Source organism: Xiphophorus maculatus, chromosome 23 (assembly GCF_002775205.1).
Source record: "Xiphophorus maculatus strain JP 163 A chromosome 23, X_maculatus-5.0-male, whole genome shotgun sequence".
In the NCBI taxonomy this organism is placed as follows: domain Eukaryota; kingdom Metazoa; phylum Chordata; class Actinopteri; order Cyprinodontiformes; family Poeciliidae; genus Xiphophorus; species Xiphophorus maculatus.
The window spans coordinates 1184976-1329154 of record NC_036465.1 but is presented as its reverse complement, the minus strand read 5'-3'; the positions used below and the strand labels follow the sequence as shown (position 1 = coordinate 1329154).

Below are 144179 nucleotides of genomic sequence, written 5' to 3'. Positions count from 1 at the left end.
ACACACACACATCCTACACACACACACACGCCCTCCGTTACTTCTGGTTCTCTGGTTCCTCCCTGGCCCAGATGGCTGCTGATGGCCTGCATGACATCTAGAAGTCCAGTCGACTCAGAGCTGAAACATGATGAATCATAAAACGGTTCCTCTATAAGCAGGAAGCTTTTATTGCACAAAATTTACATTTTTGCATGTTTTTTTTAAACTTCCATTTTCTACTATTTGTAAAAATATTAATAATAATAATAATAATAATAATATTAAAAAAACAGCTGGTTTTTCATGTTTTTTGTTGTCTGGAAAATGAGCCGTTTCAAAAATCTCTGGACTGCAATGTCACCAATCAGCAGGCCCAGCCCGTTACCTAGCAACCCCAGGAAAGCCCAGCCTGTTACCTAACAACACAAGCTGAGCTCCAGCATGTCCGGTGTGCTGGTTTTCCCGCTGTATGAGCTGTACAATGGCTGCTGGAAAAGACAAGTGATTTGTTGTTGACCTACCATCCAGGAACTTGCTGCATCTGGGTTGGTTGTGCAGGAGGCTCCTCTTCTGCTTTTCAAAGATGTATGGTAGTATAGCTGCACATCTGTTTGCAGACATTTTCCCGTGTGAGTGTAAACATTGAGTTGGGGGCGTGGCCAACAGCAGCTCATTTAAATAACAAGAACTGAGCAGAACAAGATTTTATTATCTAAGAATGATTTAAATGTAATAAATTTGTTTTGTATCGGTCATAAAATAATCTTCACCTGTTCAAGCAAACATAACAAATAACCTTCTAACTATATTGGGAGGATGGAGGATGTTATCCTCCCCAGTCTGTGGTTTTACCTGTTTTACTCTCTGTACGTTAGTTTGTTGATTATCTGAAGCCCTTTATAGTTTGAAGCTGTAATTTAACCACAACGTTAAACAAGCAGAGATTTATTTCATCCTGGACGCTGCATGCTGAAGTTGCTCGAAGGACTCGTCCAGGTGCTGAAGAGTTGGGCTCAAACTACGACTAAATTAGCCAAAAGAAGTACATTCGCCCTCCGGGGAAGCAATCAAAGTTGTGAATATTTCATGAAGTGCAACTGCAGGGATTCAAGTTTACAGCAGATCACAATCATGCAGGAAATGTCCAGAAAAAATCAACTTTTGACCTTTAGTGAATTTAAATTGCCAACGAGACATTTTTTGGCCAAGATTTCCGTTTGAAAAATCACATCTGCACATGAGCAGGAACCCCAGACCAGCTGCAGAGCGGATCTGGAAGCCGGGAAGCAGATGGGTGCAGCGCCGTCTCCAGCTTTTCTGGCAAGCAAAGAAACAGAGAGATGGGATGAGGAAAGAATTGCAGCAATTAAGTTTGCAACTTAAGCATCCGAAGCTGGAAAACGACCGGATCGAAACACGAGACTTTTTTACTTTACTTTTAACGTTTCCTCGACCAGGAGATCAGAAAAAGGAACAAAGGAGACGACTGGCTGTCTCCTGCTAACAGCAGCTGTTTCATCATTGCGTTGCGTTGCTTCTGTTTATCACTGAGCTGTAATCCTCTACACTCCCTGTGGGAAAAACGTCACGCAGCGCTTTCAGCAACACAACGCAGCGAAGGGCTCTGACAATTAGTGTGCTTAAAAATTAAAAAGCGTCGCTCATTTTTCTCCAAAGTGATCAAAGCCGGTTCAGGATGTCGGGATGAATCACTGAACAATGATGAAACTCTCTGCAAACAAAGACCAGGAACATTTCAGGCAACATTTTGCTGATGAAGCATAAAGTTCAGTCCTGCGGTTAAAACATGTTCTCAACGCTTCATGTCCGTTTCTGCAGCGGCCGCCATCTTCGCTTCAGCCTAACAACCTGTCAGTTCAAAGCACATGAAAAACACGGGGGCATGAAAACGCTCAAAGAACATCAATAGGCGCCGCTGTCCTCAGACACAACATGGCGGCCTCATTTGGTCAGTGATGGACCATTTTCCAGCCCAATTGGACTTCAGCAGCCGCCAGAAGAAGCTCTTACTCTGCAGCAGGTAATGGTGACGATACGCCGTCATTCTGCGGCCGCTGGTGGGACAGTCATTACCGGCGCTAATGGCCGCCGCCCGGTGGCTTCCTGCTTCCGGCTTCCGGCTTCCTGCTGGCCGCTCCGTTTCAGCGGAATCCTCATCAGGTCCTCCGGGTCGGAGCAGAACTGCCACCCGCATGTCAGAACAGACACAACATCAGGATCAACCTGGAGTCCGAAACACAACAGCTGCTCTTCAGATATCAGCTCTTAGCCTGAAACCAGGATTTTCTCTAGGTGGTTTTGTTGCTTCGTTTTCTTGCTGAACATTTCTCCAACCTGGAAACAGAAACATCTAAAACAGTTAAAGGTTTAAGTCAAACAAAATCAGCATTTTCATGTTTTATTTTTATTTCAGTTCATTTCTATCCACACATTACACCTGCTTACTTCTATTTCTCATTATATTACAATGTTTGATGTTTTAAAGTTACGCCGTCGACAATTAACAGCAATGGACTTAAAGAGTTCATTTTGCTAAAAGAACATTAGAGTCAGAGCAATAACTAGGCCAAAACTGTACAGATAAATACATTTTGCATTTAAGATGAAGAAAACTTTGAAATGTTGATCCAGAACTTTTCATCTTCACTTTGTTCAAATTAAATCTCCTGTTAAGTTTCTGCTGCTGCTGAGTCAAAGTTTTCCTCATGTTGATGTCAGAAAGTTTCTAAAGGAAAAACAAGCTGTTTAGAAAAGTAATTCAATTGTTTATTGTTTATTTTAATGTACATGTAATATTGGATAAAGAAGGCTTCAGTGGTTAAATGAAAAATCTGAGGAATGTGCCAATTATTTAGGAATAATCAATAGAGTAATCGATTACTAAGATAATTGTTGGTTAGCCTGCAGCTAATTGATGAAAACCGTTGATGTGTGTGTTGCATCGCTGTCGGAGCGTTGCTAGAGAAATCTGCTGCTGTAGCTCGCACTAATGAGACGACAGCTTATTGGCTAAATGAGCCAGCACTCGTGTAGCAGGAATTAGTCTAAAAATCAGCAGATGGATGCAGGACAAAGGATGATTGCGCGGTCCCTTCAGAGGCAGAGCTGACTCCCATAAACACGCTCACACTTGTTCACACACCCTGCGTGTGCAGGAAGGCGTGAGTGTGACTAAGGGTTTTACCCTCGCTCCTTGACTTCCCTCTCATGCTCCTCGGCTCGCTGCTTGTGCGTCTGGCTCAGTTTTTTTTTAATCTGATCTTCGCTCGCTCGGGTCTCCACCGGAGCCGAGACGGAGACCTCAATTTCACCTGCATGGAGAGGATGACTGAGAGCTGCACCTTTGCTCGACACTAACAGAGCATTCATTTGCTTTCAGTGCTTAGAAGAAGCCTGTGTGGCTCTCTTGTGCCAACATGAAAGGATGAGAGAAAATGTGCTTTATATAGGAGGAATGTCTGTCAGAAAGGAGAGGGATTACTCCACAGCAGGAGGCCGGCTCGGTCCAGATCTTCTTCAAAAGTTACAGGAAGAGGCTCACAGATGAAGAAACAATGCAGCTCAGACGCTTGACAGAAAGTGAAAAGATTCAGACTCATTTCTGTTGAACGTTTATCCATGAGTTTCCGTTTCATGCAGCAGCTGCAGCAACATGGCTGTGATGCAGCAGAGGGAGGATTTACATGAGCAGGTTACAGGAAGTGGAGGAATTGGTAGAGATGGATTATGGAGACGTACAGGAACGCTGCTGCTGCTGTTGCATCAGCAGAGCTCAGCTCTCACTGGACAAGACGAAGGCAGAACCCCGAATAATTCATACATGTGAGTCAGAAAACTAAACAAGTTTGTGTTTTTTGGGCAAATAAAGATTTCTGACAGATTTCTGCGATTACATTTGAAGAGTTGATTTATTTAATGAAATGTTGATTAACTGAAGTGCTTTATAGAAACCTTTGCAAAAATCTGTTACAGCTTTGATGGTGATAGTTTGGCTGAAGTTTACAAAACACAAAAACCTTGAAGGATGAATATGTAACATTTCCATAAAACTGAAATATCCCAGATAAATTGATGTTTATTAGACATCTGTCATGTTGCTGGAAGTTTAGATCAGTTTAATAAGATACACGTTTGTGATGAACGTGTCCTTTAGAAAGTGGTTGTGTTTTTTTATAATGCCTCAGTTCCTTTTTGGAAAGTGTTGCAGTTTTATTTTGACTCAAATTTAAAAATAGAAATCAAATTGTCTGTCTTTAAATGTAAAACCAGTGATAAGCACCGCTAACTAAAGTACGTGTGCTAACCCTAAAACGCTAATCAAAACATAAGTTCTGCTAATGCTAAAGCGCTATACCAGCAGCTAATGCTAAAGCGCTAAATCCAAATCAGATTGTATCTGGCCTTGCAAACCACAACCCTTATGCACCAATTTAATCTTTACTTTATAATTTAAATGTTTTATAATTCCCTTAGATATTAGATATTCATGCTTATATTTTGCTCTTTACTTTTTATGTTTTTTTGTTCCTATGTTACTTGTTTATTGAGAAAAAAATTTTAAAAATGTGAGAGGAAATGGAAATGCTGCATAAACTGACCTCAGTCCCTCCAAAATAAGAGCATGAGTATAAATAACAGCTGGTGGCTAAAACTTCAACACAGATGTGTAACTTTATTCAACTGAAATTTAGTTTAGCAGATAATTGTGCTAAAAGTTAGCAAAGTTAGCATGAGCGCTATTTGACTTAGCTTCACTATTAGCGTATTAGTGGAAATCTTCCTACTGTAATTACACAGCAGGTTCCCATGAAATTGGATAAGTTTTAGGTTTCTAATATTCATATTAAAGGCACAAATGGCTTATTTCCAAAATATTCCTGCAGTAGAACACCAGACAAATAAAAACTAATTATAATTTCCAGACTTGTTACTGTAAGTGTTGCAGTTTAAACTGATGTATTCATGATCAGAGTCATTACTGGCATTTTCTCTGAGCGATTCTCTGAGCTGTCGAGTAAAGAGGAGGGATTGATGCTGCGCCGCAGTTTCACTTTAAATCTCAAGGGAAATTCGCTAATCATCATGTAAACAACCAAGAAGAAGATGATAGGGTTCTGCATCTACCTGCCTATTTACCTTCCAGTGATTCACTTCCCATTTATCAGCCATCGCTCAGGTTTGAAACGCTGACTGTCTCAAAAAGCGTTTCTCCGTTTTGCTGTACAGCTGTGTAATGGCTAAACGATGGCTCAGTTCGCTTCATTTCCCACACTGCATATATCTCTGAGCTGGAAACCACAGGTGCCCTTTCAGGTAATCCATTTTCTTGTCTCATATTTGCATATATGCATAATGCATGACAAAATGGCATCCCTAAGAGAGGGCCCAATGAGAGGAGACTATTTTTAGTATGCACCTGGCATCAGAACCACCCATCCTGATACCTCGGGTTCAATTAGAAAGGTTTGGTGCCAGCAAGGAAGGCTGAGCTGAGAGCTCTCGCAGATTACACACCGCGCTTTTTGTTCCCCAGAGTTGAAAATAATCTCTCAAAACAGAAGCAAATGAAAATATGAACATGCTTTTAAACACAGCATCACTCAGTCAAGGTGGTGGCGTAAAAATAAAGGATGCTTTCATCTGTTCTGTATATCAAAGGGAAAAAATGTGGACAAAGAAGCATTAATCTCCAACACAACAGAAGGAAGAAAATAAAAACATACAGATGAAAAGAAATGGTGCCATTTTTCATTGTGACATGTTTTCAGTGGGATTTGTGTGGATCAGAGTTTCTGGGCGTGTTCCCCGGACCCGGGCCTTCCTGCTCCTATCAGTCACATGCAGCTCACTGAGCTCTGCAGGCGCAAAATTATACTGTCAAACTCAATAATAACAGTAAGCATATTGAATTCCTGTAGCTTGTTCCACTCTCAGCAAAGTCTGCAGATTAAATTGTATCGCAAGAGTAAAGAAGGCTGACGAGTTTCTCCGTCTCTTATCTTATTGCTGTCTCCGTCGATTATTGCTTCACTTTGTGAGTTTGTTTGACGTTTATATAAAACAACAGTATTTTCTTCCAGTGGGGGAATTTCAGGTAAGACTTTTGTACAGATAATATTAATGTGAAAGTTCTTTGGTTAAACCAGCGTCGTCTTCTGGCTGGAGGGAAAAGAGAAGCAGCTCACCATGACGGGATTCTGCTGCCGGGTCTCACATTTACAGGCCTCAGGAAATATTCAGACATTTTATATCCCTTACTAATATTTTTACAAATTAAAATCTGAAAGGTGTGGCAGGCATTTGTATTCAGGCCCACTGAGTCGACACTTCTGGGTTGATGATGGACGTTCTCTAAATGTTTACTCTGAACCAGAACCAGAACAGCTGTTTACCAATCAGGACTTCTGTTTGAATAAAGGATTTTTATTCGATAAAAACATTTGACATTCTGTCTTATGAACTTCAATCTCTATTAATGAGCAAATTTTGGATTCTTATTATAAAACCATTTCACTGTGTTTCTGCTTTTTGGTTGTGATGTCACAAAATGGTGCTTTAAAGTGTATTTCTTGCAAGATCAGAACTTCAACGCATTAATAGTTAAATAAATAGATTTTAATGTGTTTTTGGCATACATTGGCTCCGGCCGGAACCTTTGTATTCACACGTTTCCAGGACATCTGTCAATGTGACACACAAGGAACGTCCGCTAGCAGCAGCAATGGACGAGGAAGCTGCTTCCTCTGGTCGTTAATTTCTCCTCATAAATCCATCTGATTGGACCTGGAAAACACCGTCTGTTGTGTTCAAGTTGTGCTAAAAGTAGCTATAGCCTATCAGCAAAGCTATGCTAGCCTAAAATAACATCTCAAAGCTAAACATGCTAGCAGCTAGTCCCTAATGCTAACACGTTCCTGAAACACTGGAAAGCTAAATTTAGGCCAATTTAAAGGTTGAAGAACAGATTAAAACTTGAAATGTCTGTTTTTGATCTCATATGTCTATTTATTCAGTAACTTGACAGGAAAAATGGTTTTTTAATTGAAAAAGTTGCTTATTTTGTGAATTAAAATGTGATTAACTAATTAAATACCCTGTAATAAACTAGATTTAAATCTGAAACACTAGTTTATGTGATCAAAACATGAAAGCTACATTGTTTTGAGACTAAAGTTGCGTTTCCAAGGATTCCTGTGTTTCTGTGTGCATAAATCTGTATGCAGGTGACTTTGTGTGAGATGTCTGCAAGTCTATTGCAGCAGGGAGGGACAGAGAGAGATCGCTATCGCCATGATGGATTGCAGAGAGGAGGCGATTTAAAATATTATTAGAACTCAGTTTGTGGCTTGCTAAAAGTGCTTGCTAACTTATTGCCCCTCCTGTGTGTCTGACTCCTTGTCTGCTCCACTTTTCAAATTATGCAACAAATAACGTGCAGCAGGGGTTTGTGTGCGTAAATTAGTTTTGCGTAAAACAGGAAACAACAACGTAGCAGTGATCTCTGTTCCTGTGCACCGACGCTGCGTCATCCTCAACTTCCTTTGTTTTTTGCAGAGCAGTTTGGTTGTGCAATTAAAGCATAAAAAGTGATAGCGCAGCAAAACAACAGTCCCAGTTTAATTCGCGTCTAATGACAGAGCTGCTAAGTGGACCCCTGCCTCTGGAGGTGTAGGACAGAAAAACCTCATTAACTTTTTTTGTGCGTCTCCGTTTCCCCCCTCAGAGAACGCCCCAGCCTTCTCTGTTGAGTGATTAGATGTGCAATGAAGAAAAATTTCTGTACATATGTAACGTAGTCAGAGCCCAGCGGGACCGTCGCCCGGGGAAATGCAAATGATCTCGTTTTTCTGTGGGTAAGTGGAGGAAGAGTGAACGGCGGAAACACATTTCTCCCTATATATCATGTTTTCCATGAGTTTGTGTGTTTTTGTTTTTCTCCTGTAAGGTCAATAACTCAGCCATGACATGAATGATTTATGCTTGGCCTGATCTGAAAACGTTGGTCCAGGTATTGATCGCTTGCTATTGACTGAAGAGCAGAGTGTCAGATGCCGTTGGGGGAACACGGGGTTTCTGTATTAATGTGGTTTTGTTTTCTGCTCATTAGGCTCGTCCTCCATCTTCTCTGCTGCTGATTTTGTTTTTCCCAACAACGTGCAAGTGGTCTGACTGAGAAAAGTATTTACCCCTAAAAGGTTTTCTTCTTCTAGCTAAATGTTTCAAAGTGTGACAAAAATCAAAAACAGACCAAAACATTTTTTGTTTTTATCTCTTATTGCCTCAGTTTGTCTTAAAGTTTTTCCTTATTGTTTTTAAGCTTTTCTCTGAAAATGTATCTTGTCTCAATTAAAAGATATGTTGTAGCTTCTGTGGCTGTAAGATTTGAAACTGAATTCATGAACCAATCAGTGGAGCTTTTGCTCAGCACATCTAGAAAAAACGGGGATCTAAAACTGAACCTTATTTATGTTACAAAATCCAACAATTGAACCTGAGATGTTCTGCTTCTAACGTTTTATCACATCCAACCCATAAAATTCAGTCTGTTGCACTGAGATTAGACCAACACAAGATGGTGCATAGTTATGTAATAAAAGGAAAATCATACTGTACATGAATTTCAAATATTTTAATAAATACAGTCTGTACTTGTCTTCTGTTTCAATTGGACCAGAACCACCTGGCTGAAGGTTCAGGTTTTGGGGATTTTGAAAAATTTCACCTTTTGTTTTTTGTATGTATAAAACATTTGAGCAACAAGGCAGTTCAAAGTGCTTTTTATCCTGTAAACAAAAAATAAAAAGTCATAAAAATGTCATACAATCGCTAATTGAGAACCAATAACCAATCAAATTTGTCGAGTGCCATTGCTGTGCACCTGAAAATGTCATTGAATTATTTGGGTCGTTTTATCATTTTGAAATATTGTTCAAACTTTTAGCTTATGTGAAATGGGAGAGTTATTGGCGAAGCGGAACCTTTGTTTGGGGGCGTTGCTTCCGGGTTGGTTTTGCGGCGGACTTCCTGTTTGCCTCAGACGCAGTTTTGGTTGTCATTGGCTCTTTGCTCCTCAGCTTCCACGTTCGGGGAAAAGCGGCTCAATCGTTTCCGATCTATTGAAAAAGGCTCTTTCCACTGGGTGTTAGCAGGGTTTGTCCAAGGTAACAATTAATGATGAACATCGATCTGAAGCCCCGACAATAAGCTGGAGAAAGGTTTTAAGATGTTCGCCTCGTTATACACAGATACGAAGGTGAGTTTTACTTTCTTTAAACTTTGTGGCTAACATTAGCTTTAGCTATGCTAGTAGGCAATATTCTCGGACATTTGTCTTGTAAAAATGTGCTATTAAAGTATCTAAACATTTTTCATCCATTCTAACGGACAATGTTTACCTTGTGTTCAAGTATATTACATACATTTATTGTCATTAGTGTCAGAGACCAAGTAACGGGGATTTTACGGTTCAGGCTTTTTGCTTCTGCAGCCTGAGGAACAACAAGCCCATAGCTTAACAGTAGAGCAGCTCTGGTGTCGGAGTTCTAGTTCAGCTGACGGTTCAGGTTCAGTTGTTGCTTTTAGAAAAATATGGCCGTGTTCCTTAAGGTCTCCGTGTTATTTCGCATTATTAGTTTTGCATGTTTCTTGTGAAGCAGGACGGTGTTTCCAGCAGTGTGTACAGGCGGATCAGTAGCTCGGCTGTCTGGCTCTGGTCTGCTCTCTGGTTCCCATAAACTCTTTCAGGCTGAATACAGAAGTGATTCCATGGAAATAACACAGGAGGCTCCTTTACCTTCTGCTTTAGGCTGAACAAGTTGATCCGGAGTGAAGTGAAGGCTGTAAACTTTGCTGTGCAGCGTTAGCTTTAACTGGTAGCGACGGATATTTACAAGCCACCGTCTTCTTAATTCAGGACCGCTTGGAAATCCATGAAAACTTAAAAGCCCATTATATTAGGAAGACAATAATGTTCATAGTATTGTTTTATTTGTGTCTGAAATAAGACTTTGTCTTTTCTAGCTGTCATGGTAACTCAAAGCGGAAAAAAAAGAGCCGCATTTGCTGCGGTTGTGACGTCAGCGCGGCAGGTGCAAAGAGCCCATTGCTGAATCTTGTTTCTCTCTCCAGGTCAGTTCATGGTAGAAACTCACTAGAACTACTCTGTAAGATGTCCATCTCCTATTTGACCAGCAGATGGCGCTGTGTTATGGTTCCTGTGCACTTTTCTGTTAACAGTTGGAAGTTTTATCAGGTTTAGTTTGGCAGGATGCCAACCCGCGCTGGGGAGTCTCACCGAGATAGCTTACCAACTCCAGGTTTTAGGATTTTTATTTTGCTTTTGTTTGAATAATATGCAGTTTATGTTGCTTGGTGACTCATAAAGTGGTTTAGAGCCTGAAAGTAAAGTGAGTCTAGTTGATGTTAAAGGTAGAGAAACTATTCTTTGTTCATGAAGTGTGGGAGGGAATTTAGGGGTTAATGTAGCATCAGAGGAGTGGGGCTACATTCATCAGGTTTTTATTTGGCAAAAAATGTGAAAGTTTTTATTTCTCTTCACGAATTCTCACTTTGTGTTGTTTTTAGGACAGTTTTTGGAGGAACCTGCAGAGAAAAGGATTGCAGTCAGCACCCAGCCCAACAGCGCTAACAACAGCAGCAACGCTAACGTCCATCTCACCTACACTTGTTCTGGTTCTGATCCAAACAGCTCCCTCATGCTGCCTGAGGCTTTGCTGTTAAACTGCTGACAGATACGACTGCAGTGGAGTAAAATGTTGCAGTTACGTTTTATTTAACGTCCAGTCCAGCCAAAATAAAGTAAGTTGCATTTTTCTCTACATTTGTAAAGTTTCTTCTAAACTTCAAGTGCAGATAAATCGGTGGTCATGATTTTCAAATCTCCAGAAGTACTTTGGGGTGTGTGTGTGTGTGTGTGTGTGTGTTCGTGTGTGCGTGTGTGTGTGTGTGTGTTGGGGGGTGTAAGTGAAACTTTTAAGGATCCTGATTCTGTTTTTTATTGACTAGGCTGTTCTAAGAAGCCGTGCTTATCGCAGCCCCTCAGGGCGCCTGTGTTAATCCCCGGGAAAAGATGACATCAAATGGAAGCAGAGCAAAGGATTATGGGGGATGTTGAGGTGCTTGATCAGCTGCTGCTGAGAACTGGATGGAGGGGAAGGAATCTTCTCCAGGTACGAACAAACAAACCTGAAAATAGTAGGAAAAGGGAGAAAAACAGAGTCTGGTTCAGAAGAAGGAAGATGCTTCGCCTCCAAATCGCCACTTTAACTTTAGTCAGAACAGGTTAAAGTTTCCTACCAAACGACACCAGTTTTCCTTTACTTACTTAAATAATGGATACTTTATTTATCCCCAAAAGAAATGAAATGTAGGAATATCTTCAAAGAATCACTTTGCATGGTGATGGAAGGGAGCAGATTGTGTTGCAGCTCATTTGAAGAGGCTTCTGACTGAAGACAGTTGCTGTGTGACAGTCTCATGACTGTTGATGCTCCACAGTAACATCCACCACAGCTGGAAAGTTTCCCTCTTTTTCGTTCCAATTTTAGAAATGTGCCTTTAAACTTTACTGGATTTTAGTTCTGGTTCTGACTGGGTCAGTCCAGAAGTCAACCTGTTGTTATCTTGGTTTCATGCTTCACAACATCTTTGGGGAAGTGTTTTGTTCCCAGCTGATAGTCCAGTAGACATCTGCTCCACCTCCAGCTGCTGTGGTTCTCTGAGTCAAACCAACCTGTTCCCCTCCTGGCCTGTGGGGGCGCTGCACCAAGAACCACTGAAGGAAACGACACAAAAACCTCTGAAGACGCTGAGAGCAACTTCCTTCTTCACCAGACGGAAACAAGATGGAGGCGTCAGATTTTAGCGGTGGGAAAATTTCTCTTTAGTCTTTGGCTAAAGACCAGGAGCCATTTCTGCTGCTAGCGCTAGGCTATCACATTAGCTTTGGTTGTATTTACCCAGAATGCCCTGCGCTGTAGTCCACTTCCTGCTAATTTATTTATTTTTTATCCAGACAGCTTCTCCTGGCAAAAAATAACCTAAAGTTGAACCTTGAGAAGCTTCTCCACTTTCTCAAAGACACAATTTGTTTCCACTTTTCCAGCTGAATGGATAAAGAACAACAAACCGAAAACAATTTAACAGACAAAATTATATTTTATTAGCAACAACATAAAACCCAAGAGCTGACAAAAATGTAAAACAGATGATTGGAGGTTCCTCTTTCCTAAATGAATGACTTCCAGATATCCTTTATCTGCTGCAGATTTTTTTTAGGCCTGACTCCTCAACTTGCCTGCTAAGATTAGATTTTAGGTCCACGTTGGACAATATGTTGCCATGGATACCATGAATTGAACGAAAACGAGTGAAAAGGCAGAAAAACACAGTTGAGCGTTTTCACTTTGATCAAGCCAGCGGTCATCATAATGAGGATAATCAGGGCCGCTGATCCTGCTGCTGCTGCACGGCTGCCAGCAGCAGCAGGGAATTTAAAGACGCAGGAAGTACGGCCACCTTTCAGCCTCCATGTTTGGTTCTGGTGTTGAGTCAGCCACTCAACACCAGTGGAAAACTAACTGTGGTGTTCCTTATCTGGATCACAGCTAGGACCTTCTCTCTCTCTCTCTGTTATAAATTATATCTTCTAGTGGTGAGACTCAATTAAAATCTATAAAATAAGAAACATTTTCAACTCTAAAACCATTTTCTGCTGCTAAATTATTGAATATATAGACATAAGCAGCTCAACAACAAATAAATTGTTTTTAATCTGTTATTCATTAGCGTTAGCTATTGCTACATGTTAGCACTGAGATGCTATTTTAGGCTTGAGTAGCTTCTCTGACAGGCTAACCGCTTTTAGCACAACTTGTACACAACAACAGTCGTTTCCAGCGTCCAATCAGATCGTTTTATGAAGCAGAAATTAACCCCTAGTTGGCCAAGAGAAGCTGCTTCGTCGCCATAACTGTTGTTAGCGGATGAAGCTTGTGCGTCGGATTCACGGCTGTACTGGAAACCTACAAATATAAAGGTTCCATCTAGAACGTTTGTAAATCAAATTTTAAAAATAAGGTGGAGATGCAATTTTTAACATATTAAAATCTTTGTAATTAATCAATCAAAAGTTAAATGCCTTCAATTGAAAGTGTTGAGCACAACAGAAAGTATTTTCCTTTATTATTCATGTTTTGTTTCTTTTATTTTTATATCGGCATTTTACTCAAAAAGAGACTTTTGAACACTTGTTCTTTAAACTTTGCTAATTAAAAACAGAAACTCCAGTAACTGTTTGTTAAATTAGGAATTTTTTGACTTCCTCAAAATTTGCATGTAACTTAAAACATCCTGTCAGTTTATAATAATGTTCCTGCTTTTCTACAGAAACAATCCAGCATAAATTAAGTTATCATTGCTATTTCAGTAATAAGTGACTCTAAGCTGATCTCCACATCTAAAGTTGGAAATCATTGTAATCTCCTTTCTGAGGCTGATTTAATGAGCACAAAGGCTTGTGTTGTTAAATATTTGTCTCGTTCTTCCTCTAATTACGCAGTAATGGTCCCATGCTGACTTCATTTGTCCCAGCGTGAGCCAGCGGTAAATAATGGCTCTTTAGGGGGAGTTTGAATGAGCCTCGCCTCATGGAGGAAGGGCCTCCACTATTGATCTCACCGTGAGTTATTCAGCTAGCTCAGAGAAAAACTGTCAGCTTACCGTTGAACTTTCCGCTGAAGGTCTTTATTTATCAGCGTCTGTAGCAATCAGGCTAATTGGAGAACGCAGCCTGTCCTGGACTCCTAGCAGAGACAGGAGGAGGAACGCAGCCGCAAATTAAACAAGGTCATGTATTTTTAAATCCAGACAATTGGTCTGCATCCGGTGGAGTTTTTCTGTTTGCTGTTTTATACCCTAAAAATATAAAAGAGCTCAGATTTATTCTGTTAATCTTTGCTTCCAGAGACTTTTTGGATTTTTTTGTGACAGACTAAAAGTCTGGAAGTACGTATTGATCCACTTTTGGCTGCAGGTCTCAGATTTAAATGTCTACAGACTGAAACATTTCCTACTCAGTCAGCTTGGAGGAAAACATCTGAGAACATCAATTGAACTTTGACTAGGCCGTGAATCTTTGATTGAAAGCATCTAGTGTGTCTGGTTGTGTTTGGTGGATTTCCTGCTGGAAGGTGAGCAGGTTTCTCTGAAACAGGATTACCAAAGTCCATCCTGCTTCGTTCACTCTGCAGGTTCATGTAGAAAAACATCAGATTTCTTTTGGGTAAAGTTACTTTTTAGAATCAGTGTGAACGCTCAGATCTGGGCCATGTGTGATTTTCATTTTATTTTTTATGTGATTCCAGTGGGAACAACCGAAGCGGTTTTGATCCGACTATGACGTCATTTTCCATCGATGTTTTTGTCATAACTCCGGTGGCGGGAAAAGTATGCTAGCAGTTAGCGAGATGAAGAGCAGCTGACAGAAACCTGTCCCTGTTTCAGGCCAACGGAGCCTCAAACAAAATGCCACATTGTTTTATTTGTGTCAGTAATAATATAAGTAATAATATTACTTTATTATTTTCCAATTAGGGAAATTTTCCTTTCAGCAAGTTGTGAGAAAAAGAAAATTAAAACACAAACACAGAAACAATTACACAACATCAATGGCAAAACAGTAAAAATCATATAAATGAATAAAATAAAGAACAAACATGGACGGTTGAATGAAATGTGTTTTTCCTCCTGGGCGCCGCTGAGCTGCGACCAGAACTCCTTCTGGGTTCTCCTTTGTTTTAGTGAGAAACTTTTATCTGAGTTACATTTCACACGGGAAACTTTACTGGTGTTTAAGTAGAATTGTAGGAAACAACTGAACTTTTACTTGAGGACATTATTTTTATACTTTGCTGCTGAGTTGTTTGGTCTCCATGCTGCTGGTTTTTACCTTCATTTCTGGATGAAATTATTTTTGCTGGATTATATTTAGAAATGTCGGAGTAGATGCGTCACACTTTTTGTATCAACCAAAAGTTCAGAACTCCTTCTTCTTCTTCACAGCATGAAATCCAATGAAACACATTGAAGATTTTGGGTTGTGATATTAATAAAAAGATTCACCCACTTATTGAATTACTTGTTCTCTTTACTACCAGCTCAGTTTTAACATTTAACTTCCAGTAATTCAGTAACTTTCAGTTTTCCACACAACTCAGGTCATTCTTCTGTTTCTGTGAACAAGAGAGAAGCGCGAGATCAGCAAAGCTCAGCAGGGAAAGACGGCGGCGGTGAAGAATCCTTCTGCAGTGATTCCTACAAGTCCTGGATAGCAGCAGATCAAAGCATGAGAGAAAAGCAGCAACATGAGACGGAGAGCCTCCGAAGAAAGCCAAATCACTTTCCATCAGCCGGAGACAGAAAAAGCTGCTGCTGCATCCTCCAGGATAACGGAGGAGAGCACTTCATATTCAGAGTAACGTGGCTGGAAGGATGAAACCTGTTCATGAACCAGATGAAACTCTGGGTCCATTTACGTCTGCATCATCTGGAGAAAGGAAGGTTATCAAACCGGAGTCAGTCCGTAATATACGTAACATTAGACTTTATTGTCTTTGCACAAAGACACAACAGTGGATTTAGCAACAAAACAGAAAAATACTGAAAAACTGTTTGACTATAAACACATAAAGATATGTTAAAGTGTTAATGGTGCAGGCAGGAAAAAATCTAGAATAAATATACAAATAACATATTACTAAATATATGTAACTTAGCCTTTTTAAACATTCTTAGTTATTAAATATCTTAGTCAAACATTAAGTAATTAAGACATTAAGGCCACATTTCTGTTTTAAAATGTTTTAAGCTGCGGCCTAAAAATCCAGGCATGTTAGTTCACACAAAAATAAAAGCATGAAAATGTACAAAAAATACAATAAATACAAGAACAAAATTACAACATAAAATCCTGTGCAGTTATCAAAAACAGCGTTCAAATAGTGGGATAATCTATTTTTATTATTTTTGAAGACAAATTACAATATATAAAAAACAAAATGCTGTGGAAATATCAGCAGGGTGTGAATACTTACTGAGGTTTTTACAAGCTGCCATTTTTACTCTCAGTCTCACTAAATAAAACTATTAGAGCCGTGAATGTTTCCTGACATTCTGAAAAAAAACGTATCATTTTTTACATTTTCCCAACAGCCACTATTTTATTTCTATGTTTAAAGTGTAATTCATTGCCAAGTCAAGTTTTTTGCTAATAAATGGTTATTTATGGTTTTGACTTTACGTTCCTGTGAGAATGTTGAGATTTGGATGTGAATTTGCTTCGTTCTGTTTAGGGCTGAAACGATTCCTCGAGTGACTCGGTTATTAAAGTTCCTCCAGGAAAATGAATCGAAGCTTCGTTAAGTTGTGTTTTATTATGCAGCGTTCCGGCCGGATCCGCCCGGGGGTTGTGACGTGGTACAGCAGGGTGTTGAATTGTTTTGTCAGGGTTTGGGGGAGACATAAGGATGGTTGAAGTTTGCAGCTTTGGTCGGAATCGCGTTGTCACGGTTTTGGAGCGAACGGTGTGTAGAGAGAGAGAGAGATCCGATTCCTCGGATAATCGTAAAAATATTCTATAGAGTACTCGATTACTAAAATATTCTTTTACAGCAGCCCAAGTTCTGGCACCGATCAGAACAACAGCTGGACTGATGTTGGCTTTCAGAACGGATGTAAGGAGGATGAACTTCCAAACTGGCAACGCAGTAATCATCCTGCATTTAACAGTAACATCCCCCTTTTAGTTCAGGTCTGTTGTGTTAAAATGTTTGTTTTCAGACTGAAACACCTGGCTGGGGATGTGGAGAGATATCAGTCATGGAAATGAATGCTAACCCAGCAGGGGGGCGGCTGAAAGCGCTGATACTACTGTTTTTCTTAGAAGGAGATTTTCCTTTCAGCCTGAGTCATTTTCTGCACATGCTTCAGTAAATGGTTACTTGCGTCTCCCAGAGCAGCTTTGACATGAGCAGATTTAAAGGTGTATAAACGGCTTCATGTGGGAGTTGTGAGCCGCAGACTGGAGCACAAAGCGTTCCTGCTTCTCCCAGGTGTTTCACACTCAGGCTCAAATTACCTCGTTTCGCTGCACGTTGTGTCTCCCTAATATTACTATTAACAGATTTTATGATTTTCCTTTATACTTTCATACATGTATTTTATAAAAAAACTTTGTTTTTAGTGAGAGTTTTTGAAAAGAGGATTAAAAGTAAATCAATAAAATCCGAAACGGTTCAGTATTTTTACGTTTATTCACTAAATAAAACAAATGGACAGTTATGATAAAACATTGATTGGACATGTTTCCTGTCATCTGGTAGGGCTGCAACTAACAATGATTTTAGTTATTAATCATTCAATAACTAAAATAATTCTGATGATTAATTCATTAATTGAATAAAAAGACATAGCACATTCTGCAGATATTTCATTTAAACCATTTTGATACAATATTATTAATACTTTGAAAGAATCAAACAAATAATTCAAGTTCTTTTTTTAAATAAAAAGAAAACAGTTTATTGGCTGAAATGATAACAATATTCCTTCAGTGAAACCATGATCATTATTGTTAATGCAATATATAAAAATATTTTACAGTTTTGGCTTAATTAAGACTTTGTGTTGTTCTTCAGCAAATGTCCTTCAGTCTGTATTAACCAGCTAACAAGTAATTAGTTACTAAATTAGTTGCTGAATATTTCAATAATTGATTCAATAATCATTTCATCTCCAGTTAAAAGCAATATCTTCAAACCTGCTCTGGTGTCTGTTGGATTTTTTTGTAAATTTTTCAAACTGTAAAAAACAGACCTGGTTGTCCTCTTTGTGGTTTGTTTGCTCAAAAAATGTTAAATTATTCTCCTGTTTTAGTTTTAGATCAGCCGACTGGGTCTAATTGTACCAGACTCATTTTGAACTATTTGCACCCATAAGGTTGTAAATCATCAGCACAGACATGAAAGGGACAGTCAAAAGAAAAAAATATATAGGGAATATATTAGAGGAGTGAATACAGAGCCCTGTGGGACTCCGTGGCTAATTGCAAGAGATTCTGAGGATCTGCTTTATGTTGAGACAAAATTAAAACGTTCTAGCAGGTAAAATCTGAAGCGCCTGACCTGTGAGAACCAGATGCAGCGTTTTGTTTTTCTCCTGATCGTCTGGTTGACTCGGTTCAATCGGAAACAAAACTTCCAATATTGGTTCCATTTCCAGCTGTCCACTTTCACACCACATTGTGTCAAACGATCCAAACCCGTTGAGCAAGTTTGTTCCCCTCCTGGCCTGTGGGGGCGCTGCACCAAGAACCACTGAAGGAAACGACACAAAACCTCTGGACACTGAGAGCAACTTCCTTCTTCAATCCAACAATGGCGCGGTGTCAGATTTTAGCAGTAGGAGGATTTCTCTTTAGTCTTTGGCTAAAAATCATGAGCCATTTCTCCTTTTAGTTTCATTTACCCAGAATGCCCTGCGCTGTAGTCCACTTCCTGCTTTTGGTCTGCTTGTGTCCACATATGCATTCAAACTGCGCCAGATACTGAGGCTTTTAGCGGAGCAGTTGGTTTCTTTGGTTCACATCAGAGTTCGATTACACATTCACACTCCTCCAAACGAACTGGACTTTCTAAACGAACTGGAGTTCAAGTAAACATGGCTGGTGTGAACGCACCTTCAGTCTGCGGCCAATCAGGCGTCGTTCGCCACCTTCACGGTTGTAAAAAAAAAGACTTGACACAGATTCATAATCCATTTGGGTGTCAGAATCCAAACCAGGTTTCTTCAGAAAAATGTTAATTAAATCATCTTGACAGCGAATATAAGAACAACAACAAACAGAAGCTTTTAAGACCCTGATCAGAGCGAAGGCCGGATTCAGCTCCGTCTCTTCATGTGACACAATCAGCTGCAATCCTCCTCGACTGCCCTGGATTCCTGTTACTGTTATGAACACTTCTGCACTAATGTTCCCCATAAATCACACCTCTTTTCGGTGTCAGGGTGACCCAGTTATTGGGGAAATTACGGCTCAGACGGGAGGATTGGGTTCAGGCCCTTTTTGACAGAAACCCTCTCAGTCGTGCTTTTTGCAAATAATGTCAGGAATTCGGCCGACATTACAGTCTGACCCCAAAACGTCAGCTTCTGGTCTGAGCATCGATTAAAACATCGCTGTCATGAATGAGGGGATCGTTCATCTTTATATCAGTTTGTCAACATAAACAAACTGTTATTATACAGGCAATTACATTATTAGTCTTAATAAGTGACATTTTAAGTGTCAGTCAACCCGTTTCTTTGTCCAGGGTTCAGAACTAAACCGTCTTATAATTTTTTATAAACACTGGTGGCCGATAACCTGAGGTCAGCTAAAGCCAGGTTTCCTCCCTTAGAGTGCATCAAGCAGTCAATTAGGCCGGTCCTAATGTTCCCACTTCCCCTCTAATGGATTTATTTTTCTGCCTGAGGATGTCTGCGTTCACCTGGACTGACTGGAGTTTCAGCTGCAGACGTTTCTGCTGCACTTCAGTTTATTCACGGAAGCAGGTTCTGCAAAAATTCATTCTTCACATCTGTTAGAACCACAATTAAAAATCCACAATTATGCATGAGAACAAACATCTTTCAAACAAGCGTTGTTGAGGATTTCCTTTTAATAAACCACTTAAATCCGTGTTTACCATTTATATTATCAGTAATAACTGAGATAGTTGGCAGCCTCACACTTGAAATAATTTGTATGGCTCCAAGTGGAAACAAAATGATTGATTAATTAATCTAATAAATAAATGAGGGTGAAACAAAAACCTGAATTATTTATCAAATCAACAAAATTCCCTTCCTGAGCTTGATGAAGGACAGCGTTCGTGTTCGTTCAGTTCAGTGCTTCATAAAATACAGAAATATTCTTGCCATGTTTCAGTTTCCTTCTTTTAAGGTTTTGCAATAAGAAAGTATAAATAATGACTAGTAGATATTAAACTGGGACAGGAGTTTATAACTTCCACCTACCCTTTATGGCACATATTGGAACAAAATGAAAATAGTAAATGTTGTGAATGTTTGGACATATTCTATATAAATGAATTAAATCAAGAGTATTTCTAAAATATATCTAGAAAACATGTTACTGTGCTGCTAAAACGATTCTACTCTTAAATAATCGCTTGTTAAACTGATTCACTGTAAAGAATTGAGGTTCGTTTATTACACATCTGCATGTCTTTCTGCTGAAACCAATCAGCCATGGTCACATTCACGTCAAGAGGTGGAGAACAGGTGTGTTTTCACCTGCCAGGTTTAGGATGAGGAACAGCTCTGGTCCGCATGTCAGATTATTCTCTGGACGGTGGATCAGAAACCTTCTGATGCGTCGAGGAGCGCCGCCGCGTCAGGTGGCAGCCAGGAGCTTCCCTCAGGCCCTCCACCTCACCGTGCGCAGACAAATCATCACTTCAGTTTCTTTCCGAAAGCAGGAGGCCGACATGTTTAACTCTTTGGGTTGGCGACGGAGCGGGAACAGAGTGGTGGGAACAGGAGCGGCCGGTTATCGCGCTGCGGCGACCCTTCTGTAATGACAGTCCCCACTGGCTGCCTGCCACCTCTCATATCCACCCCATCGCTGAGACAGGAAGGTGGTTTCAGATAAAACTCAGTTCGTTTCTGTGGCTGGATTTTCTCCAGGTACAATTATCTTTCCAAGGCAGTCATCCCACCTCCTGTCGGCCTAATGCGAATCGCCTCAATAAGCGGGCTGCTTTCTTCTTCTGCTGCTTCTTCTTGCGCCGGTTGTTAGGTGTTGATCCGCCTGTAGCCTCAGACCAGTGTGTCAGAAAATCAGCCCCAGGCTTAACTTGCATTATCAGCCTGGTTGATGCAATCGCTTTCTTCCACATTGCTCCCAAATAGCTGGATGACTTCTGGGAGCAGACTCTGATTTCTGACATTTGAACATGAAAGACTGAAAAAGGGAAACAGCCGAGGCCTTTGACAGGTGAGGCTGGAGCGTGACAAAGGAAATGTTGAGCGGATCGGCTGGAGGATATCCAAAACCTCAACCAGTGTCACTGACGTTAGCTTCTTTAGCTTAAGATGCTAACAGAGATAAAATATGACTGTTGATTACATGTGCAACAAAATGTAATCATGTTTCACATGTTCTACATTGTGAAACATTATCCCATGTGTTTCAGATGTTACTACAAACTCCAATTTATACATGTGAAACAGGTTCCAGTCACATGTGAAAACATTTCTCATTTTGTTCACATGTAACACATTACATAATTTTCACATGAGGAACCCTTTTCTACATGGAAGAATCTCCATCATTTTCACGTTATGGCAGAATTTAACTTGGACCATGTGAAATGCGAAAAGTATTCACATATGATGAAATGTCCTACTTGCTCACATTACAGACAAAAACTATATTTCACATGTGAGAAAGAATTTTGTAGAAGATTGTCATTCCTACTTTGCATGTTGTGAAATAAAATTTTCACATGTGAATCACATTTGAAGGATTTTTAAGTTTTCATGGTTTAGTAGAATTTCATTTAGACATGTGAAATGTCTTACTATGTGAAGATTATTCACACATGAAGCACTGTCCCACTTTTTTGGATTTTACAAACTAGATATATTTAGCATGTGAAGCACCTGGGAAAAACTTTGTGGAAAATTTATTTCCTGTTTCACATGTGACATAATCAAATTTTAGCATGTGGAACAAAATTTGGAAGCTTTTCCCATGTGGAAGAATTTCCCAAGTTTTCCCATGTTGTTGAAGGACATAATTAGGAAAAATGAAGCCTGTTTTACCATGTGACATGTGAAGATTATTCACATATTGTCCTACTTCTTCACAGGTTGCAAACTAAACTTAAGTTTCTGTTGTTGCTGTAGATAATGAGAACAAGTGTTTCCATGTGAAGTGAAAACGATTCATGGGACAACATGTTCTTGGTGGAAGGTTCGTGTAAAACACATGGAAAGTTTTCTTACATGTCACAAAAAATCCAGTTTCCAAAATGTGTTTCACATGTTACTGCACAGTAAATATACAAATGCGAACATGAGGAAAAACATTAGCATGTGAGTTTCCAACGTGTCTTGTGCTATACAAATTAATTTGATTGATTGATTGATTGATTGATATGTATTGACATATTCCCACCAATTCACAACACGTAATTTCAAACAAAAGATATATTCCACCTGTGAAGCAAATGTGAACTCTGTGGAAGATTTTCATTCCTATTTCACATGTTATAAAAATCAAATTTTCACATGTGAAGCAATCCAATCATCCATTTTAGTTCCAAGGTATTGTTTTACATGTGAAACTCAAGTAGTTTCACATATAACTATAATGTCCACAGATTAAATATATTTATATATAACAAACAATATTATTTAAACATGTGGATCACATTTTACATTTGCTGGTTTTTCACATGGTTCATGTGTAGCAGTGTGATGTTATTACACTAGATTGTCAAGTGAGAAGCTATTCCGGTAGGAAATCATATGAGCGCCGGCAGCTCTTATTTTGAAAAGTCGACAGATCTATTCCAAAACAGCGGGTAACTTCCTGTTTCAAAATTATTATTTTTATTCAAATTTAATGTGTTCCAAATGAAAATGTGAATCATTATCTTTACTGTTGAACATATTGAGTTCATGGATTGTTGTTTTGAGTGTCAGTTCGGGTTTAAAAAAAGACAAATTAACGGATCATACCATTATAGTCTGTGGGGGTTTTCCGTCTCCGTCGCTCTTTCTGTTCGGATTCCGTGGGAGACGGTATGAAGTTTTGTTTTTTGTGTTCAATAACTGTATTTTAAGCATAATAAATTACAGTTTGATTATTGTTCTTGTAAAATAATGTGCTTTGGAGCACTTAAACTTTGTTAAAAAGTTATGTAAGTGTGTTAGCAGTTATTTAGCTGTTCTTATGCTACATGAAACATCGCTAATGAAAATGCTACATCCATGTGCTGAAAATAGTGATGTTCCTGGTTAAACAGGCGCTGTGAGGAGAAAAACGTTGCAGTTATTCTTGGTTTGTGAGCTTTAAAAGACTTTTGTGAGAAATGCCTCAGCAAACATTTCATGACTCAAGTGAAACTTTGAATTTGTCGTTTTTATTCTTTTGAAGTCAGTAATTGTGTAAAAGCAGCATAAAGCAGCCAGAGAAAAGCCTGTTTGGACATTTGGCTGTATTAGTTGTTCGGACTTGGATGCTCGTCTCGCTGCGAGGATCCATTCACAGAATCCCAAGACAAAGCCAGCTGTCAGCGGTGGAGTTTCCACATGAAGCCGTTATGAGGTCTGACCAAACAGAAGAGCAGCTCCATGTGTCGTAATATCCTGGCTCAAACCCATTTCCATAAAACAAGCTGAGAGCTACACTTTTTAAGGGCACAACAAGGTTTCTCCTCTCAGGAAGAGACAAAGTGGGTCGGTTCAGAACCGGCTTCCCATGCTGAGTCTGGTTTCTGTTCTGCACAACAAAAGTATCACCACCTTTGGTTCTGTGTGCTTCTTTGCCATGACAGTTCATTTTCTGCATGATCTCCCAAAAGTCGATACGATCTTGTAAAGACAAATACCAGATATCACCGGCTAGCTGATGCGGCGTGGGGGACACGCCATTAATCATCCCCCGCTGAGGGCGGGACGCGGGCCCGGTTCAAGCAGCTCAGCCTCCATGCATTAATAAAATCTCCAGATGATCTATGAATGTATTCACAGCTGACAGTACCTTCATTACCCAGGGTTCTGCTGGACTGGAAAGCTCAGGTCTGTATCAAACCAGGTGGGAGGTAACAGGAAGGAGGAAGCTGCAGTCACAACAAGTCAAACCGTTTGATTAAATATAGATACAGCAGAGGGTTCAGATCTGCTTTGTTCTGTTGGACCTGCTTCCAGCTTCTGCATGAGAATATATCTGGAGACGAAAATAAAAAACAAGGTCAAACAGCCACCAGTCGGCTTCTTTAACCCGTTTTTCACCCATAAGGAATTTGTTCTAATGATGCATCTAAACCTGAAGAGCGTCAGAGAGGCTGTCCTCCTTCTGCTTAGTGCGGCGCGCCTCACGTTTTTCCTGGAGAGTAACTGGGGCTTTAAATGATTTTATCTGAACAGCTGAGCATCCTGAGCAACAGCTGACTCCCGCACAAACCGCCACAGAACAGGCGGTTCTGTCCTTACTGAGAGCCCTAAGCGAACCTCTGAGCGGTAGAGAACGGCTGGCCGAAGTTAGCGTTCATAAATCGGATCAACTTGAGCTAAACGCCGCTTGCTCTGCAGAGCGCCAACATCTGATATCCAACTTGGAACTGACGTCACTGCAGTACCAACGCCTGCGCCATCCTTGGGTTTTTCCAAATTAAGCCCCGCCTCTTCCATGAAAACTCACACATACAAAAAATGAGACTCAGAAAAATACAAGTCTCATCCCCTTTCATTCATTCATTCATTCATTCATTCATTCATTCATTCAGCCTAGTGTTAGTTCACACACACATACATTTTCGACATATCATTCAGAATAGTATGTCTGTATGCTTTGTGTGTGTGATATTTTAATTGTATATATGTGCAATTTTAATATTTTGTGTGTCTTTAGTAGAGTGTGAGAGACGAAACAGTTTTTGTCCTGAACGGTCCTCATATCCGTGTGTGTGTGTGTGTGTGTGTGTGTGTGTGTGTGTGTGTGTGTGTGTGTGTGTGTGTGTGTGTGTGTGTGTGTCGTACCTGCCTTCCTGCAGTCTCGGGTGACTCTCCGGTCAGCCTGCAGCTGGTTCTGTCCGGTCCACTCAACCCGAGGTTCTGATGCTTTGCGTTCAGCAGCTGTTTGTGCTTTGATGATCGCCGCTCTCAGCTGTCCCCTACGCGTTGCCGTGGGTTACCCCGCCATGACGCTTCCTCCACTTCCCCGTTGGGTTTCTGCTGCCTGACATGTTAAACTTTGTGGTTCTTTTCCTGATGTGTTTCCGTGTGAACGGAGTCGGATCCGACCCAGATGATGATGATGATAGAAATTTGGCCCGTTGATGCAATGGAGACTTTTAATTTGTAATTTTCTCACAATGGAAAATATAAAGTACAACACAAAGATTGTCTCTGTATAACTAACCTTTAACAAAAGGTAAAACTATATTTATTCAGAGACTTTTACGGAAATGATCCAACCAAATCAGCTTTTATGTAATTTATTCAACTTGACCAAACATGGAAAATGTTTTGAAAGAAAGTGGCCAAAATCCAGTTTTTATTACTGAAAATAAATTTGTTCAACTGAGCACAAAAGAAACTGGAAGCTTGATGCTTGAAAAGCTTGATTAAGAGAATTTATTTTCAGACTTGCCCAAACACAGACAGTGATGATGTAGCATTGTAGATACGCAGTTCCTTAAAAATCTCATTACCAAACTATAAAAGGTTGTATTGCTTTGTGTCTTGATAAAACCTGTTTTATTCTGTTTTAATGGGATTTTATGAGACAGAACACAAAATGTGTAAAATGAAAGGAACAAACAGAAACCCTAAACTTCTCCATAACCTTCTTTCTCCTTGACCCGTCACTTCACTTCCCTTCAGTTCATTTATATGACGCCAATTCACTGCAAATGTTGACTCAAAGCACCTCAAAAAAACAAAATGGCCTCAGGCATCACAGCTAAACACGGCGCCAGACCAGATGTAGCTATGAAGAGTAAACACAGAGACAATATAAAGGTAAATATATGTATAAAATAAAACTCAAGCAAAATTGGAGAGTAGTAGGAGAAAGCAGAGGTTTTCCTCCAGCAGCGAAGAAAAAGTGAGAAATAAGAATCGTTTTGCATGAATCGGTTTTTATTTGGAAGCTGATTGAAGCAGCAGGAGGGATGGGAACTTTGCTCCTGACTGGTCAGTGATCTGATCTCATGTTGACGTATCGGGTTTGTTATTTCGGTGGTTTGTTGTGATAATCCACAGAACTCCTCCTATCCTGTCAGAAGAGCCGGCACTCGGAGTCTCGACATTGTGACACGTACAGTTGGAGCTGAATAGCTTTCCTCGTATCTCCATTTATCGCAGTGGGTGAATTGAAAATGGAGAATCAGACAGCAGGAGAGCGGATCTGTTGGCACACTCTGAGATAAGCTTGAGAGCTTTACACAGGAAGAAAGCCTCCTTCTGGATCGCTGCAATTTCATGACTACGTCTCAAATTGTTGGATCGTTTCATACACAACAAGGAGCTGATCAGAGTCGGAGGTCGTATTAATACTGGCTAAGAAAGCTGAACATTTATCATAAAGTAGTAAACAACACAAACTTCAAAGCCTTCAGAAACATTTTAACAACAAACCTACAAAGATTTTATTATCGCTTTCGGTCAAAGACAACAATATTTAAGTGAAGTTAATTTTTATGGCTCATTTCAAAATGACAAAACAAGGAGAAGTTATAAAAACTGTAATGCAGACTAGAAAGTTCCAGTTTTTATTGATCTACATAAAAATCTGTTATAGTATTTATGATCTAAAACAAAGAAAAAACATAAGGTACTTCAAGAGAAAATATAAAGTACAAATATAAAGATGGAGAGGAGTCGTTTGATCTGTTGATGGAAATGTTCAGAAATAGGAAATATCAATGACTAATTTTTCCTTACTTGGCAGAAATAGTTTTATTTGGATAAAATGTAATATATGGAGGAGATTCTTAGTTTGGATTAGCTGTTCTTAATTTTAAATAAATTGTGTTTTGAGTTATTTTTTGTCTCTTCCTGTAAAGAAAATCTAAAAATAAATTGTATCCAAATATTTCCTGCTTCCACTGGACGTTATCAGAGCTCTAATAATAAAACCTTTAAGATGAGAAACATGTTAACGAACATTTGTGTTAAATGTAGATGAATTATGAATTACCAAACTTTTGTCTCCTTCAAAACTCTGACTCTGAAACAAAAACATGCATTTTCACCGCCGTCTGAATCTCCACCCACCCATTAATAAACACATTAAATTATCATGAGTTATACACATTAAGTCCTATATAAAAGTGCATGCAAATCTGATTTTCTCATGAATCTTAATTTGCATTTTTTCAAAGAGAAAAGCTTGATTTGCTTTGAACATACAGTAGTGTATGATATATGAATTTTAAATGTGCCTCGTATTTACTTTGGTTTTTGATGTATAATTTAAGACCCCCCTCCGAATGAATAAATAAAATTAGAAATAAGGGAAAAATAGCTCCTTATTTGACTTATTATCCCTTTTTTTCAAAGCCTACCATGTTACCAAGTTTCATTTATGAAATATTATATCTTTCTCGAGCAAAATAAATTGTGCCCAGCTCAGCCTCATTAGGTTTAAACCATTGAGCTGAGAGAAGCTTGTGAATTACGAGCCGTAATTCATCCAAGTACTGAACAAACATGATATCATGTCATCAGCAGAGTTGATAACGACGCCATTAGCATTGTTGGATCTCAGAATACGTCAACATCGCTGTTGACACAGAGCAGCGAGTCACTTTGCCTCCAACAAGAGCCTCACAAGTATGACAAACTTATTCGCCCAGAAGGGAAGAAGATAATTAGAGCTTGAAGAAAACAACATGGATGAAAAACAAACGTCGTGACGCCACCAGCAGCTTCTCAGCTCGTTATTCATCCAGGAGGAATTCAGAAAATACGTTTAACACCAGAGGTTTGGAAATCTGATTTCAGCTCCCAGAATATAAAGTACAACACAAAGTGTTCATCTTTTAAAGCCAAGTTCACCCAGAGACTTTTACTGAAATGATAAACACAAATCAGCTTTTATTCCATTTATTAAACTTCACTAAATATAGCAAATGTTTTGAAAGAAAGTGACTCAAATTCTGTTTTTATTACTGAAGACAAATTTGTTCAATCAAGCCCAAAAGAAACTGGGAACCAGATGCTTTTCTTTTAAAACCACAAACATGTAAAACCTGCATTAGGGTCAGTGTAGAAAAAAGTTGTACATTTCTGCCAAAAAACTCAGTAATTTTGAGAGTAATCTCAGAAATTTTCTACAAAAAATGGAAATTTCTCAGTTTCAAATGTCGACAATTTTTAACTTTGAAACTCAAAAAAATCCAAAAGTTGAAAACCTTTTACATTTCTTTCTTGATTAGTCTCAATTTATGAGTTTGTGGTGGAAATGTACAACTTTTTTGTACAAATAAATAAAATGTAGTTACTTTATTTGCTTGATTTTACATTGTTGGGTTTTTTTTCTCCACAACTTTTGACTCAACAATTTTGTCCCACGTGACAAACAGTTTGGATTCCCCAGATATAATGAAACTAAAGCGCCTTAATGTGTGCTGCGTTAAACGGGGATAAATGTGCAGCCAGCTGGTCTTTGCTTCCTGTCTGACCTTCATGTTCTCCTCCAAAGAGAACCAAACTTGTTCTTTCCTCTTTCCGATTCAACTTTTACATCAACAGTGTTATGAGCCGGTTGTTGGTCCTTTGACCATATTTCTGGATTTTTAGATTCTTCTTCCAGCATCTTGCCGTTTGCTTTCAGCGTAAACCTGCCTGGATGTTTGGACCTGGAAACGTTCTGGATAAATCTTCATGGTTTAAATCCATGAAGACGTTCTTATCATGTGCATATACTGTAATATTAACTATGTTAAGTGAGAGTAAAAATGTCTAAGATATCATCCACTATTTTATTATTATTTGTATGTTTGTATTATATTATTTTATCATCTGCATGTTTGATATTGAAATATCTTAGAAAAACACAGGATGTTGTAGATTTAATGTTTTTTATGATCAATGCAAGTTCTTTTTTGTTTGATATGTGAAGGAAGAAATGATTTGATTCCAGTGAAATAATGGATAAAACAGAAACCTGCTTCTGAATCTGAGTGGAGGTTATTAGGAGTTTGAAAGCTGTTTCTATTTCTGAGTTAATCACAGATTTTTCTTTTTCAGATATAATGAGAAGGCAATTAATGTGTCAAGTTTCTAAAAAAAATGAAAGAAATCCATAATAGGATCAGGCTTTTTCAGGTTAAAGATAATAGGGAAGGGTTCAGAGATGAAAGCGTAAAGAGTGTTTATGGATATTCTTGATTCCCTGGACTCGTCGCCTACACGTTTCCTTCCTCCATATTTTTCACATGAAAATCCCCACGTATAATGAAGACCACACAGAGGAGACTTCTGCTGCTGCCAGCACATCTCTTGAAAATGAATTATGCCTTGGAAATAATTTGAAAAAAGCATGAGGTTCACAGATGAAAAAAAACACCTGAGGGAAGACAGAGACCTCGACATCACCTACAGAAGAATAAATGTAGATTTTACAAAAAATAATCTCATAAGGGCTTTGCATAAAGCAGCAGAAAGGCGGCTGTCCGGACCTCCTGGCTGCAGTCACTGTTCTCCTGAAAGCTCCATCAGTTTAAACGCTCCACCTGCAGCGAGTCCTGGAAGCTGCACAGGTTCAACATGGAGCAGCTACTACGCCATTCAATATCTGCCTTATCTTCTCTGCAAGGCTCATATCTATTCAAGTGCAGCTCTTCATAAAGAGGAATCCCACTCTGACTGTAAAAATTTTACAACTCTCTTAACCACACAGTCTCCCTCTTTCTGCTCTCATCCTCTTTTCTCTGCAGCGTCCTGGGCTTTCGTACAGCCGTGATAAGTATAATCATAAGCGACTGCTTCGGCTTCTTGCACTCTGAGCTTCAGAGAACGATGAATTCTCATGATATCCACGTGAATAAACACGCACGCTGCAGGAATTTTGATGGTAATTCATTTAGAAACCTAAAAAAAGGTCAAAACGTTTGAATATTTTCAACAAAAGTAGCCAGTTTAGAGATGTTTTTATGGCGCTACCTTTGATATGCAGCACCTTTACCTTCACACAGTGAACATGTGTGTGTGTGTGTGTCTCTGGGTAAACGCCTGAGAACCTGGAAGCATGTAAAGAGGATCCATACATGGAGAGGATAACTGCCGTTCACCTCGGCCTCTGGGTTAGCAGCTTGAGACAAACAAGCGAATCCTGACCTGTTTGCTGAATGCAGCGGCTGCAGACAGACGATTAAAAGTGAATGCACAGCTGCTCAACCTTTACTGTTGTGGTGACCAATTTCATCGTGAACTGAGCGTCACTGAAGAGAGGAAGTAGAATTTATTAACATTTATTTACAGGACTAAGACTAAAGCCAAGAAATTCATTACAATGGATGAATGTTCTGTTTGAAAATGTTTTTTTTCTAAACCACTTTGAATATTTCAGTCTGAATATTTACCTTGAAAGCTGCTGTATAATTGTCATAATTTTTATTTCCACAAATCAAAACAACATGGAGTATAAGTCGCATTTAATTAGAAATTATTAAGTGTGAGGACCTCGTCCATGTTGATGAAATGATCTGCCGACACTTTGTGTTCAGTTGCTTTTCAGTAAAGTCCATGTTCTAAACGAGGATGTCAGGAACGGCTGCATCTGGCAGCACAGTGCGCAGCCGTGCGTAGCGCAGCGGAGACGCATGCAGTAAAGACAGGGTGACGAGGTTGCATTGCATGGAGCAGCAACACCAAAAAGGCCTGCAAAGTCATTTATATCCAAATCCTTGGCAATTACCAGAGCACGGAGACGTAACTTCACTGTTCACTGCAGATGTTCCAGCTGTTTCCAAAGGCAGCACCGACTGATAGACGCGCTGCTGTAGGAAAATCTGACAAAGACTGTCAGAACATCAGCAGATCGTTCTTTATGTTCCCAACTGTCCAGTCATTCCTCCAGCTGTGGCCATCTTGTTTTCATCTTGCTTCCTCACAGCTGCAGGCGATAAAGTCATGAAGAAGGGAAGAAAAGACATGTCGGTTCAGCCAAAGTATGAAAAGAATGTGACTTATAGTCCAGAAAGTACAGTAGTTAGAAAAGTCCAGGTGTGTGAGAAAGGCAGCCTGCCACTCTGACCCAGTTTTATTGGTTCTGTCAGCAGAAATGGACCAAAATCCCAGTAAAGACCCGGAGTTTAAAGGTAATGGGTGATATTTGTTTAAATGTCTTGTAATCATGTAATCTGCCTCTAATCCCTCACCGACAGACCGTTCGAGACGGCAGGTTTCTGTACAGCAGTGATGTCCAAATGTTGGGAGTCTTGTTAGCTTTTTCCTCTGAGGTAGCTCTTCATAAAGGCTCTTTACCTCAATATGGCGCCTGCGGTTAGCATCAGCCTCCAGCTTGGCTGCTTATCCTCAGGTGCAATTAATCAAAGGGCCACCTGTGGCGCTGCACCGCGGCCTCATTTTAAGGAAACCTGAAGCATCTGTGCGCAGGACAAGCGGAGCGCGTTGGCCTGAGCGGCTTGCTGTTGATCCAGACTCTGGGAGATGATTTCCTTTGAGGCCGATCCAATCCAGCAGCACAGCGTGGCGCGCAGGAAGTGTCAGAGTCTCCCACTGACGGAGTTTCTAATTCAATCTGCTGCAGGTCAGCGGGCGGTTGGGTTGGTGCCAAGGCCTAACCTTCCTCTCCGGTCACCAACGAGGACATGTTGGTGTAGATTTGATCAGCTCCTGGTAAATGATGGTTACATTTAACCGGAGCGTTTGGATTATTTCTCATTTTCGTTTCTAGTCCTCAGCAGGAAGCCCCTCTTTGCTTGCAGCTGCTTTGTGCTCAACAGAATTTCACTTTATTCTAAACATTTCTGTTTGTTCTGGTCGGAAATCATTCTGCTCTGGTGCGCTGGCGCCATCTAATGTTTGTAGCCGAGCACAGCAGCTCTATACAAATAAGCTCATTATGAAAATGTTTGAAGCAGAAGGTGATGGAAACAAAGCAGCTGATCCCTGCAGACACTGAAGGACAGCTGTAATTTATGTAATTAAATGTACTTTTCTGTGAGGATGCTTTTTAATTTCTGCATCAAGGCTTTACAATATGATTGGAGGCGTAGAATTTAATTTCTTTTTATCGCTGGGATTAAATTAGCTTTTGTGTTTATTGAATCAAGACATCAGACAGGTAGCAGCTCCTCTCACCTTGAGGACAGCATTAAAGTAATGAGTCTGGATGGAAAAAGGTGGCGCATCAGTTTCCTTTTGTTTCCTCTGCTGGTTTCACCTTTCAGTCGACCTCCTGAATGTAATGATGGCAAAGAAGAAAAGGCAAGAAAAACCTTTAAGATGTTGATTCATACTGCAGGCCAGGCTGAGAAAAGAAAAGTTATTATAACAAGCAGAGACTGACAGTAAAATATTCTGTATTTGGGACATTTAAGGAAAAATGACTAAAATTATGACTAGCAAATTAAAATGAGTCTTTTTTGCTTTTTCTGTAATGTCATAGTAAACATTATCACTTATCAGTTAGAAACAGACTTAAGAGACGTGATATGCTTTTAATTAATTTATTAAGCCTGAGTTAGTACAGCAAGCATTTTTAAAGAGAGACCCAAATTCAGCTGCAAACTAAATGTTTGAACTTTTAATAACACAAAAAACTATTTAAGTTGTAGATGTACAATGATTTAGACTTTCCTTTACAAACTCTGACTCCTTCATATGTTTAGTTTGAATTATTGTTGTTATTGAGGAAAGCTTCAGGAACTTCCTGTATCTGCAGGATCTCAAAGCTTCGCCCGTAGATCTCGGTAAACGATCTGCCGTCCGGTTTCTCCTCTGTCTGGACGGAAACTGAAATGCCACGTCCGTTTCTCCTGACAGCCATTCTTTACCCGTTAAAACCTAATCAGGAGGAAATGTCCTGGTTTCCTCAGAGACGCTTCTTACAAATGTCTGTCCAAGACTCAAAAGAAGAATCAGAAGCAACAGATGTGAAAAAGCTGAGCATTTTATTTTGTAAAGGGACAGTGTTGTGTGTTTTAAAGTTTTATACCATAGTTAAGTTGCTGTCTTTGCTTCAGTTCTTATAAAAATGCTACGAATTAAAAAAAATTGACTGTAGTTATTTTGAAATTGGAGCTCTGTCTCTTTAAGAAACTCCTGCTTTTTTTTAAAACTCCGCCTCCAGGAAGTCACCCCAACATGGCTCCTCTGTTAACCCTTTAACGTTTTTACCAGCGATGCTCTGAGAAGCAGCGCCACCAGGTGTTTGTTAATTGCTGCTGGCTAGTGTGAAGGAGCAGAGTGGGGAGGAGCTACACCTGGAAGGCGGGGCTAGGGCCACCCAGGCCTTTTGCTCAGCTGAATGGTTGCCATGGAGATTGAAGGACTTGTGAAGCATTCATGAAGGAATCAAAGCAACTCCATGTTTGTTTATGATGGGGAAAAACTTTATAAGGTGATGATTCGGTACCGGCCCTTTAAAACACGCAGTGGGAAGTTCTGGACCTCTGAATGTTTTAAAACATGTATAATCTTATGATCTTATCTGATCTGCAGGATAAAAACCATTTAAGGATCTCCAACATTCGCCTGATTATCATCCGTCTGTCCTTCCTCCACTCGTCTTTCAAAGCTTCTCTCCATCTTTACGAAGGGACAGATCACCTTCTTCTCCTCCGTCTCCTGGTTTCCTGTTCGCTCTGAGCTGCTCGGACTCCTCCGTTTGCTCTGCTCTGCTTTATTCTTTTCATCCGGATCGTCTTTCATCTGGTTCATCTGTTTGCTCTGTGAATTGTTGAGTTCATCAGGAAACCTTCTCTCCTCCGTCTGCTTTCCGTTCGTTCAGGTCCAGATTTCCTTTGTTTTTCCACTTCCTGTTACTCTGCTCTCATTATTCAGAGGTTCTGCTTTCACAGTGAAAAGTATTTGCTTCCTTTCAGATTTATTCTTTTTGTTTTTTCGTCCAGATTACATTTTTCAGATTACCAAACTAATTTATACAATCAAAGAAAAAATACAAGAACCTGTTTTCAAATGACGATTTTAGTCATTAAAGGAAGAAAAACTTTCCAACTCAACTTGGTGCAATTAGAAAAGTAATCGCATCCCTAAACGTAAAAGCTGTTTGTTCCTCGTTCTGCCTGGAGGATGTTGGAAAAATGTTTTAATTTCTCCAACATTAAAACTGAGAAACGTTTTAATTCAGAGACATTAAATCTGCTGAGTTTAGTCTATGGAACTACTTTAATGTCCGTCCAGCCAGAACATATTCCAGACTTCTTGATTTCTTTCATTTTTGGCTCATTAAGGCTCTACAAAACTGCAAATATTTCATTGTGTTTTGACCTTGTTTCCATGGTAACAGTGCTTTGGCCAGGAAGAAAACACAAAAGGCTCTTCAGAAATGCATGGGAGCCGTCTACGTGTAAACGCACCGGAAACGTCTCCTACGTCTGGTTCCAAAGTATTTTTGAATGTGGAAGTAAATATGTAAATATGGATCCAAATTTCCATTTTTTGTGCAGCATTTCCATTTCAGAGTTTTGCTTGGCTAACTGGTAGCGGCTTAGCTAACCTTTGAACTTTGTGGTGGGAATATTACCATGAATCTTTAAACGATCGAAGCCTGAGCTTTAGGCTCCATCTGGTTTAATGTGTCAAACCCGAGGCCCGCTGGCCAAATCCAGTCCACCAGAAGTTTTCATGTGGCCCTCTAGACTCTGGAACCTTTTTATTTTGGCAATAAAAACGTTTAACTTTTATTCCATCAATCTGCAGTTTTTATCTGTATTTTGTCAAATTATATTAAGATGTTTATCATTATTTAATTACCAGAAGTAATCATCCAATGCAGACACTTGTTCATATTTTACCAGCTTGTTAATTGGTTTTATTAATGCATTCTGCCTCTAAAGACATTTTGATCTCGGAATGAAGTGAAAATGAGTTTGACACCTTGAGTGTAAATGATGAACACCTTCAGAAAAGCTGCTGCTCAGCGTATTATCAAAATGTGCTGATTGCAGTTTATGGTTTAAAAAGAAGATAATCACATTTTAACAGATTCTTTCCCTTAATAACCGAAATCATCAGAAAAAAAACTTTCCTTCGAATCAACTGGATTATTTTCAGCTGATTTTAAAATCTGTTTGATTTGAAACATTTAAATGTAAAAACAGAATAAATGTGTGTGTGTGTGTGTGTGTGTGTGTTCACTACCTACTGCATTATGCAAGCATGGTGTTGCGAACCTTCATCGCCATGAGAACAAAAGTTGTTCGACGCTTGTTAGCTTGCAGGCAGCTAATTAGCAGTTAGCTGTCTCACCTTGCAGGTTTTTGACCTGCTGGAGGAGGGGGGGCACCGCACCCACAACTCACTGGGGAAGCATTTAGGAGACGCACACAGCTTCACTAATTAGCAGAGGTGTCCTTTATGATTTCATCAAGTCTAAAGTCATTAAATTTGTGACTCAATTCCCAAACTCCACTAATTAGATGACTTCTATTTCCCCTTCGTCACTGAATTTATTCATAAAAGTCATAAATTCATCGCTGAATTCATTGTAAAGAAGACGAAGTCCCTGCTGTTCATCTCATAACTGATAAATATTGCACATGTTGTCACTGCGGAGCTACAGACCAGAGCAGCAGGTTCTGGTCCTCTGTGACAGATTTGCTCTGCGTCCGTCCAACATCCTTACGTTCCCATGCAGGTAAATTCAAATATCTACTGATTGTCACGGTTAGCTAGAAGTGACAGCAGCAGAGAGGAAGATTAAACACGGAGTCCACTGTGACGACTTCAAAGCCTTCTGCTCGCCAACAAAAACGTACAAAAATTAATAATTATTACAGACACACGGCGGCGCGGCGCTCAAACAATTCCCCCGGTTTACCCTCCAACAAAAAGAAAGAGAATTATGCAGAGACCGAAGAGACGGAGGGAAAGTGGAAGCTGCGATTTAAAAGCACAAAATCCAAAGTGGTTTCACACTGACTGTGGCTTTTAGCATTCAAATCAGAGCATTTCAACTCCTCTCATAAGGAAGAGCTATAACAGATGGGAAGGATTATTATGAATATTTATTTACTACAAATAAAACCATAAGTTTAACATATTTACAGACTGAAGCACGGTGGTGGAAGCGTCATGGTGAGGATCAGATCTTTGACTCACTAAAACTGGCATCAATCTGATGGCTGAAGAACCTGAAGAACAGATTTAAAACTATGGAGCAATAAGGCAACGCAGCAACATGGCAACGCAGCAACATGGCAACGCAGCAGAACCAGGCAGCGTTTAGTGTCTGGTCCTGCTCTTCCAGCTGAAAACAAAGCGGAGGCCGACATCCAGCAGCAGGTTTCTGATCAGAGCGAAGCCGCTTCCTTTTCTCTGATCGTTTAGTTTCTTACAGACTAAAGGGAATAATTACCTTTTTATTCATTATAATATGGAAATGAGGTGAATATTCTGGTTCTAATCAAATATTTTTTACTGCCTCAGACCAATTTTCAGCTGCAAAAAGACAAAAACAGCTGCACATAGAAATTTCTTACTGGAACATTTTATCTTTCTTTATTTATTGCTGATTATTTAAGTTTTCAAAAAAACCTTCAAAGATTTATATTTGATAATGAATTAATTTTGAATTAATGAAATGGCTAAATTTATGTTTCTTTTCAGCTATTGTGTATTTTGTTACTTTCATTTTCCAGACATGAACATAAAGAAACATTATTTTTTGAAGTTCAACCTAAAAGTGTCATGCAGCAGCTTTCAGTTTAGGTCCAGCTGGACTTTTTAAAGTTTGTGTTTCTGCTACTTTTGACCCGATTTCAGTGTCTTTAATGAAGCTTTAAATGTTTTGATATTAACTGGATCTAAAGTAATTCCTGCAGGTAAATCTTTACTAATCACCACTAACGAACATCCAGTCTGCAGACTGAGGGAGATTTGTTCCTGTTCTCGCTGTTTTCTCCTCCATAACCTTCTGGTTTCTCCTGGGATTTGAGTGAATTATTCTGGTCATCATGCAGCAGCAGCACAACTCAACCTGCAGAAATATTAAACTGACCAATGATTTTATTCCCTCATCTTTGAAGATAAATGTTGTGCATACTTGGAAGGAATACACAAAGAAAACTTAAATGATTAGTTTTAAAATGTGTTGAATATTTATCAATACATGAATAAGAAAGTGTTTAATCTTCATATCATGTTTTCATTTTTCAAGGAGCCAGTTGATCTGAAATAATAGAGAAAAATTCAATATTTTAAAGAAGTAAAAGAACTAAAATGTTTCTGCTGCGTCTGACTGAAGACGGTTTCATGTCCCGCAGAGAATCAACCATGAACCTTTAAATCATAAAAATGTTGCCATTTGATTTTCATTTGCTTATTTTGATTCCTTTGTTCTATTTTGTGTTTTATTTATCTCTGTTTTTGATCATTAATGTTGCTTTAACCTCAGTTTCTGCTCATTTCCTCGCCTGCGTTGCATCCAGTTTAAATGCTCCTCAGGTTTTAGTCACATGTTGTCAGATCCTGTTAACTTCCTGGCAATTCAGTTCACTCAGACAGAACCGACAGTTCTAGTGAACTGTTCATGGAAACTGACAGATTTAAGGAAAGACCAGTCATTAAGTTACACATTCAGAAGAATCAAGATTTTTCTTTCAGTTTCAGTCTGAAACATCCAGTTTAAATAAGCAGCAAAACGGCTGATTGCACTTGGATTTTTAGAAAAACGTTCAGCTCAGGAGGAATGAAGTCGTCTCCACACACTTGCAGCATTTTAATTTTAACAGCTGCTGTTCTCTGTCAATAACTTGTATTATTATAGATGGAAAAATCAGAAGGTCAAGAAGCTGTACACGTTATTCATCCTGCTGTCACAGAAACCCAGAAATATGGAGATAAAACGACAGAAGGGCAGACATGTTGGATGTGGCAGAAGAAGAAGAGATTTTAAAAATGGAGAATTTTGCACAAGATTGATGAAACTGACAGGAGGCATGGCTCCCTCTGCTGGACAAAGTGGAGATGTGCAGCTTTCAGCAGAAGATTATTACTGATTAAATTCAAAATATTCAAATGTTTAGTTTGATTCATTTCTTTTTCTAGCTATGTGTATCCAGCTCCATGTCCTCCTTTATTTATAACATCAGTTCACAAACAAAATAAGGCAACATTAACATAAAGTATCAGATTTCACAAGTTGAGTTGCATGAATTAAAATAAAAACAATAAATTCAATAAAATTGCATAGGATAAAACAAGAACAGATTTAGAGACTCGCAAAAATAAATTAGATTTTTTTTCAATGACAAACTTTATATTTATTAATGACTGTTGCAGAGTAGAGATGCAGACAGAGCGGGTCAGTATGACGGTGCTTTTATTCATAAAATATTCCTTCTGCTGCAAAAATATTCCATCATATTAACATAAAAACATAAACAGGATATTCAGCTGCTCTGCTCTTCATAAACAAAGTGTTTATGAAATTGTTAAACAGCTGGAGCTTTAAAACGAGACTGTAATTAAACGGTGACCTTTGACCCACACGTCAAGTCTGCGGTAAGAACAAACTTTTTCCAGCTGAAACAAACTGCAGGAATCCAAACCATTTTGATCAGGCAGAAATGTTTGAAATCATCCATGTTCCTCTGATTTCCATCTGATTGATGTTGGCACTGAAATCACAGCTCTGCAAATAAATAGTGTCAATAAGGGTAATCTATTCTATTCTATTCTATTCTATCATATTCTACTCTATTCTATTCTATTCTATTCTATTCTATCATATTCTACTCTATTCTATTCTATTCTATTCTATTCTATTCTATTCTATTCTATTCTATTCTATTCTATTCTATCATATTCTACTCTATTCTACTTTATTCTATTCTATTCTATTCCATTCTATTTTATTCTATTCTTTATTATTGCAATTCGTTGTATGGCAGGCTTCTACGGAGCTAAATTGGAGCCATAAAGTTTGTTCAAAAAAGAAAAAAAAATTTAACTTACAACAAAAAGATTTGAAACTGAAACAATATTTTAAAACTAAAAAAAAAGTGAAGAAATAAACGTGAATCTGAAAAGTGGTTTTGATTTTTTTTTTTTTCAGATTCAACTCTTATTTTCAGTTTAAATGTTTTGTTTTTTTTTAGTTCCAAGACTTTTTTTTTTTTTTTTTCAATTTCAACGTTTTTATTTTGTTTCAAAATAAGTTTTTGGTTTCTATTTTTTTCTATAAACTTTGGGGCAAAAGCCACAAAGCTTTAGCTCCACAGCTGCCCTCTTGTTTCAGCTTCTCGCCTTCGACCAACGGCGGGAAAACCTCGCTGCAGGACTGGCTGCTGTTGCTCCCTGTTTTCTGCAGAGCTCATTTTAAAATACTTTAATTTGTTTTCAAATGTCGTAACAACTTCACTCCGCGATAAAGAGGGAAGAAAGCATCATTTGTTAGGCGCAAATAAAGAAACAAACATGGCGTGCTAGCAAAAAGCGTTGAGCCTTGAGCAGAGGTTAAAGTCTGTCAATTTGGAAACAACTAATGAGGCTGGAAGTGATTTGGTGAAGAGGGAGTGTGTGAGGCAGCAAGCAGCAGAACAGGTGTGTGTGTGTGTGTGTGTGTGTGTGTGTGTGTGTGTGTGTGTGTGTGTGTGTGTGTGTGTGTGTGTGTGTGTGTGTGTGTGTGTGTGTGTGTGTGTGTGTGTGTGTGTGTGTGCGTGTGTGAGCTGACAGGGAGTGTGTGAAGTGAGTTCCTCAGCAGGGGCAGATGGCTCTCAAACAAACAGCGCAGCTTGTGACGTGACGCCTGTTGGTGTTTTGTTTGGGTGCAGAAAATCCTTCCTGCAGGTGAAAAGGTTCAAACTGGAGTCAAACATGAGTTTAAACTCCAGAGAAAATAATCTGGATGTTTCCTTTAGCTCCTTGTTCAGGCTGCAGCACAGAGAGAAAGACCCAATAAATCATCTCTGAAAGGATGTTTGTGCTGAAAAGGTTATGGACAATAAAAACAAAAGAGGAAACCTTAAATTTCACCGGTTTGTTTTGCTTTTTTCAGTTTAGTGACATTATGTATTATTTAAATTGTTTAAGGTCATTTTGAGATTCATTCATTTATTCTCAACAAAATGGATCCTAGTGACAAACTTGAGTTAACTTCCATCCATCCATCCATTTTCTTACACCCTCGTCCCTTAGAGGGGTCAGGAGGTTCTGGTCCATCTCCAGATAACGTTCTGGGCGAGAGGCGGGGTCACCTGGACAGGTCACCTGGAGGACAGGTCACCTGGAGGACAGGTCACCTGGAGGACAGGTCGCCTGGAGGACAGGTCACCTGGACAGGTCGCCAGTCTGTCGCAGGGCTCGAGTTAACTTATCTAGAAAGAAATAGTTGAATTAAAAACCTTAGTTGATGGAAAGCAAATTTTAACATAATTTGTTCTTGTTGAGTGAAAAAATGCTAAATAAATTCACTGAATGAGTGTCAGTCTAACATTAAATAGTTTAATTAATGAACTTCTGTCAATCTAATTTGAAATAGTTGGATTAACTCATTAATTTTATCTTAGTTAAGATCATAAAGTCAGATTTCTATATGTTTTTTGCTTTCAATTAACAAAGCAAAAAATTGAACCTGTTAAAGAAAAATATGTTAAGTAAGGATTAATCGTTCTAGGAAACTTCTGCCAACATTTCCTTTAACTCTGTATTTTGTTGCCAGTTTAATCCAAACAAAACATTCATGTTCAGTTTGAAATTATGTCTAAATTATTAAGTTCAGTAACAAACCAGTCTGCTCAAGGTCGCTGCATAATTCTGCTTTTGATATTTCAGAAATTACAGCGACCCCAGCGGAGCCCCGAGGCTTTGGCTCCACATGAGGCCATCAGTTTGGCCCAAAATAGGAGGTCAGACTGCAGAACGGCACGCTGGGTGTGAAGGAGAAACAACAAAAAGAGGAGAGAAAAGTTACAACCACAGAGGTGGAACAGTGCAGAGACAGACTGAGGCAGAAGCAAATCAAGCTGCTAACACTTGTACATTTTTCTCAACAGGTAACTTTTTTCTCTCCACATCCAATTAAACTGTTTTTATTTATAAATACATTTTCTCAGTCCGTGTTGAAGCGCTGAAAACTGCAAGATCTATTGTGTAAGTCCAAGAATACTTCCTTCAATCTTCAGAAAAAGCAAACAAGAAGAACCAACTGCAGGCATTTAACCAACTTCGCTAAGCCCGTAACCCGTGAATTCCTCCAGCCACTGGGGGCGCTGTTACGAACGGACTGGAGTGGAGCTGAAGCTGTCTGCCTCTTAATCCCAAAACTTTATGAAAACTAGATTTGGAGATTCCAACTTCAACGGTGAGTTGCTTGACATTCAGATTGTTTGGATGCTTTTCCTGCTGGTTGTTAATTTTACCATTAAAATCTGTTTTTAGGTTTTAATTTAATTGTTTTTGCTAAGTTTGTGTATCAAACTATTTAAAATACTGAAATAGGACTATTGCTTATTTTTATTGACCTCTTAAGGGTTCGTAATAATTCGGCTTAACTGCCGTTGACATATTTATTGATCTTCCAGGTGTTTTTGACATATTTCGAAATGCTAATGCTTGTGGTGTTATTGGTGAAGTGCCTAGGATGCTTGGGTTTAATTCCGGGTTTTGCCAATAGACTATTGAATTAATCTTTAATGAATAACTGATGTTATTCATTCATATGATTAATAAATTAGACCTTTTTGTTTAAATGTCTAGGTTTTTTGTTTTTGCTTAAAAATAAGAACTTTTGAACTACTTTGATCTACTCCCACAGTTAGCTGTGAGGGTTATTTCTGTCATCAGCATAATTTTATTTGCATGTGATTATATGATGTCCATTAATTTATTTCCTTAATACAATTTTGCAAATTAAATTTTAAAAAGTTGCAGAAATAATGGTGGTAATGAAGTTGACCTGACCTGAACCATCCGTTGTATCTGGCTGGACGTTCAGGAAGGTGGACCTCCGCCCCAGTCTGCATCAGAACAGAGATTTTTCGTCTGTTTTGTTGCAGACATGATGTTCACGCTCAGCACTTCGCCATCTGTTCTCACCAGTCAAGCTGTCTTGGCAGCACCTCGGTGCCAGGATGCTGTGTGAACCCCGTCGCCACCCCAACGCTTTCTCTGCCCCCATCAGATGCTTAAAGCCAACCATGTTCAGCAAACTGACAGGATGCCATCACAGGCATCAAACTACTGAACTCACAACTCTGTTTCTGCAGAGAAATGGAGACGTTCCTGTCTAAAAGCTAAAGATGGTCGATTCAGTTACAGAAAAAGCTGCAAACGAACAAAAACAAAACTGAAGAGAAAAACTAACATTTAGTCTGTCAAACACGTGACATGCACATTTTTTCCGTTTTGATCATCAGTGGGTCTCCCATGCATGTTTTAGATGTTTTTGTGCTGCAGGACTCCTGATCCATTTCAATTAATCAATTTAAAATATACTTTATTGATCCCAGCTCCTGCAGCAGTCTGTGTTACAACAAATTTAAAGACGCCTCTGACTGAAGACACTGTTTTTATGACAGTTTCATGAAGAATATGGTCATGGCTATTTATTTTCTTGATTTTAGATAAAAAATGTAAACTATCTGCAGACGGGGAGGCATTAAACCAGCAGGTGATTAAATCCTGAGAGTGGCCTAGTTAAAACCTTAAAGCTAAAAGCAGCTGAGCATGTGAAATCAAAGAGGTTTTCCTGGAGGAGATTCTCACGCTTTGTGGGTTATTCTGCATGAACTTTTGGTTTGTTTTGCTCTCCATCTGAACCTGGGCAGAGTCCAGCACACACAGTCTGAAAGGCTTTGAAGTGATTTCTTTTGTTCCTGACAATGAGCGACAGCTGCAGAACCGAGTACTGAAAACAAAATACATTTTCCTTTACTGTACTCATATTTGTTCAAATATATTTCAGAAATTTATCACACGAGTTAAAACATAGAAAAAGACCAACAAGAGGAATCTGGTGGTTAGTTCTGAGAAAAGCCTCAGGTGCTCTTGTCCAAATGCCAGATCAAAAAAAAGTGTTGTTGATGCAGCAAACAAGCCATCACCTGTTTACAAGGTGTTGCTGCTCCGCCGGGTCTCTGTGGAAATCTGCAGAAACACTTTAGCAGCTGTTTGCTGCTGAGTGAAAGCTGCAGAAACTGACAAGAAAAGCTTCTCTTATTGATCAACTCAGGTTGAATAAAAAAAGGTCAGTGATGCTTTTCTGTCTGCAGATCACGACTCAGAGAAAGATGAATACTACAAAGCAGCAAAACGACGTGTGCAAAATACGCATCAAAGTGTCAAATTATCAAATCTATCAAAGTGATGCAATAAAATGTGAGACTTTTGCAGATTTTCTTCTGTTACTATAGAAACATTCAGATCTACAGAGATCCAACAAATTCATTGTTCTTCAACATAAAATGGCAAAAATTTCACAACAATTTGGCTGTTATGTTCTGCAAGTTTAAAATGGATATTGGTGCATCAACAGCACGTTTGCAAATAAATATTTATTAAAAGCATTTATAATTTGAGAGAATCAGAGATTTTTTAAAAATAAATCAGTCAGAAGTAAACAAATGATTAGGTTTATTTTTACTGATAAAAAAATAATGAAATTTTCTTTGTAGGTTTGATTGAGGTCAGACTTTTGAGAGATTAGTATATAATATTTTTTTCTTCAATTTACTCATTTTCCTTCAAAACTTTTATGTTAACAAGTTACATGTTCATTTTAAACTGTAAACAAATTTAAAGTTGCATTTTCTGATCGATTAAGATGAGATTCTTCTGAAACACTGAGTGTAAAAAGGGGGAAGCGTTATTCTATAAACCAGATCTTCCTCATTGATCCTCCTTCACATCGTTTAAATCCTCCGTACTTTTCCCATGTTTCTGAATCTTTTTGCTCCTTCTTCACATGCATCATCCTCTTCCTCTATTTCTGTCCCAGTGAGCGTCTCCACAGCGCTCTTTGTGTTGCTGTAATCCTCTTTCTGCAGAGCGTTAATCTCCACCTATATGCAGCCGCAGGCCGCTCCGATGGCCGCTGGATAACTCCAGCGTGCGTAGGAGAAAGCAGAGCCGGGTGTGCGTGGGTCTGTGTGTTCCGTTTTTAGGAGGTTTTCGCTGTTTTACAATTAAAAATGGGGCAAAACTGAGGAAGAATCGACCCAACAAGGCTGAATGAACGCCGCATTTTCACTGCAAAAACAATTTTTGTCCAGTTTCTACTGCAAATATTTTAGTCAACTTGAACTGAGACAGAAGTAACTTTTCAGCCAGATAAATCAGCTTGTTTTCAGTCAATACTTCTTGAATATAGATACAAAAGTTCAACTTACTTTGGCAGATTTACTTTCACTTAAAACAGGAGAAATAAAATGTTAAAAGTGAAAAAACCAGCCAGTGAAACTAGCACAATTTTTATCTATATTCAAGAGTTATTGACTTAAAATTAGCTGAAGAGTTAACTTTAAGCTAGTTTTGTTGCTTCTACTAAGATATTTGCAGTAGAAACTATATAAAACTGCTGGACCATTTGTCCCACACACACCCAGCTGACGTCCTGCCGTCTCCCAGGAAGGAGAAGAAGAAACGGTGGAAGTCGTCCTTTGACTTCTCTGCTCTTGTGTTTGTCATTTTGAGCATCTGCTCTTTGTAAGGCTGACCTCACTCCGCGCTCTTCGTTCTGGACCTCATTACTCTCTCTGTGTCTGTTTGACAGCAGAGTCCAGCCTGGACTTCTGGACCTCATTAGTTTTCCAATTAGCCGGTGTCATCTGCCACCCGTCCTCCCGGTTACTTTGGCCGCCATGACTCCTCCGCCCTGATTCGTCTCACCAGGAACAGGTGGACTCGCTTCTTTTGAACGTTTTTCAGGAAAAAGATGAAAGTTTTGTCTCTAAGAGTTTTTTAGATGTAGATGTTCCCGTTAACATCAATAATTCTCATTTAATGTTACACACAGAGGTGACTTTTCTTTTCTTGAAGATGTTTGTCGTCTCTGTGAATCATGTTGGAGGTAAATTTTTGACATTTCTCAGAAACCACAATGACTAGTGCAGGGACTTTAAGTTGTTAATTTTGATTAATTAATTAAATAGATTTTAATGCAGTTAATTGCAAAAGTTCCAACCGGAACAATTTGTTTTCACTCGTTTCTGGAGGACCTGTAAATCTGACGCACAAGCCACATCCGCTAACAACAACAATGAACAACGAAGCTGCTGCTCTGATCACTGGGATTCATTTCTGCTTCTGACTGACCTGATTGGACGCTGGAAAACACTATTGCTGTGCTAAAAGGAGTTAGCACAGCAAAGCTATTCAAGCCAAAAATAGCATCTCAATGCTAACCATGTAGCAGCTAATGCTAATGTGAGCGTCCACAGTCCAGATTTCTGAAGAAGCTCCTAGAAAGCTGAATTTACTCCAATCTGACGGCTGAAGAGCAGATTAAAAACTCTAAATATCTTTGTTGTTGAGCCAATTTGTCTAATTATTCAATAATTTAGCAGTAAAAATGGTTTTTGAATTGGAAATGTTGCTGAATTTGTTGATAGCTTTTGGTTAAAATGCTGATAGTGCATAAAAAAACTCAGATATATTTTCCTTGATTCTCAGCTTTTTATAAACCGGGTCAACACTGCAAAAACACAAAATCCTACCCAGTATTTGTGTCTAGTTTCTAGGGAAAATATCTCAGTAAACCTAAAATAAAGTAAAAGTTTTCCACAACATAAAGGAGTTTGTTTAAAACCAATAATTAGAGAAAATACTATTCCCACTGGCAGATGATTTTCCACTTGTAACAGAGGAAAATGCTTGGAAGCATTTAACTCCCAGAACTTGGACACAAGTTTGTTAAAAAGGTAAAAAATTTAACAAATTTAAAATATACAAATTCTGTGACAAATAACAACTTGTTAAGGCTTAAAGGGTCTCATTATGAATCTATTTATCCTCCTATTTCTTCTAGACAAACATCTAAAAATCCTAAAAGTTGTTGCTGTTTTACTGTTTCAACCTTTCTTATGTAAAAGAGAAACTGTTTTAACTAAAATTAAAGTTTTCTTTAAATGAGATACAGATGTTGAATTTATTTCGAAACTCTGGCAGTTAAACACTCTACTACTTTTAAATCTATAAAAATGATTGGCTTAAAGTCAGCTTTGTTACTTTTAAGTAAGTTTTGTCTTATTCCAAGTGTTTTTCAGATATGTAGAATCCAGCTCAAAGTGGAAGTTGTTTTGTGTTTTTGCAGTGCGGTCAGTGGAAGCAGAGACAAACGGCGGCGCACCCAGTCCAACCAGGACAGCGTGTTCACACTAAACAACACCACTGGTAATTGTTTCAGTAGTTTGAGGAACGTCTTCCAACCACGTCGGTACAAAGAGTCAGAAGTGAAACAGCTGTGGTTTAATAATCGCTGGTAGAAAATAACTGTCATCCAGTTTATAACAGGATTTTTGAGGTTTGAGGAGCAGTCACACCCACATCTCAGTCACACCGCAGAGACTGGCAGAAACCAAGTAGAAAGCCATTAAAGGTGGAGCCAGGTTAAAAAATACATTTTAATTACAATTCTGGAAAACTGGGGAGATTAAATATTGATTTAAACAGAAACCTGCAGCTTTGGATCCAGTGTTTTACAGTCAGGAACTATTTTATCTATTATTTCAATGTTTTCTGATGACAGGACTGAACCAAGTTATGCAGTAAAACCAAAGGACAAATAAAAATAAAGGGCCAATTTATATTATGTGAAAACTTTAAGTTGACTCAATGTTATATTTTCCATTTTGTAAATATTTGCTGCTATCTTAGCCTGTTCTCAGGCAGAAGACCGACTTTGTAACCGACTTTATGTGGCAGTGAAGGTCCAGGTCTGAGTCCATCTCCAGTTTCCAGCAGCCACGTTGACTCTGGATCGTTCCTCTTTAGGTCCACAGATAAAAACTTCAGTTTCTGTTCAAATGGAGAACGTTTTGGCGCCTCCATCATTGATTTACACACCTGTGCATCGTCTGCGTCGTTATGGTAACTAATCTGATTACTTGTTGTAACCTGAGGAGAATCCCAGGACTGAGCCTGGGGGTACCCCACATGTGCTTTTTCTCAGCTCCTTTGAAACGTTACCTATTGAAACAAAGAACTTCCTGTTCTGTGGGTCAGACTGGTTGGTTGTTTTACTTTCATCTGAATCTGGTTTGATGATCTGCTCATCAGTTTGATCTCGAACGCCGCCCGTTTGAGAATGTTCTCCAACCTTTGAAGTCGGGCGGATGGTTATGTAACCGCCGCTTGTCATGACTGTCTGCAGGGAGATTCACCGCCCAACGCCGACACACTCCTGGCTTTTATCTCCCTTGTTTTTAACACATGTTTATTAGTTCCCCGCCTGGTTGTGTTCGTTCTGCGTCGTGTCGGCGTCTGGAGCCTCGTGTCATAGAAATCCTCCCGACTTCTGAATGGAAATGAGGAAGCTGGGAACACCCATGCATGCAGACGCGTCTCTGAGCTCCTGCTTCGGATTCAGGATGCTCCGGTTCACGTTTGTCCACAAGAACCAAGTAGATTTTGTACAATCACACACATAATCTCCATTTAAATCACTAAACACGACTGTCAATAAACGCTCCGGCCAAAGTGAAGATTTTGAATTCTCCTTTTATGCTTTTGCATGTTAGGCGGCTACAAGGAGCCCCACACCAGCAGGGGGCCCCCCGAGAGCACCAAGCCAACATGATACAAATATTTATATTTAAAATAACATTACAAACTAAATTCTATTACACACAATTTCTATATTATTTTTATAGTTCTATAGTCTCTGCAAGATATCATACTTGTCAACTTGTTTACTGTAAATTTAGGGTTTATTAGCTGATGTTACTTTCAAATAGTTAAAATTCATGTAAATCAAATTTTCTGCATTTCAAAATCCAACTTTTTTTTTAGTTTGCTGCTCCTGTAACATTAAAATAAACAGCCATAAAGATGTAAGCTAATTACAAATTATGCTAATGATAGTTACACTCTTAGGAATGATAAAGTATCTGGTTTTGGTATGAGGGGCCCTACTTAAAATCTGCTCAGGGCCCCAGAAATGCTTTGGCCGGCCCTGTGTGTTTGATCATGCAGTGAATGAAAGATGGCTGCTACCAGAAAAATGCTGATTTTTAGACACTTTTTTCTTGTTTTTCATGAACCCTGCTGCGTTTCCAAGACAGAGATCAGCTGTTTTACACCAGCTGTCCCTCCCCAACATGGAGGCCCAATGCCGTTCAGTCGCCATGTTTGATTTTACAAGATTCCCAGTAACTTCATATTCTAACACTGTACTTAAAGGTAGTTCAGCCTCTCTATCTAAACATCCTGGCACAATATTTAGTTTCTAACAGGAAGTGGTGGAGGTTTTGAAGGGTTCTGATTGGCTGACAGATTTTAGCTTAGCGCTACGCTGCCCCCTATGGGTTTGGCATGTTTTAAACAACGCTCAGTGGTGTAATTCAGCAGTTCTGTGTGGATGAACACTTTTCTTAAACCGAGATTATTTAATAGTAGCAAGTATTTTGTTTTTCATCATTTTAAAAATATCTGGCCATGTTTGGACAGAAAAACTGGAGGAAAATTAAATATGACAGCAGTCCCATAATTCTCTCCCAGGTGTCCAAACAGAGAAACATTTGATATGAACGTGCCGCCTCCTACGTTAAGGAATGATGGATTTCCCTCTTTGTTCTCGTCCGTTTCCGGGTTGTTTTGTGGGAAATGTACTTCCAGGCAGTTTTATTTTAACGTGAACAAGAAGTTTGTTGTTACTGATCAGCGGCGGGATGACTGAGTGTCCTCGAGCAAACCTGAAGTACAAAGCATTTATTTTAATCTACCAGGAATGTGAGCCTGTCTCTGTAATCCCAGCTGGTTTCCCAGGGTTTATTCCCATCTAAGCTGGAAAACAGAAATATGCAGAAGTTGATGAATCTGCAGCGATCTGAGGGGATTTTTCCAGATGGACGCCATCAACTGATTGCTAGTTGCTGCTGCTTGGGTGTGTTGGATGTTTTTGAACCCATTCTCTGACTTAAATGGTCAAACTAATCTGATGTAATTACAGCAATCATCTTGTTGCACGAGATGTTTCATAATTTCTCCCTCTTTGTTTTTGTTCATTACCTGACTCATGTTTAATTTTATTCTTTATTTTTTGTCGTCAAACAAATTGTTTCCTCTGTTGCTTTGAGCGCAAATGATTTCTGCATCTGATTTCAACTGAATCTAAGTGATAACATCTCATTTATACACCACATTTGTATCATTGTAGCGTGTTTTTTAAAAGTATTATTTACAGATTTGTTTTTATTTGTTGTTCCAAGCTTAAATAATTAATAAAGCTTCAAACTGAAACTCAAGCGCTCGACCTTTTGACAAGACAGCTTATAATTTTTTATAAAACATCTCCTAAAATAAAGTTTATTATTAAAGAATCTGCATTTTTTATTATTTTTTAAGGTTTTCAAATAAAGACAAATGTTAAACTTTTGTGAAAAAAGTTAAAGTTTGACATTTTTGCTTTTTAAAAAAATAATTTTCCACAAATTAATGACTATAAAATGTTCCTGCTGGTTTTAATGTGAGTTTTGTGGAAATTAAATATAATTATTCCATCAGTTTCAGAGACGTTTTCATCCACAAACCCGAACAAATCCGCCCCTCAGCGTTGTTTTAAACAGTCAGACCTGCAGGGGGCAGTGCAGCGCAAAGCGAAAACCTTAACCAGCCAATCAGAATGCTTCAAAACAACCATGACTTGTTTCCGTTGCTTCATGTTTTAACATGGCGCCAGGAGTTGCATTTAAACAAAACTAAACTCTTTAGTTTTTCTACATCATTCTTGATGTTAAAGAGTTTTTGTGTGGATAAAAGGCATAAAAATATAATAACTTTTCAGATATCTGAGGATGTGTGGATAGGCCTAAAAAAAAATCAAGAAGCAAAATATTTTCAGTGAAATGAAGTAAAACATGAGCGAAAGACAAGAGAGGACAAAATGACGACAGGATAAAAATCATCCATAAATCCCCCCTGAGGGAACCGGAGCGCAGCAGAGGAAGACGTGCTGAAAATGAAGAGCTTAATAATCCTGAATCTTAATTTAAATTCATCCAGCTCAAGTTTACTGTTTTTAAACATAAAATATCTCAGCAGCTGCATAAAAAGCCCAGTTAGCAGCGAGTTCGTCTCAGTCAGAGGATTGTTGAAAGGCTTCTGAATCTTCTGTGGAAAATCTCCCAGAAACTGCCGTAATTTCCTGCAGATTATGTTTGGAAACCTTCGATAAGTCCCTCCAGCAGCTTGAGCAACCAGTAATTTCTTCCAGCGCATCTTTAAACCCAAACATATGATTTTCCTGAAATGTTTTATTTGAGCTGCCGACGAACTCAGCAGAAACGGCCACAGACGCAAAATATTTTATCTGAGAGGCTGCAAGGGATGCAATTTTCTGTTTTGCAACAATCCCACTCCAGCAGGAAGACTTGTCCAGAGAAAAACACTTAGATAATCAGATTAGGTAAGAAGTTTGGGTTTTCAGCAGGTATGCTGACTACATGTTTGCACAAGTATTCACCTGAGCAAACCTGTGATTATTCACCAGAGGAGGAATGTTTTCTGAAAAGTTCCTCCCAGATCTGCTACCAAGAGCATCACGCCTCTGAAAAGACAAAATCCATCCAGAGCCGTCATTAAGTCATTTTCTAGAAAGGCATGTTTGCTGCTGAGTTTTTCCCCTGTGACGTCGAAAGTCTTTACAGTTTACAAACATTAAATGCAGGAAATTACTGCAATTTCTGGAAGATTTCCCACAGTCAGGAACGTTCACTTTCAGCACATTTTAGGGTGCTGCAATGTTTGGGGAATACATTTAATTGACTTCAAAGTTTGTCATTTTTTAAAACATTACTTGTGTTATTCTTTGTTCACAACGTTTAGAAATCAACTGAAAAATCAAAACTGTGCATTTATTGCTAAAGATACAACTTAAAATGTCTCATTAAAGTGTTAATTCACATCATTCAGGCCTATTGGCAACATAAAATTCAGTGTTTTATTTGGATTCTGCATGTTTTTAAATTAAAATGTTAAATTATAATCTGATAAATGTGGAGTGCATTTGTATTTGGTCGTTAAAAATCCTGTTTGCAACTTCTGTCATTTAAAATCTGAATATAAGCTGAATTTTTATCATTATTTTGAAAAGTCAAAGGGAAAAAGACTTCAACATGTTTACATGTGTAAATGTTTTATACACTGAAAACTCATGCAACACATGCTGGTTTAAAGGACAAACATTTTCTACAAACGTGTAAGAAATAAAGTCTAAAATCTGACATACGTTCATTTTTAAAATATTTTTTTGTACAATTTTAATCTTTGTTCAAAACTTTATTAAAAATGTGTTAATTTATTGCTGGAGATAACAGTTACTGAAGATCCTAATAAAGTGTCTCATTAGATGATTTATGTATTAAAATCTTAAAAGTGTGGAGTGCATCCCCAGTCTGTAACAACATCTGTTTAAGATTTTTATCATTTGAAATGTGAATGTAAGCTGAATTTAGCTGACATTTTATCATTATTTTTCCATTTCACATCATCATGTCTGCTGACCTCTTCATGTTAATCCTGAATCATAATTTCAGGGCCAGAGCTTCACATGTGCTGGAGTTTCAACAATGATGCAGCGTTTGTGACGTTCATAATCATGTTTGCTCATGAGTCATGACAGAATAAAGATACATAAATGAAGGAAGCACAAAAGAGTCAGTTTCCGTGTTGACTCAGTTTTAATTCCTGTGCATGGAGTGAATGTGGATCTTCATGAAAACTGAGTCACTCTGACGCTTTCATGTGGCTCGGGTTGGATGGGAAACAAAGACGCCTTTTCTTTGGTCCTGAACAGCAGCGCGCAGCGACTGACGTACGTCACGGCTGTCCCACGCCTTCCCGGCACGCACTGATGCTCAAAACGCTTTCAGCTTCTCTCCGAGTCCGGGTGGGTTTTAATTCACCGTCTTATCTTTGTTCTCATCTTCACTGCAGGCAGATTCCCAAAACATGACAGAGGAGAGGAAGTCGGCCTACAGGAGGATGTGAGTTTTGGTAAATCAGAGGAAGCCGAAGCTGAACCTTCTGCTGTACAGACATGACTTATCTCCTGGAATCCATTACATTAAATGGTTGGTTTCAGTCAAAAATTCAATAATTTAGTTTACAAGTTTAGCTTCAAACTACTCAGCTAACGCAGAGCAGCAGAATATTTACCTAGCTTGAACAAGCTAACTCCGTACCTAGCTCAGAGCCAAATATTTAACATAGAAATTCACCTGTTGATAAGGAGAAATGGACTATCAAGATAAAATCTTGATGCATCACTTGTTTCTGAAGATCTATTGGTAAATGTCTATATTGCCTTTAAAGCAACTCCTTGTTTAATCTGAAATGTTGGACATGAAAAGAAGAAAAAAACAATAATAGACACATAGTTCATAAAGAGGTTCATACAACACAGCTAACTAGCTAACTAAATATATAAACTAAATATTTAACTCCAAACTACTTTGTTAGCAAGCTAACTACTTAGTTTACAAGCTTAGCTTCATTCAAAGCATTCAGTTAGCTCAGAGCAGCAGAATATTTACCTAGCTTGAACAAGCTAAACCTTAAGCTAGCTCAGAGCTAAATATTAACTTGGACTGCTGCTTGCTGTAGATCTACTGGTAAACGTCTATATTACCTTAAAGTGACTCATTGCTTGTTTGAGCTGAAATGTTGGACAAAAAAACAAAAGAAACGAAAATAGGTGCGATTTGAAAGCAGGAGTTTATAAAGAAGTTCAGAAGACGCAGTTTGTATTTTAGCTGGCCATTTCCGTTTATTGACAAGTGAATTTTACTTCAATATTTAACTTTGAGCTAAATATTTAGCCCTGGGGTAAATATTAAACTTATTTATCTATAACAAGACATCTATCTTCAAAATAAACATTTAGCTTCAAAGTAAATTAGTTGGTGCGAAATATTTAGTTTTGTGCTAAACATTTAGCTAATCAAGTACTTGAGTCAAAACTGTTATGAAAGAATAACATGGAGAAAATATGACAAAAAAATTAAACCGCATTTTTTTCTTGTCTTTATAAATAACCCAAATTAAATTATTGGGTTTTTCACTTTACAAACAACATCTTTTGCTTTTTATGCATTTATGTGCCTCAGTCTTGAAATGCAGCAAAACAATCAAAGTTGAAAATCCTCAGATACCTTCAGCAAAGAGCTTCAGACAGGAATCCTGCCATATTGAGCTCCACATGCCTTCCTGTGTGACTCCAGTGGAGCCTGAACGGCCGGAGGCGGCTCATCTCGAGCTGCTGTCCCTCACAGAGAACCTCGCGCCACCCGCTGCGCACTTCACCTGCAGCACAGGGAGGTTCCTCAACACTGGGAGGAGTTCAGTTCAACACGAAGTACTGCAACACTGGACATGGTTGTAAATATTTTCACTCAGTAAGAATCTGAAAGGTGTGGTGTGAATTTGAGTCAGAATTTTGCAAAAGCACCTTTGAATTTTGCAGATTGTGATTGTTGCTCATTATTCTCTGTAAAACGTCTCCAGCTCAGTCAGATTAGATGGAAAGTTTCAATTTTCAGTCCCTGCATCAGATTCTTAATCAGGAAAGCACAAAGCTAAATTAGAACAAAGCTAATTTAAGGAAACTAAATCTAAATGCACAACATAACGGAAGACAAGAATAAACACAAAAGGAATGAACTGGTATTATCTCTTTTTTGTGTGTTTTTCTGTTATTGTTGATCTTGTTAGACTCCTGTAAACGTCTGAGTTCTTAGAAAGGCACTATACAAATGTAATGTATTATTATTATTATTAAGATTTGTGCAAAAATAAAAAGAGCACAAACATAAATGAAACGTTTGAACATATAGTTGTTTAATATCAGTAGAAATATTGAGAAATTCAAGTTTTCAACAATAAACAACAGAAAAGACTTTTTACATTTTTATATAAAGTGTAGAGATCAGCCCTCATTTATTCCATGTGAAATGATTTGAACATTATTATTCAGTGATTTGAAGGTTTAAAACTCTGAGCTGAGGTGAAACTAAACACCAAATATTATTTTGCTTCCACTTCACATTTAGTTGCATCTTTGTGTTTATCTACCAGATATTATCCTAAATATCAAACATATTGATTTTTCTGCTTGTAACCTGACATGAATCGTGAGCGATCACTCCACACAGATCTGTAATTCTAGATCAGTAATGCGTTGTTAATGTTGTTTCTTCTTCTGTTTCAGAAAAACACGTTTTTCTCCCTCCTGGTGTGTTTCCATCTCTTCACTTCAAAAACATAAAGCTCCTGTTTTCCTGTAAAACGCCCACCTGACACCAGGTAACAAGAACCAGGTCACACACCCAGAGGAAGTGCACACACACATATGAGTGTGTGTGTGTGTGTGTGTGTGCGTGTGTTAGGTATGCAGGGCCAGAGGACATCTGCCCGGCCCGTGTCTGCAATCCCAAGTAGCCTGAGTGTAACGGCTCCATAATGGCGGTACAAAGCGCTCTGAGCCGGGTGTGAGCGCTCACTCGCCGTAAAATGAGGACACAAAGCAGCCATTAGGTGTGTTTGTGTGTGTGTGTGTGTGTGTGTGTGTGTGTGTGTGTGTGCGTGTGCGTGTGCGTGTGTGTGTGTGTGTGTGTGTGTGTGTGTTCGCAGAGTGGAAATGGCATGAAACGGGAGTTTTTAGACTCTATGTACACTTCCCCTGTGTTTGTTCAGACGTTGCATCTCATTTATGAATAGTTTCCCTCTCAGGTCATCAGCAGACATGGAGATGACCTGAACTTCATGTCTGGGTTCATATCGGTGAACTGAAGCTGTTGCTGCGCTGCCTGCGTGTGTTTCGGTCAGGACGCCACGCTCTCAACTGTGTGCTCAGGGTCAGCAGGAGGTCAGTGTGTGAGCTCCGTCTCTGCTTTCGCCTGATAGACGAGATCTGATTAACACCTGACAGTCTGAGCGACTCGGTTCGATTTAAGGCCAAACGGAAACATTTTCAAACCAACCAAACCATTTCAGCAACCTGTTCCCCTCCTGGCCTGTGGGGGCGCTGCACCAAGAACCACTGAAGGAAACGACACAAAAACCTCTGAAGACACTGAGAGCAACTTCCTTCTTCACCAGATGGAAACAAGATGGAGGCGTCAGAGTTTAGCGGTTGGAGGATTTCTCTTTAGTCATTTCTCCTGCTAGCGCTAGGCTAGCATGTTAGCTTTGGTTGTATTTACCCAGAATGCCCTGTGCTGTAGTCCACTTCCTGCTTTTGGAGCGGTCTCCAGTCTGCTTGGTGTTCACATTTACACCGAACCAGAGTTCACTTCAACCGAACCCAGACGCATCGATGACGCAGCGCCGACGCAGCGCCGCATTTCACAGGAAGTACTTCACACGACACGCTGCAAAACACACACAGGAAGAGGAAGAAAAACTTTTCTCTGGAAAATAAAATCACAAACTGCTGGAGTTACCAACTTTTAGGAATGAAAAAAGAGTGAAAATTAAAATCTTGGGATCTTGTTCACGAATGGGGGAAGAAGGGAGCGGGAGATCGACAGGCGGATTGGTGCAGCGTCTGCTGTCAAGCGGGCGCTGTACCGGTCCGTCGTGGTGAAGAGAGAGCTGAGCCAAAAAGCGAAGCTCTCGATTTACCGGTCGATCTACGTTCCCACCCTCATCTATGGTCATGAGCTTTGGGTCATGACCCAAAGAACGAGATCGCGGATACAAGCGGCCGAAATGGGTTTTCTCCGTAGGGTGGCTGGGCTCTCCCTTAGAGAGAGAAGCTCAGTCATCCGGGAGGGACTCAGAGTAGAGGCGCTGCTCCTTCACATCGAGAGGAGCCAGTTGAGGCTCGGGCATCTGGTCAGGATGCCTCCTGGACGCCTCCCTGGTGAGGTGTTCCGGGCACGTCCCACCGGGAGGAGGCCCCGGGGAAGACCCAGGACACGCTGGAGGGACTATGTCTCTCGGCTGGCCTGGGAACGCCTCGGGATTCCCCCGGAGGAGCTAGAAGAAGTGGCTGGGGAGAGGGAAGTCTGGGCCTCCCTTCTGAAGCTGCTACCCCCGCGACCCGACCTCGGATAAGCGGAAGAAGATGGATGGATGGATGGATTTTTATTTAAACAAACCAAACTTCATCCTGAAAAGAAGAGCTTGTGTTTTAAAATGATTGTCATTAATGTGCTAAAAAAAATTAGGATTATAATAATAATGAATAAAAACGTTGAGATCTAAAATCCTCTTTTTAAGACGGACTCAGTAAAAATAGCATCAATGATTCTCAACCTTTAGCTGAAACCAGAAACACTTTGACACTTTTTGTTGTTTTAAAAGTGTAAAATAATGAAAACGGCTAATAAAAAACATAACTATCAAAAGTAAACTTTTCTGTTCTTCATGGTTTTTCAGCTGTGATTTTCTTTCTCTGTCCATTTTGACTACAGGAACTAAATGTTGAACCTGTTGGGCTGAAATTAACCTTGTTACACTTTTTGACAGATGTTTGGTTTGATTTAGGACAGAAAACATCTGCAGCTTGACGCGCATCAGAAAAGAGGGCGGAGCCAGTGGGAGCAGAACCTTATTGGACCTCAGAAGAAGAAGAAAGGTAGGAAGTTCTGCTGGTTCCACCTGGAAAAGCTCAGCAGTGTTTCTGTCCTGCTGACCAGAGGATCGTTGATCAGATGTTTATTTTAGCAGGAACTGGACGCGGTGATGATCTGTGTGTTTGGACCTGATGATCTGTGTGTTTGGACCTGGTGATCTGTGTGTTTGGACCTGATGATCTGTGTGTTTGGACCTGGTGATCTGTGTGTTTGGACCTGATGATCTGTGTGTTTGGACCTGACTATGTTAATCCTGACGCTTCGTTTTCAGTTCAGCCTCTTCCTTACAGCTGGATTCTCTCCAAACCTATCGACACCATAAATGTTGAGGCTTTTTCATTTTGTTAAGTTTCAACCACAGAAAGTGATTTTCTGATTTGGATTTTATCAGACAGACGATGCACAACGGTGAAACAGAAGCTAAATAATAAAAACTTTTTAGTGCAAAATCTCAACAGTGTAGTCTGAATGTTCAACTTTATTGGTAAAGAAGTTCAAACATTTTATCAGTATATATTAACACTTAAAAGGGTCTGAATATAAATCTGTGTAGAAAGTGAGCGGTGACAGGTTTCCTGGGTGTTTGTGGTTTTTAGCTGGCGGCTGCGTTTGGACCGTTTCCCTCCGTAATGTTTACTTCCTGCTTCACTTCTCCATAAACTAATTAGTTCAGAAATGATCAGACTCACTGCTGCGTCCTGCAGCGAAGCCAAACTCTGACCTTTATCCATGAGGAAAGTTTTTATTCTAAACCTAAAGTTTGTAACTTTTACAAAGAAAAGATTTTTTACATATTTGTTAAAACTGTCACCATGTTGTAAAGTTAAAGACAAGCTGTGAAAAGATCGATCTCCTCCTCCTCCCTGAGCTGCACCAAAAACAACCAATCAGAGCCAGGAGGCGGGGCTTAACGCTGTCAATCACACTCATGTATTCATTGCTAAATGTGCTAACAACTTACTGTTACAGGAAAACCGTTTTTCTGCTGTCATCGGTGGCTACGCTAACTAGCCTTCGCATTCACAACAGGCTTTGCTAGCTGCAGCGTAGTTTGAGATAGTGATTGACAGCGCAAAGCCCCGCCCCGTGGCTCTGATTGGTTGTTTCTAGTTAGAACTGGTGGCGGTGGAGGAGATCGATCTTTTTACAGATTATCTGTCTCATTGCAAACTGTCACAACATGGTGACTAAAAAACATTTCTATAACTTACAAAGTGTCTGCTGGCTTTTATAAAAACAACTTCTGTATTTTCTGAACTCAAAGTCAGAAAATATCATTTTAAAGTTACTGATAAATGTAACAGAGTATCATCAGCATATAAAAACCTAAATGAAAACACCAATGTACCGATGTAAGAAAGAAAACGTTTCTTCAGGATGATGAAGTGAAAACTGGATCATTTTCCTTTCTTTTCACATTTCTACATCACTGTGTTTTATTTACAAAAGACCCAATAAAATACACAAAGTAAACTATTCATTTTACTTTTATTTGCTTGATTTTTAGATTTTTTAGTTTTTTTCGCAACTCCTTTTGACTTGGCAGTTTTGGCTGAAGTAACGAAACATTTGAACGTCGCTGCTGTAAATGTAACGTAAGAAAATCCAGGGGTGTGAATACTTTTGAAATGTTTCGCTCTGAGATTGTTGACGTGTTTCTGCAGCCAGTCGGAGTTTCTTCTTCCTCTTCTGAGGATTTCCAGGTGCTTGTTTGGTCAGAGCGGCTCCTTTAACTTGTTTTTCTCATTTCAACATCGTGATGAAAACCTGCAGCATCTGTTCACTGAAACATTCCTTCACGTTTTATTTTGCCAAGAAAGAGAGGAATAAATCCAAAAGGAACAAACAGTCCTGGAGAAGAGAAACAGAAAATGTCGGTTTAATGGAAACTGCAGTTTCCAGTTTAGTTTTCGTCTCTTTTTCAGTGAGGAATCTGTGAAAACCTGATTCGACCTTTGACATTTGTCATGTTGGCTTTCCTGAGCTGATTTTGTCGTCTGGCTGCAGTTTGAGAAAAATGCATGCAGAATATCTAAACACCTTTCTCCAGATAAAACTTTCAGTTTGACAGCGAAGCTCAGGGAAAAACAATCTAAAGACCTGAAGACGTTTTTCTGGAGATCAGATGCACATTTCTTAATTTAATACAAAACTGGGTGAAAACAGAGAATGTTATATGTTGAATGTGAGGCTTTGCTGAACCTCAAAGGGTTTAAAAACATGAGGAGTAAAACAAAATGACAGAATTAAATGTTTAGTTATAATCCCTCAGTATCACACTGCCAACACCTTTCATTCCCATTACTTTTCAGGATGTTTTTTTTTTTCTTTTTGACATTTCGCTGCTGTAACTTAACAAACTATTTCTTACTGAAAAATTACTTTTATTTCAAATGTACAGAGATATTTGCAGTAGAAACTGAACAAAAATACTTGGTAGGATTTTGTGTTTTTGCAGTGCAACAACTTCAACCCCTGCTGTGAATTATTTCACAAGCAGAGATGTTTAACCGGAATAATAGTTTTATAATAAAACATTATATTCACTGTTTAGTTCTTGTTCTGTTGAGTTGAATATGATGCAGCTGTGAGCAAAACATCCCTTTTCACCTCCAACTCAGTAAAAACCAGAACGTTTCTGACAGAAACCTGGAGAAAAGCCAAAGCTGAAACTTTTCCAAAGCAGTTGCAGAAACATGGCGGCTAACTGGGAGTTTTTACGGATCATTCAGGATCAACCAAAACAGGAGGATCTGCTGCTCTGATCCTCGTTTATCTGACAACCTGCTTCAGGAACATCCAGAGGAAGATGTGAAGGAACCAACATCAACACAAACTGCCCCAAAGTTTATCACGATAAATGATAATATCGCTGCTCTGAGACTATTTTCAACCAATATAATGCAAAAACACATTTAAATTCTAATGAACATTAAACACTGGAACATTATAAATATTCAAAATAAATAAACAAAACAACAAATAAAGAGAATTATAAAATCTCTGCAGACTAAATTATCCTTCAAAATAAGGTTTAGTTGAGACCAAAACATCAGACTGAAGACTTTCATCGTCCAGTTTTTGTTAAAAATAAATAAATAAATCATGCAAATGATTGAATTTGTTTTAATTTATCATGCGATTAATTGATTTATTGGTTTATTATACCAACAATAAAAAGAATCTGGAAGGAAAATTGAGAAACTTGGAGCTGAAATAACGTAAAAAGTCAGATCTTTTTTTCACCCACATCCAATTTCCAATTTACATTTTTTTTAAATCTCACTTTCTTTTCTATAAGAAAATAAATAAAAAATGAAATTATTTTCAAAAAGTGTCTGCGAGTTGAACGACGGCGTGTCAGAAACAGGATACAAGAACTGCTGTTTAATTTTGAGAATAAAGACACAATTTTACCAGAATGTCTGGAAATTAAGAGAGAAAAGTCATTTTTATGACTTATCAGGATCTGAAATAAGTTATTTAAAGTTTTGTTATTGTTCATGTTCTCAAAATGCAAATAAACAGAAGCTGTAAAACAAGATGGCCGCCCGCCGTGCTGACATCACCCTGAACTGTGGAAACCACACGACTGCATTGGCGGGAAAAAAAATTCAGATTTTCACAAATTAAATCTTTAAAAACCAAAAATTTGATTCCACTGGAGAATATTTAAGTTTCTCCTTTTGTTGCTGCAGTAACAGAGAAAAAAGACTTAATGACCGAATGATGAACTGAATCATTGAGGCATCAACATGTAACACCTGCTCATCATTATTAAATCTTCTCTGTCTGTGTTTAATAATTCGATGATGAGCAGATTTACTTAATAATTCGACCAAACATTAATGCTAAACAGAAATGGTTTCCTGATGATCGGCTGCCGCTGAACTTCATCTTGTTCACATTTGAATCGTTTTCTTTTGACGGATTGTTTTTGCTTCAGTTTCAGGTTCATCTGCCAGCCTGAAGTCTGAAACAGCCATGCTGGGGTCAAAGGTCAGAGCAGATCAGCAGTAGCTCTCTCTGATCTGATGATCATGCTGGAATCATCCACTCTGCCCAAGTCTCATAAACAGAGATTGTATTATGTTTAAATTTTTCAGTAGAAATGGTCTTTTCAGAGATGCAGACCAGATGTTGACCTTCCCGTCTGCCAGCTAATTATCTTCCACCCTCAGGAACAAAATGTACAAAATGTTCTCTAACTGGAGGCGGCTGCTGAGTCTTTGGAAGCATCTTTGGTTTGAAAATCAGTTTGTTGCAAAAAAAATAACAAATTGCTCCTAATTTCATGGCGACCCACCAGTGGTGTGCAAAGTGCGGAGCGGGGGCCATTTTCAGGCCGTGAAAGAAATGCCTGTGGCCCCGACTGCAGCTCATGATCGATCCAAATCTTTTATTTGAAAGTCCTAGGAAGAGATTTTTTCAGTTACAAGCTCACATATTTATGCTTCATTAAAATGTAAAATCATTTTAATCAGAATTAAGTTGATTCATTCGTTCATTAATCTTGGACAAAAAACGTTTTGGAAACCAACAAAATAGAAAATATCAACTGAAAAAGTTTGGAAAAGCTTAACTTTCCTTTTGTCCTTTAGTTTCACTAAGATGTTAAACCTTAATTTGTTGTGAGTCCAGGCTGCATTGTGAAAATATTTATTGTGCATTACTGCGGTGAAGAGAATTCAGTCCAACTGAAGCACATAAATAAATTCCTGCTGAATCTTTCAGCTGGAAATATTTCAGCTCCTGAGGAATTGGAGCAACACGTTTCTGTCATTCCTTCACTTCAGACGCGCTGACATGAATTTATTTACTCCAGGTTGTAATCTGATGAAAATAAAGGGACAGGAACATGACGGTTTGAGCAGCGTTTACATGTTGGCCCGACCCGACCCGACCCGACCCGACCCGGTCCGGTCCGGCTCCGTCAGCAGGAACCGGCTCCTTTCATCACTCACACAAACTTCAAAAACCAAAACAGAGTCAGATGTTCTGGTTTAATCCTGAGATCCTCCTGGCATGAAAACAATAAACTGCTTTACATTAAATAGTTCAATCCAACACTAGAAAAAAACATTTTGTCCCAGTTTGGAAACTTGAAAAGGTCGACATCCGTGGAAAAATGAACCGATTAATTTCTCTGCAGAAGTCACACATTACCACAATCGGAGCTCTTTAATGGCCGACATTATTGGTTCAGACTGAAATCTCCCCTGGTTGGAGCTGCTGCTGCTTTTCAAAGAAGTTTCAGAGTAATCCCAGAAACTTTATACAAAAAATGTACATTTCAAATGTCAAAAATTAGAAAAAGTCCAAAAATTGCAACTATTTTTCTAGAAAACTAGTTTTTTTATTAATTAATTTATTTTTATCTATCACACCGTCATAAAAATCCCCTTCAAGTTTTGAATTTACAGTAAATATTGGACAGAGAAAAATCGGACGACTTCATTTGCTTGATTTTGGGTTCAGCTGGAAATTTTTTTGTTCTAAATTTCCATTTAAAAAATCACATTTTGAAATTAATCTCAGAAGTTTTCTGCACCAAACTTAAAAATCTCTGAGTTTCAAATGTCAACAATTTTTAAACTTTTTCTAGACAATTTCTGAGATGAATCTCAATTTATGTGAAAATATTAACATTTTGTAGTAAAATTTAGCTTGGCTTTTGACCCAACAATTTGACCCGGGTGACAAGAAGTTTGGACTCGATGATGTCATCGTCATGCACTCATTAATGGACATGAAAACATGATGACAGCATTCATCTGGGGCAGAACGGCATGGTGATGGCAGGAGCTGATTGGGCCGATGCTCAGGGCTATGAGGTGAACACACACACACACACACACACACACACACACACACACACACACAGAGAGAAATCCCTGCTGATGCAGTTTTGATGGCTGCAGCTTAATCCTGTGATCAGGGATCCCAGGTGGGAGGTCAGCGCTCCTTCTCAGGACTATCGTTTACAGAAACCTTCTGGCACCGCCTCACACAATGACTGCATTTATTTTGGATGCAACATGAAAACCTGCAGCTGCAAACATCACATCACGAGTCATGGCAGCCATTTTTCATCACAGAGACGTTTGTGGGAGATTTTCTTTTTATCAAGCTGCTGTCTAGGAATGAGATGTAGCTTGAGTTATGAGGAAATATTTTATACAACTTTAGTTGTTCTGTACAGCATCAGTAAACAAAATATTTAATGTGCAAGCTAAATATTGAGTTTGTGAATGTTTAGTTTCTAAACAAAATATTTCGCAATTTCTTCCATCCATTATGCATTGAAAAACTGTTAAAATATTCTAGCTTTCTCTGTAATCAAGGAATTTAGCAGGCTAGCTTGCTTGCTAAATTTTTAGCTTAAATTCCAATATAAATATTTATTTTCCAAACAAATGTTTTTCCAATCTGAACAAATAATTTAAATGCTAAATATTTATCTTCCGAACTAAATATCTAGCTCGGACCTAAATGTTTAGTTAGCATGCTAGCTTGCTAGCTAAATATTTAGTTAGCAGGCTAGCTAGCAAGCTAAATATTTAGTTAGCATGCTAGCTAGCAAGCTAAATATTTAGTTAGCAGGTTAGCTAGCAAGCTAAATATTTAGTTAGCATGCTAGCTTGCTAGCTAAATATTTAGTTAGCAGGCTAGCTTGCTAGCTGAATATTTATCTTGGAACTGCGACATTTACAAATGTATCAATGATGTGGTGAAAATGTGACTTTTTTCCTTTAAACAACAGGCTATATAACCCAAATTATTCCTGTTTTTGACTGTGTGACTTTACAAACGGCCCGCACTAATAAAATCCAGAGAAGTTGTAACATTTTAAGTGTTATTAGTTTTATCAATATGCACGTAGCTGGAACCCTCGACATCTTTATTTGTATAAATGTCTCATGAAGGCTTTGCCCCAGGATGTGAAAGTGTATAAATAACCTGATGCGGAGGTTTTAGAGAGAACATTCATGATCTGAGCCCGGCTCCGCTCGCCCTCCCTCCCGGCTTCAGACCTCCTCTCCTCGGCCACAAGTGTTTGATTCGCTGCCTGGCCGCGCATGTTAATGAGCAGAGGCAGCGTGGAGCTTTTTAAAGCTGGCTCAGCCCTCCAGACGGAGCGGCAGGAGAGTTGGAGACGCATCCAAAGCGCGCAGGACGCACAGACGGAGTTCAAAGCGACTCCAAGCAGGCGAGAAAAAAACCTTCCTTCCCTGCAAGTGGACTTGATCTGCAGCCACCAACTTTCCGTCCAGTTCGCGTTTTCTCCTGACCGCTGAGGAATCCAGTTTGGGGAATTTCATTTTTAAAGAACCAGTATTTTTTTAAGCCATGCATCGGTGCAAAGTGGCGCTGCTGCTGCTGCTGGTCATCCTGCACTTCCTGAGCGCAGAAGGTAAAACCTTCATTTATTGAAAAAATGTCGGCTTGGCGCCCAAACTGGTGATGTAACAGTTTCTGTTTACTTGACTCTGTGTTCCTGGAAGGAAATCTAGAGAAACTCCAGCCTTCACTGGTTTCTGAGCGGATTCATGGCTCTAAGCTGACAGTAACACCTGCTGCATGCAGGAGTCAGATCTGATTATGCCTCTGGCAATAAGCAATAATCAATGAATCCCACGATAAATTAAAACTAGCTCAATCATTTCTATTTATTGTTTTTCTCTTTCTACCAAAACCTGGATGATAAAAGTCTTCAGTTTGGTGTTTTGGTCTCAACTAGACATTTTTGAAGAATAATTTTGCTAAATAATTCATTTTATTTGTTGTTTCTGCTCTGTTGATTTTTGTTGGATATTTAAAATGTCTCTTGCATTATGTGACCTGAAAATGTTTCAATAGAGGAATATTTTTGTTTATTGCAATAACTTCTGAGACGATTTATCATCCAGAAACATTTGTTACCGTGACAGACCTGATCAAATCACGGTGCTGTTAGAATGAAAACATATCTTAATCTCTGCAGCTAATCTGGTATTACTGGTATTTGGAGAACATTTTAAGATTATTTTTTGAGAAGTCGGATGAAATTAACCTGAAATCATTTTGGATTCTTACCCAGGTAACAGAGTTGGAGTTAATATCTGGTTTTGTTTCCACCTGCCGTCTTTCAGGGGTTTTAAAGCAAAGTTTAACTCGCTGTGTTTCTCCAGAGCGATGGAAACATCCAGCTTCTCTCCACTCAATATTAACTTGTGTTTGTTTTCTGGCATTTATTGTCCTGTGTGAGCGTGCAGCTCTGCAGCCTGAGCTCTCGGGCAGATTTAACGGCCCGACGGTCGGCGCTGATAGCAGGTGATGGATGAAGGGAAACCTTGGACTATCCGGGTCATCCCAGATATACAGCCCAGCAAAACCAATTTTCTCCGGCTCTTTCTTCGCCGGCAGCAGAGCCGTGACCGGAGGGAAGATGAATGTGGAGTTACTCAGGAAACGTGTCAATAAGTAGCAGCGTGTTATCTGGGTCAGAGCCTCGGAAACACAACGTGTCACAGACAGAAAGATGAAATAAAACAGCTCAGCGGATGCAGAACTGAAGCAGTTTATAAACGTTAGTTTTGCTGTCAACGTGTCTCTGTGTTTAAATGTGTGCAGAGAACAGAAGTCGTTCTAACATGTCTTATGTTTCTCCTCAGCCTATAAGTGCAGATGCACCAGAAAAGGACCAAAGATCAGATATAAGGATGTGCAGAAGCTGGAGATCAAACCCAAACATCCCTTCTGCCAAGAGAAGATGATATTGTGAGTTATTTAGTAAATTTACTGAAACTATTTCAGTCTTTCTTCTTCTCCTTCTTCTTCTTCTCCCTGCCTCCTTCATCTGGTGTCCAAACCTTTTGCTGTAACGACCAAAGTCAATAAGTTGAAGGCAGCTTTTTATATTTAAAAAAATGTTTTAATGTTTTCTTTTTGTAGAAAACAGATCAATATATCATTGTATGTGCAAAGAAATATAAAAAATGTCTTGCAAGATAACATTAATATAAGACATAGTGATTTTTATTCTTATTAGGTCTGAAAGATCTACTTATGAGTAAAACTGCTCCAGAAAGCCATGGGAGAAATGAAAGGGACAGGAACGAGGGAGAGTTTCCTCTCTGGGCGCTCGGCTTGGCATGCTGAGTGGCGACGCCAAACACAAACACACACTTTGCCTCCAAATGTCTCTGTTCCTCCTGGTTCCTCCTGGTTTTGAAGCCTTCATGTTCTCCTCCTTTCTTCTTGTCACTCAGAGTTTCTGCAGATAAAACAAGCCTCAGTGAGGAGTGAAGGCGAAGGGCAGCAGACGCATCTCTGACTTTAAGAGTCGACTCCTTTGTCCTGCTGTCATTTAGCATTCAGGCTCTGGCCTGCAGTCTGTGTTGGACTCAATGAACCACATGCAGGCCGACTGTCTCCGTCATTACTGCCGATTAGACGCCTGCAGACACACGGCTGCATTCACTGACTCATGTCACATTTTAACTGTCGGCGCCATAAAGCTGCTGGAAGACGAGGCGCTTTTAACTGTGGGAATGTTGAAGAATATTTAGAAATCTGGGCCAATAACGTGTCAAGTGGTCCTCAAGTGGATCCATTCAAACGGCTTCAATGGTTTTCAGCTCCTGTGAAATCTAGTCAAAGTAACGCAAACGCCTCAGGACTCCAGCTGGACCCGGGTTTTCTCTGCAATCGCTTTTTCACTTAAACATTTTCATTAAAAAACAAAAAGAAATGCAGATTTACTTCATGTTTCTGTTTCCATTAAAGGTTATTAATTCACAACCGAGAGACTAAGAAAAGGATTTAATCACAAGAATAATAATACCAGAATAAAGTCATAATTTTACAAAAATAAAGTCCGAATAATATGAAAAAATCACAATAATACAAGAATAAAGTCACAATATTACCAAAATAAGGTCAAAGTGTGAATAAAGTCATAATATTATCGGAATAATGTCACAAGAATAAAGTTGTAATATTAAGAGAATTTAGTAGTAATTTTATGATCCTACCTGAAAAATATTTGAAAATTAAAATGAGAATGTTGAGCATCTTTTTTTTCATCAATTTTACAAAGAAGGAAATTTTTAATTTTTAAAAAAATTAGCATCAAATTGTAATTATTACCAGGACTTTGAAACAATCGATAGAATCTATTTCCACCCACCAGCTGAGCTGATTAAGGTCAGATTTTAATAAATATTGAAGCTTTTTTCTCAGTAAAACAGTTTTTGTCTTTGCAAATTTCATGTGTTTTTTCTGCTATTATGCTTTAATATTTATAATATTCATGATTCTCATAGTTTAATGTCTGGTTCTGGCCCTAACCCTCCGCCGTATTTATTCAACCGCTCTTCAGGAGGCTGACATGTTTCTGTCCTTCCCTTTCCTCCCTGCAGCGTAACCATGGAGAACATCTCTCGGTTCAAAGGTCAGGAGTACTGCCTGCACCCCAACCTTCAGAGCACCAAGAATCTGGTCAAATGGTTCCGCATCTGGAAGGACAAACACAGGTAGCGAGCCGGCAACCTGTGGCCTGCGGCAACCTGCAGCCTGCGGCAACCTGCAGCCGGCGGCAACCTGCAGCCGGCGGCAACCTGCAGCCGGCGGCCTGCGGCAACCTGCTGCCGGCTGCAGCAGGTTGCTGCCTGCAGCCTTTACATGCCTATAAGAAATGGATGGTATTCATTGGACAGAATCTAATCAATATTTTTGCAATTAATAAATATTCAACATGTCTGTGAATATTCTTGCATAATTATAATTATGCAAGAATATTCAGCCGTAATAATTGTCATTTTTATCAGTTATTGTTCTGAAATTAGTCCAACAGAAAAAATGTTTTTTATGATGTTACATGACAGACTAACATGAAGACGTTTGTAACTATAAGGTGAAAGAAAAATATTTGAATGTTTCTCATTAATACAAATAAAATAATGGAAGAAAATCTGATTTATTTAGTTAGCAAACTAAATATTTACTGCTGAGCTGGTATATTTAGTCATTTAGTTGATTAACTAAATATTTAGTTTACTAATGAAGTATTAAATTTGAAACTGCATTTTATAAATGAATGAATAACATGGTGAAAATATAACATACAAAAACAAATCCTCTTTTTTTCTCTTATGTCACCAAAATTATTGCTGTTAATTTTGACAGTAACTTTACAAACGGCGCCCCCTGTTGACCGTTCTTTGTTTCCTCTGCAGGGTTTACGAAGCCTGAGTCTCTCCAGAACAACAAGGATCCAGTGAGACAGAACCAGACCTGGACAGAACCAGAACTGTCCTGTGAAGAAATGACCAGAGACCTGTTGCGAACATTAAAATAGCATCCATAGTCTGTAAATAATCTGACGGGATTGTTTTAGTCTCCCGTCCAGGTAGTCCCATTACTCACATTCCCGGCCTCCACGGCGATATTCGTCAGGTTTTATTTAAGGAACCGTCTCGGTTATTTTACCTCCTAGGATTCTACCGACGCGAAGCGGTTCAGGTTCTGAAGAAACACGGAAACCAAGAACATGTAGCGTGAGGAGAAACGTTTCTTCACTGTCATAAAATAAATTAGATTCTTTTTCTAGAAAAGATACTGACATTCTGGAAGAGGGTGTGTGTGTGTGTGTGTGTGTGTGTGTGTGTGTGTGTGTGTGTGTGTGTGTGTGTGTGTGTGTGTGTGTGTGTGTGTGTGTGTGTGTGTCCAACTAGCACAAGACTTTCCACCATCTTGTTTGTAAAATATTCTCTGGTGTAATCTGCAGGTCGTAGGTGAAAACAATGTTAGTGCCATTCTGCTGCGTTTATGTGAGTTAATGCAAAATGTATAAAAATGCGATCATATCTGTTATATACGTCTGTCAGTTTAAGATTTGTGTAATGATGTGTTATTTCATACAAACTGTTTTTATAACTATTTGTTCAAAGCATCAGTTAGGCTTCGCTCTACTGGTTTTGTTCCTTTAACCACAGACAGAACCTCTTCTTCAATCTTCATCCTGTCTGTATTATTCTTATAAATCATTGAAGAGGTGAAATAAAATCTTTAAGGTCTAAAATGAAATGTAGATGTGAATTTGGTATTATTTTATTTTTTCATGAATTGTTGCCCCGTCCATTAGAGCCACAAACTTTCATGTATTTTATCTGGAGTTTAACGTCATAAACACAAAGTAGTGGACAAAATGAATCATTTTCTGAAAAGTGTGGTGTGGATGTATGTTCAGTTTATTAGAGTACAGTCTGGGTAAAAGGGGGTGAATATAATTTTACACATTTCAGATTTTGTCTTTGTAAATAAAAATGGAAAATCTTTAATTATTTCCCTCCCTCTTCAGTTATGATGTTTTCCTGTTTCTACTGAATAAAGCAACATTGCAAGGCGCTGCATGAACATGGCAACATTTTCATTGATTATACAGAATCAGGTTTTAGCAACACATTGTTCAGCTTTTTATGGAAAACAGGAAAAAGTCCAGTTATTCTTTTATATTATTTTATATTATATTATATTTTTTGCTTTTATTTTCCATATCAAAACTGCTGAATACCAGTCATTTGTGTAATTACACTGTATGGTTTCATATTTATAATCCGATCATGTTTTGTTGGCATTAAAGAGATTTCACACATGTGTGCTTATATATATATATATATATATATATATATATATATATATATATATATATATATATATATATATATATATATATGTATCCTTACAAATATGAACATTAGCTGAAAAACAAATGTTCTATTGCAAATTCAAATATATATTTTTGGTACTTCTTTACAATAAGGCTCCCCTTATATATTTCTAATAAATAGTTCATAGACATGTTATCTATATTTACTTAATAAATCATTCATAGCTGTTTATTGTACATTAATTAAGGGTGAAAAGGAGAAATAAAACATTATTCTTATAAAGAGGGTTTAAATGCTTAACAACAGGTGAACAGACTTGGCTCACTATTTGGCAAAAAAACAGTAGCTTTTCTCCCCATCCTTAATTAATGCATAATAAACAATTATTGCTGATTTATAAAGTGTTTAGAGATAAATTAATGACTAATATATGAACTATTTATTAGCCATCTATAAAAGGAGCCTTATTGTAAAGTGGTGATTATTTTTTAAACTCTCTGTATTAATCAAACATGTAACTGTAATTGGTATTTTATAGGTAAATAATAAACCGCTATAATCTTTAATAATAAAACCATAAAGTGGTTAAAGAAGAGGAGTTGTGTAGAATGAGGCCGTTTCAGTGCTGTACCAGATTATCTCCAGCAGGTGGCGCACTTTACTAAATTGACCAAGCTCACATCATAAAGAACATTTTTCTGATCATTAAATATTCCAGTTAAAGTTTCACACCGATAGGGAAACATGGATAAACATTTTCTATGCATGAACCTAAAAACTACGTAGAAAATAAAGATAGATGTGAACAGTGTCACTCATTAATTATTATAAAATGTTTTGCATCACATACATGCATATGGCGCCATTTCTACGGCGCTTCTTGTGACTAACTGTCACTTTCGTTATATTAATTATTCATTGACTCGAAATCTCCATGGCAACTGTGCAAACTCTGTCTGCTAATGAGGACAGTGAGACGGAGATGAAAAACTGTTGAGCATTTTCTGTCTCGGGAATATTAATGTGCCAACAAGCAGAGAAATATTTCTGAAGGGAATTAAAGATAAGTGGATAAAATAACACCAGTAAAATGTGTAGATATTACATTTGTGTGTATGTAAAACATAAAAAGCCCCTGGAAAATGATTAATTGTGTAATTTAAGTGCTGTTATAAATATATTCCTATGTCATTAACCTCATTTCATGCATTTCAATGCATGACTTTTATATAAGAATAAGCACAGAGCATCAGTGTATCATACACTGAGGGTTTGCATTATATAATGAAAACATGCTTTTACAGTATTAATGGGATTCACATATTTTTCTGCATACATTTTAACTTATAATAGTAAGGAACTGTAATGAAATCACCATTTGAATGTTTGGTACAATAAAAGTAGAACAACAAAAACTGCATTCAAACTGTTCTGCAACAATAACTAATCAGTTTTATGTAATTTACATCTCTAGTGCACCGGGATTTTTTCTTCACAGCAATACATTTGTGGATTATCTAAAACTTAAATCAGTTAAACGATTTTCATAGAATAAAAATGACACTAAAATTGAACACTTTTATTCTGGAAGTTGAATTTGATTAATTTAACCAGTAAAATGTATTTATGTTTTCATTCAAACCAAATTTTTCTGTTTTAGTTCTTAGTTTGAGCTCTTCTTGAAGGTACTGATCAACAGGGGTGGTCCAGGGTTTTATGAGGCCCTGGGCACTGTCCCAGTTGAGGTCCCACTTCCAGTTAAGCTCGTTACTTTTACACAGTCATGCAACACTCACAAACATTATTGTGAATAGATTATAATTTGAAATATAACGGATGCAACTTTCAAACTGCAACGTTTTTTCCTCAATGTCTAAAGAAAAGTTTATTTAAATAGCATAAAATGTTATCTGTTGTTGCAATTTTTGTATTTCTTCCAATCTATTACAAATAAACATTACACTAAGTGTGCAACTGATTTAGTAGAATACAGGCAGAAATTATAATAAATGGTTTATAGCATGGTAATTTAATTATGTTTTTGATTGGACATTAAACTTTGTCCATCTCTGCCATTGGAAATTTGAGCGTCAGGGAAACCTTCTCGTGTTTTTGACTATGACTTTTACAAAAATACAGAAATAGTAAAACAAGCCATGAATTTAATGTTTTAAGTTTATTTGTATAGAACATTTCAGAAACAAAACAGCTCAAAGTGCCTTACAGCATAAAAACATAAAAATATGTCATAAAAACACTAATTTAAATGCTATTGGGGTCTTAAATTATGGCTCTTAATTTTATACTTTCTGGAAACAAGGCCGGCCCAAGGCATGTGTGAGTTAAGCAGCTGATTCGGGTCCCAAGCTAGCATGATATATATATATATATATATATATATATATATATATATATATATATTTATATATATATATATATATATATATATATATATATATATATATATATATATATATTTAAAATAACATTGAATGATATGACCTAAATTCTATTACACATGAAAAACTATTTCTACCAATAAGGATTAATCTCTGTAAGATATATTATACCATATTTGTTTGCTTTTTTTTTACTGTAAATGTAAAAGCTAATGATACTAATGTTACATTAGCTAATGTTACTTTCAAATAATTAAAAAATATGAAATACCACTCTGTGTTTCAAAACCCAAATATTTTTTCAGTTTGCTTCTCCTGTAATGATAAAATAAACAGCCATAATCGCACCAATATTATGTAAGTTAATTACAAATGATGCTAATTATAGTTACACACTTAGGAATGATAAAGCATCAGGTGTTGTCATGTTGGTATGAGGGGCCCCAAATTAAAATCTGCTAAGGGCCCCAAAAGCGCTTGGGATGGCTCTGTTAGGACAGTTCTGATGTAGGCAGCAGCTCATTAGATTGACCTTTGACCCCAAATCTATTCTGTTCTATTCTGAAGAATGATGAGGGATTAGTGCACTTGAATAAAACATCGATAAAATAGTCGTAGATGAAAATATTAAAATATAATCTGTCTACGGCTGTCTGCAAAGGCGGGGTCATTATTTGGCAGCCGCCTCCCGCCGTGCGCTCAGTGAGAGGGGCGGGGTCAGTATTTGGCAGGTTCGGCCCCGGAGGGTGTGTGCGAGAGGAGGCGAGTCTCTCTAGGCATCGACTTGCAAACGGGCATCTCAGCAGTCCGAGCAGAAAAAGGAAAACCAGGAACCGCTGTAATTTCGAGCCTTTTTTGCGATGTTCTCGACGATATTTCTTCGCCGTCTGCTCTGATCCCGTCGAAGTCTCCGTCTGTTCGGACGCCAGCCGCATAAAGAACCGCAGAAATTGATGCGTGTTGCTCCGCGGTGCTGTTTGTTTTGACCTGGTAAGAAACCCGATTAGCTTCCCTGCTAACTGCTCTTCTTCTGCTTCTCAGCATCTCAGACGCTAACTGGTGTTAGCAGGCTAGGCTAACTGTGTCTTAAACCATTTTTTCTTAATCTGTAAAACGTTCTTGTATGTTTTAAATATTTTTCCAGCTGTGTTTGTTCTTCGGTTTAAATTCTGACACCGAAGGACTCTTGAGTTTGAAACAGTTTCTGTCGTTTATTTGTGTTGACTGGGAGCTAGCCGCTAGCGGCTAGTAGCACAGAGGCAGTTCTGTCACATCTGTGGCTCCTCGAAGCTAACAGGAAGGGAAAATAAAGAAACAATTTGAAATCATGACCAGAACAGCAGGAGGCTCTGAGCGTCACATGTCCAGAGTTATGATCGCTGTTTGGTGGGATGTTCTCGGCTCAACTGTTGTTCTTAATTAGAGGGAGCTGCAGGTCAGAATCACCTGTCTTTGCTCAGGTGTGTTAAAATGCTGAGTAATAATCTAATTAAAATGTCTTATTTAAACTGATATGCGGAGCAACTAGCTGCTGGTTTCGTTTTCTGTTCCGTTTCTGGAGAGCTTCATGCTTCCTGAACGGATGTTTCGCTGTCTGCGCTGGAATGTTCTGGTTCCGAGAGGCTCCGCTGGATGTGAAGCGTTTAGATTCTGCTTTACACGCTTCTACACAATTATTTCTATAGTTTTATCTGTTTGTTTTTAAAACCGCATTTCTTCTAGTGATAACATTTTATAACTCACGGGTTGAATTGACGGAATAACTTAAATAAGATCCTGTACAAAAACAAACACAAGGATAATCTTCAGACTGGACTGAGGGAGGAAGCCACAGGACAGGGGTGTTTAAAGTGGGGCAATAGCGTGTTTATATTTATATTTTAAGTAGAAAATTTCAACCTAAAAACTCTAAAATTTTGAACTTAATCTCAGAAATTTTCTACAAAAAACCGGGAAATTTCTGAGTTAAAATTTGACTTTTTTTCTAGTAAATTTCTGTGAATAATCTGATTTTCTGAGTTTTTGTCAGAAATCTACTATTATTTTTAAATCTATTATGGCCCTAATTATTGTGAAAGTTCTGGATCTATAATATCCATTTTGAAGAAAAACAAAACTCTGAATACTTTATTTGCTTGATTTTATTTTTACCCCTCAGATTCATTTTGACTCAACAATCTTGGCCCACGTGACTAAAAGTTTGGATTTCCTTGATCCTTGTTTTGCCTTTTTGTTGGTTAGATTAACTGACTTGTAATATGCATTATATTAATCCAAATGGTCTGATCTCTTCATGTAAAATATGTCCTCCAGGTAGCGGTGGGACCCAGTTAAAACTTTTATCCAGTTAATTACTGTAATTAATAAATTGCAGTTATTGAGATTTTAGTGGAAAGCCATGCGTTGATGAAGTAAGCAACATGTCAGGACATGTTGAGGCCTGCAGAGACGTGTCTGGTTCATTCAGGACACAGAAAACCAGGAATGATTAACGGAGGACGTCAAAGTGCTCAAGACTCATTGAACATCCTGGAGTTTTAAACTTTTGAATGTTTCGAGTCAAAGTGAGGTTTGTATTCTGTAGGGAATTCACACAAAGACAGACTGGGGTCTGTTGGTGCTAAGATAAGATAAGATAAATCTTTATTGTCATTGTCACAAGAACAACAAAATTCAAAAGGCGCCATCAGTCGGTGCACATGCCCAAAAACAAAAAATAACTGTCTCACAATTCACACACAATGCAAGAATCAACAAACAAGTGGCAAAAAAAAAAGTGAGAACAGCCACATTCTCACATCCATCATTTATGATGATTAATGGTTGTTTCTGATTGCATTTAGTTTTGTTATTGCTATCGGGTAGAAACTGTCTCTGAGACGTTGGTTCTGGTTCTGGTTGCTCTGTATCTTCTGCCTGAAGGCAGCAGTGTGAACAGAGAAGGTCCGGGGTGAGAAGTGTCCTTGTTGATGTGTTGTGCTTTTCTTAGACAGCGGTCGCTGATTGTGCTAATGCTAAAATTAAGATGTTAAAAGCCAGAATTCATTGTGGAAATTCAGATAATGGCACGATAAATTCAAACAAACTCAATAATTTCCATTTCAACATTTATCTTTTTGGTCTTTTGTCTCTTTCTACCAAAATCTGGATGATAAAACTCTTCAGTCTGGTGCTTTTTTGTTTACACAAACTTCATAATTAATTTTATTTGTTGTTTCTGTTGATTTGTTTATTTATCTTGGATATTTAAAATGTCTTCCAGTTCCAGCGTTTAATGTTTGTTAGCATTTAAAGTTTATTGATCTTTGAGAATGTGACCTTACTTTATTATTATTATTATTATTATTATTATTATTATTATTATTATTATTATGCCATTACTATAATATTACTTGAAAATGGTCTCAAAACAACAACATTATTGTTTATTGTGATAACTTCTTTATCATACAATGATTTTATTTCAGAAGAACGGACCGACTGAATGCGTTTCATCTGGATCTAAATCGATCCGATGATTAGAAAATGAGAAGTTGATGCCAGTTGATCATTTCAGGAGAAGGAAAATAATGGCTGAAAAATGGAAAAACATCAGCAGAAATGTTTTTGTGTTGGTCCAGTAAAGATATTCAGACTAATTGTGGCTGTAAATAATTAGAGTTTTCTTGAACACAAAGGGAACGGCGTTTTAGATGAAATGATCTTTTTATGGCGTATTTCTAATCAGAGCTGTAAACTGAACCATAAATGTTGGAGCTGATCTAGGAATATTTTTTAACCAGGATTCCTGAACAGTTGGGAAAATGTGGATTTGATTTCTGTATTTTCCAAAACTATAGAAAAACAAATTAAAGTCTGAACGAATATTTGGAATTTCAGATGTTTATTTTGTTTAAATGATTGTTTATTTCCCCTTCTCAGCATCTCTTCCCCTTATTAATTTCTTTTCTCATTTCTTCTGTCTGCTTTTTCTTTTTTATTCAGTTTTTTCTTTTGTCTTTTTTCATACTTTTTTCTTTATTTTTTTCTTTTCTTCCTTTTTTCCTCATTTTTCCTTCCTTTCCTTTTTTCCATGCAGAGGAACCCTGAACATGAGCATAAAAATAAATTATTGTAAACATATTATGAACATTATAATAATTTCTCCTGATGCTCATGTAACAGTTCCAGCCCATCAGTAAAGAAGAATTCACCGACACGCCTTATGTAACTCTCACAGATGAATATTTAATGAGTTGCACATGTCCTGTAAAATAATTATTAGTGTTATAAATTGTAATTGGTATAAAATAACCAAAAACAAAGTTGTTAAATTTAGACTTTTTTAAAGGAATTTAACTTCCACCAACCTTTAAATATTCACTCGTCTCTTTTTCTAAAGGTTGGAAACGGTGAAGTTCAAATATAAACAGAATAAAGTTTTTTTTTAAATATTATTTTAACTCCATGTTTGATCAGAAATATGAATCTGTATCAGATTTGGAAAATAAAACATTTTTACTTCCAGTTTAAGAGTTTCTATCAAATAAAAGCCTAAACGTCTTTAATCTAAAGCTCAGTAAAAGCTTACAGGAAGCCTCCAGCGTTTGTGTTTGGTAGTATTGTAACCCCTGAAATGCGGCGCCATTAAAGCCACTGACCTTCACACTCTGAGTGTATCTGCGGTGAACTTGTTGGCCTTTATGTGAACAATCTCACGTATGCAGAAAGCCACAGTGGGGAAGCTCTCCAGCCGCCCACCGTGTGAGATAAGACGTGTAAGATGAGAAATGGTTTTTATGTGGAAGGAAAACTGGCGTGGAATCGCAACAACTGCACCGGCGCTGTAATCCCTCAGCTGCCGTTCTCAACAGTTGGTCGGTCAATCTGTGGTTGATTTAGCCTCAAGCTAACCCATAAACAGGCCCAAACAGGAAGTCACCACATTTAATCCCTGTCTGCCACATTGGGCCCTGTGTCTAAAATAACTTTGTAACCTCATTTTTATTCCCATAAAGCATCATTTGTCTTTAGGTGTTAAACATGGAGCTAGGATTACACACCTAATGTACATTTATTACCCAGAAATCTTTTAAAAATTATATCCACGGATGGAAATCCACTGAAGGGAATCACAGCAAAGATGGAGATATTTTGATACTGAGAAAGAAGCTGTAGGAATCCAGAATCCTGCCAAAACTAGCCGCAGGCGGCTTCCCGCCGCGCGGCGCTGACCGGGCCAGGGATTGTGTAAATGGAGATGGGCTGTCAGGTTGTTGATATAACGCAGGCTTCCACTGGAGGAGAAAATACTCTTCTTTTACTCACATTCTGACATTTTTATCTGTAAATATTAAAGAAGGTTTAAATGTCCTTTTCCTCAGTGAACGTGAGCCTTTTGAGACTCAAGGCAGCGATGAAACAGAGGAATCTCATTCTGTCTGGGACATTTTTATTTGGTCCTTGAGACCGCGAGCGGTTCCTGATCTGAGCCTTCAGTAGAAGTAAGTAGCTTTATTTACTCAGTAATAAAGGGACTAGCTGGAGCATTTATGACCATAAACATTAGCATCAGGATTTAAGGCGGTCGTTTTAATAATTCATTCTAAACATGAATAACAATCGTCTTATTTAGAGGAAGACATTAATAATTATCTGAAGTTCATGTTTTGGGACCAAACCTCTTCGGTTTTAAGTATTTCTCAAATAAAACAGTTTTGGATAAGAGTCACTGATTGATCCAGATGGAGGAAAAACTCTGTTGCTGTTTAAAAAGTTGCTTCATTTGTTTTGCTAGCAGCTTTAAAAAAGTTGCTAGATTTGTTGCTAGTCACTTTTTTTCAAATAAATTTCTTGATATTTTCACTAGTCACTTTTTTAAAAAACAAGTCTGATTTTTCACTACTTGCTTTTGTTAAAAAAGAAAAGTTGCTAAATTATTAGATTTTTTTTTACTATTCACTTAAAAAAAAGAAAAGTTGCTAAATTATTAGATTTTTTTTACTATTCACTTAAAAAAAAGAAAAGTTGCTAAATTATTAGATTTTTTTTACTATTCACTTAAAAAAAGAGAACTTGTTAGATTTGTCACTCGTCCCTTTTTTTAAGTTGCTGATTTGTCTCCAGTCGCTTTTGTAACGGTGTGTAAGTAACCATATTAGAATAATTTCAAAGTATTTTTTCACAACAGTTTATTGCAAATCATCCCAAATGTTTCTAATTGATTTTGATGATTTCTTGGAACTAAAACTAAAGTTTCCAAATGTAAAATCAGCTCTTTGGGTTTGCAAACATCATCAGTTACTGTTAATATGTTTGGCTTGATAACTGAAGGATGTTCTCTAGCAGGAGAGCTGCTGGCTTTAGAACGATGAAGGTTTAAACCTTTCAGACGACGGACGGAAACCTTTCTATGAAGCAGCAGCTTTTTACTGTTTTACAGTGGAAACAGGTTTGGGTGCAGCATCTGGATCCTCTCAGGTCCGAGTCTCTACGTTTTGGTGTGAGTTTCGTCTGACGGCTTGCGTTCCTGAGCAGATGGCTGGATTGAGTAATCTGGGGTGAGAACGTGTTTAAGGCGCTCAGCGTCTGCAGTTACAGACGTCACATGAATTACCTTTAAAACTCCTGAGTTAGAGACGTTTAATACCGCTTTAACTCATTAAAAAATTATATTTTATCACAAACTGGGTATTATCTCATCAATTTAATTACAAATCCTGCATTTTTGGTAAACTATGTAGCTGGAAAGATTTTTCTTATTTTTAATGTAATTATTTGTCAGTTTCCTCTAAAACACTCAGGAATCCACATTTCTGTTGCATTTTAATTTATTCCAGAATAGCAGGAGGATGTTTATAAATTAGACCGAAACATTCAGATTGTGGGTTTGTTCCGACTGTTTTTGGAAAGTCCCTTTATTAAGTATTTCCTCACACGCTCTGCCGTGTTTTCATTTTTAATTAAATAAGGGTTTCAGTGTTACTGAAATAGTTTGACCGCGGTGTAAAAGCTGCCTGCCGTTTCTTCCTGGTGACTGATTTCCTCGTTGCTCCAGCTGACACTGATTCCAACCCGACCTAATGGATCAGGCTGAACTGGGCTCAGAGCGACGAGCCGCTAAGTCGGCTTTCTGGCAGCAGATTGAAGGTTCAGATCCTGCAGACGTTTAGATCCGAGTCGCTGCGTATTCAGATCAATTACCGCGGCGCAACTCTGGCTCTCATTGTCCTGAAAAGTTAGAGGAACATTTCTAACAATCCATAAACATGGAGCCTGATCTGTTTATTCTGAGGCTGTAGGTGTGTGTGGGTGTGTGTGTGTGTGTGTGGGGGTGTGTGTGTTAATGACAGCGACTAAACGGCTTCCTGTCGTCCGTGTGAGACGATGAAACTGCATCGTCATGGTTTGCTTGCTGCTCAATCTGCTTCACAGCTTGATTTCATCCATTGTTTACAGCAGCAAAAACTCACACAGACGGTAAAACAAGAGTTTTTCTGTTCAGCTGAAGCTCTCAGCTCTGGCTTCAGTGTTTCCTTATTTCAGTCATTATTCAGCCACATTTTGCTGTTTTCTGTTTTGAGTCCCACTTCCTGCAGGAATGCTGCTCGGTCAGCTCCTCCACACTTTTAACTCGGAGCTAGCCTGGTTCTATCAGGACTGCAAATATTACTATTCATCACAGACTTCTGCACTATTTTCCATTTTCATTCTTTATTCTTTCATAATAAATTTGAGAACATGATGATCTAAATAACTCCACCTGGTGTTAGAAACTCAAATGTTAATTCTTATTAGATCGCTAATGTTTGTATAATTAGAATTAGAAATGCACCGATTAGAAAATTTGGGCCAATATTAATACGGATTATTTAGGTAACTAAATGACTTCAGTTATAGCCCACAAACAAAAACTGCTCCTGAAAAACATTCCCATTTGTCAGGCGCTTCTTTAGGACACCAGTCACAAAAAGACATGATTTATATCACTAAGCTGCACACGGTGACTCCATTTTCAAATTTACTAGTATTTATTAATTATTTTACAGATGAGGAAACAATAAAACTATCAATCCTGACTGTAAGGACAGTTTTGGGGAGTATTAAACATCATTAATTGTAATTTATCTTGACGAAAATGAATCAAAATTCTTGTAAGAAATTTATCAATGATAATAATATACAATAAATGCCCACCTCTACCCAAGATCCTTTGCTGCATAGGTGTCACATGACCAAACCGATCCTCCTCCATCTTTTTAACCAATATGTTAAAAACTGACAAACATCGGCTGATACCGATGTTAATGCCGATATATCGTGATTGATTTTCATCCTTTGTGTTTATTTCTGTCTTCAGCTGCTCGTTTTGGCCTTTGCATTACATTTTTGTCCACTGCTCCAATAAATTGGTGATTTTCTAAATTTTTCCCGTTTGTGTTAGCTGCTAACATGTTTAGCATTGAGATGCTGTTTCAGGCTTGAATAGTTTGGCTCAGTGGTCCCCAACCTCTTTATTACCGCGGACCAGTCAAGACTTGGCACTGTGACTCCTTTCAGCACAACCTGAGCACCACACTAGTCTGTTCCAGCAACAATCAGGTCCGTTTGGAAGCAGAAATTAACCCCCAGTGGAAAAAGGAAGCAGCTCTGTCCTCCATCGCTGCTGTTAGTAGATGTGCGTCAGATTTATGTGCGTACCAGAAACGCAATGCAAAGGTTCCGGGCCAGAACTTATTTAAAAAATAAATGTAATTAATTGCTTTGCTGTCTTTTTTTACTGGTTAACATGTTAAAATCTAATAAATAAAAATGAACGCATTAAAGCCCTGGCCCTAATTTTAACGTTACAGTCTAAGTGTATTTTCTGCTCTGACTGAAGCTAATGATGCATAAACTGCCTCATACCTAAAAATATTTTATCTTCAAATCAGTCAGCCATGAGCTGATGTTTATAAAGGGAAATTAAAATCTAGTTCCTCTTTAAATAGTGCAAATATATTTTAAGATGTGGCAGAGAAAATAAGGGTTTTGTGAAGCTTTTAGTGGTTTAACCTCCAGTTTTTATGTCCGTTTGTAAAGTTAAAGCGCTGCAGCCCTAACCTGAACTCTGCAGGCCTTCTTTCCTCTCAGTGGCATCAAACCAAACCTGATGCAAATGTTGCAAACAGAGAGCTGCTTTTCCTCCACTCCCACAGAGTGAACATAGAGCTGCGTTTATGTTTCAGCTGTGGGCGTTTCTTTCTGCACAGAATGCTTCAGCATTTTACTGGCTTGACCAAAGCAACTAAAAATGTTTCAACAAATGTTTCTAACAGGAAAGTCTAGAAATTTGGCCTTCAGAAGTTTTCTTCTTCTCTGTTTAAAATATTTCTCTGAGATTAATAAATTCAGCAACATGCTGTAGATCTAGAGTAGAGGTTTGCAAACTTTACGATCCAAAGACCCGTTTTACGCTCAGCACAGCTAAATAAAACTTGTCTTCTTATTGGAAACCTTAAAACAAAAGGAAGATGGAAATGTTTTCTGCTTTGACTTGTTGATATTTGTGGAAAATTCTGGGAAAAGCCGTGCACATCCTCAACTCTAATCAAGTATTACTGGTACTTCCAGTGTCATTTATTATGGAAATTCAGTGGAATGGTTTTTAGCCTGAGTTATGAAGATCCATTGCAGAAGGTCTGCAGGATGTAGGACCCTGTTTTTTATCCTGCAGGACTTCCTTTAATCAGCTGTTTGGTTTATGCAGGACAAACATTTGACAAGAAAGATGAACTTTGCTGTATGTTCTCTTCATTTTTAAAATGAATGAGGGAAATGTGATGCATATTTGTGCAAGAGGGAGGCGCTGGAAGCAGCAGCCGGTTATTAATTCATCAGAGACGGGCCGGCGGGAGACGATAAAGTAGGTTAGAGCAGCCAACCTCAGACGGATTTTTCTTCCGGTTGCCGTCTTCTTACCGGCCTGTCCTCATCTTCCTGACACGTCTGTTTGTGCTGCCGCTCGTTTCTCCTCCAGTCTTTGCATAAAATTGCTTTTCTTATTTTTTTGCAGCCCAACTAACAAGGTTTGCTGCGTTCTTTCTGTTTAAAGTAGAACCACAGTCATACAGACGGAAACAAATGTTGGCTCGTGAACTAAACATCTGACGTCCTGGTATCCACTAGTGACCTCATTTTTTGTTAACTCTGATTTACTTTAATAAAGTAATAAAGGTTATTGTCTTTGCTGCATCTGTGATGAACTATTTATGGGCTCATTCTGACTCATCTGACAAAAACTTGCATACATGCATCCTAACAATTCTTTATCTGGTTTGTCAGAAAATGATGCAGCATTAAATGGGTCACGTTTTTAGTTCACTGGAGAAAAAGTTATTTTAGCGTTAGTTCCTCTTCTGTTCAACTGTACCAATAAGGAAGTAATTACCCCTAAGCTGCGACCTGGTGAACCAGATCTGGTGATGAGTCCTTAGCATCTTTTTCCCAGAAGTCTTCAGGAAACTGGGGGAAACCCTGGACTGCTTTGGTTATATAGACTTGATAATTAATTTTGTTTATGTATTTTGGATATTTAAAATGTCTTCCAGTTCCAGAGTTAAATGTTCATTAGAATTTAAAGTTTATTGATCTTTGATAATATGTTCTTGCATTATTATGCCGTTACCTCAAAGCATCAATATTATCGTTTATCGCAATAATTTCTGGGACAATTTATTGTGACAGTTACTTCAAGACCCAACAATCAGAGCAAATGTATTTTTCAGACGTAAAGGAAAGTAAAAGCAGAATAAATACTTTTTCACCCTGTTGGGTGTAACGTCCAGACGGTGATAATTTAATGACGGGAATCGCTCCAACCAGCGCTGCCTGAATCTGTGGGAAGCGTTGAACAGGTGTTGCATTTCCTCTCTTTGTTTTGTTGTGACAACAGAAAGTTGACAGTTTGAGCCTCGTTGGTCAATGTTTGGACCACCGCGGATTGATACACTGAGTGAGCACAAGTTGAGCTTAAGCTGATTAACGATGGACTTCCTGTTGTGCAGCTTACTGCAGACTGATGTCAGTCTGACGTGTTGCAAAGCATATTTGTGACATGATTGTAGTTTTGTTGAGCCAAACCGAATCCGTTCGGCTGCCGCTGACATGCCGATGTTTTCGCTCCTCCTGTGATATGGCAGCTCTCCGTCACATGCTGCACATCGGCGGCAGAGATTCGGATCGGCATGCTTTCCTGGTCATGTGCTTCAGGGTGTGTGGTTGTTTGTGTGTGAAAAGTCAACCTTGCTCTGCTGAAAACAGGGAAGCGTAAAGATGCATGACACGCAGCAGAAATACCTCAGTCACTCTCACCCTGACGGTGTTCCTGCGTTTTAGCTGACTCCGATTCATTAATACTTTAATTTATTGTATTTGTTTGTTTCAATCAGGCTTATTTAAAAAACAAGAAGAAATAAGAAACAGGAACAAAATAATTAGATTACGTTTCTGTTTGAAAAGGAGAAAAAGAAGTGAACACTTATCTCAATTTAATATCACTTACTGACTCAATAATTGTCAGAAATGTCTAATTAAAACCATTTTATAGCATTAATATGCCTGTGTTAAAGAGCCAACAAACACATTATATGACATAAACAAATTGATTACAAACTGACTCTCATAACGGACAAGAAAATCTACGGACCCTTAATAATAATTATGACAATTATAAATAATAACTGGACATACAGCATCACAGCGATTACCAGCTCCTTGCCAATGTACATCCTATAACTCCTTCATAATCTGTATTATACAACAACAAATAAAACAAAAAACTAATCATAATAATGTTTATCGCTTTAATTTGGACAAGCGCAGTTAGTTGAGTAATTCTGCTGCTGGAAATGTCATTTCCTGTCGTTTTGCTGTTCATTAATATTTAGATTCACAGCTTTAATCCATTTTAAGTACTTGGATAAAATTAGTTTCTAAAGCTGGTTCTGAAGGAAAATGTCGGTTCAGATTAACCGTAGCAGGATTTTCCGGCTCCGTATTCACCGGTTCTGAAAGGATTTGGCCGTTCGCAGGAAGGTGACCACCTCGCCGATGCGCAGACGTTTTGGGTCAGGTGTGCAGTCGCTGTTTTGCAGGTATTGAACCCGTGACCTTTGTGTTGAAAGCTGCCCCCTGCGGAGCGCTGCTGAGGCTTCACATCTGAATGTGGGCAGGTGCTGCTTTTAGAAACGAGCTGAAACCTGATATTGACTTGACTCATTTAAATTTACTGCCTCTACCAGTCTGCAGTGGGCAGTTAATGGAAACTAACTGAATCAAGGTAGGTGTGATGGCTGACTTTTAGCTTGTTACGGTTCAGAGACAATTTCCTGTTCGTCACAACAGATCATAGCTTCTCTAAATAGCTAATAAAAGTAAACTGGAGGCGGTTAACTTTAGATGGAAGTACAGAACGAATAACTAAGTGTTTGGGTTGAGATGTCAGGAGGAAGTGAGCTGTTATCAGCTAGATGAATACAAAACCGAAACATACAAAGACTTAAAAATAATTAAAGATATTTAGAGTTGTTTCAGCTGTGAAAATGTTAACCGTGCTTTTTGCTGAAGGAAAACTCTTTTCATGCAGTATTCTGATTTTTTTTGTGCTCTTATTTTCAATATTTTTGACTCCGTTTGCGTTCTCCTATCATCACCATCTCAGCCTGATCTCTAAGTTTTATACACAGATTAAATCAGGTTGCATTTTATTCATGAAACACATCTGGAGTGAGAGAGTGAGTTGAAGATAAATTGGACTTAAAGGTGAAAATATTTGATTTTATTATTTAAAGTACCAAGATTCGTCAGCAGTTGGTTATTAAGTCACAAGATTAATCTGCAGGTTCATTTTTGTGAAACAAAGTCGCCATGTATGTCACTAGTAAGTTTTGAAAAAGAAGCTGATTTATTTCTAGACGTTTTCATGTAAAAGTCGCTAAATATGTTACTATTTTTTTAATTTTGAAAAATAAAAGTTGCCAAATTTGTCACTAGTTGCTTTTTTCAAGAAGTGGTAGGATTTGTCGCTGGTTGTTTTTTTAAATGTTTTATTTTTTAAAGTTGACAGACGTATCGCTGGTCATTTTCTGAAGAAAAATGTGCTAATTTGCTGCCGGTTACTTTTTTTGGAAGAAAAATAAAAGTTGCTATTTTAAAAAATGTTGATATTTGTTACTAGCTTTTTTTAATTGCTACTTTGCTGCTAGTCACTTTTTGAAAAAAACTTGCCAGATTTGTCGCTTGTTGATTTCTTGAAAGATTCCTCAGAGGGTCTGCAAAGTCGCTTAAATATATCGACAAAGTTGACAGTAGTGCTTCTGTTATCCCGACCCAACTCCCACCTGACCTCTCCATTCACCTACTCTTGGCCACGCCCCTCAGTCCGTCGGCTCCGCCCACTTCTGAATTTTTAGAAAATTTGTCTTGGGGGCGGAGTTGTGCTGTTTTTCAGCCTCAAGTTCAGAAACATTTGGATCTTCTTGGAGCTCAAATGTGTTTGGAAAGGGAAAACTTTGGGCTATTTACTCCTAAAGTAGCAGAACCAGAGCCAGAATCGACTCTGTTGACAAATATTTCAATCAATTTGACTGCAGTTTGACGCCCTCTCAGCACACGGATATTTAAATATAATACAGAAATGATGGTGTATACAGCTGCTCTATGTGTGGGAGTTATAATCTACTTACACTATTCAACATGTGTTGGAGTTTAATATCAGCTTAGTTTGCTTAGAACAGAAGGATTTGGCTTGAGAAACACATTTAAGTTCTGCTAGTAAGAGCTTTGATCCAGAACAAATGTTTCCTCAGGAACAGAGGGATTTTCCTTAGCTTTTAAAGAGGCTTACCCACCTCTTTAAAGGTGCCAGTTTAGCTGCTTTTAGGAGGAAAAGAGGCTGAAGAATGCTTTTTAGTCAGAAGTCATTATGAGCGAACTCCAAACTCCTGGAACCACGGGTTGGTTTATAAGCTTTAGGAAAAACAAGAACCGCTCAGAAAACACTGAACTGCCCTTGAAACCTTTTTATTCCTAGAGTTTTAGGATATAATAACTTTCTACATCTCTGGATTGGGAAAATAGTGGATATCTTTATTAACATGTTATTCACAGTGCATTCGGACATTTACTACGTTGTTGACTATACAAACACAAAGATAACTGCAATTGTTTTCATTCTTTATCTGCTTAATTCTAAAAGAAAGAAACGTAATGTTTATGTCTCAACCAAAATATGTTAACAGGGAAAACACAAGTTTTTTTTGTTTAGGAGTGATTTGTCTTTTCCTGGTTGGTACAGGCATACGACAGAAACCTGAACTGATTTATAGGACTTTCTGATTCATGTAACTTTTATTCTAAACACTGCAATTCATAAGACACAAAATGTGTAGCAAAGTTGTTAATGTATGTAGAATTTAATTTATGAATGGAGAGACTACAGATTTTCTCCTTTTATACAGGAAAGTATTTTTTTCTTTAATTCATATCTGATTTTCATTAAACTGAAAAAGCACTGAGGTTGATGCTTTTGGTCAGTGCTTTACAGACTGAAAAATGTGTGAATGCTCAGTTGAGCAATTAATTAATGGGTCTGGAAGTCACGTTTTTCATTTTGACCCGCTCTTCGCCATTCGACAGAAAATCTGTTGGCTGCTTATTACGTCTCTGACTTTCATAAATTTATTTGCTTTTGTGCTCTTCTGCATAAGCTTTGTGTTGCATGTGATGTTGCATTTTTGGTATTTTACAGCCTAAAGTATGTAATATTTTCTGAACTGTTCATGTTATTATGTTTTATTTAAATAAAATTCTCCCATCTTGATGGAAACAGACCTGCAAGGCTGCCAGCACCAAATCTGTTAACATAGAACATTGTTTCTCTGTGAAAATCGATAGCAGGACATGTTAAATGTGATAAGTATGTTGGACTGAATTTTTTAGTTTTCCTTTGAATGTGTGTTCTCAGTGAAGCTAGAAGGGAATCCTGCTAGAGGATCAGCGGTCTGTCAATGAGGAACTACCGGCTCATCTTCTGCCACAACCTGAAGCAGCCATAGATGGTCCAGTGGTTCACTGGCCAGAGGAGGAGAGGATAGGACACACTGTCACTGCTACACGGTACACACACACAATTTTATTTATTTACAACGCTGTTTTGTACTCGGTTCTTCACAGACTAGAATGATTATTTTATTACTGTGACCTCAAAACTTCATATTTACCTTTTTATATAAAAACGCATCAGCAATGATGCTCTTATAAACAATCTGATAAATAAATACTGTAATAATACCACTAATAATAAATTTCCATCCTGTTTCAACTTCTTTTTGTTTTCTGAGTTGATATATCCTGATGTTTGCTTATAGTTTGAAAATGTAATGTAGGAAATATATTTCTTAAATATCTTTATTATTATTTTTTAAGGTTTAAGATTATTAATTGCAGTGCAGTGTCCACGATTTATGAGTGTTTATTTGGGGGGGTTACTGCTGTTTATATTAAAGTTTTTAAAAAATGCTTTAATTTTGTTTCATTACAAATGTCTGCACTGCTAATTTAATACATTCAGTAATCTAATATTTAAATCCTTGCATTAGTATTTAATACACAGTTAAGTAATTACGTAATTAAATTATGTTAAATATATAATTATTTGGGTATTTTTATCATATCTTGTTTCATATCATATTTTGTTTGTGCTATGTTTTATTATAAATAATTTAATTGTCAGATAGTTTGGTTAATGTAAACGACTGACAGTTCGAATAAATTCATAATGTGTTGCCATACAGACCTAAATAATTTTATCATAAAATCAAATTTTAGATTATTTCCATATTTTAATTATCTTTTTTAGAAATTATTAATAATAAATAAAGATAAATAGATGTAATGTGTACTTCTAGTTTTGTTTGAAGAATCGCATATATGAATATTTATCTATAAATAATAAAAAGGCTCATTGTTTTAACAATTTATAAGCAACACACAAATTAACTACTTAGAGTCTCTGTGGATTAGCTTGGATCAGAAAATGTAACATTTTTACATGTTAATAAATAGATTTTAGAACATTGTAAAGAGCTAATATTATTTGAGATTCACCATAAGAGTAGTCTAAAATCATTTAATGTAAACTGCTTTTATAGCAGATGTGTTTTTTGATAATTCACTTGTTCATTTTTTCCTTCATTAAAATGTTTTGGGGGTGTTTTTGTCTTTGGGAAGACGTAAGGTTTCAGCTTAATTGTGGTGAGGAGGAGGTGGCGGAGGAAGAGGCCATGAGGAAGAGCGTGTCTCCGTTGCCAGGCAACGAGGGCGAGGGCTCAGCCAGCACCGCTCGGGTTTTTGGCGTTCCTTTGGAGGAAGTGACGCACGTGCACACGGTCAGCGGCCATGAGGTTCCTGCGCTGGTCAAACACATCGTTGACTACATCGAGGAGCACGGTGAGAGACGCAGATGATTTTATTTCTCTTTGTGGGAGAAATCTAAAACAATTTTTTATTATTTTTCTGTTGGGACAGTTCAGAAGTTTTCACATTCTTGGTTTCCACTGGTTGTTCTGCAAATAAGTTTTCTCTTGGATTTCATCAATTAATTTATGACAAACTCAAACACAACAAATTGACTAAATTTAGTGAACAAGTTAATCTATGAATAAATGACAAATATTTTTTATAAAAATAATTGCTGTAAATCCATTCAGTAGTCACAGTGACATAATACGAGGTACTGTTAGCGTTAGCATTGGCATTAACCACACAACAAGTCAACAAGTCTCAGATGTTTTCAGGATCAAGGTTGCTGTTGACCTCTGGTGACCTGTGCTGTGGTATGTTGTGGAGATCCAGACTGTAAGATGAACTCTAATGACTCTGACAGCTCCACCCTTGGCTTTCTTTTTCATTGCATAACAGTTCTGTTAACTTCAGATCCATCAAAAGTCCTGGGCGATAAGGAGAGCAGCAGGTTGAGGTTTTCCTGCAGCCACCTTTTATTTCCCATTATTCTACTAACTTCTAACTACAACAACAATTTTTACCTTTAAAATAAAAATTTGGTAAGCGGAAAACTTTTAATTTCTAGCTATTGAAATGTGTAAAACAACAGCAAAAAAACAAATAGTGCCTGGTTTGAATCCTCGTTGGTGCCTTTGTCAGGTGGTTTGCATGTTCTCCCAGTGCAGGTTTGGTTTCTCGTTGGATCCAAAACAAAAACATCCACATTTTGTATGTGTGTGTCTATACTTGTTTACCTATCATTCTGGGAACTTGACAAATCACCAACAATGTGAGGACATTTGTAGTTGTGAGGACATTTTGTCATGTCCACACAATATAGAAACAATATTTGTTTTAGGGGTTAGGTCTAAGATGTGAATTTAGGTTGACCCATTCAAAAAAAATTAGAATATTATTGAGAAGCCCATTAATTTCAGGAACTTTATCACTAAGTGGATGCTTTAAAGCCTTTGTATTTAATTGTGATGATTTTCCACACACAGTTAGTGAAAACATAATTAAACTTAGAACATTACATTAGACTAATTAAAACTATATATTCTTTTAAAACAGAAATGTGGGCTTAACAAACATGTTTAATATCTGCTAAAAAGTTGTCAATTTTCAAAAGTTACTTAATCTGACAAATGAGCCTCATGGCCTTTTTTTTTTTCTCTCCGAAGAGTTTTTGCGGCGCTAGTGGCTCGTATTTTTTCCACAGTAGGAGAGGGGGGAAGACATGCGGTAAAGGTCGTCGGGACCGGGAGTCGAACCCGCAACGTCCGCATCGAGGACTAAGGCCTCCAAACATGGGGCGTGCTAACCCGCTGCGCCACCACAGCACGCCCCATGGAACACATATTTTAATTTATTGACTATGACTGTATTCTATTATCACTCATAAATCAGGTTTAGTGAAAAGGTTGAGGTTGGAAGTCAGTGTAAGACCACACAAGTACAGAGAGACAGGAGTCTGTGTGTGGCCTGCAGGGATTTAAAATGAATTAATAATCTGTGGTCCTTATAAAACCTTTTAACCAGATAACATTATCCAAGACGTCCCAAGCGCTCTGTGAAGATGACGTTTTGATCTCCTTATGAAAGAAAACGACGGATGGGCGGTTCTGCTCTAAATCCAGGATGTGGGGTCAAAACATTTCTGCTGTGAAAGTTGAGCAAAATAAGAACATTTTCTGAAATATGAATTGTCCCAGAAAGTATTGCGATAAACAATAATGTTGTCGTTTTGAAACCACCTTCAACCAACATAATGATAATGACATATTAAAGTAAGTACACCCTCTTGAAAAAAACTTTAATTTCTAGAGAACATGCAAACTAACTACTTTGCATTTTCATGTTTCAAAATGGTGGCTTTTCAACAATATTCAAGTGCAACATCTCTTTAAAGAATAAGCAAACTACAAATAAATCAAGCATGTAAATGAAAGTCATCATGCTCTTTTCAATTTATCATGCGATTAATTGATTTATTCCCTTTTGTGACAGCCTTACTATGTCTGGTCAGTAGGAACTGTCAATGGGAACACAGAGTTTATTGCAAAATGTGTTGAGTTGATGTAAAGATTGGAATAAAGTGTCCAGGCCTAGTAAGGTGTGGAGCAGGTTGGTGACCCAACAGCTGTTCAGCCGTGTGAAGTTATGTAAGGAGTCTCAGCTGGAGCTTTAATTAGTCATCAGCTTTAATCTGTCCTGCTTTGTGAGTGATACCGCAGGTTTTACTGGCTGTTGCTTACATTTGTCATTTCAGTTAATGGAAAAGAAAGATGAAAAGTCTCCTTTGGTTTTGGTACATTTTCATTCTATGCTGCGGCTAACATGATGTCTTATAATGAACCTCAGTCACAGAAACAGTTCATTTTTTTAACAGTGCTCCCTTATTGTTGTCTGAGCCGCTGCGCTTCATGCGGTCAGCTGTGTGGAGCCAGAAAGGGGAATCTGGTCCACAGGATTCCTTTTGGTCTTCTGGGCTTGAACAGTGGGTTGAAGGCTCACTAATGGATCAGACACCAGGGGGCAAACAGCAGAAAAGAAGCCGTTTCATAATCCTCATGTTACAAAATAGTGACTATATGCATTGCATCTGTTTTTAGAAATTTGAAACAGCTCTAGAGCTACAAGATATCTGTCTCGTTATTTCCCAAATTTGACTTTTCTTTCTTTTATCTTTCTGAATTCCACTTTTTTTAATTTAACATTTATTAACTCAAAAAGTATAGAAAATAGCTGGAGGTCAACATTTACTGTTTCACTTTAACAGAACATTTCCCCTCATTTTTATTGAAGAACTCGAACATTGTGCAAAACTAAGAATCTAATTTTTAACCTAAGAGAAAGTATCGCTATCAACATTTTAAGACCATTTTTAACCAATAAAATGATAATGGCATCTTAATGCAAGTCACCCTCTCAATGATATAATACAATAAACTTTTATTTCCAAAGAATATTTAACACTGGAACTGGAAGACATTTTAAATATCCAAAAAAAAAATGAAACAACCAAAACAAAAACTATGAAGTTTAAACAAAGCAAAATTACACTTCTAAACATATTAATTATGCTCATACTGGGAAAACAGGCAAATCTGCCAGTTAGGACTTTTGTAAAAAATAAAATAAAAGTCCAAAGTAAACTGCTTTGTACTTTTCATTTTTCAAAATGGCAACTTTTGCTGAAATTTTCCTGCTGTTCCATATAATCGGCTGGCACTGAACTTTACAGAGCCAGCAAGTTTCCAAGTCCGTATTTTTATGTATTTCAGAGTTTCTGTGCTCAGAATCTCGATACAGGGATTAAATTTAATATTTTTGGTAACTTTGTTTGATTCTGCAGCAGCTTTAGAGTCTAGAACCAAAGAGAAGCTGGTATATCTGCAAAGAAACAGTCCAAACTCTCAACTTTTGTTTGTAATGAACCTCAAACTTAAACATGGCCTCTCTTTGGAAGGTCACGCAGATGAAGGCCTGGTAAACAGCTTCTGTCTGTCTGTCTGTCCTCGTCATCAGGTCAGCTGGACTTGGAGGGACTCTTCCTGGTTAACGGCAACGCGGAGCGAGTAGACTGGCTGCGTCAGCGCTACGACAGCGGCGAGGAGGTGGAGCTGGAGAAGGAGGCTGATCTGGCATCAGCGGTCAGTTTGCTCCGCCTCTTCCTGCAGGAGCTTCCCGAACCCGTCATTCCAACGGCTCTGCAAGGACACATCCTGCAGCTCTACCAAGGTGCGCTTCAGGGACGCAGCGTCCGATCAGATAGTTCGCCTCTCAGTTACATAACCTAACATGAAAAATGATTTGTTGATCCTTGTCACAGCACGATCCGTCCCATCAGCTAATTTGCACATATGCTAATATAAATAGTTCCAGGGAGGGTATTTTTATTTTTGTTCTTTTTGTATGTCATTGCAATTGTAAAAGTAATATATGATTTAACAAGAATATCAAGAAATGGAGATAAAAAGGCAACGGAACAGCTTCTTTCCCACAGCTGTCACGCTTTTGAACGCCTCCTGACATAAAACATAAACTATAAGGACTGTACTCCCCTATCCTCTCATACAACAATAACACATGGACTATCCTCACACACACACACACACATCACGGACTGTTTTCTTCACACACACATACAACCTGTAAATTTTATCTGCCATTATTTATCTTGTATTATATTATATACATATATAATCCATTCCCTAACATTCTTATATATTCTGTATAATCTGTGCATATAGCTCCCATATTTATATTTATACACAATATCTATATCTCTTGCTATAACCCCTTATAGTCCATACATACATAGTCTTGTACATCTGTAAATAAATATTATATATCGTAGAGCACAGCTGGATAGATGCAAACTACATCTCGTTGCTTGTACTTGTGACAGTGCAATGACAATAAAGTTGAATTCTATTCTATTCTAAAAACGGTTTGAGTGCATTTTGCTAGATTGCTACTGCTAAATTAATGCTTTGGCCCATGTTTAAGAATCAAATATTAGGAAAAGATAGAGGGTAATAAAGTTGAGTCTCCCACAAACCTGTCTGATAAACCATTAGTTAATCTCATAGAAGATGTGATTATTATAAAAATAAAGGTCTTTCCTTACCTGGTATGAGTCCACCAGAAGGCACATTGACAGTAGCTAAAAGGATCCAATATGCAATTTTCTACTGACTTCAACAGACAAAATCATTACAATTATACATTAAAATAATTATAACATTGTCTAAGAAAATAGGTCCTATTAACTAATATAAATAAATATGTTACACTTTTCTGATGTACGTTTTAAGAATAACTCTGAATTGAGCCGACGATGCGGATCGTTCAGTGACTGTCCTCAACCAAAATGTTAAAGTTTCCATTTGTGATGAATTATGATAGAACTGAAACTTAATCATGTGATTTTTCTGAATGGTTTAATGCATCTTTAATGCTCATAAAGGTTCATTTGTTGAGATTTAAAGGACTAAATCCTCCATTTTCAGATTTGCTCTGTTTCCATTTATGGTTCACCTCTGTGCAGTGTCCTTTTTGCTGCTGTTTCTGGCATAGATAATCTCCTCTAATCCTCTTTTCATTCATTTTGTCGTCATGCAGATCATTGCTGGCAGGCTGTTTTGGGTCATAAATCTGTGTGTGAATACTTTTTTCCAGAACTCCTGCTAGTTTCTGTTGCACAGTGAACATTTGCAGGGATCTCTGGTCTATTGAATGCAGATTACAGCAATGAGGAGGAGCTGTGCAGAAACCTGAAGTACCTGCTGCAGCAGCTGCCCCATGTGAACTACGGGCTGCTCCGCTTCCTGTGCCGCTTCCTGGCCAGCGTGGCTTCCCTCCAGCCGGACAGCTGGACCGTCGGGGCGCTGGCCGCCGTCTTTGGACCCGACATCTTTCAGTAAGAAGCCTCTCACATGCTAACCACCAGCCTGAATTTGGAAACCTGACTGAAATGTCTCGTCTCGTCATCTGTTTTCAGTCTGTCCGCTGAGAGGGAGGACATTCAGGACCAGGAGTCGGTTAGCAGAGTGCTGGCCGAGCTGCTGGACAACCAGGAAGGACTGTTCGACTCCGAGGACGATGACGTGTCCACCACCAACGACTACAGCTCCATCAACGAACAGGTTGGCTTCTTCTCACCTCGTAATAATGCTCCAATAAAGTGGAAAATTCAAGACTAAAGTAACTTGCCAAATTAGGAGAATAAAGTCATAACAGTACAAGAATAAAGTGGTGAAGTGCCTTAACAAAGTCCCAACAACATGGAAGAAAATTATATTACCAGAAAATAATCATACCAAACAACTTTATTCTTGTATTATGTCGACTTTATTCTCCTAATTCTGTTTTTTTAGCCTGACCCTGATACCCGTTTACTCGTGTCATATTTGAGTGTGTTTGAATAACCACAGAAGAACAATCCTAGCTAAACCACACAACACACACGCACACACACACACACACACACACACACACACACACACACACACACACCTGACCTAAAGTCAGCTTAGAAGAATGAATAAACCTGACAGTTGTGTTTTTGATGGAGGAAGACAGTAAACAGGTTCACAGGTTTCCCCATGCAGAATCCCTTCAGGCTGGGATTCAAACCCACAACCTTCCTAATTCGTGCCAACGTTGCTCCTAACTCTGCATTCTTGGGTTTATCAGAAACCAGACGGTTTCATTTTGATTGTTTACAGCACTGATTAACCGGCCCTGGCCCGAGTTCCCCTCATTAATCAGTAACTTGACAGTAAATGCTCAGCCTCAACAGAAATAACCTTCTCCTTGTTTATGAAACACATTTCTCTACCTGGGAACTAAAGCATCTGACCCTTCAGTTACTAATTACCCACTCCGTCCTGAACACACAAACGCACCATCAAACAATCAGGAAGCCGAGCCACACAAACATCTTCTGAGAATGTAGACGAGCCTCGCCCAGACACACCCACACACCGACACACACGCCGACACACACACACACAACACACACGCCGACACACACACACTCACCCACGCCGACACACCCACACACAACACACACGCCAACACACACACACACTCACCCACGCCGACACACTCACCCACACACGACACACACACGCCGACACACACACACACCGACACACACACACCGACACACACACCGACACACACACCGCCGCTGCTACTGGTTTCCACTTACTGGACGATCAACAAAGTACAGTTAACTTTTAACTTTCCTCAGAGCCACTGTTTGATAATTTGTTTTATGATTTAACAACCTAAACAATGATTAGACAGATACTAATACAGATACTGATACTTAACAGATACGGTGGAAATACGGTAAGGAACAAAAACAGTTTTTTCTACTTATTGTGGGTAAAATTTTACCCTTTTTATTGCTTACATTTTCTACTTTAGTTTGTTTTTAATATGTAGTTTGGACATCTGTTTTATCCTAGGAAAAACCGCGATTATCTGTTGTTCATTTTAAATATCCAAAATTAACATCCTCCAGTTTCAGTGTTAGATGTTCATTAGAGTTGAAAGGTTATTGATTTTTGAGAATGTGTTCTTGTCACCATATTACTGGAAAATGGTTTGAAATCAACAATATTATTATTTATTGCAGTAACTTCTGGGATGATTTATTATCTATGTTATCTATACGTCAGCCTCTTAGAGTTGACTTTTTCATTACTAAAGTGATTTATTAGAAAATGGATTTGTTGCAAGACGTTAGTCATATTAAGTAGATTTGATCACACAGTGATATATTTCTAACACTTATTGTTGTTACAGTCTCCAGAATCAGACCAGTAAAAATTATTTCTAATATTCACTTGTGGGTCTGGACTCAGCACTTCGGATTCCCCTTAAAGTTTCTGTTACCTACAACAGTTTTTCCTTCCACTGAACTTTCCATCAGTTTATCAGCCTCTTGGCTTTGACTTTTTGTGTCTTGTGTCAGCTGGACAACTTTCCCTTCACCCTACAGAACAAAGCATTAGAACTCTATATAACAATTGTTTTAGTGATCAATTATTTTGATGACTAATTGATTAATTGCATAACAAATTCTGCAGATTTTTCACTTGCAGTGCAAGGCTGATCTTTTGAGTATTTTTTTGGATAAACTGATTAATAATTGGAAACCAAAGTAGCTTAATAGAAATGTTTGTTTACCAGGTGAAGCTAAAGCTGCCACTTGAGTTCTGAGTAGAACAGATTTACAGGCAAAGAAGATTTTTTCTTAATCCAAAATGCAAAATATATATATATATTATACAATTTCGGTTTAATTACAGCCAAAACAGAAGTAACTCTTTCTGAGATTTGTTCTTTTCTATCTTATGTCTTGGAGTTTTATTTGAAAAGAAGAGCAGAGCGATCTGTAAGCATACATCTACGCTGATCCACGTGTCTTATGTAAGAGGGCAGAAAAGTGGGAGGTTTGGAGGAGGAAGAGGATGGGGAGAGGAAGCAGTGAGGAAGGCAGGGGGAGAAATGTCCAGAGGAAGAGATGAGGAGCTTGTGATGACATAACCGATCATCTCCCAGCTGCATCGGACGCTAGACTGCGCTGGGGGTTGGAGTCTGCAGGAGCCATGCAGCGAATCGGCTCCCCCTCGGTGCACAGAGGGGCTCCGGTTCGCCGACTCCGTCAGGATCTTCTGTCTTAGTGCTTTTTAGCAGTAATGACACAAAAACGTGCGACTCAACATGTTTCAGTAAGCGATAAATTAATTACTCGCATGATGAATTAAAACAAGCTCATTAATTTGATTCTGCATCATTTATCTTTTTTCTCTCGTTCTGCCAAAAACTGGATGATAAAAGTCTTTGGTCTCAACTCTTTTCTTTTGTTTTGTTTACAGATTCTTCACAATTCATTTTATTTGTTGTTTCTGTAGTATTCTAGATTTATACTGGATTTAAAATGTCTCTCCAGTGTTAAATGTTTGTTAGATTTTAAAGTTGATTGACCTTTGAGAAGGAGTTCCTGCTTTGTTAATCTATTACCATTATATTACTTGAAAAATGATCTCAAAACAACTTTATCGTTTATAACTTTTGGGACAATTGGATGATCAACTCACTCTTAAATGAAGGCCAAATAAATCCTTTAAAAGAGATTAAAAAACAACAAACTGTTTTCTACCTGTAAAAAGAAATGGAGTAAATAACTGAATAAATCTTCAGTTCTCCCCAAGTTTATTACTGTTAACAAATTAACAACATCTAGAAGTGAAAAAACATTCGAACTAATTGAAAAAAAGAAACTTTGCAAAAAACAAAGTGAAACTGTTAGCTTTAATTTTGTTACTTTGAAGTCTAGTTGTTGCTTTTTCTTGCTGTGCCACATTCTGCCAGCAGATGGCGCTGTGAAAGTCAAGTGGTCTTTGTTAATGCTGGTTTGTTTCACACCAGGCATCATGTTCGCTAAAGTCAGGAGTGTTTTTTAGTGGAACAAAATAAAATCTGAACCTCCTAATGGGTAGAATTTACTTCTCTTCTGCCTCTAATTGCATCACTTCATGACAAAACCTGGTGGCGCTAGAGAGCTGCTGATGATTGATGTTTACGTTCCACGATGGAGTATAATCACAAAACACGTTTGTTTGGTTTAGGATTTCTGTAAGGAAAAAAAATAGTGTCAAAACTGAAATCAGTGAAGTGGAAATATTTGATGAAGGTCGTCCCACCTTAAATGATCTCTGCAGTTACTGCCTGTCAGCTGGCTGAAAGTAACACGCAATGCACTCTTAGAAAAAGCTGCAAGATTTTCCTGTTTTTATTATTTATCAGATATTATCTAAACAGCAAATTAAATTGTTAAATTGTTGTTGTTTTTTAATATTGTGCTACAGTAAAACTTGTATTTTTATCTTTTCTTTTTCTCCCCATAAATGGAAAAATTCTCCCACTGCTAAAAATGTTGGATATTTATTACAACAGCAGAATATTAAACTTTATTGGTGTTTTCCAGTTGAGTGAAATCAGTCATGAAAAAATGCCTGGGAGCGAATCGGTTCGGTTTGGATCGGTTTGGATGGCGCCGGCGGTGCCAGTCAGCCGTTATTGTTCTCTGTTCTTGGCCCACAATCGGTTCAATAGCCAAGTTAATGATGTCAGCGCTGCCAAACGAGGGCCAAGATCCCGACCTTTTGTTCCACCGCGCTCTCCGGCTCGTCTTTTTCCCACTCAGGCAGACGCAACACGAACACGGCGCTTCTTGTGTGTAAAACCCAGAGCCTGGTATTTATGCTCTACAAACCCACACACAACACCGGCTTCGGCGTCTGTTTTTAAACGGATTTGTGAGTCAATGTCGTTAAGATTTCCCAGAGTCTTAAGTGAGGGGGGATAATATTTTCATCCACATGAACGAACTTGCAAGGTCAACCTGGCGGGGGATTTAACTGCTCCTATCCTCTAATGTTGTTACGTCAGCTCAGAGGCTTTCTAATGACTTACTCAGCACAGCTGCCATGGCGCTCATAAGTCAGTTTAGGCTAACTGCGTTAGCCACGGAGCGCTTACACAACCGGGCTTCATTGTTCATTATGTCAGCCGCTGGAGAGCGGTGCAGAAAAACAAGGACATGTTTCTGTTTAAAGACACATTCAGTGTTTTTTTCCATGTCACTGAGCAGAACGGCAGTAATCCAAGGTTTATTCTGCCTGTTCTGGAATAATGTTATCGCTGTAACGTAGCTCCGCCCCTCATCCATTAACCTTACTGACACTGAAGTGACTCATGCTTAAATTTAATTATATAACAGAGGATTAAACAGTTTTTGGGTGTTTCAGTAAAGTGAAAAGAACAAGTGGAGCATAAACTTTGAGCAGCTGCAGCCGGACATATTCTTTATATAACACAAAACATTCTTCTTTTGTTTACTGCTGCTGCTGTTTATTCTCTCATCTAATTGGTTATTTGTTTGGTAGATTAAAATAATAGTCTGTAATACTTGTTTTATATGCTCTAATTGGTGAATAAAAATATTTTATTAATATTGGACGAAATAACTGAGTCTGATTCATGTGGAAAAATTAAGTTGATACAAATCTGAATAAAACTCAATTAAGTGTTTAATAATTATAACAGTAACATTGGATAAGATAAGTCTGATTTACCTTGAAAAAATCAGCTTAGAATAAAACAGAAGTGTAAAAATAATAACATTGGATAAAATAGCTGAGTGCAATTCATCTGGACAAAATTAAATTCATGCAAAACACAAAAAACTATAGAAAAATGGGCAGAGATCAGTTAAATTTGTGTCTGTACTTTGACTAGACTATTGTTTGATCAAAATGGTCCCATAATATCCCTGGATAGATCCCAGTTTCAGTTTTCTTACAGGCTTGTCCTGGATTTAGCTCCATCATCCCACAGCATGATGCTGCCACCACCATAAAAATGTTGACCCACATATTATTTTCTTTCTGCTTAATTTTCTACTTTTCTGTCACAAAAAATCCCAATAAAATACTCTGAGTGTGAAGAAGTTGGAGGTGTGAATGCTTTTGCTTCAAATCTGAACAAAAATGCACAACATCTTGAATTTTATCATTTTAATGTTTTTTTCAACATCAACTAAATCTCAGATGTTGATTCTGTGTCTGGTTGAATAAAACCCTCTAACTCCACTTTAAAAACTTTTAATGAAAGTTGATCCAGATCAACCAAGCAGCTTTTGAGTAAATGTTTAGTGGAATAAGACGGAGCCTGTCCAAACAGCGGACGTCTTTATTCGGCGTCTCTCACACGCTCGTTCTCAATTTCATGACTCATCCTCCCTGATCCGCTCATGTGACGATGCAAGAATTCCCCGACAGCCAATCAGAAGCTTCTAAAGCGGTCGTTTCCATAGCGACGCGACAGTGACAGCAGCAGATGGAGGTGTTGCTGTGAAGAGAGAAATGGAGGAGAGGAGAGACACACTGATGTGGCCAGTTTAACCTTTAACCCCGTCTTTCTTCCCTGTTTGGATCAAACCAACTCAGAAGCTTGTATTAGAAACGCAGAGCGACGGTGACTCGGCAAAGTCGATGTAAAAACAGTTCAAACAGAAGATGAGTCGTCGTTCCTGGGTCCTCAGATCTCTGGTAGCTTCATTACCAGATTTTCCCGTCAACTCAAAGTCCTGCCGTCAACGCCGTCTCCGTTTCTCCAACTGGAGGTGAAGATCATCATCACAGCCTTGCACTGGTTGGCACCGCTAGCTAGCAAGTTAGCTATACTAACTCTAAAGCACTAATCATAAACTATAGTTCTACTAGCTCTAAATTGCTTTACCAACATAATATTCTGCAGAAGCTAATGTTAAAGCAATTTACCAACATGAAATTTTGCAGAAACTAGCAAAGTGCTATTTCAATATATTTAATGGAAGCTAACGTTAAAGCTCCATACCTACATAACACTGAAAACAGTCAGTCATTCACCCATTCATGCACAAGCTCATGATGGTGGCAAGCTACTGGGTAGTAGCCACAGCTGCCCTGACAATAAAGGGCTATACCAACATTATAATTAGCAAAGCTAACAATAAAGCGCTATACCAACATGGTATTTAGCATAAGCTAACAATAAAGTGCTATACCACCATTATAATTAGCAGAAGCTAACAATAAAGTGCTATACCAACATGATATTTAGCATAAGCTAACAATAACGCACTGTACCAACATGATATTTAGCAAAAGCTAACAATAAAATGCTATACCAACATGGTATTTAGCATAAGCTAACAATAAAGTGCTATACCACCATTATAATTAGCAGAAGCTAACAATAAAGTGCTATACCAACATGATATTTAGCATAAGCTAACAATAAAGCACAGTACCAACATGATATTTAGCATAAGCTAACAATAAAATGCTATACCAACATGGTATTTAGCATAAGCTAACTATAAAGCACTATACCAACATTATAATTAGCATAAGCTAACAATAAAGCGCTATACAAACATTATAATTAGCATAAGCTAACAATAAAGCACTATACCAACATGATATTTAGCAGAAGCTAACAATAAAGCACTGTACCAACATGATATTTACCATACGCTAACAATAAAATGCTGTACCAACATGGTATTTAGCATAAGCTAACAATAAAGTGCTATACCAACATTATATTTAGCATATGCTAACAATAAAATGCTATACCAACATGGTATTTAGCATAAGCTAACAATAACGTGCTACACCAACATGGTATTTAGCAGAAGCTAACAAAGTGCTATACCAACATGGTATTTAGCATAAGCTAACAATAAAGCACTATACCAACATGATATTTAGCAGAAGCTAACAATAAAGCACTGTACCAACATTATAATTAGCATAAGCTAACAATAAAGCACTATACCAACATGATATTTAGCAGAAGCTAACAACAAAGCACTGTACCAACATTATATTTAGCATATGCTAACAATAAAATGCTATACCAACATGGTATTTAGCATAAGCTAACAATAAAACACTGTACCAACATGGTATTTAGCATAAGCTAACAATAAAGTGCTGTACCAACCTGGTATTTAGCATAAGCTAACAATGAAGTGCTACACTAACATGGTATTTAGCTTAAGCTAACAATAAAGCATTGTACCAACATGGTATTTAGCATAAGCTAACAATAAAGTGCTATACCAATATGGTATTTAGCATAAGCTAGCAATAAAATGCTATACCATCATGGTATTTAGCATAAGCTAACAATAAAGCGCTGTACCAACATTATATTTAGCATATGCTAACAATAAAGCACTGTACCAACATGGTATTTAGCATAAGCTAACAATAAAATGCTATACCAACATGGTATTTAGCATAAGCTAACAGTAACATGCTACACCAACATGGTATTTAGCAGAAGCTAACAATAAAGTGCTATACCAACATGGTATTTAGCATAAGCTAACAATAAAGCACTGTACCAACATGGTATTTAGCATATGCTAACAATAAAGTGCTATACCAACATGGTATTTAGCTTAAGCTAACAATAAAGCACTGTACCAACATGGTATTTAGCATAAACTAACAATAAAGCGCTGTATCAACATGATATTTAGCAGAAGCTAACAATAAAATGCTATACCAACATGGTATTTAGCTTAAGCTAACAATAAAGCACTGTACCAACATGGTATTTAGCATAAACTAACAATAAAGCGCTGTATCAACATGGTATTTAGCATAGGCTAACAATAAAGTGCTACACTAACATGGTATTTAGCATAAGCTAACTATAAAGCGCTGTACCAACATTATATTTAGCATATGCTAACAATAAAGCACTGTACCAACATGGTATTTAGCATAAGCTAACAATAAAATGCTATACCAACATGGTATTTAGCATAAGCTAACAGTAACGTGCTACACCAACATGGTATTTAGCAGAAGCTAACAATAAAGCGCTGTACCAACATGGTATTTAGTATAAGCTAATAATAAAGCACTATACCAACATGGTATTTAGCATAAGCTAACAATAAAGCACTACACCAACATGGTATTTAGCAGAAACGTACAATAAAGTGCTACACTAACATGGTATTTAGCGTAAGCTAATAATAAAGCACTATACCAACATGGTATTTAGCATGAGCTAACAATAAAATGCTACACCAACATGGTATTTAGCAGAAACTTACAATAAAGTGCTATACCAACATGGTATTTAGCAGAAGCTAACAATAAAGTGCTATACCAACATGGTATTTAGCATAAGCTAACAATAAAGTGCTACACTAACATGGTATTTAGTTTAAGCTAACAATAAAGCACTGTACCAACATGGTATTTAGCATAAGCTAACAATAAAGGCTTGTACCAACATGGTATTTAGCATAAGCTAACAATAAGATGCTAAACCAACATGGTATTTAGCATAAGCTAACAATAAGGTGCTATACCAACATGATAATTACTGAAAGCTAAGGTGCTATGCCAAGATATTTAGCAGACACCCACCCGTTTGACAGGAGAGAACATGAGGAGGCCTTCAAAACAATTCATGTGATTTTACATGTCTGTTTATTTAACTACCTTAGCTGCTTGTTCATGTAAAGGTCGTAGGAAGGTTAGTAGGTTGTTTGTTAACCAGATTGTCATGTTTTTCACAGAACCCAAAGTAAGATAATAATTGTTTCTCATGTCTTGTGGTTAAATAAGGTGATATTATTTAAGCCCAGTTTGCTGTGTTATGGTGGAGCAGGTCTTTTAAAATGACTTTCAGAACATTGCTAAGTCAACTTGAAAACGATATCTGACAGAATCCGGCTGTCACCGCCTCAGACCAACACTTTCCTGACTCCCTATCACCTGTCCTCTTGAAATTAATCCTTAATTTAGTTTGTCTCTGTCGCGTTGCTGCACTGTCACATGACACCAAACTATATTTAAATGACTGGTAGAACAAACAGACATGTTGTCTTACAGAAGTATCAACGCTTCTATTTAAAACATCTGCTTTCGTTTTTGCAAAACAAATGTTGCAATTAAAAGAAGTGTTAGCATTTTCAGATAAGGGAGTTCTTTTTCTTCCTTTTTTGCTACCAAATTTGTTTTATTTCACACCATTTCTTTACAGCTGCACCACAAAATGAATCTCATTGTCTTTGCATTTATGTTGTCTTACAGTAAAATCCTTTCCTTTGGTTGGATTTGGTCTTGAATCTTGTCTCTCGTTTCTCTCCTCAGATCACAGAGTTGTTGGATGATGAGAAGTGCGAAGCAGAATGTGAAGAACTGCCGCAGGACGGGGAGGAAGGACCCGCCGCCTCCGACTCACACAGCCACACCGACGACGACCGCAGAGCCAGGTGAGACTGAATCTAACAAAGAGCCGAGCATCAAACCCTGAGGGACGCCACAGATGAGTGAAGCGTTAGAACAGAGCGCTTCATCCTGTAAAAGCTTTTTTTGCTCTGTTATGATTTGAACTACAAATCGCAGCTTTAAGCAACAAACAAACCATACAAACTTGACCTTCATCTCTATAAAATAATAATTTCATTCCTAACTTTTAATTCCACAGTTATGATAAAAAAAAGGTGACCTCAGATCAATTTCCAGGTTTTTAAAGCTTAAACAACGTGTTCCTTACCAAGTTCTAAAATTCTTTAAATCTAAGATCACATAAAAATAGATGTTTTATGTAAAAAGACAAATACACCCCACAAACCCTTTATTTGTATAAAAAGCTGCTCTTTTTCTTATTTTGATTGGCTGTTATTAATTTCATATTCTAAATTTGAGATTTTCACCATTAACTAAAAATGAGTTAATATTAACCTTTTGTATGTTGTTTAATATCAAATCTTTTATTTTGAGGTACTTGTTTATTTCCTTAAGCTCTTTAAGTTCTGAGGAAATATTTAATTTCTGTCTCCATGCCAACGCAGAAAAGCTAAAAAATATTTCCATTTAAACCCAGAGGTGTAAATATTTGGTTATGAGTCAATTTTAGAATCTTTATGAGAAGTTGTAGCGCTCATATTTGGCCTGTAGGTGGCGATGATATTGGCATTAACAACACTTTGTTTAATCTTATTTAAATCTTAAGTTTAAAATCATCTATTTGCTTTTTTAAGCTTTTTTCACCAAAATCACAGTTTTTTTTTAGATGAGAGGTGGAAAAGCAGTAGAAAGTGTCGATTCATCAGACACTGACTTGTCTGATGAATCGAACAGATGTCTGAATTCCCCGTCAGAGGAAGTCTGCAGCAGTTCAGATGTTATGTCAGCCGGCAGGTTGTCTAACGACACCGGAGGACTAACTTTCACCAGGCGGTAAAAAATGAGCTGCAGGTGGATGGAAATAAAAGTGACCCGCTGAAGTTCTCAATACTGACACTGCAGTTGTGAGCTGAAGGCGGTCCAGCACAGTTAGGCCCTATTTTATAAATACCCCAGAAAATTTCAGATTTAGCAAGAAGTTTCTGATAGGAAATGAGGCGAGCGTCTCTCTACTAGGGTTTCCAAAATAACCCGTCTCAAAATAATCAATACTATAAAAAAATAAAATAATTCTGACACTTATTTGTGTCAGAAATCAATAGAAGTAGATTTATTTTAATAAAGCTGCCTTCTATTCCCAGGTGTAATACAGACATTTCAACTTCTGAGTCGGAAAAACCAACTGGGCATTTAGCCGCTGTGTAGCCTGACCCGATCAAAACAAAAAGCTTTAAACTCTGCTTACATGGAGAGAAACCCCCATTAGCCTGCTGTTAGCATGGTCAGGAAGTACTTTCCCTCTGACGCAGACAGACAAGAGATGCTGAGGGATGCTGCATGATAGCTGTGCTAACGCTACAAGCGAAAGCTACAACTCTGAGGTTTAAATCAACTTAAAAAGCTTAGAAACTCCTGAATCTGCAGAGGTGAAGCACGATGCTTCCTGGATGACATAAGCTAACGCTAACAGTTTAAATATTAGCTTCATGGACACAAAGAGCTTATTGACGGTCTGAAAATCGCTCCGCTCCTTTCTGTTACGCTACGAAATGTTAATCAGTTGGCTACTAAATAATGAAGCAGCAAAACAAACCAGAGCATCGTACCTGCTGCTGCAGGTGATCAGTAGAGAAAACATTCTGACAATTACTGTAAGGCAACAGTTGTACGTCTGAATACATCCGCATGGACCAAATCCATTAGTTAGCTAATGCTACAAGCATTAGCTAAACCCAAAATTCATGTCTGCTTTGAAACACAATTTATTTCAGTGCAGAATGATAACTTGTAATAAATAATTGCAGAACAATCAATAACCCTTCTGTAAAGGATTCAATTAACACTCAAGACTTTTGATTTATTTATGTATTTAAAATAAATAATGACTTAATTCTCACCTGCTTAGTGTTTTTTCTCTAATGATCTGGTATCAAGTATTTTTGTTTTAGTATCTGAATTGGTTTGAAATGTTGGTGTGATGACAGAAAGTGCAATAAGTTTAATATTTTAAAGTCTTTGAGATCGTTGAGTCTTGGAGTGGCTGACCTTCATCTCAGATGAAGTCGTCCTCCAGTGACTCAACATGTTGTTTGTTGACTGTTTGACGGACAGCACCGGCTGCCCTCTTCATCGCCTGCAGTAACAGCCTCTGACAGCTAACACACGCGTTAGCGCCTGAAGGCCTTCGCTCCTTTTACATCTATATATAAGCGCTGGTATTTCTTCTCTGGTGACCAGCCTGGAAGCGTCGCTGTCTGTGGAAAGTATTGTTGAGGAAGAATCCCAAGAACAGGAGAAACAAAACTCCCAGTGAGGAAGAGGAGAGGATGAAGCCAGCCATCAGTTTATTGATTTGCAGGGTGAGTGGAGGAGGCGCCAGTAAACCGTCTCACCAGGCAGATATTACCCATCATGCAGCTCGTAAAGTCTCTTGATCTGAGACAGTCTGCACCTTATTTTTATGTGGGTGTTTGTTTATTGGTCCGTACGTCCGCTGAGGCTTTTTGCAGCACCTGGACTAAACGGGAACAAACACAGGCTGGCGTCCCAGGCATGTTCAGGATTCACCTGTTTCTGCCTCCCGCTCACACATCCTCGTTCTTCCTGTCAAAGCAGCAACAGTTGTGTCTCTAAACAAGATGGAGCTAAGAAAAGATTAGCTTTTTGTAGCTTATGAAATATGGTCGTTTATAGTTTATAGAAACTATAAAACAGATTGATGGGGAATCTTTTCGATTCAAAGCCATTACTCATGATGATTTCTGCTTCAGTCTCTCGGTGTTTGAACGATCCTCCTGATCTGTCCCAGTCTGAACGACAGATGGAGACGTTAAAGAGTCTTCTCCGCTCCCTCCCTGCATCCTCCATGTTTTTATGAAGTGGTCCCAGAGAGAGCGCCACCTGTCTGCAGACAGCGTCCTCCAGCGTTGACGTTTCCATCCATGTTATTTGGTGGAGAATCGTGAAAAATGCCGATGAACTTTATGTGGCCTGTGGATACAGAAAGTTGATAGTGGAGGCAGAGGAAGCGGCGCATCGTAACTTTCCTTAACCTGCAGGCTTTGAGAAAACAGCCAGATCCTGAAATCACCTCAGAGAAACGACCTCAGCTCAAAATCACAACATTTAAACGTTTTACTGGAGACTGAATGAAGTTCAGATTCTTCTTCTGGGTTTATTAAACTGCAGCTTACATTCTGTGGCTGTGATTATTTTAGTACTAAATTTAATTACTGTCATGTTTTGATAACTTTGGTGATTTGATTTTCCTAAATAAGCTTCATGATTCCCACGCAGAAACTCACATTTATCTGCTTTGTTTTTCTTCTTACCTTTTGTTTAGATGCAAGTAAAAAAGATTAAATGGCTCCATAAGTGCTGGATTTGTACAAGTACAAGCTTTAACATATTTAAAATCACTTTGTGTTCCTATTGTGAATTATTTTATTGTACATTTCTCCTGATATTAATGACACAGTGTCTCTTGGTGGCCACAGAGGAGATGTTACTATAAAAACTATAACTATTGATTTTTTACTAATTTCTCTTCCTGCTGTGTTTTTGTGATTATTTCTGCCTGGATTTACTGATTTTTTTTCTTCTTTTTTTTTTGCAATTTAGAAAAAAAATGCTTTTAAAGCTGCAAATTGTATTATTTGCTTTCGCCATGATATGGTTTTATAGAAAGGTTGAAATTGCTGCACATAACCTTAACAGAATTATAACATAACTAATATTTAAGGTTCAAATAATATTTTTAAGTAACTTGTTGAAATAGATGCAAATAAAATAATATTGTGAGAAGTGTTTAAAGCGCAAAAGAGGAATTTAAGTCAACATTAACTGTATAAGCAGTACCAGAGCATAGATTTTGAGCTGCACACAACATGCTGAATATTCCCATTTACATGTTGAATTAGTCTGTTTTTATTAGATTTTTGTATCTTTTAGTTTTTTTGATGAGTCATATAATTAAACTATGACTCAGGTCTGAACACAAATCGCTCTAAAAATAAAACCCCGTAGCTTTAAGCTGGAGAAGAGTCATATTTACTGAACAAAGTGTTTTTTAAATGATTGTTTCTGTTTGTATCTTCCTTCCTCTCTTTGTCTCGGTGATCTCTTGTTGTGCGTCTGTCTCTGTCTGCTCTGTATTTTATTAAATCTCTTAATGCATTTGATGATCAGTCGCCGGTTAGAGGATGAAGGCGGTTTGGTTCTGGTGTAGTGTGTATTTTAAAGCGGCTCTACTCCGCCCAGCGGACCCTGCAGGAACCGCTGACTTTCTATTCATCACTGACAGGAAGCCCCTCCCCCTCTGCTTCATCCCTCCTCCCTATTGGCTGCTGGCCCCAGCCTCCGCCGTCCCATTGGCCCTCCTCAGGCTGTTGCATGGTTACATCAGGAGCTCCGGCTGTTTACTGCAGCACTTTTCAGAGAGCAGACTGAGACGACCTCTCTCTCTCTCTCGCACACACACACACACACACTCGGGCCACATTATGCACCCAGGTGATGCTGTGGACCTGCTGGTTCTGACTCTGGCGCCGCAAAGCGCTCGGCTTGGATAACCCGGCAGAAGAAACCAGAAGTCGGGTTGGATCGGATCGGGTTCGACTCCAGAAGAATAAAAGCAGACGATTTTTTTCTAAGCCGGTCAGCAAAAAAAACAAAGAAACTTCGAGAAACGAGCCGAGTCTTGACATTGACACACCTACAGGGTGGACCCGGTTCTGGCATAAAAGGGCAGATCAGCCTGAGAGGAAACCCGGCTGGAAACATGAGGATGGCCTGTGACGTCCTGCTGCAGAGGTAAACAGCAGCTTTACGTAACTCCTCTGGGTTGGATGGACGGATGGATGGACGGACGGACGGATGGACGGATGGACGGATGGACGGATGGATGGATGGATGGATGGATGGATGGATGGATGGATGGATGGATGGATGGATGGATGGGCTCACAGAAAGTCGGTTTGTTGATTCATCCAGATGAAAAGGAATTTGAAGCAGAACCACAGGAAGTGAGCCGGTTGTGGTCGTTGCTCCAGTGAGGCTCTTCTTCTCTCAGCAGCTCCATGTTATGTAAAACCGCCTGAGGTGCATCATTTATTATTTAACATTTTCATGTCAGACAAACTGTGAATAAATCTCTAATCAGCTCCAGAATCTGCTGAAATTAAAAGCTAAATCATCACCAGACAGTGAAGCAGAGAGTTTCTTACATTCTTGGTTTGGATTGTGTTTATATAATTTCCTCCTTTCAAATGTTTAGATGAATTTTTTCTCGTTTCTGGGAACAGACTTCAAGGTTTGTAGCTGTTTATGGAAACATTAAGTTCTGCTGACGATAACAGTGCAAGTAAGTTTGAGTTTTTGTCAACTGCAGGAGTTCAGGAGAGAAAAGGAAAGACATTTAGTTAAATGTGGTTTGAAGGAGGTTGGGATGAGCAGATGGGATAACCAAGCCACGTTTTAGGCTAAATCTGCCCCAGGAGCTGCTGGGTAAACGTCGGCATCACGTTTGTTGGGCTGAACGGAGAGCGAGCCGAGCGAGCTGTGAAAACGAGCCGGTGTGTTTCCTGGGCTGCAGCCTGGCCGTGTGTTTGGTGAAGTGCTGCAGTCTGGTCCCGTCCAGCCAGATCTCAGCAGGCAGATGTTGTGCTGACAGCAGCACTTCTGCAAATTAAACTTCCTGCTACCGCGCGCACGCACACACACACGCACACACACACACACACGCACTCTCTCTCTCTTTCTTTCATTCACGCTGCTCCCTCTGTCCATCCATTGAAACAGTAACTCTCCTCTTTTCTAAATGTTTCTGAAGGAACTACAATCATCTGCAGATGTTTCCCGTTTCAGTAATTTGTGTTTTTATTGGTGTTTTTCTGACTAACCTGCTTTAGGTGCAGCTGCTGCTAGACGGGTCCTGAATGTTGTTTAGTTTGGTTAGTTGTGTTTGGACCAAACATGGTGGAGGTTTGTGGTTCTGATCCATTTATTGGGCAGGAGGAACCTAAAGATCCCTGATCAGAGCCGATCAAGGGAAAACAGGCTGATTTATTGTTAAATTGATCATTTGATCGATCGGCGCTCCCTCATCATTCATACTGTCTCCAGACAGATGAAGTCAACCAGAGGCGTCCAAACGTTTTGCCTTGATGGAAAATGTAACATTTTACTGATAACATACAAAAACTGGTTTTGGTGCCTTTTTAAATTTTATCTGCTTAATAATAAACTAAATAACTTAAATGTTATTAAAATTAACAAAATAGTCATATTTTTGTGGAAAACTGACATTTTTGTAAGATTTAAGGAAAAGTAGGATTGTGGTTCTCAGAAACATCGTTAATAAATGGGAATCTATTTTTGTACCACGTATTTTTTTAAAGACGTTACTATTCTGTAAAAAATATTTAGAGAATATTTCCCTGAAAGATGGAAACGTCCAGGCCAGGTTTGAACTCAGAGGACCGCCCAGATGCTTCAGAGGGCCCCCGTTGGCCCCAGGGCCACACTTTGGACCCCCGATATAAACATAATCCATATCCTGATGAGTAATCTGGTGAAACCTCCTGAATCTGTTCAGATAAAACTTAAAGGAAGCTGTTGATGGTGAAAATGGCTAAAATTGAGAAAGTTTACTCATTAGAAAGGACCTTGAAGGAAAAACTGACCCAGTAACTCTGATAAAAGCAGATTAGCTTCCTGTTGGGTTCCTTCAAAGCGTTGAGGTGTGATTCTTTAAGATGTCACAGGATCTTATCTCTGTTTCTTATCTCTAATCCGACTGCTTGGCGTTCGTCTGAAGAGCGGCTGCATGTTTGCTAAAGCACGGTTGTTAGTTTTAGGTCAGCTTAAAGTCGGGTGGACATGCAGTCTGCTAGCTGAGCTGCTAGCCGTGAATGTGCCCTGAAGGGGCATTTACCACCGAATGAGCTTAAGGATGTGGCAACACCTGGATGCAGGTTTGACCAACCAGTTGGACAGAAACTGGCTCAAAGGCTCAAAGGCAGCCACAGAGCGATCCAGGCTAAAGCTTAAACCAAACTGAGAGCTGCTGCAAAACCAAGTTCACTGAGAAAGAAGCTTGGAAAAGTCAAACTTAAGGTTTTTCTCCCAATCCCGACAGGAACCTCAGAGACCGTAACAGGAAGGAGTCTGTGGAGGATTGTTGCTGAACTTATTAAAGAAACCCAATGAAGTCAGAGTACATGGAGTAAGTCAGGTTTCTGCAGCTGTTACAGCAGCTGGCGGTGAATAGTTCTGGGTTCATGTGACGTACCGGATGTCCAGCAGGTTCATGTGGCGACTGAGTTGAACAGCCAGCAAAACCGCTTCATTCTCCACCACCTTCAGGTTTCTGCTGCATCCAGTCATGAAACGTGCAGCTTTCCTTTTCCTGCAGGAGCAAAACATTCAGATCAAAATGAATCTCCTGCTGGGAAAAACTCTACAACAGTTTGGCTGAAGTTGAGTTTTACAATGAACCGGGTTTTTATCTGTTTCCCAAACACAAGCCTAAAGAAAATTTTGAAACAGTTGTAGAAACAAACAGTGAAAGTCAGTATCTGTGTATTAAGAGAGGACTAGCAACGCAGAGTGAGTCAGACTTCCTGTGGCGCAGCGTTAATTTCTCCCAGAGTTCAGGACCGATCCTGAGAAAGTCTCCTTTGAGTTTTCTCTTTGTGTTGGTGATTTAAGTTCTGCAAAAGGTCGTCTCTTCATGATTCCACTTTAATCTTTCCAGCAGTTTCTGTGTGATCTTATCTGCCCTTCAGCGTCCTGCAGAAAGGTCTCTGGTGTCCGAGAACATGGAGTCCGTGTTGCGTAAGAACGCAGCGGCGGCGTTTGGTGGGAGCGGCAGGAACAGCCGCCTTGTTCAGGCTCCCAGGGACACGATGGTGTAAGATTAGATCCTATCTCAGAACGGGCCGCGGCATTTATGCAACATCCTGAAGGGCCTTCAAAGATCTATTGTTGGAGGCGGAGTCCCTCAGGGCGCGTCTCAGTCAGATGTTATCAGCCGGTCGCAGGGACAGCTGGTTCTGTCTGAAGAACGGGTCAGCGCGGTGACCAGCAGGAAGAGAGACGCACACCGTGGATGCTCGGTCTAGTCAAAGTTCTGACAGACAGAACTGAATTACTCAATTACATTTTCATCAGTAACTTTTTGGAAAAAACAAAAAAACTTTTACTACGCTGTACTTTTTACTTTTACCTGAGTAATTTTACTATGAAGTTTTTCTACTCTTGAGTAAAATTTCTGGATTTTCTTCCCACTGAATGAAAACGAAGCAGAAATCCACCAGACAGACGCACGCCTGCAGCTTCGGTTCAAGTTTCAGAAGTTTTTATTTAAAAAGTTTCTTTTACCAGATTCTGTTATTTATTGTTACTTATATAAATTATTCGTCCTTAAAATACCAACATTTCCACTTAACTTTATATTTTTGTCCGTCTGATGATGTAATTTTTAAATATTGGATGATTGATAATTCAGTACTTGAGTAACTTTTTACCAAATACTTTTCATTCTTTAGTAAAATTATGTTGAAGTAGTTTTGCTTTTACTTTAGCAGCTTTTTTGAGATTTAGATGAAAAACAGTCGAGAAGAATAAACATAAAAGTTATTATCGTTCTCCACTTTTTTATTTTTCTCTTTTGTGGCTCCATTGTCCCTTATATGTAAATATGCTGACAGGAAAGGGGAAGGAGAGGGGGGAAGACATGCGGTAAATATCGCCGGGTCCGGGAATCGAACCCGCGCCGGCCGCGTTGAGGACTCAAGGCCTCCAAACGTGGGTTTGAGGAGGCTGCTGGCTGCTGGCCTTGTGTCCTCTACGCCACCACAGCACGCCCCACGTTCTCCACGTTTTAATAATTCAAATTATTGATCTTTCTGCTGCCCTTGAAGTGTGTGATTGTGTCTTACAGCTTCTCACACACACACACACACACACTCTCTCTCTCTCCTGTATCAGATCCAGCAGAAGTCCAGTCTAAATAACTCAGAACGGCGGCGCCGTCTCATTTCTGTTGCCTTCACTCGGTCCAAGTCGGATCCGTTTCTGACCCGATTCTCATCAGATTTATTAGCGATAGTTTCTGTTTGGACTCGTTGGGTCCACGGCTGCTGCAGATTCTCCAGAGGAACTTCCTGTCCTAACCTCTCTGTCCTTCCTCCTCTGCAGCTCCCACCTCTCCCCCATGTCCATCCTGCCTGCTGACTCTGCTGAGTAAGTCCGCTCTCCACACTCACACTGTTCTCTGCAACCTGACGTTCTCACCTCCAAAGCTCTGACCAGGTCACAATATTGGTCCTCTGAGTGATGAATGAAAGTGTCTCCAGAGATGAAGGCAGGCGGCAGGATGTGAAGGAGGAGATGAGGAGGCTGCTGGCTGCTGGCCTTGTGTTTTCTTTCCAAAGCTCAACTAAAGCGTTTTGCACAGCTTGTTAGTTTTTAGCCTCAGGTTGGTGGCAGGCAGATTCTTCACTGCATGGGATTATGGAAAACATTTTCTGTGATGAAACAAGCTCATATTATGGGGTATTATTTTAATAATCCAAACTTAGAGAAATTAAACACACATTAGTATTAATAATAATAATAATAACAGAGTTATTAGAAGAGCTTTCTGTGTCCAATAATATTGGGTTAAGTGTTACAGAGAAGTGGAGCCATCAACAAGCCTCTGGTATTTTTCTGGTTGGATATTTGGCCCCACAGCATGATGCTGCAACCACCGTGCCTGATAGTTGCACTGCAAAAACACAAAACCTTACAGCATATCTTTGTCTAGTTTCTAGTGCAAATATCTTAATAAACCTGAAACACAACAAAACTAACTTACAAGTAACTTTTCAGCAGATATTGCAGTTTGTTTAAGTCAATAATTACTTGTTCCATTAGCAGATTTTCTCACTTATAACAAGACATTTTCCTACATTATAAGTAAATTAATCTGCCGGTGGAACTAGTACTGGTGTTTTATTTCAAGTGTACTAAAATATTTACAGTAGAAACTAGACAAAGACACTTGGTAAGATTTTGTGTTTTTGCAGAGTTACAAGTAACTTTTCATCAAGAAATAGGAACTTGTTTTAAGTCAATAATTTCTTAATATTGATTAATAATTACTAATTCTACTGGCAGATTGTTTCAGTTAAAACATGGAAAAATATATATTTTTTAATTTCCCCTTTGGGATCAACAAAGTATATTTGAATTTGTTAAAAGTGAAATAGAACTGGGTTGCTAGGTAACGGGCTGGGCTTGGCGGGAGTTGCTAGGTAACAGGGGTTGCTAGGTAACGGTGCAGTGCCAGTTGAATGTGAAATAAGTGAAATAATCTGCCAGTCAAACTTGTACTTCTTGGTCAACATTGAGGGATTATTGACTGAAAACAAAAACTCCCACATCCTGATAAAACTTTACCTGTAAATCAACTTTGTCTTATTTCTAGTGTAATAAACTAAACAGAAACACTTGGTAAGGTTTGGTGTTTTCCAGTGAACTCCAGCAGTTTCATGTTGATTTAGCCGTTAGCCCGGATCGTTTGAGACGTCTGGCTCAGGGTGTTAAAGCTTTGTTGGCTCTGGTGGCCTTTATTTGAAAGTACAGGAAACGGGGTAATGAGAGAGGGGGAAGACATCGCCGGGCCGGGAATCGAACCTGCGACCACCGCCACCAGGACTAAGGCCTCAATACGTGGGTCGTGCTTTTGCCGCTACGCCACCACAGCGCCCTCAGTTTGGCGTAGTTAAAGTAAACTCACATGAAGCCTCTCGACCTGCAGTCCTGTTTAAATTGTCTTATCAGAGAAAACGAGAGAAACTTCAGATAAAACTACAACTCTGCTTCCATCTGTCAAATATAATTCAACATTCACACAGTGAACAAAATTAAAGTTTAAATCACTGAAAAACTTGCTAATAAAAGTGATTTTTGTGTTTTTCAGGATAATTCAGAGAACCATCAGGGCTGCAGTGGAGCAGCATTTCTTTGAGCTGAAAACCAACATCAGCAAGAGGTACGAGGCAAGCACTCCATTATTTTAGTAATTGATTATTAAATCGATTATTCTGTTTAAAAAATGCCACGTTGTGCAGATTTTTTATTTAAGCACCTTGGTTGTTTTCATACGATATTATAAAAACATTAAAAGATAAACAGAAGGAAGCTCATGGAAACACCAGGCCTCGTCTGGAGAAAAGCTCTAGGATCAGATGAGACAGAATTTGGCATAAAATGATTTAAAAAAAGAGAAGCTAGACTGTGAACACTGTGAAGCACGGTGATGGCAGCATCATGCTGTTAAACGATGATTAAAGTTTTATTCATTTATTTATTTATAACTAACTTTTGCTTCCAGTTTAACATTTTTTATTGTTTTTATTCCCAGGATGAGTCCCTCCGAGCCTGAAGAGCAGGGTTGCCATGACGACGAGGAGGAAGAGGAAGAACAGCAAACTGACGCCGAGGACAGTCCCTGCGACGCAGAGAGGGAGACCCCGCTCGAACAGAGCGAGCAGCAGCTGAGCGAGAGCGACGCAGAGGTCAGCATCGTTTTCAGTTTGACGCCAAAAACAGAAAATCTCCTCTGGACTCAATCTGGAATTACAGAAAACACACACTCACACACGCCCACACACACACACACACACACACACACTCACCCACACACACACACACTAACAGAAAACCACAGCGTTATTCCAGCCGTCAGACATCCAGACTCCGCCGGTTCACCTCCAGTCCTTGACTCCACAGTTCAGATAGTTTGTAGATAAATTTAGAGAGAGGACAAAGTGTCTCCGCTGCCTGGACGTCTCGTCCTCTCGCACATTTAAAGCTCAGCGTTTCTCTGACCAGCTTTTCTGCGCTGCTGGCCCTTTAAATCCCCATCTACCATTTTTATTTCTTACTGATATTACAAGGTTACAGTTGCAATTTTAGGAGAATAAAGTAGTTATTTTACGAGAACTCCTACATGAAAACTAGCAAAAATGAAGTGAGGAATGTTGAGCATCTTGTGAAGTTACACTTTATCTTCCAGAGATTAGAAAATATTTCATCTTTTAACACATCAGCAACAAAGTATTACCAGCAAACCTTTGGTAATACTGTGAAACTTTTATTTAGAAGAAAGGATTTTAGCCTGAGCTGCTCACAGCAGATCCAGTTTTAATGACTGCTTATACTTTTTATGATTATTCTGTTACAGTTTCCTTGTTTTGTATTTATTGCTTCTGTAACCTTTGTTTTTAGCAGGATAAATTAAACATTGTAAAGAGACAGCAGATGAAAAATAGTAATTCTGGAAATTTGCAGAAATGTCAATGTTTCTACCAAAAACAAAAAGATCTTGACAACATTTCTTATTAAAATGATGTTTTTCTTTTAGTTTGAAGACATTTTTCTGGTAAAATTGTGTATTCATTCTGCTAATGTTACTACTTTATACAGAGAATTATCTTGCAGCTCAAAGAAGGCATTACTGAAATAAAAGCCACTTTGGAAAATATTTGTAATTTCTATTTTTCAGGAAAGAGAGCGAATTGGATCTGATATAAAAAAAATTGAGTTTTAATTCTTAAGCCATATAAAATACACATAATTATTTCACTCTATATTTATTGTTTTATTTAAATAATAAATACAGTGACACAACCATGCACATTTTTAAATGAATAAGTTTTTTAATTTGATTTTATAAAATTTATTGGTACATTAATTTCATAACACATTTGGATTTGATTATCTTATGAAAAAGCTACGTTTAGTTTTTTTCTGTTTTGTGAGGATTGTCAGAATCATCTGTCGACCCCCAGCTAGCGTCTCGCGACCCACCGGTGGCCCTCGACCCCCATTTTGATTTGCCAGCATCAGCAGAACAGATGATTTCTGACTTACAGGTTTTAAAAAGCAGCTAAAGTTTAAATCATAACTGACGTCTTTGTGTTTTTCTTGACAATGTTTCCAGATGATCAGGGTTTCGGTTTGTTTCGGTTTGATTTGGTTCGTCCCGCTCCGTTCCGGAGGAAGTGAAACGTCTGAATTGGGATTCACCCAGCGATGGTGGACTCCCAGCAGAGTTTGCTTTCTGTTCTTCACTTCTCGCCTCTTCTGCTTCTGGAAAGCTTCGTGATCAAACCGTCGCTGTTTGTCGTTTTTCCCCCAGAATTCAGTGGGAGCCGGCGGCGTGGAGGAGAGCTCAGGAATGGATCTGGATCCAGAAGCTGCCAAAGATGCTGGGAAGAACTTCAACACTGCCAGGTGACCAGATCGAGTTTCTACTTCCTGTTGCTGCTTTTAATGCACCAAACGTCTCAGCATTTATGTTTTTATTAGAATTACAAAACTGTTTTCATTTTTAGCTGATCAACAGTCACAGTTCTCTAGACATGATCTGTAAATTATTGTAGATTTAAAACAATAACAGATTTTACAGGAAAAAAGATAAAAACACCAATAAACCATATCCTACACTTTTCATTTGATCGTATTTTTCTAGATTTATTTTCTTTATATCAACAAAAATTGTGTTGCTGATCAATAAGTTATTGCAATAAACAATAATGTTGTTGTTTTGACACCATTTTCAAGTAATTTCATAATAAGGGCTTAATAGTAATTATGAGAACACATTCTCAAAGATCAATAAACTTTAAATCCATCGGAGAAACTGAAACTGGAAAACATAAAAAAACAAAACAACAAATAAAATGAATTATGAAGAATCTGTAAACAAAGTGGTCCTTAAAAAAAGTTTAGTTGAGACCAAACTGAAGACTTTATCATCCAGTTCATGGAAGAAAAGAGAAAAACGATTAACCAAGGAAATGTAAGTTATTCTGCTTTAATTTATCATGTGATTTATTGATTTATTGATTATTCTGACAAGGCCTACCAAGAACAGTATATGGCTCATCCTTGCATCATTTTGAAAAGTTTATTAAACGTCTGCAGTTTAGTAAAACTGTTTATGATCAATTTTACTAATAAATTAAATGAAAATTAAAGCAAAATATTAAAAATGCCACCAAATGTAGTTTTCTTCTGAATTAATTTCTCTGAACTAAATTTCTGGATCATTTTCCACCTGCTGTGTTTGTTTTTAATCTGTGACTCTTCCTCAGCTGGTCCAGTCGGTCTGGAGGCGAACATGTGACGGGTCGTCACACGGAGGAACAGAAATCACAGCTGAAGTCGTTTTTTAAGTTTTGTTTTGATGATTTGTTTGGTGTCACCCGTCAGGCAGGACAATCAGCCGCTGGACGCCATGGAGCAGACGGTCACCATCCGCTGCGTAAGTAGCAGGAAGACGTTCAGGTTTCTGGGAACGTTTTACCTCCACGGCTGGGAGATAAACTTTCTCATTTTAATCAGACATAAAAGATGTTAAAACTGGATTTATAAAACCAAAGATACCATAAAAACAGCAACATCTCTGCTGTGGTTTAGAGCAGGAGCCTCCAGCAGATTCTAGCCAGTATTTTTGTTTAGTTTCTAGTGAGAATGTTTAGTATTCAAAACTAACTTCTTAATACATTTTAGTTTGTTTTAAGTCAATCATTCCTTAAGTAATATTTTTTTAAGTCTTAGTTCCAGTGGCAGATGTTTTTCTTGTAATGTGGTTTAATTTCAATTTGGGATAAATAAAGTAGTTTTAAATTTCAATTTGTTAGAAGTGAAAAAATCTGCTGCTGGAACGAGAACTAGGGTTTGGCTGGGGTTGCTAGGTGACCGTCGGGGCTTGGCTGGGGTTGCTAGGTAACGGTCGGGGCTTGGCTGGGGTTGCTAGGTGACCGTCGGGGCTTGGCTGGGGTTGCTAGGTGACGGTCGGGGCTTGGCTGGGGTTGCTAGGTAACGGTCGGGGCTTGGCTGGGGTTGCTAGGTGACGGTCGGGGCTTGGCTGGGGTTGCTAGGTGACGGTCGGGGCTTGGCTGGGGTTGCTAGGTGACGGTCGGGGCTTGGCTGGGGTTGCTAGGTGACGGTCGGGGCTTGGCTGGGGTTGCTAGGTGACGGTCGGGGCTTGGCTGGGGTTGCTAGGTGACGGCGCAGAGCCAGTTGATTGTGAAATAACTGAAATAATCTGCCAATGGAACTAGCTCCATTTTATCCATAGAAAGGAATTATTGGATTAAAAGAAACTATTTCATCCTGTTGAAAAGTTTCTTGTAAGTTATTTTTTTTACTTATTTCATGTTAAGATATCTGCACTAGAAATTAGACAAAATTACTTCCTACAGTTTGGTGTTTTTGCAGTGCATTTGTTTGTCTATATACATATTTAAATATATATTTCTATTTAAATTTCAATGTTATGTCTTTAAATACACAATATAAATCCAACATTTAACAAATTGATAAAAGGAGGCATAAAATGATGTATTTCAGTCAGAAATAAACAGATTTGGTGCTTTTGCATTTCAGTTATTTTATATAAATATATATAAATTAAAAGACATTATTTCTACTGTGTGTTTAGGCAGCTTCTTTATTTCAGTTGTATTTTAATCATGTTTGAATAAAAAGTAATGGCTTAATAAAGGCACTGATGTTAAAAAAGTGATAATTTTCATAAAATACAGAAATTGTAACATAATGAATTTTTGTTCATTTCTGACTAAAATTAATTATTTTCAGCCTCATTTTAACAATGTGTTACATATTATATTCATGTTAATCTATATTTAAAGACACAACTTTGAATTTCAAACAGACTTGATGTCTTATTAATCTCATGACCCCTGTCAGGAACCGCCATGCCCGCTGTGAGGCCCACGACCCCCACTTTGAAAACCTCGGGTTAAAACCAAAAACTCTGTTGCTGTCTTGCTGCTCCTGAATTCATTTCCAAGCTTTGGCAGTTAAATGTTTCCGTATATTAATTGATTTATTCTGTTTGTTTCTCCTTCCTGACTGGCTCTGTGTTCTTGGTTCTGATTGGTCCGTCTCTCCTCCCAGGACTCTGATTCGTTCGGCTGCGATCAGAACGCCAACACCAGCGAGGCCAACAGGAACCGCCTGTCGCCGTGCCAACCAAGCTCCGCCCCCCACAGCCCCCACCTCCAGCTGTTCCCAGATGACCGGTGGGAGGGTAGGTTCCCAGAAATGCCCCGGATTATTAGTCTAATCCAGATTTTAATCCAGTTTGATTATCATGAAGTTCAGAAACTCCTGACATCATTTGTCTGGTTTTAAAGTGAATGGAGTTTTAGTTCTGATCCTCTTGCATACGGTGACGCTCTGTGTCCACTTTGCTCATGAAAGTCCAGATAAACAGAGGACTGAGTGCAGAGCCCTGAGGGACGCCTCCTCCAAACGCTGCTTTCTGTAACTCTGATATGATTTTGTTGCATTTTCTGAATCACTAGGTAAAGATTGGATCTCTGGGATCCTCTTTGGTAGAAAACAGCTGATTTCTGCTGCTTTGCTTCTTCATGGAACAAAAGTTATTTTCAGTGATTAATTTTTATGTTGAGTTTTTGGACATTTTCTGGTTAGAAAGGTGTGAATCTGACATTTCAGTTTGTTGAATGAATGTCGCTGTGTGATGATCTCACGGCTCCATCTCTCTTCCTCCTCCTCTTCTTCTTCTGCCCGTCCGAACAGCGTCACCCCTTTCCCATCTCCACCTCCCTCCCATCGACTTCTCATGTATGCACCTGCAGAAAGAAGGCCAAGGTAAGTTAGCTGCTTCATGTCCACCGATTCACCCACCGCCCTCCCTGTCACCGCCTCTCAACGGTTGCCATGGCGACCGCACAGGAAGCATGTTCAGAGCCTTTCTGACGGTTGGGATAATGCCGGGCTCCACTCTGCCTGCAGCTGCCACTTTAACGGCCTCCTCTTCCTCTCAGCTTGTTAGCTTAGCGCTAACGCTAGGTGGGCTTAGCGTCAACCTGCACGTCGCTGAGGAGGAGCTACTCACGGTTGTTCAGATGTAGCTCGCCACGCTGTTTGCTGTAGGAGAGAGTTAGAGGTTTGATGTTTCCATAAACGTTTCTGATGTTGACCCGGATTCTCTTCCAGATCCGGTTCCGGCGTTCAAATCCTGGCAGGATGACACGGACAGCGGCGAGGCGCAGCTGTCGCCGCTGGCCGGACGCATGGTTCCGCTGCCGCTGGAGGACGACGGCGAGGAGGACGACGGCGACGGACTGCAGGACGACTCGCCGTCCTCTTCGCGCTCGCACCCGCACATCCTGGCCCGCCGCTTCCTGGACTTCGGAGCGCACAGCACCCAGCGCTTCCTGCAGCAGGACGCGGACGCTGCCTCGCCCTGCAAGGCGCAGCGGTACGACCAGAACCGCCGCTGCTGTTTGGACCCGTCAAACATGGCGGCGCTGACCCAAACTTGTCTCTTCAGGCCGCGGCGCGCGTCGTTCGGATCCAGGGAGGCCATGAGGGGAGATTCGGTGACCCATCAGCTCAGCAAGAAGCTGCAGCATCTGAAGAAGAAAATCAAACAGTTTGAGGAGCAATTCGAGAAGGAGAGGAACTACAAGGTAGCGTTAGCGTCTCTCCGTTTAGGCTTTGTAATCCCCAGAGTGACCTTTCCTCTGCGCTGACCGGACCCGGTCCAGAAACACAAACAGAACCGCCTTACTGCCACTGTAGCTCCTGACGTGACCTCTTGACCTTTCTCTGCAGCCGTCTCACGCAGACAAGGCAGCTAACCCCAAAGTCCTCAAGTGGATGACCGACCTGACGAAGATCCGCCGACAGATTAAAGGTAGAACGGAGCGCTGTGAGTGTGTGTGGGCGTGTGTGTGTGTGTGTGGGCGTGTCGGGTTCGTCCCCTCTAACAGCAGCATGTTGCCGCTCTAACGTGAGCAGCCATGTTGGCGTTGCCGTGGCTCCCACCCTTCAGTGTGCCAGTGCGTCCTTGTGAACCCGTGACCTCTGGGATGACCTCAGTTTGGCGAAGCAACGACCTCTGACTCCCACGCAGTCTGGACCCGGGGTGTACAAACTTTCTGTCGCAGGGACCAAAATCATCGGCTCAAAATGACATTTTGAAAAAATAAAATCACCAAAAATGATTAATTTTTCTGGCAATAATCTAAACATGAACTGTTTTTAATTTAAACGGATCAAACCCAGAAATAATCGTTAGTCACTGAAAAGGAAAAAAACTTTAATCTGAGAATTTTGACTTTAATCTACAATAACCAAAATTATTTGCAGAAATGTTGCTGAGAACTTTATTGTTTAACTTCCAGGTTGAGTGTAAGAAACATTTCAAAACAAAATTTTGTTTTATTTTATTTTGTCCCTGTTGTGGAGTGTAGGATAATATCACACTATGTTATTAATAACAGTAATAAATGTTGTGTTTAAATCCTGTTGTTGTTTCGGACTCGACTGAACAAATATTTCATCTTTTCTTGGCCATAAAACTGGATCCAGTTCAGCCTTCGTTTGAAAACACTTCCTGTTTTCTGCTGAGTCAGCGAGTCCTAGTTACCATGACAACGCTTTGTGTGGCGTCTAACATCTTTCTAAGCAGATTTTATTTTTTGTCCTAATTTATTCTTAAACTGCGGAAAGACCGCAGAAACTGAGTCCACAAATGTCCCCGGCGCCGCGGTTTGAGCACCCCCGGTCTCATTGATTGAATATTGATCGTTTTGTTGCTTTCGCCGGGCTGATCAGATCCCAGGACCCTCGCACGCCGCTCCTCCGATCACGGAGGGCGCAGAGGCTAAAAGCGTTTCTCTGTTTCAAACCAATAAATCAATAAATCGATCAATAACTCGAGCAACCGCTCTCCACTTTCCTCCTTCCATTGCCCAACGACCGATTGATTGATTGATTGGCCACCAGGACGCCAGCACCTCCTTTCCCCCAGAAGCTCGCTGAGGCACCAGGCTTTGCTCCATTCACACAGACGCCACGCTGCCCCCCCTTCCTCTTCCTCCTCTTCCTCACCCCCACACCTTGCTCCCTCCCCCCCCCTCCTCCCCGCCTCAGCCTCTAGACCGTTTCACCTCAGTAAGTACAACCCCCCCAGTAAGTAGACGTTCTGAATACTTCCCACAGTCACGGCCTGGTGTTACTGGTGTTACTGGTGTTACTGGTGTGTTTGCCGTCCAACCAGCATGTTGACTTGAGTGATGAATGGAGAGATGAGTATTTAGTGAACCTTAAAGGAAACCGTCTCTGTGACCAAGGAAAGGAAAAACTCTTCAGTTTCTGTTTTTTTAAAATCTGAAAAGTGTGGCATGCTTTTTATTTCAACCCCACTTTGAGTCAGAACTGCCTCAAACTTCCTCTGAGTTTATCTGCAGTTCAGTCAGGATGGATGGAGAACAACAGTTTTCAACAGCTGGACTTTAACTAGGCCGCCCTAACAGGATCTGCTTCCATCTGAAGCGTCAGAACCGACTTTCAGCTAATTTAGATAGATAGATAAATCTTTATTGTCATTGTCACAAGAACAACGAAATTTAAAAGTAATCCATTAATCATTAACTGATGACAGAAAGGCTATTTGCTGAAAGAAGAACATCATTAAGCCAAAACTACAAAAAATATAAACATTTTTCATTTAAGATGAAATAAAGTCTGTTTTAGCATAAACGCCTTTAGTGCAGCTTTAGCTTCAGATTCAAATTCTGGGGAAAAAAAAGTTTATTAATCACCTTTTATTCCAATTATTAATAAAAAATACTCATCCAGGGGCGTGCCGTGGTGGCGGACGGGTCAGCGAGACCCACATTCAGGCAATGTGGCCTCGACGCGGCCGCCGCGGGTTCGACTCCCGGACCCGACGACGTTTACCGCATGTCTCCCTCCTCTGCTTCCCCCTTTCCTGTCAGTCTACTTTGAAAAAAGGGACACTAGAGCCCACGATTAAAAAATAATAATCATCCAATCAGCTCTACAAATAAATGATCAAACTTTAACTAAATGATTCTATTTTAGTTCAGAATTAAGAAGTGATTCTTTTCACATCATTTTTGTACTAATAATAAAATGAACTTAAGTGGTTAAATAAAAAATCTGCTGAATTTTATCCAACTAATAATCATAAAATAATCGTTAGCTGCAGCGCTGATCTCTCCACACTTTTCAGATTTTTAAAAACATTTTAAGTTCATAATTTTTAGAGTAACATCGGATCCTGTCCAGTCGGTCCAGAAAACGGTTCCAAGGTTCCCGTGTGGATCCTAACTCTTCTTCATGTGTTCTCGTCCTCCAGACGCCAAACACTGTGCGGAGAGCGAGCTGGGCCCGCAGACCCGTCCCCGTAGCAACACCCTCCCCAAGAGCTTCGGCTCCACGCTGGAGCAGGGCCACGATGCGGCGGGGGAGGTCCGGGGCCCGCGCCCCACCAAAGAAGAAACACTGGAGCTGATCCAGCGCCGCGTCAAAGGGAAGCGGCAGGAGGACGGCTGGCCGGACGACATCAAGGTAACCAGCTCAGCATATTTTACATGAACATGTTGCCAGTTCATGAAAGAGGTGGCATCTCTTTGTTTTGGTAATTTAACAGGATTAAAGGCTGAAACGATATTAAATAAGTTGTAGTACCGAGTCACACCACAGGGTGGCAGTGCTTCAAAAAAAATGATGATATTTGCAGAAATTAACACATTCAGTGAGAAAACATCTGTTCATTATGTTAAAATAACAGTTTGTTTTGCTGGGCCATCATGTCTAACGTGAATTAAGATTCTTTTAATAACTGATAAGTTTATAAGATCCTGGTTTAAATGGTGTTTCTGCAGAAGATGACCAAAGAGCAGCTGTCCTGTGAGAAGATGGTCCTTCAGAAGAACCTGCTGCACTACGAAGGCCTCCATGGTCGACCCGTAAGTCCGTCCTGCTGCCGCACCGCCGCCGCCGGCTGCTGCTGCATGACGGCGTGTTTCTGTGATCAGGTGACCAGAGAGGAGCGGCTGGTGGTGAAGCCTCTCTACGACCGCTACAGGCTGGTCAAGCAGATGCTGGCGAGAGTCAGCATCAGTCCGGTAACGGTAAGGCCGCCTCCGACCGCCGACGCCCGTCAGCGCTCCGCCGCTAACGCCCGTCCTCCGCTCCAGGTGTCTCCCTCCAGCAAGAGGCGCAGCCAGACCCTCCAGCCAATCATCGAGGGAGAAACCGCTCACTTCTGGGAAATCAAAGAGGAGGAAGAGGAGGAGCAGAAAGGCGGCGAGGAAGAGGAGAAGGAGGAGAGGGAAGAAGAGGAAGACGACGAGGAGGAGGGCGAGAGCAGCGGCGGAGAGATGCAGAGCTCCGAGGTCATCATGGCCTTGGAGGCCGTGACCCCGAGCGGCGAGTCGGTGAGGAGCCAACCGGACGGGCTGAGCAACAAGATGGAGGAAGGATCCGGGCGGCTGGCGCTGGACCTGCGCCTGTCCAGCTCCAACGCCTCGTCCATGTAAGGACCTGCTCGAAAAATGGTTTCACCTTTTTATGAGATCGATCTCCTCCAGCCAATCAGAGCCAGGAGGCGGGGCTTAGCGCTGTCCATTAACCACATGCTATGCTAGCTGCAGTGTAGCAAGGAGCTACGTTTTTTCAACAAATATGTAAAAAAATCTTTTTTATGAAAGTTACAATGAGAAAAACTTTTCAAATACTAAAATAGTCTGAATTACTTAGAGACTGTTGGTTTAACCACCTGCTGACTCCATTTCCCATGATCCTCCAGGCCAGAGCTGCTGGAACAGCTGTGGAAAGCCAGATCAGAGAAGAAGAAACTGAGAAAGACGATCCGAGAGTTTGAGGAAGATTTCTATCAGCATAACGGGAGGTAAGTGAAGCGACGCGTTTGTTCGTTGCCCGCACCCGCAGGAAGAGCTGAGCGCCGCCATCTTGTTTTCCTCCATCCTGCAGGAATGTCCAGAAGGAGGACCGGGTGCCGATGCTGGAGAAGTACCGCGAGTACAAGCGGATCAAGGCCAAGCTCCGCCTCCTGGAGGTCCTCATCAGCAAACAGGATTCCTCCAAGTCCATCTAAGTTTCTGTCGGATAACCGCTGTCATCGCACACGGCGCCACCTGCAGGACGCCACCATGAACCCTTCATCAACAACACTTCACATGTTGAGGGAAAAACAAAACATTTTCAGACGTTATTTTATGGTTTGCAGAGAAACTTTGGGAAATCTTCCTGTTTGTTCGTGTTCTGTTGGGTTTGCTTCATCACACTGCCGGAGTAGCGGGGAGGGGAGCGACTTCCTGCTGGCAGGTCGAACGAGACGCAGGAGGCTGGAGGAACTTCTCCGAGTTTCAGTTTGTGGCGCAGAGTGCTGGGAGGGGCAGGAAGGGTTAGATGTAAAAAATGTTATTTGCACAGCATTCCCAGAATGCAGCCCCTCTGTTGTTTCCATTTGTATTTCTAGAAATTAAGCACTACTTCTATACAAATATCAATATACTGTACATAAAACCAGAAAAAATGAATGTCAGACATGTTTAAATTATTTCACAGTTGGCCCCTTTTAGGTTTATTATATGTGTGATGTTTTTTTATTATCCATACTGCTAATGTTCCTACATTAACCTTTTGTATGTAACCCCAACATGTCGTCGCTCTGTGTAATATAAGCTAATATAGCAGTACTGTAGTCGGCTTGCATGGCAGCACAGATCTTATCCAACACCAACTGTTCTCATTATTTGTGCCATGAAGAAGCAGCAATAATAAAAGTTTGCATCAGACATATTTTAACACGTTTCAGCTCCGTGTGTCAATATTTTCCGACATTAAAAAGTGTTTTTGACTCGTCAGAAAACATTCTGGTCTCTTAAATGTTTCTTTCTCACCACAGCAGAGTGGAGAAACTCCCACGCTGTTTCACACTCACCGGTTTCTCCAGGAATCCACAGAAAATATTTCTCTGCAAAGGTTGCACATTTAGTCAGCTATTAATATTCAATACTTTACTCTTTCTTTAGCTCTCACATTTTTTAAAAACAATAAAGGTTTAATTTGTGGAAATAAAATGTCTAGCTTGCTACATAAGTTCTGCTGTTTTCTTTTTTTTTTTACCTCTGAACTGTTTAACATTTGATACTTGTATTATTGCCCTCTGGTGGAGAAACGAAGTACTGCATATACAAAGACTAAATAATACTTGAAGAAATGCTACAAAAGTATCTTTCCAATTTTGCTGACCAAGATGGAGCACAAAAAATGATACAAAAGTTGAGAAAACCTGGGAGTTGTTTCGACTAAAATATTAGTTTTTGTCAGAAAAGGGTCAGTTTAAAAATATTGTATAAATTAACGGCATTCTGGTGTTAGAACAAGTTCTGATCTAAAACAATGGAAAGGTCTGTTGCCACTTCTGTGAACATGGCGGGTTAAAAACTACGAAAAAACATTTAAATACACAAAATATTCAAATATACCAAACGGGGATTTAGTAGATCTGAATGATTTTATTAGTTATATTGAATGTGGAACAGGAAAGTCGTGTTAATGCCGTTCAACTTGAACTGAAACCCTGCCACTCACAAAATGGCCGCGACGTTGACGTACGATTCGGACATCCACATGAATTTGGCAGCTTCCGGTTATTGTTTTAAAAAATTAAAAGCTACGTTGAACTTTGAGGCTAAAGCATTCAGCATAAAATGATAGTTCACTGACAAATAAACACAGTGAACATTTTTCATTTAACTTCATTGTTTCAATGAAGTCCGCAGTTATTTTTCTAACGGAAGTGGATTTTTAAAACAGGATAACAAAATAAACCGCTGCTTCATTAATCTGGCAACTCGTTTGAATCGACTGTGGAAATGTTTCTAAAAAAAAACAACAATCCTTTTATCTTTTCATTTCTGCTGAACTTTAAGTTCCGATTCTTCCGCCAACATTTGAACGGATCATTGGAAAAGCAGAAAACTGTTTTTCCCCAAAAGATTAAAACATGAGCAAAATGAGAATGTTAATATTAATCAGGAAGCAATCCTATGTGTTGCTGCTAATTTAGCACTTTGATAACTTACATAAGATTTATAAGAAAATAAACAGGACGAAACTCACCTGGAGTTGTTTGTAATGGTTGAAGGTTTTAGCAGCAGCTGCTAATTAGGCTAATTACGCCTGATGAAAGCCACGCCCACCAGCTGACGTACTGCTCTTTATTTTTCTAAAACAAACTAAAAATGTTTTTGATTTAAAAAAGAAGACTGTTTTCTAATTTTAGAAACTTGTGTTGTTTCTTTAAATTGATGAACGTACAGAACCAAACGTTTGGAGACATTTTCAAGTAGATGTCAGTAAATATATATTTTCCTTTGGAGAAATGGAAATAAAAGCTGACAGGAGGAAGTTTTGTTAATCTTTCTCTACATTTTTGCTGTGAAAAACGAACCAAATCCAACATTTTGTTCACAATGTTCATCATTTATATAAAAAATATAGCAACTGCAGTGAGAAAAATGTCCATCTGGTCACTTTAAACAATCACATGATATACTTCAAAGTCCATTTAGTGTTTCAGCACAGATTCATTTTAAACATCTTCACAAGTTCTATAATAATAAACATGAAACTGTATGTGCCTGAATATTAGAGTTATTTTATCTTAATGATTATTCCTCTTATTTTCAGGCAGTTCCTGTTTCCCACCACAGGTGGTGCTGGAGAGTCTTACCTACTTGCAGGTGTTTCCACCTGAAGAAGACCGCTCCCAGTTTTCTGTAACATAACAGAACATTAAATCCAACCAGATGAAATGAAAATCAAGTGACTTATAAAACAGGAAGGTTATATTTAAACTTTATGTGCTTTTATAGAATAAACTAAGATCCAGTCCGGTAAACATGGTTCTGTTTCAGGATCCTGTTCCTGAACGCAGTGGCAAACGAGTCAATAAATAAGGTCCTGATGTCTTTCCAGCTCATTTTTTACAGTGCATCATTTTCAGCTCCAGTGTCTCTGATCTGATGTGTGCGGCTGGCAGCTTCAGAATGAGCAGCAGCGTTCAGTGCAGAACATCAGTAGTGTTTAGTCCCAGAACCGAAACACCAAAACTGATCCCAAACTTTAAGAATCAACTCTCAAAAATACTAAATCTGCTGTTTTAGTTGCATATAATTTTAACATTCTTCATGTTGCGGCGCTCTGGTTTTGGGCGTTTGGGTCGATGAGGAATACTGCTGGTCACCACCAGGTGTCACCACTCCAATTATTGCAACCGGCTCCTTGGAGTCCAACCATCAAGCCAACAGAACCGGCGGCGGCTCGGTTTGGTGGATTTACATCCGTTTATCCTGGAACCCCAAAGGAAGCGGATCAGAACCAAACATGGAGGCTCTCGGTGGCCCATAAAGTTCTGGTTCTGGGTTTCTGCCTGGGTCATAGCGGCTTGTCGATCACTGCCACTCCTGAAAAGAACAGGTCTGATTAGTTCAGCAGTTCCTGTTACTGGGAAATCTAAAATTGATTCAAAATGCTCAGAAATTATTTTTTGAATAATTACTTCTGTTTTTTATCTAAGAAAAAGTCAGGGTGTCCAAAGTGAGGCACGGGGGCCATTTGTAGCCCTTGGAGTGACTTTGTGTGGCCTCCGAATGCAATTACAGAACTTTTTATTTTTAATCAGAGTAAAAAAAATCTCTGACACAAATTATTTGTCTTTTTATAACCAAGATTTTACTGAATTTGCTAGACTTGGCTAAATATTGCAAACATTTTCAAAGAAAGTGACTAAATTTTTTTCTTAAATTTGTTCCATCAAGCCCAAAAGAATTTGAAAACTATTTACAATTTCTGTCACTTTAAAGTTTTGAATCTATAATGAATAACATCCTTTTTCCACAAAAAACAACAAAATCAGACAACTTTAACTGATTTTATTTTTCTATTATAATTATTTAAAAATAAAATATAACATTTTTTAGTCCTCAAGTATTTTTTTTTTTTCCCCCATTTTTTTCTCCAAAGAGTTTTTGCGGCGCTAGCGGCTCGTATTTTTCTACAGTAGGCAGACAGGAAGGAGGGCGAGGAGAGGGAGGAGGACATGCGGTAAAGGTCGTCGGGACCGGGAGTCGAACCCGCGACGTCCGCGTCGAGGACTAAGGCCTCCAAACGTGGGGCGTGCTAACCCGCTGCGCCACCACAAGTATTTTTTACCTGTTGATTTTGGCAAAACGTTTGGACACCCTGAGCTAAAAGAACATAATTTTTAATATTTAATTTGGGTTACTGAATTTTATGTACAAACTAATTTTGGTTTACAAAAGACACGTTGCAGTGTGACGCAAAAAACCTGCTAGCCGACAACAACTAGCATTGGTTTTAGCTCTTAGGTTGTCAACATAACGAACTAAATCTAGAATCTATAAAAGAGATTAGAGATTAGATGCAGTGCTTTCCTAGTAATTGCCAACAATACGACAATTAGATAAGAAGTACCAAAAAAAGTTTTCATTAAAAAGTAGGGCGGGAGAAAGTAGGGAAGTGGGCCAGATATGCTAGCTTGACTATGACAACCTTAACATGTAGATGTGCTGCAGAATTCTGTGTGTTTTGTTTCAGTAAAAAAACAAAATAAAACTAAAAAGTCGACCCACACATCAACTCTGACAGATCATCAGTAGAGCAGGTGTCCAATTTAGCTAATCAACCACCGCAGTGCTAGCTTAGCTAATAGCAGCGGAAGCTAATCTACCAAACCACTCACTTAATAATCGCAAAATAAACATGCAGCTTAAAAACATAAACTGTAGCCCACTGAATGTTCTGCTCTTTGAATGTGAAATGTTTGCGAGGTTTTGGCTGTTGAATCCTGAAACATATAGTGGCATTGTTATCAGTCAGTTGCTATGGCAACGAGTCTGTGTGTGGTGCAACTTGGAACCTTGTAGGTTTAAATGTTCTGTTTGTTTACACTGTTTCCCTGTCATCAGTCACATCATTTAAACAGAATCTCTGGTCCGTTTGGGTAGAAAACGGTTTGAACTAAAACTGGAGTCAACGTCTCCAGGCTCTGCTGGTCGTACCGGCGTAGCTGCGGCCGTTGCTCATGTTGGTGGGAATCAGGCTCCACTTGTCCGTCATCGGGTTGTAAAACTCCACAGACGACAGGTTGCAGGACCCGTCGTCACCGCCGATCACGTACAGCAGCCCGTTTATGGCACAAACACCTGCAGGAAGCAAAAAACAACCTTATTACATCAGAGATGTTTTCATGTCAATCTGTAAACAAACATTTAAATGTGTGATTTTAAAATCCACATTTTCCAGCTTGGAACCAGGAAGTGAGGCGTATTTAATGCATTTTATCTGTGACGTGCCGACCTGCGTTCCTGCGACACATGTTCATGTCGCTGACCAGACGCCACGTGTTGCTCTGAGGCTCGAACACCTCAACGCTCTTCCTCACCAGAGGACCGTCATGGCCGCCCGCTGCGTACAGCAGGCCGCCCAGAACCCCGACTCCTGCAGGGAAACATCATGTGTTCATCACAGGCTCCATTAAGCCATTCACTTTAGTTATCAGTATTTAACAGTATTGAATGGTTGACAAAAACGTCTGTGTTGCAGTTTCATTCGGTGTCCATCAGGGGGAGCTGTTGCTCAACATGAAATAAAGTTTAATGGTCTGCATGAGAAGAAGATGATTTTTATCACAACATCACAGAGATGTTGATGTTTTTAAATGATGACAGTAAAGTCAGAATGTTGGTAGAATATAGATGCAATATTACAGGAGAAAGATGTAAAATTACAATAAATGTAATTTAATGAGAGTAAAGCCTGGATGAAGTCATTCAGATTAAAAGATGAAATATTTACTTATTTTACTTCTCAAGGTGTTCAACTTTCCTTATTATATTTTTATAAAATTGCTACTTTATTCTCCTAATATTACAACTTTCCTTTAGTAAAATTATTCTGACATTATTTAGACTTTATTGTTGCATTGTTACATCTTTATTCTTCAACTTATTTGTTGTACAACTTTATTCTGGTATTATTACTTCCTCTTCTTAATATTAAGGCTTTTTTCTCATAATAATATGACTTTTCTCACATTATGATTTTCTTGTATTATTATGACTTCTCATATTTTTCTCAAATTATTGTGATTTTTTTCTTGTGTTTCAAACTTTCTTGTAAAATACCAATAATTTTATTCGTATATTACGGCTTTTTTTCTCATGTTATTACAACTTTGTCAAAATTTATGTATATTAAACTCTCATATTATTAAGACTTTATTCTTGTAGTATTACAGCTTCAGTTACTCTTCATGTAAAAGCTGCTCCCAGTGTGTGTGTGTGTGTGTGTGTGTGTGTGTGTGTGTGTCTGCGTGTGTGTGTGTGTGTCTGCGTGTGTGTGTGTGTGTGTGTGTGTGTATGTACCTGCTCCACTTCTCCGTGTGCTCATGTCGGCCACGTAGCACCACTGATCAGAGACCGGGTCGTATTCTTCCACCGTGCTGAGGCACTGACGAGACGCTCCATCATAACCTCCCACAGCGTACAGCTTCCCTACACACACATACACACACACGCACACACACACACACACATACACACACACACACACACACACACACACACTGGGTCCAATAAGGCGTGTTTAGCTGCGATCTTTTGGTCTAAATCCTCGCGGTCTTACCGTCGACCACGCCCACGCCCACGCTGCTGCGCCGGGTGTTCATGGACGCCACGACGCTCCACTCGTTGGTCTTGGGGCTGTAGACCTCCACGGTGGACAGACCTGCAGCGGAAACACGCAGCCGGTCAGAGGAGAAACGATTCCTGTTGTTCTTCACGTCATGTTTGCTAAATTAACACTTTAAACTATAAACTGAGGTTCATGTTTGACTTTCTGTGGTTTAAATTGGGAGTTGATCCTCGGTTTAGATAGAAAGACAATAAATCAAGAACAATTTCTATCACTATGGACACATGATCAATATCAACAGATAATACATCTGATGAAATATTCACTCAACCGCACAGCATTCTGGGAAACAGGCAGACGCTCAGCCTGTCAATGTGAGCTAAGCTAGCTGGTAGCATCAACCAACTCACTAATTCTATGGTTGCCTAGCAACAGCCTGCTGGGTAACAAGCAGCAGCAGTTTCAAGTTTCCCTCCGTTTGTTAAACAGCTTCAAAATAAAAAACAGCTGAAAAGCCTCTGGAACGTCGCCTCAGTGTGGCGGCATTTCAGACATCGTCACGTTCCAGACGATCCGTCCGGCGTACCGATGCTCCCGTTGAAGCCTCCGACGGCGTAGAGCAGCTCGCCCAGCACCGCCGCCCCCAGCGTGCTGCGCCTCTCCTGCATGCTCGCCGCCGCGCTCCACTGGTCCCTGGCGCCATCGTAAACGTCCACGGTCCGCTCCCGCAGCGAGCTGTTGAAGCCGCCGACGGCGTAGACCCGGCCCGCCATGGAGACGACGCCTGGAGGAGACAGAAACACAGGCTGAGGACGGAGACACAGGCTGAGACGCAAGCTGAGACACAGGCTGAGGACGGAGACACAGGCTGAGACGCAAGCTGAGGACGGAGACACAAGCTGAGGACGAGACACAAGCTGAGACACAAGCTGAGGACGGAGACACAGGCTGAGGACGGAGACAGGCTGAGGACAGAGACACAGGCTGAGGACGGAGACACAGGCTGAGACACAAGCTGAGACACAAGCTGAGGACGGAGACACAGGCTGAGGACGGAGACACAGGCTGAGACACAAGCTGAGGACAGAGACACAGGCTGAGACACAGGCTGAGGACAGAGACACAGGCTGAGGACGGAGACAGGCTGAGGACAGAGACACAGGCTGAAGACGGAGACACAAGCTGAGGACGGAGACACAGGCTGAGGACGGAGACACAGGCTGAGACACAGGCTGAGGACGGAGACAGAATTTGCTGACTTCCTGTTGAGTGATTTTATCGATACTGCGATATTTATTGATATATTTCTTCCTCAAAGTATCGATTTTAAATCTACTCAAATCCCTCGTGTTCCAAGTTGCACACTAAAACTGACATGTAAAGAAACAACCAGCTAAAATTTAAATAATGAAATGCATCACATCCTCTAATATGTCATTTTAGATTATATAAAATCAGCCAAAATGTTGGTCTTATAAGTCAATAAGACAAAAAAGGTTTGATTTCTGCCTAACCAAATATACAAAGCCACATAATTAACATTTAAACAAATCAAATGTATAACAGAAACATTTATTACAGTTTTACACCATCAGTTCCATTAATTTAATCTAAGTCTGTGGAAACGTCTCAAAACGTCAAAATCACTGAAATCTTTCTGAAAATCTTACAAACGTATCAAATCGTGCCGTTTGTCGATATAAAACGTATCGTGAGCATAATATCGGGCGTCGTATCGTATCATTATCCCGGGTCACTGAGATGAATTTAAGCTAAAATCAGTATTTTAGTTGGTGGTCTGTAGGACAGAACTGGACCCGTCTCTGCTTCTTCCTGCTCACTTTTCAAACAACTTTAGTTTTACAAAATATTTTGTTGGAAATTTTACTTTTTCTTCCACTAATTGTTTTGCTGAAATGAAAAGAAAGAATGGAAAACAGAACCAAGTAAAAAATGAAAGACAGAAAATCAGACAGAAATCAATAAAAACAGAAAAAATATGAAATAAAACGACCTCTGTGCCAAGCATGGTGGTGGCAGCATTATGCTGGGGGATAATTAGCTGCCAGTCGTACTGGAAGAGTGAAGGATGATTGAATCTTTGGCCCATTTGGACCCATCAGAACAATAATTCATCTTTCATGTAAACGGACCAGAACCGGACTCATGCTAGCTTAGCGTCCCGGGTTCTGGTCCGGACACTGACCGGCCCGGCAGCGTCTGGAGGGGAGGTCCGCCACCTGGTACCACCGGTCCTCCTGGAAGTCGTAGCACTCCACGCTCCGGATGGCCTTGGGGGCCTGCCCCCCCACCACGATCATCACCTGCACAGAGCGACACTCAGAACCGGCAGAACCCGCGGCTCTGCGCCCGGCCCGGCCCGGCCCGGCTCTGCACCTTGGGGATGCTGACGGGGGTCCGGGGTCGGGTCCGGTCCGTCTTGATGAGGTGGCGCTGGTCCGCCGGCAGCAGGTGGTACTTCATGGCTTCAATCAGGAAGTCCTTACAGGTGTTGTTGTTCTTTATCAGAGGTTCTTCCTCAACGATCTGAAAACCAGCAGCCATTTTGTTTGAGACGAGGTCACCGTAAACCAGCAGCCATTTTGTTTGAGACGAGGTCACCGTAAACCAGCAGCCATTTTGTTTTTAACACTTTAAAACTTTTTTTTTTTCTACCTGCTGCTGGTGTTACCTGTGAATTTTCTCGTTGTTGGACAATAAAAGTTTTTTCTATTAAAACTTCAATATATAAAAATGAAAAAACCCAAAACAAAGTCATGCAGAACTAAAATAAATGAATCTCATGAAGTCTTTGAACTTCCAATTGAACCACCAACTGTATTGTTTTATGAAATAAACCCAGATAAAGTCATGTATAAATGTGCTGAGGAATGAAAACTGATGCTTTATGTTATTATTATGAACATTATAACCCATTATCACCAACAGTTTGTAGAAAAAGTAAGAACTTCTTATTCAGAGCGGATGAAGTGGATATTAATCTTGCAGGTTTATTGGTTGAGTTCATGTTCAGGGTGGCGGGATGCGGCCGCACCTTGACCAGGTAATCCCTGGACAGCAGCGGCAGCCTGACGTGCTCCATCAGTTTGGGCATGAACTCCAGACGAGTCGGTTTGTCGTATTTGATCCAAGATATCATCGCTTCAAACACCTGAGCAGAGCAGAGGGAGCGGCTTAGCATTAGCTTCTGCTAATGTTTTCATGCATTTAATGTTGCTAATTGTTTATGTTTAGCACTAGCAACTGCTAATGTTTTGTGATTACCGGTTTAGCATTAGCTTACATATATTCTCCATTACAATCACAGCAGCCATTCATTCTAATTCACATTCATCTAATTGGAGATTTTAGAGTAAAAATTTATTTTCTGTGATAACTATGGCAGCCATTTTGAAAAATAAAATAATATCAGTAAATATGATTTTTATGGATTTAATTATGTATAATTTGACAAAAATACGAGTCTTGAATAAATTTTGGCAAATTTAGGGTAAATTCTTTGACGCCCACAACGGCCATCTTGTTGGTTCTTCAACATCTTGGCAGAACATTTGGACCAGAAACGAGCCGGTAAGAAAACCTTTTCCTCAGTGGAGACGGTGAGCTGGTCACTGGATATCAGGCTGGACACCTGCTGCAGAGACAGACCCAGGAACTCCTCACTCTGCACCACCTCGGAGAAATGCTGCTCTGAGACACAGAGACCAACCAGGTTACAGACGGCTACCTAGCACACTAGCCGTTAGCTCCTCAGTACCACGGGTCTGACCTGGTAGCTGGTGACCGAGTGAGAGGCTTACCGGCGTATGCGTGGGCCTGACTGAGGAGCTGCGTGCAGGTGTGCAGGTCAGCGAAGGCTCTGATGCCCAGGCAGTTGGTGGGATGAAGCTGAGACTGCAGGAAGTCGCAACAGACCTGACGAACATCCATCAGCTGCAGGAGGCTGGCTGCTGGCAGGAGAACCTGGAACCAGGGAACCACAGACTGGTTTGACTGGGACGAAGCAGAGGCTGTCTAATTTTCACATATTTCCCTACTAGCTGCAGGTAAATCCGGTTCACCAGTTTAGCATTAGCTTTGAATAATATTTTTATGTATTCAGCTTTAGCTAATTGTATTATGCATTTCAAAACTTACTGTTGGCTTCCACTAAATTTTTTCATGCATTTAGTGGTTTAGCGTCAACTTCTGCTGTTTCTTTAACATGTTTAATGGCTTAGCTTACATTAATTTTTTTTATGAATTTAGCATTAGCTTCTGCTAATTCTTTCATGCATTTAGCAGTTTAGCATTAGCTTCTGTTATTTTTTTGTGTTTATTTTTCTGGGTTAAAATTTCCAAACTTTCTTAATTGTTTTAGACATTTTTAAAGTCTTAAACATCCAAGGTGAATTTAGAGAAAAGATCTGATGGAGGCAGCAGCAGCAGGGAGAGAAGAAGAAATAAAATGATGAAAAGATGGAAGAAAAACATTCATTTGCTCAGTATTGTTAAATAAAAATGACTCAGTCAGGTTAGTTTAACACCATGTGATGATATGATCAAAACCTAATGATCGGTAGGCAGACAACATCACAGGTTTACACCAAAGATAAGGAAACACTGGAGAGACTGTGTGACTCTGGAGCAGCTGCAGTAAACAACATCTAACCTTGGGTTTGCAGCCCAGACAGAACCTAAAGGCATAACATGGTCATCACATTATTAAAGTCAGAATGAAATACTGGAAAATTAAACTTTCCAGACAGATGAGTCTCTCAGACAGCGAGACGAGAAATCAAACTCATTTCATTCTCTGACACTTTTCCAAACGATCCAGAAAACCATTAAATGAAGCTCAAGATCTGTAAAAATCCCTACAGACTATCCAGATGCTATCTTCACGTAAAATAGAAAAATGTTTTCATCTAAACAGGTTCTGTTGTTAGTTTGATCTCATTAAAGGATGAGACAAAATGATGATGAACAAAACGCTGCAGCACTGTGAGCAGCTTCTTTTTCCAAAGTCAGTTTCGCCGTTCAAGTTGCTGAAGGAAAGAAGAAAAAAACAAAGAAACACGGAAAGACGAAAACAAAGAAGGAAAGATGGACAGGATCTAATCCTGAAAAAAAAATCCCAATTTTAATCTCTTTACCAGCTGAATGTGGGAACTAAAAGGCAAAGAATCCTAGATTAAAATTCTAAATATTTATATTTTCAGACTGTAGCAGCGACTGGATGATCGCACAGAAACATGAAGGAGAGGAAAACAGAGAGCAGCTCCCTGCTGACAGCGGGAGGATTTCCTCTCTCTGCGCTTCCTGCGCTCAGAATAAGAGGAAACCAGGCTTTGAGCAGAACCGCGCAGCTCTGGAGTTAAAACCAGAGTTTAAAAAACAGAGTTAAAACCAGCCAGTCTCTGCTTCTCAACTCACAGATCTGTCCAGGAGCAACTTTCCTTAAATCCTGAATCACATCCAGTCATTTCTGACGAAAACAATAAAACGGATCACTAAATCCGTTCTGTGGTCAAAATAAGGTTTTAACCTACAATCACAAGAAAAGTCAGAGAAAAAAAATAAAACTTCTGAACTTCTTTCAGGCAGCAAGAAAGTGAGCGAGACTTTCAGCAGATAACAGGAAGGCTAACTTACAGCGACATTAATCTGTTTGATTTACTGTCATTTTGAACTTTCCATTTGGAAAACTCAGTATTTTAAAAACTTCAGGGTAAAGAATCATCTGAAGTTGTACAGAAACAGCTAGCCATGCTAACAGCTAATGTAAATATGCTAACATTACATGTGCCAAAATATTCATTGGCATAAGAATCACTACACTCATTTACTGAGATCCAGAATCAATTTAAAATCAATTCTATGAAATGTAAAAATAAAACAAATCTGCTGTCTGTCGGGATCCGTTTTGTAACTGATGTCGCCATGGAAACGGTGCTACAATGTACTGCGCTAAAGTCACCACAATAAAAACGGAAAATGAAAATCAGTTTTGAATCTAATTGAAAAATAGTAAAAGATTCCTAGTTCTACTAAATGCAGTTTCAAACAGAATCAGAATGTTTTCATCTTAAAGTAGAAACAGCCACTGCTCTCTCACACAGTGTGACGTCACCTGTCTTACAAAAATACATCTTATCTTAATTTCAGTTGGGGTTTTTTACCCCTCCAGGGGTCTTTTGTGGCTCTAGTGTCCCTTATGTGACAGTAGACTGACAGGAAAGGGGGAAGGAGAGGGGGGAAGACATGCAGCAAATGTCGTCGGGTCCGGGAATCGAACCCGCGACGGCCGCGTCGAGGACTCAAGGCCTCAAAATACGGGTCGCGCTAACCGCTACGCCACCACGGCACGCCCCACTCGTCATTTCAGTTTTTAAAGACAAACTTAAAACAACAAACGTTAAAACCAGCAGATAAAACGGATTGAAAATTTGCCAAAAAGCTGCTAATTTTATGTTATTTAAAAGTAATGAGCATAAAAAGAATCAATAATCATGTGTCTGAAATCGATTAACAGTTTAGAAAAGTGGTTGGAGTCGTTAACACCAGCTGGTCGCTCTGACCGGACCGACAGTGCTGAACAAAACAAAGAGGCAGACAAAAGGAAAGGTCCGGGCAGCGGTTCTGGCTTCCTGTTCTGACTGACCCAGAGGCATTCCTGACCGCATCACACCGTAAATAAGGAAAAAACAAAGAAAACAGAGAAACACAAGAGTCCAGAACTCCTGGAAGGAGAGGCTCTGCTCTGAAAACCAGAACATAACAAATGAAATATATAGAATAGAATAGAATAGAATAGAATAGAATAGAATAGAATAGAATAGAATAGAATAGAATAGAATAGAATAGAATAGAATAGAATAGAATAGAATAGAATAGAATAGAAGTACTTTATTCATCCCAGCAGGGAAATTATTTCGCAGTTACAGCAGCATAGAGACAAGACACACAACATCCACCACTGAGTAGCAATGTAGACAAAATAAAATAAAATAAAATATGACATGCTGTCAATATAAAAGCAGCTTAGAGCAGTCCTTGCAAGGATTAAAAAAATGCAGATACAGAATGTATATGTAAATATATGTACAGCAGTGTGCCTCAGTGCAGTTGTGCGAAATTGGACTGATTAGTGCAGAACAATGATTTAGCTTTTATTGTACAGTGAGATGTCAGTAATATTTGGCAGGAAGGATTTCCTGTATCTGTCCCTATGACAGATACAGGAAATCCTTCCTGCCAAATATTACTGACTGGAGGATTTACTCAACTAAAAGCAGAAATTCAGATTAAATTATTATTAATGGTGAGACTTGATTAACATTTTTAAGTGAATTGCAGGATTTGTAGTTAATTACGTTTTAATGGAGAAAATAAGCAACATTTTCAGTTCAAAACATTTTTACTGCTAAATTGCTGAATAAACAGACATGTGAGCTCAACAACACTGTTGTTTTTAATCTTTATTCAGGTTCTTCAAAAATCAGATTCTTCTTTGGAAATGTGGAGGCTGACATTAGCATCAGCTGCTACATGATTAGCAATGAGATGCTACTTAGGCTAGCATAGCTTCTGATAGGCTAACTCCTCTTAGCACAACTTGAACACAACATTAGTTTTTCCAGCATCCAATCAGATCAATTTAGAAGCAGAAATTTACCAGAGAGAAGCGACTTTGTCATCTACTGTAGCTTGTGCGTCAGATTTACGGTTGTACCGGAAACGGTTTCAGCCGGAACATATAAAAAAAAAGTTTAACACATTAAATGTGTTAATGTCTCAGTAACATTTATTTCATACTAAATAAATACAAACAGTTGATGAATATGACTGAAGTTTATGTCTCATTAGAAATGAATTTTATTTGTTTTTCTTTCGGATTTTAAAGAGTTTATTAGCGGTTCTGTTTCCATTTATTTAAAAATGGATTCAATCTGTGATTGGTTGTTTCTAGTTCGCTCTGGGAGAAGGCAGAGATGGTTTTCTGTCTCATACATACTTAATGAGCAAAACTATACATTTTTATAATAGTTCAATAAAACCAGAGCTGAAACCCCAAGCAGCTGGTGGTAATCTGGATTATTCCCACTCACCTGGACGTTGTCCTCTGTCACCTCTATCTCTGCGGTGTAAATGTAATCCACAAGCTTCCTCAGCGTCTGACCGTCAACCTCTCTGATCTCCACCTGCTGCGCTTTGCTCTCACTCATATCTCCTGCACACAGACACAGTTTACCACCTGGAAGCAGCCTCACTCAGGCCCAAACGGGTCAGAACCAGTACCTGTGAACATGGCACAGAAGTACGGGCTGCAGGCTGCCAGGACCACCCGGTGAGCCGGCACCTCCACGCTGCCCGCCACCAGCTGGACGTCACACAGCATCTGCTTACTGACAGAGAGGCCGATGTTAGCGTAGCATCGTTAACGTGGCATTGTTAGCTTGGCATCGTTAACGTAGCATCGTTAACGTGGCATCGTTAGCGTGGCAGAGTTAGTGTAGCATCGTTAGCGTGGCAGAGTTAGTGTAGCATCGTTAGCGTGGTAGAGTTAGCGTAGCATCGTTAGCGTGGCATCGTTAGCTTAGCATCGTTAGTGTGGCAGAGTTAGCGTGGCATCGTAAACGTGGCAGAGTTAGCGTAGCATCGTTAACGTGGCAGAGTTAGCGTAGCATCGTTAACGTGGCATCGTTAGCGTGGCAGAGTTAGTGTAGCATCGTTAGCGTGGCAGAGTTAGCGTAGCATCATTAGCGTGGCAGAGTTAGTGCAGCATTGTCACTGTGGCATCGTTAGCTTAGCATAATTAGCGTGGCAAAGTTAATGCAGCATCGTTAGCATAGCATCGTCACCGTGGCATCGTTAGCTTAGCATAATTAGTGTGGCAGAGTTAGTGTAGCATTGTTAGCATAGCAGAGTTAGCGGGGCAGAGATGCTCAGAATTCCTCATTTCCTCAGTGTGGTTTTGAGTTCTCATAAAATCACAACTTTACTCTCATTTAAAACAAAGAAGTAAAAAAAACAACAACTTTGCTTGAGAAAAAGACGGAACTGTTAATGAAAAATGTTATTCACTTTTCATTTCTTCTGACAAGTTGGAAAGCAAGCAATATTGTTGCAAATTTTTCAAAAAATGTTTAAAAACTATAAACCTTTTGAAGGACAATGATGTGAGGAAGCTGAAGAGTTTAAAAGGTTTTAGTGTGTAGCAGCAGACAGGCACCTGCGCAGGTCGTTCATGAGCTGGAAGGCCTTCCTCATGTGCGTCTGGTTGAAGGTGTGAATCCCTCCGTTCGCCGCGTCCTCCTCTGAATCCGCGGCGCAGTTGGGACGCGGCGAGGCCGGCGCCGCCACCAGACTGGTGAGACATGAGAGGCAGTGTCTGGATCAGCGGAGACACACAGGCCAGACAAACGGCTCGTTATCCTTCAAATCAACTTCTTATTTAACATTATTACTATTATTCCCTTTTTTAAAAAGGTTTTTTTCTGTCTGCATTGCACTAATTTATTGTATTTATGTTGTTTGTACAGATGAAACTGTGGCTAATCCTGACATGTTAAGTCATATTTATCGTCTTCTGAAATTAATGGCACACTGATTAAATGTGTGAAGCAACAAAAAGTCACATTTTAATCTACATTAAGAAGAGATTTTCACATTTTGTCAGTTCAGAGCTGAATTGTTTATTCATTTTCTTTGCATCCCAATTATTGAAAACTATTTTTATTACATTTCCTTTATTTCCCAGCTGATCTTGTATATCTGGTTCTCCAGATGTTCTAGTCCGACCCACGGAGCTCAGTAGAACACTGTTGATTACAGAATGACATTTAATCATGATATATAGATCATTAATAAGGACTTACCCTAAAGCAATAATTTTTATGATGAAATAGGGTAAAATCTTGTAGGACAGAACAGTAAAAGGATCTTTCACTATTCATGTATTTAAAACATTGTAATTATGAAAAAGCAACATTACATTCCTCATTAGCATCATAGCTAAATTTACAGTAACGGTAGGTGAAATGTTTGGATTTATAATCTTATTAAGTTAACATCTGATTGAAAGAAAAACAAACACCTGTAATAATAATTTTTATACAACTAGAGATAAATGCAGACATTAGGGGGAAATTAGATGCCTACAATTACTTTAAAATGAAATTTAATTAATCCAAAAAGTATGTAATGTATGCATCTAGTGTGGTTGAACTCAGTCCAACAGACTAAATCTATCGTGAGTATGCCGAGCATTTTAACACCTGAAACATAATAGCAAACATTTGTTGCATCACAGATAGTTCACTGCAATAATAATATTAAACACTGGGATGTGAATACTGTATTTTTCTGACATTTTACAGCTCTAATGCTTGTTTTTACAAACAACTAACTATAGTTTGGGATTAAAAAGTTCAGTTGACCTGAAGCAGGTCAGCAAATGTAAGTTCTTAATAAAAAACAGAAAGAATGTTGAAATAAAATGTGTCCAGTGTGTAACAGGCTGGCTAGCGCCTAGCATCGCTTATCATTTCAACATAACGGGGGCTTTTACCAGCTATTAATCACCATAAACCTTCATTTTAACTGGTTATATGATTCAGACAGCTTTGTTTAATGTTTGTTTGCAGTCGAAATGACAAATTTTCCGGATATCAGTGAGGTTACTTTGGTTGAAATGTAACTGCAAACTGTCAGCGATGCTAACAAACTAACCGAGGCTAGCTACGGCTAGCCTGTAGTTCCCTTCCTGAAGACGAGCCGTGGGGCCCGGCTGCGGTGGATTTGTGGGTCATGTGGACTAAAATGTTCTCCAGCAGATGTAGAAGCAGCGTGAAACACAGCTTTGCTAAATAATCCCCCAGCAATGAGCCAACTCACCCCAACGACACACCGTCCATCCTCCCGGAGTCAGACAGCACAGCAGGCATGAGAGCATCCAGCGCAGATCGTCTACAGGCGCGAGGAGCCACTCCGACAACACCGCTGCAGCTTTTCACTCAAAGCTCGTATATTTGCGAGATGGGTCACTCAATCTACCAAAAAAGCTAAACAACGAGAGTCTTTGTGATCAGGCCGCATCGTTTGGTAGTAAAGGTTCCAGTTTTTTCACGGAAAATAATTTGAAACCCTCAGCGGCACAGAGCTCCGGCTATTACAGCTAGAAACTACTGATCGGAATCAGACCCAAACAGGAAGAAGCAGCATTCTGGAAGTTTCTTCCACAAAACTGCAAAAATTATGAAACACTGGGAATCTTTACATCGAGACTGGAAACTATTTGTTTAGAGTCGCCCTTGGTTAACTACGAAAGAAGATTAGGGACACTGAAAAAAATCATTTTTACTTATTTCTTAGAATTTGGATTATTATTTTCAGAATTCCGACTTTAATCTGCCACATAAAATATCAATAAACTTGACATGTTTCTCTGGAAAATAAGTTCTTCTCTGGCACAACTCACATTCCTGTCACTCAAGCTGGTTGCTCCCAGATGTCCATTTGGATTTAAGTCAAAATTCTGGGATTATAATCAGAATTCTGGGATTAAATGTCAGAATTCCCTTTTTTCCAGGGTTTCTATTCCTCTGGTAATTAACTGGAATTTAATTAATTTCCATCTGATTTCCAAATTTGAATTATCTTTCTTAATTATGCCACTGTAACATAATGTTTCTTGTTTGTCTGATG

General features: G+C 39.1%; 3 protein-coding genes and 2 long non-coding RNA genes across 10 annotated transcripts; 4 read left to right on the top strand and 1 right to left on the bottom strand.

The window, feature by feature from the left end:
* Positions 1-7633: 7633 nt before the first annotated feature.
* Positions 7634-8594, top strand: LOC111606818. The gene is made up of 3 exons (XR_002752250.1): positions 7634-7856; positions 7949-8011; positions 8111-8594. It is a non-coding gene; the product is annotated as an uncharacterized LOC111606818 (long non-coding RNA).
* A 1462-nt stretch (positions 8595-10056) lies between these two features.
* Positions 10057-11685, top strand: LOC111606820. The gene is made up of 3 exons (XR_002752253.1): positions 10057-10131; positions 10588-10821; positions 11029-11685. It is a non-coding gene; the product is annotated as an uncharacterized LOC111606820 (long non-coding RNA).
* Positions 11686-63880: 52195 nt separating this feature from the next.
* Positions 63881-69155, top strand: cxcl14 (C-X-C motif chemokine ligand 14). The gene is made up of 4 exons (XM_005813555.2): positions 63881-64179; positions 65420-65525; positions 67169-67282; positions 67985-69155. Exons 1-4 carry the CDS (start codon positions 64116-64118, stop codon positions 67998-68000), a joined length of 300 nt encoding a protein of 99 aa, XP_005813612.1. The 5' UTR covers positions 63881-64115; the 3' UTR covers positions 68001-69155.
* Positions 69156-72555: 3400 nt separating this feature from the next.
* On the top strand, positions 72556-126613 carry fam13b (family with sequence similarity 13 member B). 5 transcript variants are annotated; one of them, XM_023328157.1, is made up of 23 exons: positions 72557-72807; positions 86801-86952; positions 88066-88284; positions 91870-92082; positions 93589-93766; positions 93848-93992; positions 103596-103717; positions 113055-113099; positions 114823-114894; positions 115267-115420; positions 117046-117140; positions 118122-118173; positions 119835-119967; positions 120483-120554; positions 120903-121167; positions 121240-121378; positions 121524-121605; positions 124078-124289; positions 124607-124690; positions 124760-124855; positions 124922-125259; positions 125533-125634; positions 125718-126613. In XM_023328157.1, the coding sequence occupies exons 3-23, from the start codon at positions 88119-88121 to the stop codon at positions 125839-125841; spliced, it is 2889 nt and encodes a 962-aa protein (XP_023183925.1). In that variant the 5' UTR covers positions 72557-72807; positions 86801-86952; positions 88066-88118; the 3' UTR covers positions 125842-126613. The 5 variants fall into 5 exon arrangements, with proteins under 5 accessions (XP_023183923.1, XP_023183921.1, XP_023183924.1 ...); XM_023328155.1 differs by having other exon boundaries at positions 72556-72807; positions 124760-125259; XM_023328154.1 differs by having other exon boundaries at positions 124607-124855.
* Positions 126614-128138: 1525 nt separating this feature from the next.
* On the bottom strand, positions 128139-143634 carry klhl3 (kelch like family member 3). 2 transcript variants are annotated; one of them, XM_023329024.1, is made up of 15 exons: positions 143370-143634; positions 141706-141864; positions 140772-140878; positions 140582-140703; positions 136292-136454; positions 136072-136181; positions 135526-135642; positions 134868-135017; positions 134677-134794; positions 133057-133254; positions 132462-132563; positions 132203-132331; positions 131136-131276; positions 130838-130981; positions 128139-129220 (listed from the first exon to the last, which is right to left on the bottom strand). In XM_023329024.1, the coding sequence occupies exons 1-15, from the start codon at positions 143417-143419 to the stop codon at positions 129192-129194; spliced, it is 1839 nt and encodes a 612-aa protein (XP_023184792.1). In that variant the 5' UTR covers positions 143420-143634; the 3' UTR covers positions 128139-129191. The 2 variants fall into 2 exon arrangements, with proteins under 2 accessions (XP_023184792.1, XP_005813615.2); XM_005813558.2 differs by having other exon boundaries at positions 141706-141840.
* Positions 143635-144179: the final 545 nt, after the last annotated feature.

What these genes read in the sequence shown, in the direction of transcription:
- cxcl14 (XM_005813555.2), top strand. Translation starts at nt 64,116, where the DNA reads ATGCATCGGTGCAAAGTGGCGCTGCTGCTGCTGCTGGTCATCCTGCAC. An exon ending in GCACTTCCTGAGCGCAGAAG is followed by an intron (nt 64,180 to 65,419) that starts GTAAAACCTTCA and finishes GTTTCTCCTCAG; the next exon opens with CCTATAAGTGCAGATGCACC. An exon ending in TGCCAAGAGAAGATGATATT is followed by an intron (nt 65,526 to 67,168) that starts GTGAGTTATTTA and finishes TCCTCCCTGCAG; the next exon opens with CGTAACCATGGAGAACATCT.
- fam13b (XM_023328153.1), top strand. Translation starts at nt 88,119, where the DNA reads ATGAGGAAGAGCGTGTCTCCGTTGCCAGGCAACGAGGGCGAGGGCTCA. An exon ending in ACAGCTCCATCAACGAACAG is followed by an intron (nt 93,993 to 103,595) that starts GTTGGCTTCTTC and finishes TTCTCTCCTCAG; the next exon opens with ATCACAGAGTTGTTGGATGA. An exon ending in AGACGGTCACCATCCGCTGC is followed by an intron (nt 118,174 to 119,834) that starts GTAAGTAGCAGG and finishes CTCTCCTCCCAG; the next exon opens with GACTCTGATTCGTTCGGCTG.
- klhl3 (XM_023329024.1), bottom strand. Translation starts at nt 143,419, where the DNA reads ATGCCTGCTGTGCTGTCTGACTCCGGGAGGATGGACGGTGTGTCGTTG. An exon ending in CTTCTGTGCCATGTTCACAG is followed by an intron (nt 140,704 to 140,771) that starts GTACTGGTTCTG and finishes GTCTGTGTGCAG; the next exon opens with GAGATATGAGTGAGAGCAAA. An exon ending in CCGTCTCCACTGAGGAAAAG is followed by an intron (nt 135,643 to 136,071) that starts GTTTTCTTACCG and finishes TGCTCTGCTCAG; the next exon opens with GTGTTTGAAGCGATGATATC.